The sequence below is a fragment of the Lagopus leucura genome, unplaced genomic scaffold (assembly GCF_019238085.1).
Source record: "Lagopus leucura isolate 7727_CA_CO unplaced genomic scaffold, USGS_WTPT01 Super-Scaffold_100002, whole genome shotgun sequence".
Classification (NCBI taxonomy): Eukaryota; Metazoa; Chordata; class Aves; order Galliformes; family Phasianidae; genus Lagopus; species Lagopus leucura.
In genome coordinates this window covers 63620784-63764962 of record NW_024962263.1, presented here as the reverse complement: position 1 = coordinate 63764962, position 144179 = coordinate 63620784, and the positions used below count along the sequence as shown (strand labels likewise).

General features: G+C 42.1%; 1 protein-coding gene across 7 annotated transcripts; it reads left to right on the top strand.

Moving 5' to 3' along the window:
- Window positions 1-37296: 37296 nt before the first annotated feature.
- PAG1 (phosphoprotein membrane anchor with glycosphingolipid microdomains 1) lies at window positions 37297-143256 on the top strand. 7 transcript variants are annotated; one of them, XM_042869510.1, is made up of 9 exons: window positions 37303-37332; window positions 62657-62717; window positions 104188-104317; window positions 120874-121084; window positions 123760-123811; window positions 124324-124420; window positions 126895-127490; window positions 132734-132793; window positions 133791-143256. In XM_042869510.1, the coding sequence occupies exons 4-9, from the start codon at window positions 120960-120962 to the stop codon at window positions 134139-134141; spliced, it is 1281 nt and encodes a 426-aa protein (XP_042725444.1). In that variant the 5' UTR covers window positions 37303-37332; window positions 62657-62717; window positions 104188-104317; window positions 120874-120959; the 3' UTR covers window positions 134142-143256. The 7 variants fall into 7 exon arrangements, with proteins under 7 accessions (XP_042725446.1, XP_042725444.1, XP_042725445.1 ...); XM_042869511.1 differs by lacking the exon at window positions 104188-104317 and adding an exon at window positions 87161-87209; XM_042869512.1 differs by lacking the exon at window positions 104188-104317 and having other exon boundaries at window positions 37297-37332.
- Window positions 143257-144179: the final 923 nt, after the last annotated feature.

Here is a 144179-nt window from a genome sequence, read left to right as displayed (position 1 = left end):
CATCCACCACTCTGCCTTTGTTTTTAAAGAAAGCATTGTCTCTTTCTGCTTAATTTGAGCAAATTCAAAAGGACCCAATAGAAAAAATAAAAAAAGAAGTGTCAAAGAGAATCATAGAATCACCAAGCTCCACTCCTGTCCAGTATTCAGCTGTCTGTACATGGGAGCTTAGTGTTTTTTTAGACACAGTTCATCCTGCCTGGTCTAGAACCATCTACCTTATAGGAAGGTGTGGATCTTCCCATAGGTACCCTGTTGCGTCTGCCAGCCCATGTAGATGACCTGGATATCCCAAAGTGCCTCCAAAGGATATCTAAAGTGCACTTACATTACTGGATTCTGAAAGAATAGCAAATATTATAATTTAATGGGAGGTGAGAATAAATTTTGACTGATCTCGCAAGAATTGCATCTCTCTTCTGTAAGGTTTGTACAACAGAAGATTCTGGTCTGAGGAAGCCAATCAGAATTCAGTCTCCTTACATTTCTGTCTGCCAAGAGCTACAAAAGAGGAAATGAGATAATATTTATAATTTTTTATGTAATTTTTCCATCTTTTTTTTTGAGCATACAATTGTTTCATGAGTAAAGATCAGCACACACAATGATAAAAAAAGGGGGAGGAGAACATGTATTAGTGTTGTTATGACAAGTCAGGAAAGAACTGATAGTTTGCTTGTGACATATTCTCCTTGATAGGAGAAAGGTCAGTGATAAAAAATTTCAATTGAAGAATGCAGCTAGATTTGGAGGATTTTCGGGCAATGCAATTTTCTTCTTCCTGCCCCAAGCTATCAAGGAGAATGAAAGTAAACAAATGGCAGCAGTCTGTGAGATGTCAGTGAAAATAGTCACTGGCAAGTCAACCTCACTGCTAATTTCCTTCATCTTAGCTGTGAGATGAGGTCAGGATAGCTGAACACAGTGTCAGCCGTGCCAGCAAATGACCTTAGTTTCCCATGTAGCTCACCTGCCATGCCTTCCCTATTGAACAGATAATCTGTTAGTTCTTTCTTGCCTAACTGGATGAATTCTGTGTGTTTTTCTTAGGAACACAACAGATCTGATGTTGCCTATTGCAGTGATAGTAGCAGACAGGCTTGTGGAGCGTAGGGAGAAGAATCCCATCTTTCCAGCTTGGGCTGCTCCCAGAAAAAAATTTGGTATTGCTGGTTGTCCAAAAAGAAAAGCCAAAATTTTGAATCAAAGGTGCTGAAATGCTCTCATGTGTCTGGGAAGTGCAGCCCTGCCCTGGGGTGGCAGCTTTAAACCAGAGTGGAAAAACTCCAGTGCTAAAGCATGTGGCCATATTTGCAGCTTATGCAGTTTACACAGCCTCCTTCATTCAGCAATTATCTAGCGGGTTTTTGTGGTTATAACAAAGGGGCTTTTGTGCTCTTTGGATTGAGCTGAACTATCAGATAATTCTATAAAGCACTCGAAGCAGAAAAGTTATGTTTTTCCCACTGTACAGTGCACTGTAAGAAAAATAATTTTTTTGCCAGGGGATTTTTAACATTAATATGCTCAAATGAATGTTCCTTAGATAATTACAGGCATCACTCTCAGGGTACTTAAATTTGGATCATTTCAATGACTACTCCAGCTGCTTGGAAGTGTTGTGCAATGGCCTCACAAAGACAGGAAAAATAACATCAGGTTTGCTTTCCTCAAAAAAAAATATATTCTACACTTGAAACTATTGTTGATTACCATTTCTTGCACTCACAGACTGGCAGGTAAGGTTCAGCATAAAAGTAAGGGTTAAACACTGAAACAAATTTGGAGGACCTTATATGAAATAAAAAGCCATGTTGCAAGGGACACACAGAAGAGAAAGTTTTCACTGGTTCTTCATCAGTCTCTAGAATTAGAGTGGCCTGTGATGGTGTATCAGTACTGCCAGGGGGGAAGAAAAGAGAATTTCCTCTAGACAGAGGTAAAATACATGATTTTAATCTTTCCAGGTCCCATAATAAAAACATTAACAGATTGATCTGTTCAGGTGGAAGCCGTCTGAAGGAGCCCAAGTGGCTTGAGCTGGATGTAATTGTCTATTTTCTGTTCACAGAATGTACATAATTCCTTAAATTTATGTGACAAGGATTTTAATACTGAACAGTTGAAATTTAAGTGGTAAGATTTTGTTGTAACTGATCAGATTTGTCCTAAGGCGTTCCCTGGCCGAATGACTATGTATAACTGCAAAATTTCTTTTACATCTGCGCTTTTCCCAACAGCTTTGAAATGCACCCTCTGAACCTCACTGTCAGCCTGACAGATGTTGCTGGGGCTTTGTTGAAAGCCTCACAGGAAGAAAACATAAAAGCAGGCTTAAAGGTATAAATGGTTTAAAAACAGGATTAGAAAAAATCACAGTTTTATCATGTGCCATTAAGTGCAGCAGCTCTGCTGCATTTTAGTTCCCTCAGCCTTTGACTACAAGAACATAGTTCAGGAAAGCAGTCCCTCAGTACTGGTTGTTTCTTTCTACTACTCCCTTACATCCAAAAGTAATGCCCCCTATTTTATTCTGTTGGCCCACACCATTAGAGGCAGATGTTGATGGTGTAGCAGTAGGGGTTGAACCTTCCCACCGATATTCCATTCCATGTTGTACCAGATGGCAGCAGAGGGGCACTCTGACAACGAGGTCTGACATGAATGAATGAAGCAAATGTGTGTCACTGAGTTCATCTGTGTGGAAAAAAATTGCACCCATTGGTATTCACTGATGCTTGCTGAATGCTTATGCAGCCCAAACAGTGGATGTGAGAACTGTGAAGTGATGGGTGGTGTTTCAGCAGTGGTGACAGTGACGTGAAAGACAAGGGGTGAGCCTTCTGGATTTCCTGGAACCTGGACAAACCATCAACTCTGACCACTGCATCACGATGCTGGTTGAGCCAAAGGCCCAAACTTCCAGAGTCAGGCCAGAGAAGAAGACAACCTTGCTCGTGCAGCATGGTAACACCAGGCCTCATGCCAGTTTGAAGACTGTGGAGCACATTGCCAATCTTGGCTGTAGTGTCCTACCACACTCATTGTACAGTCCAGATTTGGCACCTTCTGACTTCCATCTGTTTGGGCTGATGAAAGAAGGACTGTATGGGCAACGTTTTCCTAGCAACAATGCTGTCATAGCAGCTGTGAAACAACTCTGATGGTGCAAATTTTTATGAGCGCAGAATGCAGGCTTTTGTTCATCACTGGTGAAAATGCATAGCTAATGATGGTGACTGTGTTGAAAAATAGTGTTTAGTTGCTGAGAATTTGCTCTGTCAAACAGTGTTATTGTGCTCTTTGTATCTGTTGTAGTTTCCGTGGAAATAAATAAGCAGTATTACTTTCAGAGTAACATACGTGTTGTCTTCTGGACAGACAAAAAAAAGATGCAGGGAGATTCAAACAACAGGAGATAAAAACAACTCAAAAGCACAATTAGGAGGGCTTGCACTACTTCTGTGCCAGGCTTTAAGCACATACCCAGTATCTTCTTTTGCAGGAGCTTTTTAGTGGGGCTGAATTAGGGCCCTGCTGGGACCATGGGGGCTGCAAAGGGCAGAATCCACATGTGATCTGGACAATAGCACAACACTAATTGGCAGATGTTAGCATTAGAGCAACAGTAATAAAATAAAGATGATTTTGTTATTCCTCTGTACAGACACAGCCTTTCTACTGTGCAATTATCTGGAGAAAATGCCCAAAACTAAATAAATCCCTGTGTCAGGGCAGTTCAGAACTCCATGGCTCTATTCTTTTGGCCACTCTCCTGTAAATCTACCTTAATCCTGTATGTATTAAAGGAATTCCTCCTGATTTACAGTAGCATGGATTACAGCAAAACCTACTCTATCTTTTCCCTCTGGTTATCTGATGCATTTTGGACTTGATTTGAGGTTTTGAGCAAGTGACTTAGTGCTGAAGAAATCTATCCATTTGTGAGATGTTAACAATATTGTTCGCAGTCTAAATAGTGACAATCAGGCCCCATCATGGCACCTGAAGGTCTTGGCTTTAGATCTTTGCCTGGTATTTTATTGCGATCAGCATGAGAACCAAGCAACACAGATTTGCCTTGGTTTTTGACAGATTAGATAGGTGATTTTTTTGTTAGTAGTCCTTCAAGGAGCAAGGCTAATGGTATTGATTTCCAGGGATTCCCCTACGCTCAAGAAGATATAAAAATATCTACCTGAGTATGTTCTACACTGTGACAGGGACATGATTTAGAGTTAGGGTAGTATGGTTAGGTCATGGTTGGACTCGATGATCTTTAAGGCCTTTTCCAACTTGGGCAATTCTATGGTTCTATGATTCTTTGCATGGGCTCTCTGATGTAGCATTAGTTATACTCTTCATGTTTCTGTCATTCCTGTAGGAAGGTTAAGAGCTGCCCATTTCTTTCCATGAAACTTGCTCAGATTTAAACCACTAGCTTTCCATCAGCTGCACATTGGACATTATCCCTTTAGGGATAAGGGTTAGTAGTGTACTTGGTAGTATTAGGTGATGATTGAACTTAATGATCTCAGTAGTATTCTCAAACCTAAATGATTCCATGATTCTTTAGGAGGAAGTTTTTCACACAGAGGGTGGTGACGCACTGGAACAGGTTGCCCAAGGAGGTTGTGGATGCTCTATCCCTGGAGGCATTCAAGGCCAGGCTGGATGTGGCTCTGGGCAGCCTGGTCTGGTGGTTGGTGACCTTGCATGTAGCTAAAGATCTTTGAGGTCTTTGTCAACCCAGGCCATTCTGTGATTCTATAATTCTAAGTATTCAAAATGAAAAGATGGGGAATTACTGTCTGACAGACCCCACATGAAGACAACAGGAGCAACAGAACCCTGCTTCCAAATGATGGCAAGTTGAAAATGTCACCAAAAAAGAACTTCAGTTGGCTATTGTATGTAAGCACAAGAGCTACCACAAAAATTTCAAGATGTGACCACAGGCCAGACACTTCCTATGTTGATGTTAATGAGAGATGCCATAAAACTTCATGTCTGCAGAATCTTCTCCTTCCTTATCTGCTTTAAAAACAAGGATTTAGTGCACAGTAATTTGTATCTGAATGAAGGAGAAAAGCTTTTACTGGCATTGCTTAAGCTGTGTGGAAGCTGGCATGCATTACAGCTTTGACATGTGCTGGAGGTACAATCAGAAAGAAAAAAAAATCTTTGAATGAAATTTGGATTCTTGAGTATTGGATGTCAACCAGGATTTGAAAATACAGATTGCTGAGCCATTACAGGCCTGCTAATTAGACTTCTGGTTTCTCCAGAGCAGCCTAAAGAACGATTTGACAGCATAATATGAGTAAAATAAAACTATTTCTAGAACAACAGAGCAGTGAAACAAGATTTATTGATACACAAAACACACATTTTTGGTACAATTTTGACATAAACTGTTTATTTATAATATACATTTAGAATGAGAAAATTGGTTTACATAGTCATTTGTTGTACAGAGTACTGTGTGACACGGATCTATCCATTAGTAAAAAGATTGCTATAGAGATTGAGGCGCTCTTCTGCTTTTTCCTAAATTGCCTTTACAGTGTCTGAATAGCCCCTCTTACAGTAATAAAAACATTCAGTATCACAAGTATTTCAAACATCAGCAGTAAGAAGAGCCCCTTCTCCTATAAGCTCTATATTTCATACACAAAAAGGAGAAATCCCATTCAAGTCACTGGGACTTCTGTAACTCAGCACTCTGCTTTACCGCACCAGCTGTCTTAACGCACATCCTCCCCAACTGCCTGAATAAATGATGCCACGGCATAGCAAAAACCCACTCACAAGAAAAAATCACTGGGATAGTACAATGGGCCCTTCATAAGGACTCCTTCTGCACTTTTTGAAGTCAGTCATAACCCAGCTGTTACCGTCTGCTGGAAAGAGCTCTTGGCAGGAGACGCGTTACAAAAGTCTGCCAAGCACCAGCCCCTTGACAAAGCGGCACATTTGACTCCTCACAGCTGAGTCGCCTTCAGAGACGCGGAGTTCACAGACCTGGGGACAGCTGCAGCACTATTTGCTGACCTCATATCTCCAGGTAGCTGTTTGAAGGAAGAAGATTTCTGTGGGTTGAATCCATAAAAGTGAAATAGTAATTTTTCATGGGTAATTAGGAAAAGCTGATTTGAATTTTAAGCACAGATATTGTCGTTATTGTAAGAGCAACACCTTTTGGGGGCATTTAATTTCCTCTAAGCAATCTTCAATAATTGTTATGTCGTTATTAAATTTCTAGCCCTAGGACTAACTATTAGCATTGGTTTAAAGAATAAATTACTGATATGAAAAGTTTTTTCATCACAATTTCACCCTGGTCTCGTTTAGATACTGAAAACTGTCAAGCTACCATCATGAAAAATAGTTAATCTCAGTCTAAAATTAAGCAGTTAAATTTATCTGCAGAAAGATGAATTGACATCTTTAATCCCACGGAGAAAATTCCATGTTTCCAATACCAGATCCTGTCATTTAAGATTTTGTTGGTGTAGAAGTCCAGATATCCTCTTAACATATGATTTATTTTTAATGCTTTCACTGGAATTATAAAGTGATCACATTTCCCTTCAGTGGAGTTCAGCTTTTTCATTTCCAGCTACACTTGAGCACTGCACAAAGGTTTGAAACCACTGATGCATCACCTTTGAAACAGTCTTCAGAAGAATAAATGATTCCTCGACCAGCTTTGTAGGAACTTGCCTTGGAAACACTCATACAGACTAATGTACAGTGTGAGAGGGAAGGACAACTGTAGTAGGAAGCCAGTGACGTAGTCCAGAATGAAAGGTCCATCATATATTAAAATACAGATTGATTGTTCCTGCCTCCATAAATTATGTTGATTTGGACTTGTTTGTGGCAAATAACATAATTTAAGATACCAAGTTCTGAACCTTTAATAGCAGTATGTCTGTTGTGGCCTCTGTAACAAAAGTCTTGATTTAAAGAGCTTGTCATCTATATACATGTAGAAACTCTTTGAATGACAAGTGTACACACTGCTTTAATACCTGCAGCTGTTACAGCTCATTAAGCCCAGCTGTTCTTTATTTTTCCTCTCTTCCCCTTACTGTTCAATGGCAACCATTCCTACCAGGCCACAAGTTAAAATCAGAGAAGGCATTAGCTACAAACAGGCAGAGAAAGACTAGCATCACCACCTTTCTTGGCTTTCCATGCTTAGGTGTAAATCAATCCACAAAGTACACTAATTTCATATCAACAAAGCCAATTTTACTCTGAAATGGTAAGTCACACCGATCCACGCTAATGTTCTTACAGCCTTGTAATGGCACATGCTGGTTGCAATGGAAATGTTGAAGTTCTATTAGGCAAATTGAGAAATCCTGGTTTGAAGAAGCTTGCTCACCTATACACAAGAAACACATCTGTCCTCATGCTTGAAATGCTAATATGGTCTCTGCTTATGTACCAGCTCACAACCATCACACATATACCAATGTACTACCAACCACAACCAGCTCGGCATGAAGTCAAGTGATTCTTCAGCTCTCACACCTACCAGTGCAATCCTGCTTTAGCTAGGGAGAGGAGAACCAGACCCACAAGTTACACACATTAACAGTTAATTTCTCCCCTTGTATTGGATTTGGCAGCAAAGTTTTGGGTAGTATGGGGGCTGTAGGGATGGCCTGTGTGAGAAGAGCTCCCAAGCAGAAGAAGCTGCCCTGTTAGATCAGAGACAGCTTCAGCTTCTCCAAAAGGGACCTGCCACTGACACAGCAGAGCCATGAGTGATGATTTAGGAAAGGGATTGTGAGGAAGGTATTTTTAGTTTTTAGTTTTTAGGTTTTTTTAGTTGCTTTTACTTTTCTCACTGCTCTATTCATTCGTAATAGTTAATAAATTGTATTGATCTTCCTACTCTGAGTCTGTTTTGCCCATAATGGTAATTGGTGAGAAATCTTTCTGTCCTTATCTTGAACCTTGAGCACTTTTTTTTCATATTTTCTTCCTCTCTTCCTTTGAGGATATGCAGTGAGGGAGCATTGTGTTCATTTGGGTAAAACCATCACAACCTTATTTTAATGAAAACCCTTAAGAATGAGTGGCGTTACTATGATGTTACACAGCTGACCTTGCCCTGATAGGCATGTAAGGAAAAAACATGCTGCTTGATGCTCATGTATGCTACCACATGTCATACCAGATTCTTAAAACCAGGATTCACTGCTGTGGAGCACTCCTGATGTTGCATTGAGAAAGAGGCCCCATGATTTCTTGATATTCTTATGGAAGTCTAAGTAAGACCTTTCTCTCCTCTCTTCATGGCAGAAACAGCCTGCTGGGAAGTGAGAATTGTGCACATAGATGATGTAAGGAGCTTTGCAGATGTCTTCTATTCCACATAACACAAGGTTTCCTCATAGACCTGCAACTTACTGCACAGGTGTAGCAGGGCTAGAAGAGCTGCAATGCATAAGGATTCTATATGGGAAAGGAGACCTAAAATCCTTATGAAAGAGTTTTGACTTCTGTATCCACATTGCATTATTGGTTGTATTAACACAGGCTTTTTTTCGGCTTTTAGCTACACTGCACTACAGCAAGTGTCCTTAAACACAACCTTTGTTTGAGGATGGTGTTTTGGACCCTAGTTGTAGGTTAAGACATTAATGATAGTTATTGGAATACAAGTTTGGCAAGGAATTCACCCAGGATGAGCCTACAGATGCATTTGATGGCTATCATGGTTTATCAAATGCATTTTTTAAATCAGGATGAGACTGGCAGCAGTCATGGAGAAAGTTCTGAGAGCAGAAGAGGCAGGACTGAAATCCAACCCTGATGAAGACTCTGGAAGCACGTGTACAAGCAAGCATTTGTAGGATCATTTGGGTAAAGCTCAAGAACAAACTAGAGAAGGAGCATCATCAGCACTAGAGTCAGCTTCACTCAAGCTGATGCTGCCTGGAGAAATATTCCATGTAATATCATGACCAGGTGATTGCAATTATTTTGGTAGATATTATTTGCTATGGGATTACTTTTATATCAGTCTAGAGAAGAAGCAACGTGTCTTTCTGCCATCACTATCATGTGCAATCCCAGATGAAGGAGAGCTATGATCAAAGCCTGCAGCTAGGGACTTTTCTGCTAGCCTTTAGCTGAATACTGCATTGAAAGTGTTTAAAATGGCAGACAATAGAAGTGACTGTATATATGTATATTCCATCTATCTATACATTGTATACTGATTTTAAAAAACATACTGGCATGAAGACAGTGTCCTAGGAGGTCTCTGCTATGAATTCAGCTGGCTGTGTTGACTGGAAAAGCAGCTGGAGACGTAACTGGGTCTTTGTGTGTGCTCACTGAGCAGGGGTGAAATGATAAGATGGTTAGCTGTGAAGAGGCTTCTGTATCAGAACTCAGCATCCTGTTTTTTTGCCTACATCTTATCAGTCTTGGTTGATGAGGCCTTGAGATTTTGAACTCAAAGGAGTCACTGCAATTCTTACTGCCTCCTGTGACTCACAGTTCTTCACCCATTGATTTGCTGCTCCACTACCAAGTGACAAAAAGCTTTTTAGCACAGAAACAGTTTTATGTAAGAGCTAAGAAAATACTGCCTTTTCCAGTTCTGCTTCTGCAATAAATTAACATGGAAGGACTACGATATAAAGAACAGAAGTGGTAAGAAAGGTCATGTTTGAAGTTTGCCTTGATCATCTGCCAAGATAAAAATTATTTTCTTGATTTTTACAAAAGTAACTGAAATCATTGCTTTTGTTTCTGCAAGCTAATAACGTAGGAGGCAAAGACTCCTTGTAGCCATACACTGATAGAAGAAACAAAGGCTTAGAGAACTGTCAGAGGCATCCAGCTGTGACCTTGCTATGGTAAAGAATATGAAAAGGTATTTTCTTCCATTACATTCCTTGGACATAGAAAATACTGTGATTCACTCATTGTTACATGCCAAGACTTGAACTTTTTGTAGAAGGGCTTTGGAGTAGGGAATTTTAGTCACAAGGTGAGAGGAGGAAGAGAAAGGAACTGCAAAGATGCACAGGCTGAATCTCAGCTTGGATGCCACCATAAGCAAGGAACTAAGGGAGTCAGGGACAGGTTGGTGATGGCCAGAGAGGGTAAGGAGATACTAGAGTGCCACAGGTGCAGCTGAACAATGAGAAAAGGGTACGGAGCAAATGGGACTGGGCAGTAGATCTCTGCATATCCCCAGCTCCAGCACTGTTTTGGCTTGTAGCACTCAGGAAATTATGCCATGGGCATGAGTCAGTCAGGACATCAGCACCGCACAGGTTGGGGCTCCTCCCTCCCTCCTCTGCCCCACCACAACGTTGGGGAGAGAAGCAAAGATACCAGATGGACTTGCAACTCCATCACTGGAGAAGTGACATAGTGTGGGGTTGGGATCCTCCCTAAACAGAGAGTGGAAGGGATTTTGCTGCCATTTGGAAACTTCATGTACTCCCCACTTGGCTCTTAGCAAAGCTATTTTTATTATTTTTTAATATCCATTACCTGCTCTAATAAATACTTTAGATTCACAACTCGCTGGTGGAAAAGTACTTAACAAAACTCAAGGAACAGAAAGACTCATCAAAACTTGTAATGGATTTCAAAATTACACGAGGCAGTCACCAGTTGGCACAGACATGACAAAGTAATGACTCTGCATTTCCAAACCCTGTTTCCCTGTGCATTGCCACTTGCCTCACAAAGATGCAGGCACACAAAGCCCTTTCCATGCCTTCCCCTTTTGGACTGCTCCCAGTGATAACAGATGAGCTTTTCAGTTGCCTGTGCCAGACCTGCAAACCGGTGGTGTCCTGAGCCCACGCCGGCAAAGGCACTTTGCATTACCTGTGTAATTGTTGTGCCGTTTACCTCCCACCCCATGACTTTGAAGAACACCAGGCTGCCTGGCATCTCAGCTGGCTTACAGACAGTGCCATTTTGCTTTCAGTTTGCCTGAAACTGGTCTTACTTCCATTAAGCAGCAGCTCAGTGCACAACTGAGACCTGCCAGGTGCTTTCATAGCAGGAGATTGCCTCATCAGCCAGGCATCAGAGGATATACTGAACTCTCCTGAAATAACAGCACGTACTCATGCTTTTTAAAGGAGAAAAGATGCTTTCATATTCAAATTGATTTGGGCCGCATAGCACCATGCACATTGCCAAGGTTTCCCACAGTGGTGTTCACAAAGGCTGTGTCTACAATAATAAATTAGATGTGCCTAGGAACATTCCCTGGTGCTAGGGCCAACTGGCACTGAATAGCTTGCATCTATGATAATAAATTGTCTCATCCTCCAAAACAGGGCTGCTGCATGCAAACCACCTACACATCTCTAATTATGCCCAGGAATTACTCAGGAAGCATGCTAGCTGTGATGGGCCAGACATGGTCTCACAGAATAATCTAACATTTTACTAGAATATATACTTGTAAACATGCTGGGCACACTTGAATCTGCTAGCATGGGAGCAGCCAAGTTTGCCCTCCTTGAAAACTAAAGCATCTTTGATAGTTCTGTATTATTCTTTCACACTGATGTGTCTCCAGAGTCTCTGTAATGATTATGGGAAAGGAACATTTATGGATTCCACCAGCACTTTGGAACTGTGCTCTCCTCAAGCTGGCTTTCACTTCAAAGGCAACAGGAACATCATGTCTTGTAGCCACAAGCCATTGGTAATGACCACATAAACTTCCACCACCCGTGTGTGGGGTATCCAGGGGTAAACGAGCCAATCCAGGAAGTGGTCAAAGCCAGACTGGATGCAGCTTTGGGCAACCTTGTCTAATGGAATGTGTCCTTCCCCATGACAGTGGGGTTAGAACTAGATGGTCTTTAGGGGCTCTTCCAACCCAAACCATTCTATAATTCCATATGTGGTAACTGGTTTTCCTTTCTGATTGTCTATTATTCTGTATAAGTGATGTGCTGGTTGGCTTTGGATTGATTTGACACTGGCTTGTAACAAAAGCCACCACTAGCCAGATCTCAGCTATGGTCTGCTTTCTTTGCAGAACTCTACAAAGATACTATGCTGCATGCACAAGCTCTTCTGTCAGTTCTTGTCATCTCGGGTCTGCAGAGTAAAGGGGTGATGATAATTGCAAAATATGAAACCAGCAATATGACAGTAGTGGAAATTCCTCTGTCTTAAGATTCATCTTTAATAATTCCATCAGTGATTTCAGAACAATAAGTAAGAGCAGTGCTGATGCAATTTGCCAGTGCCATGAAGCTGTTCAGTATCATGAAAAGAGAGCAGGCTTGGGTATCACATTGGAATTACCAGATGAACTTCAGTATTGCAACAGAGATGCGATAAATTCTGCTAAAACGAAAGACTGTATGTTGGAAGATAATAAAAATCAAATGAAAACAAGGGCCTTATTGTTGTTAACCAGAGAGGGAGGCATGTGTTTGCCAACTGACCAAAGAGTGACTAGAGGAGGCAATCACATGAAAAGAAAATGAGATTCTAGAAAGCATTTGAAGAGATGAGGCCTTATGAAGATTCTTGTCTACTGGACCCATCACTCATGTTAACAGAGATCATGAAACAGGCAGGAGAGGGCAGGGAAGGGGTACTCTGTGTTATGAGAGAGCTGGCAGCTCTTGATCATCCAAGTGAGGAAGAGTAAGAGGGAGAATACTCTTGTTTTCTATAACTGTACCAAGGACGGGACATAGGAACATTCCAGAGGAAGGACAGTGTAGGCACAAAACAGTGTTTGTATGCTAGATAAAAGTACAGTTACACTGGGAATTGCATGTCCCTCTTTTTCCAAATAGTGCTCTCTAGAACAACTGTTCAAGGATAGCATAAATGAAGAGATTTTCAGGCAATGCTCATTAAGTCCATAAAAAGAATTGCAAGAGGTGTTTGACTTTACAAAGGCAGAGACCAAGGTCTGACATTTCTACTACAGCCCTTTTGTCCTACAGGGAAGAAACAGATGTCTGTGCTTATGTATGTCCTTGTGCCTGAGAGCAGGGTGGCACTAGGACCAGAGAGGCTGCTGCCTCATCAGCTGTCTCCCACACTCCCTCTGGATGGTCTCACGGCCTGCCCCCTCTGCTGCTGTCCTCTGAAGATCCCAAGTTCCATCCTTCATTTGCATATTGTATTTGCATAATTGAGAATATTCAATTTGAAGCCTTGTGTTACTGAAGATGTGACTAGTACTGTTTGGAAAGAGATAAAAGCAAGGAGAATGCAAGTGGGAAAAACATCTGTCCCAGAGGTTCTCTCTCCCCTATCAGAAAAGACTGATATGTTTGGAGGCATAAAGGAGAAACATCACACAACTGGTGAAGTCCTGAGGCTGGTCAGTATGAAGAGTTGTTGATTGATACAAATTGTTAAGGGGTGATTCATTTGTCATGGCTTGCACAGTGCCTTGGATGAAGAAAATCCTTTAAGAGAGAAAAGCATTTGCTGTAGTTGTGTGAAACCATTTGCTGTAGTTGTGGAGGAGTCTCCAGAACAAACTGCACATATGCTTTCTGGCTCTGCTTGATGTCTGCCAGAGCAAGGCTTTTATCGTTCATTTTCTGGTACTAGTATGGATCTTAAATGAGCAACCATCACAGTTGGTAGCTGATGCCAGTTCTGGCTGGGAAGGATGCGAAGAGCTTTAGCAATAGCATTGGTGTTGCATTTACTGAAACTGACTCAAGTGGATGGCAACACTGGAACTGCCAAGAACGGAGGGAAGGGCTCAGCCAGGGAACCAGAGTGGTGCTGATGGAGGGGATTGCAGGCAGTGCCACACAGATAGCATGCTGTCCTATGCCTAGTGAGCATAGCAGGGCACAGTCCATGACAGCAACAACAGACCAGATCCAGGCCCCAGCAGAAGCAACCCAAAATGATCAAGAATTCAGCTGTCCCACAGGTAAAGCATTGTGTCTTTTGTCAGAGGGAGAAGTTCTAGCTTAGAAGAAGGAAACAGCCTGAGCAGGAGTTACTTTCAGCATTTTTGAGGATGGAGTTCCCACCTCCAGGCCAGTACTTGCCTGCAGCCCTGTTTCGGGACAGGAATTATTAAGGGACTTAGAACCAAGGAGTGAAGTGATATGGGGTGACATGAGACCAACTTCTGCAACAGGGGATGCAATAATCTAAATTAACCCCATTCCTCCAGCCAACAGATGAGTACTCAATAGGAAAGGAGGGATGCAGGACAGAGGATAGCCTGAACATTCATTCATTGCAGCCTGGCTGAAAACACAAAAAGTTTTTGAGGCAGCCGTTTCATTGTAGGTGCGTGCCTTCTTCCAGGGAAGAAAACCTGGCCAAGCACCTCATCCTGCTCCTCAGCACCAGGCTGGCCTGACACAGAGGACAGCAGTTGTTCACGTGCTCCTACTCCAGCTTCCACTCTTGACAATCAGTCATGCACTCTTTGGCACCTTCCAATCTTTCATCATTTCAGTGACACACCTGCTGTTTTTTGCAGGTCTTTTGGGTCTGAAAGCCAATTAGTTGGCCTATCTCCAGCACAATGTGGTCCAATTACTCACTTCTTTCTGCTGGAATCAGACATTTTTACTTCAGAGACCTCTCCCAACACACAAAAATCTTAAACTAGTGTAGAACTGGAGGCTTTGACATTTCAATTTACTTCAATGTAGCAGCATAATTTTATGGGCTAGGGAGCTGCTAATCTAAGTTTTGCTATCAACTTAGGGAAGAGCCAGATCATTTACATAGCATGAACAAATACAGAGGTATTTACATAGCAATCTGTGCTATTATTTCTCATTTGGCCCAGTGATAAATTTGCATGCATTTTTCTTTAATCTGAAGATTGCTGCCGCCCCTCCTTAGCTCCTATGTTTACTTTCTCCATGCTTACTGACATGTCTGTGCTGCCTGTACCAACCAAAAGACAGTCTGGCACACAAAAAATTACTTTTCTGGTGAGTTAGTTGTTACACAGAATAACTGGAACTGTGCAATAAATGAGATTTCCATCATAGATGTCTTCTGGACACATACAATAAAGTGTTTCTCAGATTTGCTGGTTGTAAGAAAGCATGATAACGTGTCAAGGCTTGATATACACACTTGATCTCCTTATATGTGGGTGAGGTCAAACTGCCATCGCTGATCAGGAGCAATTACTGCTGCAAAGATAAAAGTCATTTCCACCTTCAGAAACTTTATGGTTTTTTTTTTAAATTAAGATATTGGTTTGTGCTTAAATTGAACATACCTGTAAGAATTGGCCTTGTAAGCCAAATACGAATTATTACTAATAATATAATGTTATTATTAATATAATATAATAATTAGCAATCATGCAACAGAAAGTAGGAAAATATTACTGCTATGAAACTGTAAGTTGTAATTATTGCTGTTATCTCAGTGCTTTATATTCAGAGTTCTCTTTTCTGGATACTGTTCATGAAAATTGATTTGGAGAACAGAAAAAGAATTTCTCAATATTAAAAGCAGTTTAGCTGTATTTAAACCAAGACAGTTCCTTTTTTCTTTTTTTTTTTTCTTCCTTTTTTCTTTTTTCTTTTTTTTTTTTTTTTTTTCCCTGCGTTGGCTGTATCCTTAGACCCCCATCTAACAGCAGCTGTGATTTATTCTTAGCTTTTTTTCTTTGCATATTTAAAATGGTGTTTCCGTATGGTGTGAAGCATAAGCTAGTGTAGCAATTAACTGGCATAGAGAATGAGCTTTACAATTCCAAATAACTCAGAAATTAATTTCTGCTATGAATCAAAGCCATCTACACAAAGTGAACAGTATGCCTCTACTACAGACATTTGTGGATTTGTCCATTCAAGGGACTCAGTGGCACACGCAAGCAAAATTCAAAAGAAGACATTGAGAAATGGATTTAAATGCCCATAACACCATGATACAAGCTGAACTGTTGCAAGGCTGTCTTTTTAACTCGTATTATAAAAATTGAATATTGCAGAAATCAGCAATGTCCTTTCAGAATATTTACCTTATACATCTAATAGAGCATGGTCCAAAGGCTACATTTGCATCTGTATACAAGAATCTATGCAGGAAAAGCAGGCTTTTATATATAAATTGCAATGCTTCTCAGAAACGTTCTCTTTAAAGGAAAGGAAGCTCCATCTCCCAAGAGATGATAAACAACTTTTTTTTTGGATGTTACAGTGGTCTTACCAGTCTAGGTATGCAAAACATTAGGAGTTATAAAATATAGTGACCATATGGATGGTTTTGCTTTACCATGTTTAACTATTTCAACAGCCTCCAGTAGTGTGGTTAGGTTGCAGTTGGACTTGGTGATCTTGATAGCCTTTTCCAACCTCGGTAATTCTATGATTCTATTACATAAAGCGTGGTTAAGCTCTGGAATGAGCTCCCCAGGGAGGTGGTTGAGTCACCATCCCTGGATGTATTTAAAAACCGTTTGGATGTGGTGTTCAGGGACATGATTTAGCAGAGTTAGAGTTGTTAGAGTTAGGGTAATATGGTTAGGTTGTGGCTGGACTCAATGATTTTTAAAGTCTTTTCCAACCTGAGCAATTCTATTCAAAACAAACGATGAGTTACAGAGCAAACTCTTGTACTGCACTTACTTAGGAATTAATTAACAAATACACATAAAGAAATAATTAATTCCTAGATCATAGAATCACAGAATCACTCAGATCTTCCTTGCTTTTCTGTTTTATTTTTCTAAACAAATTTAACGTGTTTTGATGTAAGAGATACAAAAAGCCTTCAAAACCAGAGAGCACACAACAATACAAATGGTGTGGGGTTTTTCATACACACAAAAACCCTTGGAGTCCTCTGTCCGGTCCATTTCTCTTTCACAGACAAGCAGTTGTTTTCTGACCTCTGTGCCCTCATCAGCAGGGACGGGAAGGAAGGGCTTTGCTTTCCTATTCTGCTTTGTTCACTTACGCTGGTTTACTAGGCAGGCACTTCAAACTCATTGAATGTCTTCACAGGACAGCCTGAGACAACCGTAGGTCTCCTTCAAGCCTTTCCAAAAGCGACACTCCTTTACACAGCCAATTAAAAACAGCAGTGAAACCTGCAGAGCTCTGGCCAGACACACAAATCTGCCTTCTCAACTCGTGGCACTCTGTCCACCCCAGCTGCCTCACCCTCAGTTATCACTTCAGCTTGGCCTCCCTCCAAGCTGTATCAGATGTAGCTGGCTGTACCCAGTCTGAGCACTCTGCTGCTCCCCAGCTCACAAAGGGACAGAAAATCCAACCGCTTGCAGCACTTAAACTGAGGAACGTTTTTGCAAGACACCTCAGAAAACACTGTTTGTTAAGCCTGCCATCACAGCAATTCCCTGGCACATGGGGTAGACCCTAACTCCTCTTCATCATGCACATCCACTCCTTCCTCTGCTGTTCCTGTCTGAATATGACTGCAATGCAGTCACTGTTCTTAGAAGCACTGCCAGACAGGGTTACGTTGCTACTAACTGCTGCTGTAACAGCAAAAAAAGCCCTGTGGCAAAGGCTACTTCAGCATTCAGCAGATTTCTGCATAGCTCTGCTGGTTTTTTTGATTGGTTGGCTGAGGCTTCTTTTATATTATTATTATTTTTAAGTTATCTGGAGTGCAATTAGACAAAACTTTTTAAAGTGAAGGTCTATGCTCTGCCAGTCTGAAGAGCTGTGCACCCAGGCATTCTGAGAACCATTCATTTATTTACATATATGAATTCAGGCGTCCACTTTTAAAAAACTAATTGCCCATTCTACCTGTACTTGTATTTTTTAAAAGATAATACACTGGGTAATTGAATTCTCATGACGAGGACTATCTTTCTGCATATCTTCACTCAACTTTTCTCGAAATAAAACAAAGGTCACCAATCTTTCTCTTCCTTCTCACAGTACTCAACAGTATTCATTGTCCACCTTCAAGGATGGCGTGAATTTGTGCACAACTCCTTTTCAAGGACTTTTTCCCAGTTGTTATGGCTATGCTTATTGGAGCCCTGTAGGGACCTGCTCCCTGTTTTACTCTCTGTAATGCTTTGCGAACAGTGACAGGAATGGGAGAAGCTTGAGTGAGGAAACAGTGATTTGCAACTCCAAATCCAGGACAAGCTTTGGTCAAGGTAAGACAATCCAGAACAAAAGTATTTGTGTTCTGGCTGCAATACCAGCAGCTTCCTTTATTGCAGTGGGAGGGCCCCTATGCTATCATTCAAATTCTGTTAGGGGTCAGGTTTCTGCATGCAGATTTATGGAGCTCTGACGGATTTATTGCGTGCTGAAATTCTTTCACCAACACTACACGATGCTGCAGCTGTGTTACAGGACATGCAATACAGCCTCCATCCACATTGCATTGATGTCCCGACTTGTATCCATTGATCTTTAATGTATTTGGTGTCTCCCTGACATCTGTGTAGATACAGAACACCGCTATGTTGATCCTACAAACATGAATCTCTTCAGGATGTGATCAGCAGAGTTCTGGTCTGCATGTGGCACCCACTTTGATTAGTTTGTCCTCTTCCTTTCCTTCCCATTACATATAATCTCGAGAGATGTCCTTCTGGGAGCGGCCATCACTTATAACAGATGAAAACATGAAGAATATTTTCACATCTTTTTGTGAAAAAATCTATAGCATTCAGGGGAGGAGGTTGGTATCCCATTACAGCATTAGGTGCACAGCATGCAACATAGGACTGGAGCTGGCAGAAGGACAATGAGGAGTAGAATTCTACCTAGTTACCTTGGTGGAGTCACCTTAAGGCTGGTGCCTCATATCAGCTACTCCAAGTGTTCATGGCATTGAATAATTGTGGTAATCAGATCACAATTAAAAACATATCTTGAGAACATGGGTGTCTGGTGGCAACATGTGTTGCATGGTATAACTCACCACTTTTGGTCCTCAGTTCAGATGATTGGAGCAGAGAAGGCTGGAGCTCTCTGGAGAGCAAGGGAAGTAAAATTCCTCTGCTCCTCTGCCAACCAGAGCCTCCTACACCACACTGATGGCACTAATGCTGCTGTTGCTATGTACCAATGTGCTTGCTAAGAAAATGAAATCTGTGGACTGCTGAAAAAGCTTTCATTGTTCATTCATACGTGATTAATTGTTTACATGGCCATCAAATGGCCCTCTGGAGGGTATGATAGGAAAATAAATCTCAGTGATAAAGTACACTGCCAAAATTGTCCTCATGTAGTTTTAATTACTTTGGGTGTTAAACATAAAGTCTACTCCAGCCGACAATTATTCCACATATATTTTATAATGGGTCTAGATGTACACATAAAATTAATTGATTTGAAATGGAATACACTATTTTGACAGCCAGCTTTTGTTAAGGAGTGTGCTCCTATCATTAAAGGAGGGAATATAGCTGAAGTAATTCATGAATGACAGCTGGAACATAGTACTGAATAGCAATTCAGTACTATGTTGAGCATGCATGTACCAGAAATCAAAAAAATATTTTTTATAATCTCTTTGCACATAGGTTGGTGGTACTTTCAGGAGCTATTCTTTCATCTGTGAAGGCTCCAAGTGAATATGTGAGAAATTAATTAATATGTCATTACACAATCTAATCTGTGGGACAGCAATAGCTTAGCTAATATAATTATCAGAGAAGACAGTCTTCCAGTGTTTCTATTTGTGGTGTCATTTGTGAAGATGAAAATGACAGTAGCTGTCTGTGAGCTATCCCAGAAAAAAAAAAAGAATTCGTAGCCCCGAGATGCCAGAATACACGTCTTTGTCAGAATAGCCATGCTCTGCCCATACAAAATCTCACCTCAGTAGAGTATGGCCTCTCCTTGGTGAAGCATACGTTGGACCCAGGCCACTTCTGTCTTTCTTGGGTTTGCCATTTTTCAGCCTGGAAAGGAAAATGTGATTGTAGCATCTTCCAGATATCACTCGGGACATAAGAGTACCACGGTGGGTCAGATCAAAGGTCTATTTGTGTAACCCAGTTACTTCTCTCCAGCTGGCATTGGTAGCAAATGTCAAAGGAAGGGCATGAGAAAAGGACAAGCACACAATGATATTTCCATGATAGTTTCTCCCAGCTTCCAGTGAGTTGTGGCTCAGGGAATTCCTTAGCTGCAGGTGGTGTTTAATAGCCTATTAAATCCACTCAACAGTAGGTACTTAATACATAGCATGTATTTAATAGCACTCAATAGATTATTCTTCCATTAATTTATCCCAATTACTTTTTTAACCCATGGAAATTTTTAGCATCCAACATACCCTGTGGCAAAGCATTTCATAGTTTAAACTGCCCTGTAAGAAAACTGTTTTATTTTGTAGCCTTCAGTTTGCTGTGTATTAGTTGCATTTGTAGACTCTTCTTATATTAAGAGAGACAAGGAATGATCATTCCCTGTTCATTTTCTCCACGTCACTCTTGATTCTGAAAACTCCACTGTTTCCTCACAGTTGTGTTTTTTTTCTTTCTTCTTTTTATCTTATTTTTTTCTCCCTTTGTATACCTATTTCAGTTCTAACTCATACATATTGAGATAGGGAGACCAGAGCTGCATATTACATTCAAAATTCTGCATACAAGTAATTTCGGATTTGTTCTTTATTCATTTCCCTGTGTAATTCCTAACATTAGACTTGCTTTTTTTACCATTGCCATGTATTAAGCTGGTAATTTTAGATAATTATTCTAAAGTTTCATTTTATGTGGTTCAAGTCGGTCAGAAACCATAATTGTAAACATAAAGTTAGATTTTTTCCCCCCACATTCTTTACTTTACAGTCAAATTTATTCTCCCACTTCATTACCCAGCTCACTTAGATTTGTGAAATCTGTCTGTATCTGTTCAGAGTTGTTCTTTTCTACACAAATACCTTAGGATCATCACACAGTGCTACCTTGCACTTCTTCAGTGCCCTCAGATCTGTTATGAATGTGTCAAACAGTGCAATCTCCTACACAGATCTCTTCAGGGCTATTTCCCTGGAGTAACATCTCCCTTCTGTGAAAATAAACTTTTTCTTTCTACCCTTCATTTTTTCTCTTTTAATTGTCATGGAGGTGAGAACCAAACTTTTACATATCATAATAGAATTGTTTTTAGGAGCTTTGGTTGAAAACACTTTCAAACAGCTTTTTGAAGTCCATGTAAAATATGTCAACAGAACGAGCTGTTCACATTTGCCAACTCCTCAAACTTTAGTACATTTTGGAGATACTACATGCTTTCTTCAAAGCAGTGTTCACTCTTAGCGTGTTAAATTCTTGATACATCCACTGATTCTGTTATTTATAACAGCTTCTATGAAATCACGTTTTTTGATCTCCCATGTAACCTCCCCCACAGGTCAAACAGGGCCATTCACTTGAATTCCCTCTAAACGATGAGCATCTGTGACTTTCCTTTGGGATCTCCTGCATGACTGATGGAACAGCTGTCAAAACTGATTGTAAAGAAGTGATCTAGATACCTAGATATCTCACTGAACTATGAATGGCCATTTCTCAGAGTGCCATTTCCAGGTTTATTGTAGATGTGTGCAGGAATGTTTGCAGAGATAGCAGTCAGGTCACTTTCATAGGATTTCTCTACAGCTCTAACAAGCACACAGCCTTCATCAGAATCATCAGTCCCATCATCAGAGTGACACTGGTATGCACACTACTGCATTCAGCCTGGGTCCAATTCACACCACTTCCTTCTGGTGCTCAACCTGTGGGTGAGGTGCTGGAGGGGACATGCATTGAAGGCAGTGGCAGCTGAGGGCTTCAAGCACACCTCCTAGATGTGACAGCATCTTAAAGACCCAGGGCCAGGCTGGGTCACAGTATTTCTCTGCTTTGTGAGAAAGATTTTGGTGCAGCACTTCAGTTACTTTTAGCTCACTGAATTCTATCTTAATTCTAGGTAAAGCAAGAAATACTGTCTGGCTGCTCTCCCTTTACAAGCAAGAAGGAGGCTGGTACCATCTTGTAAGAAAGAGCACCAGGAGCTGTGGATTGAGGTATTACACTTGCTAGATTTACAATTGTGTTTTCATTAATAGATCAAGTACTATACATTTTTCAGCTCCACAACTTTATAGTTTTTAGACTCAGATTAATTAATTTTTTTTTGCAGTCTTTTAGAAATAACCTTCTGCATTTTAGAAATCTGCATTTTAGAAATGATGCTCTCTGTATTTCTACATTAGCATCTCAGGTCAGGTCAGCAGTCTGCTTATGAAGTGAATCTCTGATAGTACTCTACTGGCCATGTTTCATCTTCATCCTAGAATGATCTTTGACAGCATGAGATGAACTCCTTTTAGATAAGTCAGAACCAGAACACACCTAATGCACCTCAAGCACAAACGGGTATACAAACCGTAGGACCAGACCAGAACTAATCCAGAAACACTCCCTGAAAGATGGCAACTTCTGACTCCTACAGAATTGAATCATAAACTTTGTAAAGCTACAGCTTCCTCAAGGGGTGTGGATGGTGGGTCTTCATCACCCACTGCTTTGCTACACAAATCACTTCACCGACTGATGTGACTTGCTAATACAAACAGCTTATAGAGCATGGAGAAATAACCAGCTAATCACAAAGATCTGCTGTATTCAAATGACTGAGAGGAGAAAGAAAAAAGGAACAGGAAGAGTCTTTCTGAGTACTATGCTCTGAAGTGAAAGATTATCAGCTGCCCTCTCCATCTGCCACCAGGCTTGGTGAAAGCACCTGTGTAGACTGCTTGTGCTGCTTCACCAGAGAGGTTTGCTGGTGGTTACACCCACCTGTGCTTCTGCTGTGACAATCATGCTAAAATCAGGAAGAGGAAGGAAGACAGAGGCTGCATGGCTACTTCTGGTCTGGGGATTCTAGTAACGGAGATCAGAACACAGTGCCACAATTAAATTCAACTGAACATTCCTCAGGATGAGGGATCCAGCAAGACCTAGCCCAGGAAACTCAGAACTAAAGCTGAGCTGACAATCAGTTACATTTATGTGATGAAATTACTGGTATATTCCTCCTCAGTAATCCATTTTTGGTCTTACCACTTTGAATTCTTTTGTACTGAAATTCATAAGAGCAAGTCAGAATATTAAGCCCTTCTTGTACAGCTAGGATAGTGATTAGCATTTAGACACAGCCATCCAGTTCTCTTGCTATTTATTCTCAATTTTAAATGTTTGTAAAATTGCAGCCTGTTTAACTGCATTTTGAAGGAGCTGCAGCTGTGCAATTCAAATACACGACGTGTTAGAAAAGAGCAACTTTAAAATAGTTCAGTAAACTGGAGGGGAGCGGGGGGGGGGGGGGGGGGAATGATACATCTTCTTCCAAGCTTTATCCTTTCTTCTTAGAAATCCCACGTACCAGATCCTCAGGTGGAAGGAAAACAACCTCCATTTACACTGGCTGGGAATCCATCATGCTGGTGCCTACCCTAAGCTGCTAGAAGCCAACAACTATTTCACATTCAGGCTCTGGTGCCAGGGCATAACCATGTGATGGTTGGTGTGGCAATAGAGCTTCCTCATGCCGAATGCAAGTTTGCAGCAGTAGCTCAGAATATATTTGGCACAGATGAGGTTTAGGAGAGGTGAATCACCAGTGACACCGTGTAATGGTTTGCATTTACACAGAGATCTGATGAAACTGTTGTAAAACAGGAAATTTGGGCACCATGTCTGTGCTGGTGGGCAGGCAACTGTTACAGCTGAAAAAAAAAAAAATAATAAAAGACAACAAAAGGCTTTTTAAAGCACAAAGACACAGTAAAGATCAGCTGGAGTCACTGGAATGTTTGCTAACCTGGAAGAAATGTGGAGAATAATCACATATTTGGCACACTTTCTGTCTGAACGGCAGTGATATGCAGATGCACGCTGTTTCCTGCCTGATATCTCAAACAGAGGCAAATGAAACAAAACCAGAGATAATGTTTGCACGTATATAGCCACGTATTTATCAGTGAGCAGACTCCCATATTCTAACCTAAAGCCAACCTAACCTAAAGCCAAGAGCTCTGTAACTCTGGCTGCTTCTGCGCTTCTCTGCATCCTACAGCTGATGTGTGACTGCACACATGAAATCCCCCATAACACAAAAAACCCCTTTGTCTGTTCTGTCCATTCTGGTAACCATTCCCAATCAGCCAGACAGGTGTCAACCAAAGTAATGCCTCTCAACACAGAGCCAATCTGTCTGTGGTTGCAGGGTTAGAGCCAATTTAATTTAATTTATTGGAGTTGAAAGGAACCTTTGCCTCTGTGACAATGGGTGAGACAGTTTGTAATGATTCTCATTTAATTGATGAATGTAGACTTGGCACTTGACAATTAACCAGATGCATTAAGACACTAGGGGTGAAATCCCAAAAGAATTTCACAAGCATCTTCATGGTGCCTGGGTTTACCTTTCTACAGCAAGTTCATCTGAGCCTCTCCCAGCTGGGCAGAGCAGGAGCTGCTCAGCTGTGTCCCACGGAAGCAGACATCCACTGCTCAGAAATCATCTTGCTGTGCAGGCTGAGGACCCGCATCCCATCTCCACTCTGTAATCCCACGCAGTCCTACACTACATAGACCTTCAGGAGCTGATGCACCTCAGCATTACTGAGGGACATTTAAATATGCAAAAGCTTGCAATGAATTAATCATTCTACACAGTGCTGTTCTGAAGGAGAAATGTTGCTTTCTGGAAACACTTTTGTTTCCTACCTATTTTCCTGGCACTGAAACTTAGCGTGTTTCTCTATTTTTTGTCCTTTATGGTTGTGTGATTTACCAACCCACTTTGAATAGATTTTCACTATTAATTAATGCACATTTTCAGCCCCTGTACTTGCATATTGCCCAAGGGTGGTTACTTCACAGGCACAGATTTTAATTCCAGGGTGCATCTTTGCAAGCTTCTGCATAAGTCCCTATGATTTTACCCTTTACCCTGGGAATGCCTGCTGGATGCCTATCAGCTGACCGAACTGAGTGTTGTTTAAGGAAATCTAATCCTGATTTAAAGACTTAACGCAAGTAACCGCATCCTGTCTTAAGCTGTTTCACTGGTCAAGATCTGCAATTTATTTTTAGCTTGAACTTTTCCAGCCCCGGCTTCTACATGAGTTGCTCCAAAAGTAATGCCTCCAGTTTATTTCCATGGAAACCATTACAGATAGAAAGAGCACAATAAAACTATTTAATAGAGAAAATTATCAGCTATAAATTACTATTTTTCAACTAGTCACCACCACTGGCTGTGTGTTTTCACCAGTGATGAACAAGAACCTGCATGCTGCACTTGTAAAAATCTGCACCAATGGAGGTGTCTGCTGTCTCTGTCACCATTGCTGAAATGCATCACCTGCCACCTCACTGTGCTCCCAGCCATTGCTTGGTCTCCATAAACATTCAGCAAGCATCAAAGAATGTCAGTGGGTGTCATTTTTTCTGCATGGAGAAATTCAGTGCCACACCTTTGCTTCATCCGCTCTTCCATGTCAGTCACCATTGTGTCAGACTGCCCCTCTGCTGCCATCTGTTACACAGCAACAACATGCAGTACGATACTGGTAGGAAGGTTCAGCCTCTGCTGCCAACCACCAATATCCACCTCTGACACTGTGGGTCAACAGAATAAAATAGGAGACATGGAGGCATTACTTTCAGAACAGCCCTCATGTCTGCTAAATTTATCAGTCTTTGTTTTCTGAACTGTGTTATTTATAAACCATGACTGATCATCTCAGAACCTCCTCATTTACAGATTAATTAGATTGTTCTATAAATGTTCTTATCTCTCTCACCAAAAGGAAAGCCCTCATCCTCATGCTTGTGCCACTGCCTCACAGCAGAGTCTTCAGATTTGCATGGAAACTGTGTGGTTCCCTCCTCATAAGGACAAAATGCCATGACATCTATCAGAGCATCAATGCCCTCTGCCCTGCCTGTTCTGATGATCACCCAACTGACTGACCAACCAGTGCTGACTGCTGCTTCTATTTTTCCATCATCTTTCTAGTGCACAGCCTCCAAAACTGGGATGCAATTCATGTAATGGCCCCAGTACTGCTGTATTTCTTCTTGGTGATTTCCTGCTTCACCAAGAGTCTCACCAGCTCTCTGTCCCCATGTGTCCAACAGGGAGCTCGTGGTCACCCATCACACAAGAGGCCACCCAAATCCTTTGCACAACCCCTAATCTCCCAGAAATCCCCAGTTCGACAAGCTATAGTCACTTGGAATCCTGTTTTTCATTATTGTTAGACAACGTGTCTTCTTTTATCACACTAGTCCAGAGGTTTATAATTCAGTGCAATTATTCTGAGAGCTCTTCCATGCAATATTTGTAAGTCTAGTTAGCACATTTATCTCTATTCTGTTCTCTGCTGCCTGCTCTGTATGAAAGGGTTTCAATATTGTTTTAAAAAGTGATGTTTAAACTTGTTCTGACATACTTCAGATTTGCTTTACCTCCTTTCCTCCTTTTCCCCACACATCCCTCTGTCTGCTGCCTACGTTTTCTGCCTGCCAGCCTAAAAAGAGATTTCAGAATTTTAAAAATAGCTATTTAAAGGCATAAACCAAGGCTGAAATGAAATACAGCAGGGAAGAGCTGTTCTGGGGAAACACAGTTAGTTGGAATTCCTGCAGGGAGACTGTGTAGCTGTATGGACCTAAACCCACGCATGTTATTAGCTGAGCCATCACTGAGAGGTCTGTCTTGTGTGTGAAAATAGCTACGTGCAGACTTACTTTGTGAGGAGGAATTGCAGAACCAAATTAGTAAGTTTTATTATGTAGTCTTGTGTTTCTATGAAGTCTCTCTCTTTCATCCTCAGAGTTTACAGGTTAAATCTGGATTTAGATGCCATCGTTCAAACAAACAAAGTCAACCAATTTTGCCCCACAGTATTTAATGAAAAAGAAAATGCCAGAAGATCTCGGCCTTTCGAAATAAGCAGCTGCAGAAAGATCAGTGAAGATATATGTATGTTCAGACTGTTCCCTGCAGCGAGGCCAGGGGGTTAGGGGTACATTCATCATACACATCAGGATTAACTCGGCTCCTCTCGCAGCACTGCAGTTCTCACTAAAATGTATCATCACTGACCTACTTTTCAGGTGGCTTGGTGAAAGTCACTCCAAATCCTTCTGGCATTTCAGAGCCATAAAATAGTAATGTTTTGCTGGAATAGAGCATCTTCCTGAGACTGCACATAGTACAAAGGTAAGTCACACAACTGAACACAGAAACTCACCGCTGGGAAAACAATTCTAGTTTCTGTAACATGAACAAACAAACAGCAGCTGGCACTGAAGGTCTTTACTAAAATGCCCTTCAGGAATTTGTCTCCAAAGGCAGATCATGTCCCCAGAGATCTTATCATCTCTGATGCCTTTACTCTTCTGCTTTTCTCTTTTTTATAAGAAAGTTACAGGTAGATTCTGTGGAATTTTCTTTTACCTTTTTTTCTTTTCCTTCGTGCAAAAGAGTAGCTTTTAGTAACTAACTAAAAAACAGGTTTATGTTTACACAGAATTATGCTACACAGCACCATCTATCTCATTTGAATACTATGCTTCTTGAGGCTGAGACAGCACCAGCTTTCTTCATAGTCCCCATGCACTGCCAGCACCGTCCCTGCAAGACAAACATGTAGGAGTGGTACTCTGCCTGGGAGCGAGTGCTAAGAGCCTGGGTCTGACATGTCGCTCTCCTTTGCTGCTGCTGACATTCATATTCCTGGAGCTGAGCATGGGGAAAGCAAAAGCTGCTCAGCATGGCAAGCTTTTGACACGTGGCATTTGCATCCTGAAAGACAAAGGGCCACATCTGGTGCCATCAGGCAGAAAACCATGAGCTTATGGGGAGCAAATCCTTAATCACTCTCCTAAACACAAGGAAGACTTCTCATAAATTTAAATCTACCAGATTATTATCTTAAGTTCTTTGGGGATTTGCTTCTGATTTGATTGTGTTGGCCTCAGTGGAAAGTGGAGCAACGTTTTCTTCAGTGATGTTACAAACTCCTAAAGTATGCAGTTGTACAGCAGGAGCTCTGGTAGATACGAATCTGCTGTATTACCAGTGCTGCGATGGTAAAATGAGCTGCTGCACCCTTTAGTCCTTTGGAGGCTCCAGTGGGGTTATTAGAGAGCATGTTTTTGCTTTCCAGCCCTGGCCATACAAGGGCTGCCCTACAAAAGAGGGCATGTACATGACTCCCAGGCAGCTGAAAATCCACATTGATTTGTCTTGCCCAGTAATTACATTGGTATCTCTGTGGTAGGGTTAACATGTATAGCCAGTGGGGAAGGCAAGAAAAAGGAACTGGTGAAGGAAAAAAGGACAAAGTCAGCAAATTTATGTCACTCTTAGCCTGTAGGATATGCATATTATTTCTTCCTCATCTTTCTCAGACCTGGTCACCAGTTCACAGCATTGAAAAAATATTTAAAGTCATCTGTATTTCTATAAACAATGCTGGAAGAAAATTTATATAAATGATATAATAGGTCAAAAAGCGATCACAGCAGCAGCATGCAGAGCGAGGGAGCTGAGTGGCTCTGCAATGCTATGAATTGGGGCTGCCGGACAGGTTTTCCAGCTGCTGCTGGAAGGAAGGTTCCATCTGTGCATCTTCACTGCCATGGTTGGAACCACAAGGTTGGTAAGGACTTCTGCCCCAGAGGACTCCCATGCCCAGGCCCTGTCCAGGCTGGGGAAGTCATCTGCTGGCAGAGGAGTGGTGCCAGGCAGAGAGACACCCCTATCAGGTGCCAACCCAAAGCCCTGATTTTATGAGCAGAGAGAATATGCTCTCTGCTGCCCTACCATGTATGTTAGGGGCAGGGAAACCAGCTCTCATACATCCAGTGTACTACAGAGCTACCACAGGACACAACTCACAGCAAGACTGCAAAGGCAGGAGGCAACTGAGCAGCCTAAGGCTTGTAAAATATGGACACCAAAGAATATGATAATGTCTAAAAAGTGTTTGTATCCCATGATATAAACATTTTGTGACCCAGCGGTACAACTGACCATCTAACAGGTCCCTTGGAAGTGAATTAGTATTTCCAATCCAGACATTCATTCGGCTTACTTCCTTTCGTATTTGTCTTCTTACAACAAAAGAAGTAGCAGACACCTCAGTGAGTGAATGTTGCATAGTGACACAGGGTAGTGGCTGCCAGTAGTTTAAAGAGAGTTCAGAAAACTGTGGATTAAATATCTTTCCTAACATTAACACTGTGCTAAATCAAAAGCATTACACTCCCTGAATTTGAAATAGATTTGCCTATATAACCGAGCAGATATCCTTTGAAACAGAGAGACCTTTTTATCAAAAAGGAAATATTGCCTCCGTTTGCCCGAGGCACGTTTCCTTCCCTAGGATTTGAGAAGGCAGGAAAAGAAAGCAGAAAAATCTTTCATGGAATTTATTTTAAAACATATTACATTTTTGCATTTCAAATAATGACTTTCTTTAATTTCATTCTGCCTGTAATTTTTCTCTGTAATGGATTTTGTTTGCCCCTCATTTTAAACACATCCCTGTCTCAGGGCACCTGGAGTATGCATTTAGCTCAGAATTAATTTCTGTAGTTTTAATTAATTACGATGGCTGTATTAAAACTGAACTTCAAGGTTATTTGTAAAATCCTTTTTTCTTACTTGTGAGATACCAACGGAGAGGATAGATACTCATAGCTATATAAATCATTCTCGAGGTCTAAATCACATTTATTAAATGTCTTTCAGGTGTTCCAGGCTTCTCTTCTGATGGCGTGAGAACTCCAATGCCATCTGCAGAATCCTTAATGACAGAGGTAGAAGTGAGAGGAGCACAGGGGAGCCGGCCCTCAGGTGCCATGGCTGCACATGGGGATGGGGACTCCCAGGCACCGCAGCCCACTCCTCTGCAGCTGCTGTGTCCCTATGGCCCTGCTGTGTCCCTATGGCCCTGCTGTGTCCCTGTGGCCACTCATGCTGCCCACAGCCCCAAGGCAGCGCTGCCCGCTCCACAAGCCCGCCCTTCAGCTGCGGCCTCTCACTGACCGTTTCACTCTGATCCTTTCAGTTGACCTCCAGCTTCCTGGTGAAGGAGGTCAGAAAGGTCAACTGCTTTAGGCTGCAATCCTTCAAACCTCTTCCTCAGTGCAGCCAGCTGTGAAAAGAATTCATGAGGTGGAGTACTTGTCATTCAAACTGAGCGTTTGCTCAGCCTCAGCTCCCCTGCACTGGGGACCCGCACCTGGGCCATGAATGCCTGCAGAGGAAGGCAGGCCCTGGAGCTCTTGGCACTGGCAGTGGTTGCGGTACCTCGTCCGCTATGTGCTGGCCCTAAGGCAGGGGAATCAACTGTTCACCTCGATGTGAGACAAAGTGGCAATAGTATACTGTTTTTGCTTTCGGTAATTTTTCTTCCATTTGTTCCTTTCCTTTTTTTTTTTCGTTTCTTTCTTTTTTTTTTTTTTTTTTTTTTTGGCAAAAAGCTTCTTTTGAGCGTTAATGGCCACCGTGTGTTCAGGTTCATTACACTCGGCAGGCAGGCTATTAATTGAAATGTGCATTAGTGAATTCAGAAAATGTTTTTTACTCAGTTCCTCAGGCAGGTTTTGATTTGCTTCCAAATGCTCCCTCCATGTTCTGGCCAGACGTTCATAATGGGCTCTGCTATGACAATGGCTTGGATTTCTTGATGTGTATTTTCGTGTTTTCAAGGATTACTTCAGCTTCCTACACATGATGCAACACAACTTTGTTGATACTGAACACCAGCAGCATGTCCAGAACTTTGCCGCAGCAAACTGAAATGGAGAAATTATCACATTTTCATTACAAAGAGAGAAAGCTCTTTACACAAAGCAATCTGTAGATTCAGGCATGATGTTTGTCACTGCCATTAGAAGTCAGCCTGCCATCCTGCTAATTCAATTCAGATGGGGGTTCCTCAAATTCACTTGCTCTATTCTTTCTCCTCAAAAACAAACACTATGATGCTACTTATTCTTGAAAAGCAGTTTTAAAAGTCTTGTTGGAATATTGCATCAGTGCATTCTTCAAGATTTTATTTAAGGTAGCCATGAAAAAAAAAAGTAGTTAAGAACCATATATGTATCTTTATTTTTAATAAAGACTTTTCTGACTGAATAGTTCATATATAGATTTCTAATACTTGTGGGGATAAAAACAGCACTGATGTGATTTTTTTTAAAACTAAAACATTTCCTCAATCAGTCACGGCCACTAGCTTTAATTTATTATTTTTGTTCTCTTTCCAAACCACCTCCTACAAGCAATGTTGGAGATGCATCAGTATACAACCTCTTCAGTTTCTATCAACATACTGAAAGATTGATACACAGAAGTTAGTTTAAGGGAAAAAAAATGTTTTCTTTTGTCCTATTCAGGCCATCCCCAATGCTAAAAATAAATAAATCCATAAAAATAACAGTATTTCTCAGTACTGAATCAAGACAAAATGAACAACCAATTGTTCCTGCACAGCACTACTGAAGCGCTGTCAGCTGAAGTGCTGCCACGGACACCTGCTCACACCCTGTAAAAATAAACTGCTGGATTGTGTCAGCAGAATTGATGAGCCCAAAACTCTAATGTCCCATGGCAATAGGATTCCCGTGTAGAAATCTGTTTGTGGAAAACCACTGTGCATATATATGCCTTGCCCTGGTCTCTTGTAGCTGCACTGTAGAGTAGTTATGGTGGGGTCAGGGCACTGAGACACGCAAAGCCCTGCAAAGCCCTGCAAAGCATTCAAATTCACAACCAGGCTTTCAGAGCACACGAGCTCATTTGCTAAGTCTGATCTTTGGATCTGCTTGGCAGACAGCAGCTACCTTTTTCTTCTCCTCGTGTAATCACTGTAAAAAGCAAACTGTGTGGAAGTGGGCTTCCCCAGTGCTGGCATCACAAGGAATTACTTTGTCACTTTAATAAATTCCTCTCATTTGGAGAAAACCTCAGACCAATGCTTTTGTCAGAAAATAGCTCACTTGCCCATAGGACTGAGCATTAACCAGGATGCAGAGCTAACATTGACTGCCTCAGACAAAGCGGCCATGCCAGGGGCCATTCCTTTGACAGAACTATTTTACGCACCTCAGCCATAATGTGATTTGTCATTGATTTCAGAGATGCACCACATAGTCACCCAGGCTTTCACAGGGATTCTTGGCCTGCAAGAAACTTCTATTAGATTATTTAATGTCCTCTTGCCAGTGGGAGTTTCTTACTGTTGTGCTCCTTGAATGGAAACAATGCTGTCCTACCAGCCCCCACACATACCCATAAAGGCCTTTAGAGCCCCTTGTCCACCTATCCATAGTGGCTCGATTTCCAGAGGTGATGGTATACTCAGGTCTATTCTCTCCTTGAACAATTACAGCTGCTCAGACCATTGGAAATTCAAGTGAACAAGGAACATACAGAGGAGTAATTGTTGTCTCTGTGGGCAGGCCGGGCACAATACGCTCTGCTAATTAATGCCAAAGTCCACATCAGATGGAGTGGGTGGGTGAGAGGCTGGACATGAGGTAGGACAGAGGTGAAGAAGGAAACACACATCGACCCATTCAACGTTCTTTTGTCAGTGTAAGAGAGGCTGGAGAATGATCCTCAGAGCACAGCATGCCCACAGTGTCACACTGAGTGGCGTAGCTGAGGGACACCAGAAATCCCACTGTCACCCACAGCGCTTCTCTGCATTAGTCACCCACAGGAAATTTATACTGGTGGAGTTGAATGTTGCATGCTCGTTATAAGAGGTTTGCTTATACTACACACAAATGATAATTAGGAAAATAGCTCAATGTTTCTTCAGAAGATATTTCAGTTTCCCCAAACCGCAGAACCCCGCAGGCTGAGAACTCAGAGTTTTCCCCAATTACTTATTAAAACTTCTTTAACGAGTATTTCTGCATGAATAAAATATGTGGAATTAGGACCACACTTTATGTTACATAAAATAGGAAATAAATGAGCGACTGCAGCCACCTGGAGAGCTGCCTGCACTAGCAGAGCTTGTGCAGAGTTGGGTTAACATATAAATTGGTCCTTAGTGCTGTATCAGGGAGCACCTAAATGCATCCAATGGCTTGCCATTTTTCCATAAGGGGGAAATTTTGTTCCTTCTCTTCCTTTACCTTCTCCTGTAACTCAGACCTCCCCCAGCCATGGGCCCTACCTCCTCGCTTGTGGTGGCTCTGGAACTTGTCTATGGGCAGGTTCAACTCACTGATCCAGCAGAAATCTTGGCACCTCTTTCTTCCTGGGTCACGTTTCTGCTTGGTTAGTAACCAGCATTAAGAGAAGGAATTCTCTGATCCACAGACATCAGAGCTGAAACAGTGGAAATGATATGACTGCTGGCTGGGAACAGTGCTTCCTTGTCCTGGTGGAGGTGAACTGATGGCTTAGAGCACACCATCTCATCTGAAACTTATGGTGTCTGAGCCCCTCAATCCACTGTAAGCATCCAAAAAGCAGTTCAGTAAAAGCACTTGCTTTCCTCCAGTGCAGCTGAGGCCATGCACCTAGATAGACCGTGACACGGCTGCCTCACAAGACCTGCTGCTTCTCTGCCAGCCCCATCAGCACAGTGTTGGCATGCTTTCACCTTGAGCTGGACTGGGAACAAATCCAGACGAAAAATAACCTCTTCCTCCAGCTCACTTAAAAAGAGTCACATAGGAATAATGTGGGACAGTAGAGGGCTAAACAAGGCATCAAATGGGCTTCTCCAGGGTATGAGGTGAAGGTGGCACATGTCCAGCTGCACGTTGCTGCTGCTATCCAAAATGAGACCAGACAAAGGCTAGGACTTTCATCAGTTCTTACACCTTTGCTTTTTGGGTTAGCCCAGCATGACTAATTGCTACCAACAACAGCCTTTGGGCTGAAGGTTAAATTGGGCACTCTATTTTTCCTGATTCTTCAATGGGGAAAAAAAACAAAAACAAAAACCAAGCAGAAGTGGCTGAGATGTATGTACATTATTCATATGGTATTCACACGTGTGAAGTTGTATAATACAGGCTACAATGAAGGCTTTCAGCTGCCCTTCCTCTCCCTTTTGCTATATTTTTTATGCTCCCTTATGCTATATTTTACATTCTTTTGTTGCATTCTGGTTCATGCTAAACTATAAGGCCCTTGTGGCAGGGACCACATCACTTATGCACCAGTGCAATGCCTCACATAATGGAGCTCTAACAGTGACTGGGGCCTTTGGGAGCACCTGTCACAGAAATGACGAGAGGGAATAGTTTCACTCTTGTGGAGTGCAGAATTAATCATGCTTCAGAGTGCTTGATTTTTGCTAGCCTCTTTGAAGGACTCCATCACTTCCTCTTGCCTGTGTGGGTCCTTTCCCTGCATTGCCTTTACACACATATGTGCATACTGCTGTGACTGCTGGTCTTTCCCATGTGCCAAGAGACCACTGGACCACTTCTTCATTCTCTGCATCTCTCCTGTCCTTTTGTCCAGCTGATGTGCTGAATAGGTCTGCAAATAATGGTTAGTTAACGAGCAAATCTCAATTTCTCTGATTTTTCTTTTAAAGAAAAACTTATATTAACTCTTTTATCCCTAAATACAGGGAAAGATGATAAATTAAACCAAATGGCATTTGAGGCTGGAGCACAAAGGGGACAAGGGGGTGGGAGGGAAAAAAGGAAAAAGCAAACGAGAGCTGCCTTTGGCCATGATGATATCTGTAGGTCCCTTTCAACTGAACTATCCTACTGTATCCTATCCTACTGTATCCTATCCTATCCTATCCTATCCTATCCTATGCTATCCCAGACTCTTTAACAGGGTCTGTTGTGATAGAACAAGGGGAGCTGATTTCAAGTTTAAAGACGGTAGATACAGGTTAGATGCAAGGAGAAAGTCTTCTACAGTGAGGGTGGTGAGGCAGTGGAACAGGTTGCCCAGTGATGTGGTGGATTCTCCATCCCTGGATACTTCCAAGGCAAGGCTGGAACAGGCTCTGGGCAACCTGATCTAGCTGTGGGCATCCCTCTTCACTGCAGGAGAGCTGGACTAGATGACCTTTAAATGTCCCCTCCAACTCTAAGGATTCTGTGACTCTATTCAATGATTCTATCCTATCCTATATGTGGTTTAGGGACATGGTTAGTGGACATGGTGGCAGTAGGTTGGCTGTTGATCTTTCTAGCCTTAGTGATTGTACAGTTCTATAATTCTACCCTGTCTATCTCATCCTGTCTCATCCTACCCTGTACCATTCTCCTTTGGAACTGTGTTTGTTTTGTTTACATTTGAACGATATTACAGGTTAAGGTGCAAATATAGATTATTGTGGTAATACCTCTGCTAATAGTCTATGTGGTGACCCTTGTCTAACAGCAAGTATATAGTTTTTATTTAGCAGGGAGGTTTCTGAACTAATTTAATCTAAGTGAAAGAAGCAGCTAGAGGACTGGGAGCTTTCACATCGGGTGGAGGGAGCTGTAAAGTTCCTACTGGCTTCAGCATGCTGGCATGCTTTGTACATCCTTTGTGAAGGCTTGAGAAAAACTGCTGAAGGGGAAAGCAGCTAGAACTTTGGTTTCATTCTTTTTGAAACTACACGCTATTGTTTTCCTACACAATTTTCTACAAACCAAAATTCAGTTTCACACTCTAAACTGAAAACCTTACAAAGGCACCAAATGGCCATGATGACCCTACAGGATTTGAAGGAACATCAGAGATTGTTAGGCAGAGATGGAATGCAGGAGGACAGAGGTAGAACAAAAGTGCTCAGTGAAGTGGTTGATCCCACATGCGCAAATCTTCATTGACTGTAATGACAAGAGACCAACACAGTTGGGTGGTAAAGTCATCCTTACAGTTGGTTTCGTTGCAAAGTCACTGTGAGGGATATGGGTGCAGATGCAGGGGGTTTTGCAAAGTGTGGATTGGATGGGAACTCAAGAATGGCAGGCAAAGGAAAACAGACAACAAAGTCAGAGAAAACCACCATGAGGTCAGCTACAGGGCCTTGGCTACTATTGTGGCATGTGAGGAACAGAGAAAAAAAAATACCAACAGAGTGATAAAATGCTAATAACCAGCCCAGTACTACAAGAGCCAACAATTACAGATAGGATAACGTGTAGTTTGTGACAGGGGCCATGTGGACAAACTGAGATGGGTTGGACTCTGCTAGACACAGACAGCACTGCCTTGTGTGGACAGGAGTTGTTGGGCAAAAAGCTTAAAGCGGGCTTGGGAAAAATAAGTAATCAAATTAGCAAGGGACCCACCAGCTGGTAACACTGTAAAATGACATGGAGAAAGGATGAGCCCAGAGGATTCATTGTATGGATGTACATGGAGACGATACACTGAGACATAACCTTGTCAAAAATCATAATGAAAATGCTGATGGTGCTGCTGTATTGGTATTGTTTTAATTATTTTTTAAAAAGCAAACCAAAAGCGACCACCCAGAAACCACCTTCCTGCATAGGTAAGCATCAAATGTCAGACCTGGAGCAGACCACAGACGTGACATACGTACGTGTTACTGCAAAACAGAGTATGGGGTTTGAGTGTGTTCTCAGGAAGTAAGAACCTCATTGAGTGTCAGCCCAGTCCTCCCATGTGGGTGGTAACATACAGCAATTGTGCAATTTCTCTAAAAATTCTCCAGAGATCTAAGTTAGGCATTTGCCTTTGCAGCTTTTCCTGCCTTTGCTGTTACTGTACCTTTCACTCAAGGCCCTCGTGCTTCCCTGCGTGATGGAGAAGCTGGTTATCCCTTTCACCTAAAGACCTTGTTACATCAAAAAGCCACCCGTAACGATCCGGTTGTCCCTTTTATCATAGTACCTGTCCTTAATAGTCATGCTGGAATTAAAAAAAGAAGAAAAGGAAATGAAAGAGAACAGGCAGCGTGCATTCCTCCTTGCCCTCCTTTTCCAAACCGGCCCCCGGAGCCCCCTCAGCCACACCGCGGAGCAGCGGGGCAGTCCAGAGGCAGCGCTGACAGCCCGGAGCTGCCGTGCCCGCGCCCCCGGCCCCGCAGGGGGCCGTGCCCCGCGCAGCCTCCGCAGAGCAGCGCTGCGGTGCGCGGCGCGCAGGGGCCCGGGGACATGCGCACTCTCCGCGGACATCGCTCGGCGCTTCTCCTCCGCCTCCCCCGGGCGAAGGAGGAGGAGAGAAGGAGGAGGGAGCCGCGCGCCGCAACTTGCTGCTGCTCCTCCCTCGCCGCTGCCCGGCCCCTGCGGGCTGCGCTCGGCGGGCAGCGCTCGGCGGGAGGCGGCAGCCGGGGCGCGCCCCGCCGCGGGGCCGGCGCCTGCCGGTGAGTTGGGGGCGGTGCGCGAAGTTGCTGCGTCTGCCTGTGTGAATGTGTGTGTATGTGCATGTATGTGTGTTTACGTGTGTGTATGTGTGTACGCGGGGCGCTGCGCGGGGCTTCGCGGCCGCGGGGCTCGGCTGGTGGCCGCTGGGCTCGACTGGTGGCTGCGGGGCTCGGGACGTACCGCCGACTGTCCCGGTCCGGCCGCGCTCCCCTACCTGCCCTCACCCGGCGGCCATTTGGTGCCGGGGTCGGTCCGGCGGCGGCCGCAGGTGCAGCGCGGTGCGGGCTGCGGGAGGAGCGCGGTGCGGGCTGCGCTGCGGCTCGGCGGGCTGGGGCTGCTGCCAGCCGGCCCCGAGCTGCGTTTCCATTCACATCCCGTTACGTGGTGACAGTGTAGTTTGTTGCGCGGTGGCATCTGCTTCTCGTCTTGGGAACTCTTGGAGAAGATGAGAACGGCAGGGGCTGCCGTTCAGAGCGTGAGAGAGTGCTGCTAGCGGCAGCGGGTCCGAGCGGATCGCCCTGGCTTCCGCTTGGAGCATCTCTTTCCCTCAGTGCTTCTGACATAGAAGAGCCCGGCGCGCGGTCGTGGCGGAAAGTTGTGCAGCGTTACGCGCGCTGATGGACCCGATTATCTAAATAAACAAACCCAGTGATTTATAGGTGTCTGAGCTGTAATGCTCTGAACGATAGAGCTCTTTAACCTTTCTTTCTAATCTGTCCCTCAGAGATTTGGTTTTAAGCAGAGTGATACATCATCTGTGGTGCTGAGTACTTGAGTTGATTACATTTGTAAAAGGAATGGGCTTTGAAATAATACCTAGCCATTAAGCAACAAATGCAGAAAAAGTGTGTGAGAGAAAGAGCAGAGATAACATTCAGGCAGGGAAGATTTTTTTCCTCCTCCTAGCAGACAGGCTCGATTAACTTTTATCTGGAATTCTTATTTTATTATATTAAGCTAAAAAGAAGAAGAAGAAAAAAAGTGCTGTGTTAAACCGGCAGCAAGTCCTCTTGAAATCTGCCTCTGCTGTAGATAAGTCATGATTGGAGCTGTGTTCATTCAGGGACTGTGCAGAAGCACTGCTGAAGGTATCAGGCATGTATTTGGAAGTACTTCGTTGTTGTGTCTGTTTCCCATAGACAGTGCAGAAGCAGAAATATCAAATTGCTGGGTTTCTTATTCTGCATCTTTAAAATTGTATCCTGATGAGTATCCCTGTATGTTAGATGTGCAGCTAAGTTGTAGCAAAAGTGCCTCCTTTCACTGGGAAAGGGATTCATTCAGCTGTGAGCTTCTTTAACAAGGGCCACATTCCGCAGCCTGTAGAGCATCTTGTGTAAGGGGAGAGTCTTTTGCTCCTGTTGAAAAACAATAGTGAGCACAGTATGTGCAGCTTTTTGCAGGCCAAAAATACAGAAGCGGCTTTATCTTTAACCAGTATTTCAACACAGCATTTTATTAACATAAAATCAATATTCAGGTCAGCAGTGAGGATCTGCAACTTCTGAAAGAGAAACTGGTCTGAAGGCAGCACAGTGAGTAAAGGTTGTGGGATGTGGCCCTCCACAAGCACACCTATCTCTTACTAAGTTCCTTGTGTGAAATTTCACATAGTGAGGAACAGATTTTAAGGTGCTGCTCCTCAAAACCCTCATTGCCAGGCTCTTGAACTTGCCTTTAGGTCATGCATTCTATGCAAATGACTGCTACTCCAGAACTACTCTCTAAATTTATCTTACTATTAAAGTTATATTGATCAGAAAGTGGCAACTGGATTTCAAGTCCGAAATAAGGAACGCTCAATAGCCTCAACCTAATTTGCATTTTAAGAAGCACTATGCCGAGGAATCCACAGGAAACGCATTGAGTTTTCTTTGCTGGCTGTGCAGTGGCATTTCGTTAATGAAGGCTCTTTCCCCAGGCTGACTTCACTGGCACACAATGGAGTTAAATCTGTTTATAAGCTCGTTGATGGTGCTGGTAAAGTGCTGGAGAGCTCAGTGGGTGAAACAGGACACAGCCCTCCTCTTTCCAGTACGGAAGGAGAATGGAAAATGGAAGGGCTTTTTCAAAGTAGTTCCAACACTATCATTTGTAACAGCAAAATGCAATGGAAGAATAAGATTAATAGACCAACTAGGCTCAAAGACATTGTTTAACATTTAATTGAAACCATAAATCACTCAAACAGCATTATCCAGGCTCCTGCAGTGATGCTTCTGCTTCCAGGTGTTGAGAACCCTGCAGATTTCATTACTGGGATGTGCAGTGCTGAGGGGCCGGCAGCTCATCCTCAGTGCCCCTGAGCCCCACTGTGGTCAGGAGCCATCACTGATCTGTGGGTCACCAACCTGTGGCTCCCCTCAAGTGGAAATATTTGTGGGATGAATGGCTGTGGCCCTGCTAAATGAGATTGGTCACAAGGCTATGGCTGCTTGATGCTCGTCCTCATGTCCTGAGCACGCAGGGGCTGTCTTAGTGCCTTCCGCTGCAGTCTTTATGTGTATGGTAGTGCTACAAACAACTGCTGTGGTCAGGGAGGAAGTTCAGGGCAGCTTCTTCTTCTGGCAAGACCACAGGTTTCTAAATGTTTATATCATAGAGTTGTAGACTCTTGAGCTCAAGGGTCACTGAGTCCAATTCCCAACTCCACACAGCACCACTCAAAATCCCAACCCTATGTCTGAGAGCAGTGTCCAAACGCTCCCTGAACTCCAGCACTCAGGCTGTGCCCACTGCCCTGTGCAGCCCGTTCCATGCCCACCGCCCCCCGGTGCAGGTGCAGACCCTGACCCCCACCCTCCCTCTCCTGACGCAGCTCCATGCCGTTCCCTCGGGCCCTGTCGCTGTCACACAGAGCAGAGCTCAGCGCTGCCCCTCTGCTCCCTGTGAGGAGCTGCAGCCGTCATCAGGCCTCCCCTCAGCTCCTCTGCTCTGCACTGAGCACACACAGGTACCTCATCTGCTCCTCATACGCCTTTCCCTTTTGACTCATCACCATCTTTGTAGCCCTCCTTTGGACAGTCTCTTAATAGTTTTATGCCTTATGTTGTGGCACCCAAACCTGCATCCAGTGCTCAAGGTGAGGCTGCGAGGAGTTGAATGGTCTGGTACTTTCAGTGAGCACCACAATCAGCTATTGCTTACGCTGGCCAACATGTGGAATGAGGAGCACTGCATGCTCATTTGTGTAATGCAACCAGCAGTGAGTTCTAGGCTTGGAAACCACTCTGTGCTCATGAGGACTCGTGGAAGCCCTGTAGAGGTGCATGGATACAGCAGCTGCAGCCTGAAGAGTCCGGTGCAGCTACTGCAGATATCTTCAGTTACTGCTGTCCATCTCCATCCTAGTAGTGTCTCTCACTGAGTGGCTGTGCCGTGCCAGGGACTCTGTGCAGGTTTCCCCTGAGCACACGTGACACATCCCTGGACCTCCCAGCTCCCAGAACCCTGTGTGCTGGGCAGGCAGCACTGCATTGTACAAGCTGCTCATGGACTCCAATCAGAAGGAACTTCCAGGTGCTCAGTGCCGTACTTGAGAGCATAAGCTGCAAACCCTGTGCTTTTCTTTAGTGGGAAAACATTTTTTTTACAATACTGTCTCCACAGTTACTTGAGCAAACTGTGGTGCCCGAGCCAAGAGCATCAGTCAAATTTGACAAGGAGCGTACCCCTCTTTGGAAAGGAACACAGTTTCCTATGGCCCAATAAATGGAAAGGAACACAGTTTCCTATGGCCCAATAAAGTGGAACAGCTTAGGGGCAGCTGGGTACATGCAGTCCTCATAGCAGCTCCTGCATCAGGCTACCGAGTAGCCAGGTGAAAATGAGGGGGAGGAGGCATTTCTTCATTTTGTGAGTGTGGTGTAACCAAGGTTTAATTAAAACAGTGATGGTAGATTGCTAGGGCAGATAAATACTGCCTTGTTACAGCCCTCTTGGGTCGTATGTAAGCAGTGTTCGTTTTAGAAAGGATGAATGAACAGTCAGTGTGGAGGATAAAGATCAGCATTGTTAATTGCGATCGAAGTCTTCCGTGGGAAAGTATAAACTCGTGAGGAATGATACTGTCCATAAATGTCATTTAAATATTTACATAACTCAGGGATAAAATTTCTGTATTAAAATACAGAGTCATGTTTGGGGTCCTGTTGGCAATAACCGGGACTTAGACAGCTGGGTTTGGTTGTGGTTAGTGCACCGATTTCTTCTGTGTTTCCGAATGCTTCGCTTGTTTGGATGAGGAGCTGTGAGATATGGTTTAGTAGCTTGTGGTAGCAATGGTAATGAGAAGACAGTTGGACTAGATGATCTTATAGGTTGTTTCCAACCTTGTGATTCTGTGCTTCTATGATTCTAACAGTAACCAAGAGCTCTTCTTCAGTATGGAAAGCCCTTAATTGTTCTTATTTAAGAAAAGGGGTTTTTAATTTTGTTTTTTAGATACTTGGGAAACTATATTTGCATAAACTCTTGTGTTTCAGGTGTGATTAACTTTTAGTTTTTGGTGTTACAGTGTAAGAATGAAAGTTACCATTATCTAAGCTTAGGTGCATAGTGGTTGATCATCCACTGAATCTTCTGGCTGTTGATAAGTCTGCAGAGTGGGGAGGAATTGCTCCATGTGGGAAAGATTTTTCTCACCCACCATAAATAACTGGAAATGGTAGGAACTGTTCTTACACTGCTCATTGATGTTACAGTTCTCACAGAAGTTTCTTTTGTCCCTTTCCAGTTCTCAGAATGTGATACAACCCTTGAAAAATTCTGTCTACTTTCATGTAAACATGATGAAGATGAACCTTTGAGAACATAGCTTATGTTGATAAATAAACTAGCTTGGCCAGTATAAATCTTTTCATCTAACTTCAAGAGCTACACTGTATTGAAGTAAATACAGACGTACTTAATGTGCTCCTTTCATCCAAATACATAACAAACACTCTAATCTACTGCAAACAAACCTAAAACGAATTTCTAAGTGGTTTTCTTCTTGGTACTGGACAAGTTTAGTCTAGCTAGGGTAGGACGAGTGGACATTACTCCTGGAATTGTTGAAGTGCTGATGTAAACAGGAGAGGTGGAGAGCACATGGTAGACCTATCTCTTCTGCAGTTCTGTGAAAGAGGAAGAAAATACTTGCTCTAGAGTGTGTTTTTGATGAGCTTGTTCCCACAGTCATCCCCTTGGAAGGCAGCTTGCAGATGACTCTTGGGTTGAAGAACCTGCAGTGTTCCTGCATGCCTCCCCCTCAGTGGCCACACAGCTCAGAGCCTGAAACCAGGTTGCACCACAAGAGCCCTGTCCCCACTTGGTGTGACTTGCGTGAGGCCTCTCCACTCAGTGTCTGCAGGGCTGCTGCTTGTGAGGCAGCTACACGTGGCATGCAGTGGCGTGATGCTGGGGAGGCTCGTTCTGCAGGGCACGTCTGGCTGTGCCTGAAGCCTTGTTTCATGAAGGACTTGAATTCTGTGCAAAAGGTGGCCCTGAAGCCATCTTGACATCTGCTGTGTGCACTGAATGATGACTGCAGCAGCCTTGGTGACACTGTCAGCATTGTGTTGGTTGGAATGTCCGCGAAGGAGGAGTTGAAAGAACAGTTGAAAGAACAGTTCTGCAAACCTGAAGGTGCGACAGCAAGTTCGTTTTTCATTTCTAGACTTCCAGGATGACTGTTTGCAGTGACAGCACGTTTAAATAGATCATCAACTTGCTGTGGAAAGCATTTTTAGAGCGTGCAATGATTTGGTTCCATTCTACTTGCTTCATGAGGAAGACCACCATGTATCACAGAATCATAAAATGTCTTGGGTTGGAAGGGATCCCAAGGATCATCAAGTTCCAATCCTCCTACCACAGGGAGAGGTATTTTATATATACATTTGTATTTCCCATATCACAAAGAGTCTTTGGATCTTCTGTTTAAAAAGGACAGTTGACAAACAGAAAAGTGAAATGTTTTGTTTTGAAAAGGATTAAACCCTGTTTTGGAGAAAAAGACCATAGCTTGGTATTTTCTTAATGATAACAGTTCAGGTTCATTTCATTCCGTTGTGGAATAAAATTCCATTCAAAGCTGGCTGATATGTTCATAAGATTTTGAAAATTAGGCTATTTAGAGAACTATGTTAGCATAAGTACAGAAAATTTTCAGTATGAGCTTTTTCTCTGTTGCAATCTTGATGAATAAGAGATAATATAAAGGATGATTTATTTGTGAGTTGGAGGAATGTTGTGAAAGATCTTTACATTTAGCAGACTCTTGTACTTTAAATACGTAACAGTATATACTGATGCCCAGATTTGCTCACCATTTGACACCGCAAACAGACATTCAATTTAGCTCATGTCTGATTGCGTTGTGCCATGTGTACAGAAGTGAAATGTATTAAAAACTGTTCATCTTTGGATGTGTTCATCTGGGAATTTACTCATAAATAATTGATAACTCCCTGAAACAAAATCTCTTAATTACTCCTCGGATTTCTCACTTCATCCCTCATGTGCTCATTGTTCTTGTAGACACAGGGGAAGACAGAGGCAGGCTTTAATGAAGGTGTGTGTCAGCTTCCAATGCTTCTTTCAAAAGGTCACCCACCTGAGCAGGGGAATGAAATACATGACAGCAGAGAAACATTTTATTGTCCTATGGAGGAAGGTGGCATTTCAGTGTTTTAGAGGAACCGCTTAGCTGTTCTATTTAAGACTTGTTTTCATCCCATTGTAGGAGCAGTGCTTATGATGAATCGCTGAATCAGTGAAATGTTTGCATCTAGTGCCCTGCAGGGTGTCAAATTAAGGGCTATTTGATGTGCAGTACCAATTACAACTGTTGTATTTGGGCTTGATATGCCAAGATTTTAGTGTTTTTGAGTGTCCTTGCACAGACTGCAGTGGAACAAGTCTTTGTGAGTGGTGGCCTCTCAGTGGAATAGGGGTTTACTTGATTGAGCTCTTGTTTACAAGGCATTGAAGCATAATGATGAGTTCACTTTTCTGTGATAAAAAGGAAAGCCTTTCTGCTACCCATAGACTTGAAAAAGCACATTTGATTACTATCTAAGAAAATCTCATTTTAATGAAAAAGGTATCCTATTGTAAGATGAATTCATCTTTTTGATGACTTTATTGCTTTAGAGATACTAGCCAAGTTCTGTAGCAGTCTTGGTAGGAGCTATTTGCTTGCAGTTCAATAGCCCTAACTATAGCTAATGTACAAGAAATGTTCAAATAATGTAAGAGAACCCTAACAAATCTTACAGCTATTTTAATGTGAGCTTTCAGATATTACTCGTGTTTAATTGAAAGTTGAATGCTGTAAAGGCTTTGTCAGTCCTGCTGTTTCTGAATGAGAACACGTTTTATAGACTAAAGTCCCAGAGAGTTGATACCAGCTTTTGACTTCAGAATTCATAGCTCAGGTTCTTCCATTTTCACCTGGCAGAAATGTGCATCTGTGGTGCTATCCAGACTGGTGACTTCTGAAAAGTACTGGTTTTGGTCAAATAAAATGAGAAAAAAATTCTTCCTGATATTGGAGAAAAGGCGGCCTTTGCTCCTTCTATAAACCGAAAGATTAAGCTTGCTTATAAAGGATTAGCAGAGCTCTCTTCTGTTAATTCATAGTGATGTAGTAAAAGTTGCCTGATTCTACATCAGTGGAAAATCAATTATCGATCAATGGGAATTTTACAGCTGAAGCCAAAGGGATTAGGGGCTCATCGTTTGGAAGTGACTGAAGGAGAGAAAGAGCTGGATATGCTTGTTGTCACATGGCTGTGAGTCACCGCTGTGTTGCAGCCACCAGGAATGGCAAAGCAAAGTCCTAGGTTGCTTCAGGCAAGCTTTTTCAAGAGTTGCACGAAAGGACATGGGGCAGGGCTGTGGAGAAATCTTGTTTGGGATACTGCTGACTGTCCTTCTTACTCACCTTTAAGAAAAATTATTTCAAAATGAAAGAGAAGGTGACCTAAAGTCCTGCAGATTGTGCCGTTGTGGGGGAGAATTAATGTGAAATAAGGGCCATGGTTTGAGGAGGTCTGATGTGCAGGATTTGGTTAAAGCAGTAAGGAGAAACACAGATCTGGAATTGAGGGCTGTGTGGAAGTGGTGCCTGTACCTTGCTGCCACCTGGGCACGTTGGTTTGAGAGGTGAGCCCGAGGGAGTGGCACACTGCGGTGTCCTAGCAAATTACACAGCCTGGAAAAGATTCTTCCTTTAATAAACAATTGCTTCTTTTCCTTCTGGTAGAGTGCACGGACCAATGCTATTACTATTGGAACTCTAAGAAAACACATAGCTCCACACTACTTTAATTAAGAATGTCCGTGAAGCACATTTCTAATTATAATTTTGCTTTCCTTTTGAACACTGTGCGTAGTTTAAAAGTAGCTCTGATCCAAAGCCAAGTATTGGATGAAAGCATGGCTTGCCCTGTCTTCTGCTGCAGCATTTGGCACGTACGTTCCCAAGGATGGTACCTAATACATCACAGAATATTGTTCAGAGTTAAATTAGATTTCTTATGATGATATTTGGTCAGTGTAAATATATTGTTTTTATCTGTTATAATAGGCAAGATTGTGTCATTTAGCATGGCAATTACAGAGATTAAATTAATTTCATTTTCCTTTATTCTTATTAAATGCAAAATAATTGAGCTCACATCATAGGAGGTTGGGACTCTGCTGTTTGTAGCTTCATCATTTATTAATCTAACGCATTAGATGAGAAGCTTTATAGATTTGCTTGCCTGAGGAAAAAGGAGAGGAATGCAGATAAAGGCCAAACTGGATCTGTGTATTCTGTTTCGCACTTTGAGATACTGTCAAACTATTGCCTCATTTTTAGTACATTTTTGTAAGAAAGAGCACTTGCCCCAGAATATCTAATTGTGACTTAGTGCTTAGTCAGTCTGGGTAGGCTGAGATTTGGACAGACAAAGTTGCTTGGGCAGTTCCTTTGCCCTCCTCAACGCGCTGCTGGGATAGAAATGTAGAATCGTAAAAGGGCAGGCAAAATATAAAATACAGATGAGAATGCTGTAAAAAGATACGGTTTGTACCATCTTGGCCATCTTAATTGGCTGTCCTAGTTATGGCAGGAAAATAATGGCTGTGTTGCAGTAATCAGCTCAGAAGTGACAGAAGCTCTCTTCTTTCTTACCTTGATGTGGCTGGAGGGGGGGGATGGAAATTAAACATTTGTCTCTGCGGCTCCACATAGCCCCAACACTGCCAGCCACAGATTAGTAAAATAAATCCCTCATGTTCATATTTAAGTGGAAAACATAAAGAATATTTTCTGCCTTTTTTTTCTTTTTTAATGTGTCATTTATTGGCTGGTACAGTGACCTCCATTTCGTGACTCTAGTGATGTGCTTGTCACAGAGCTTTCCTGTGGTGATTAATTAATTGCACTGGGGAGTAGTGGCATGTAACATCATGCATGGGAGCTTAGGTAAACAGTATAGACCACCTGTAATGAATCTGTACTTAAACGTTATCTATTAATGCAGTGTATTATTTTTTTTTCATGTGATTTTCATTCCTATTTGTTTTTTCTCTCTGCTGTGTCTGCGGTATTCAAATGGCATGCATACCTATCAACATCTTTTAGTGTTGCCCATGTAGCTGGTTTGGAACGAGATAAAACTAGCAATTAAGGATATGGAATTTGCCAGTATACTGGGAAAGGGTTTTGCACTAATTCTGTGGAGGTATGGCACAGCAGTATGGCAAATCAGTCTTCAAGAGTATCTTAGTGGACAGTCTGTCCAATCTTTTAAATTGCTGTTCCAGTCAATTTTATTGACTGAATTGAAAGCACGAATTAATTTTTCTTTCCATTCTCAACATTAAGATTTCACTTCATACACTTGATTTATATTTCAGTATTAGTTGTATATTTTGATTTGCGTGAGTTAACCCTGAAGCCCTTCCTCACTTGAGAGTCCACCTTTAATTTGTTTAACAAGTCTGTCTCATTTCTGAGCAGCCTGTACCTGAGGAGCTGATTTGTATTAACAGATAACTTGTATTGGAAAAAGGGATGTCTGTATCTGGTCATGAGAGTGTGTTAGTGTGAGCTCTAATCAGCTGGTATGAGCTGATGGATGTTGGATGTTGGTTTCCAGATGACTGGTGGCATCTTCCTGAGCAAGTCTGGCAACACAGTCCTAGAGAAGTGCTGGAGAAAGCAAACCAGCCTACAAGCAGAAGATTGATTTTTCCCTTCAAAATGAGAAGTAGTTATTGTGAGTAAATTAGCTAAATTGTTTACAGCAGGCAGATAGCCAACAACTCAGTGTTTCGTCAGCATTCAGACATGGTACATGCTCTATGTGGTGCATTTCATTCGTGGACACACTAGCATCAGCAGTTTCAGTTGACAGTTTCCAGAAACAGCTGGGGTGAGCTGGCAGGAGAGATCCAACCTGTGAAACATATGATGGGCCTTCAAGATCTTGTTTGAACAACCAGCAGACAAGGGTAGCCTTGCCAGAACTGCCTGGCTTCCAGCAACTCCAGAGATGTTGGCAAGGTAGAGCTGCAGCAACTTGATCCTCTCTGCTTTTATTTGTGCAGGGAAGTGACCTGGGAGTTGTGTTGCCAGCCATGGAGTGCAGGGCCTGGAAGTACCAGAGCTGTCACAGTGTGAGGAGCTGGTTAGAATTGCCTGGACTAGTGAGCCTTGGGGTCATGGGCCTCATGCTTGGTTGTCTGGGAGCCTGGAATTGCTGGGTTGGCTTTTGTCACCTCTTTGCTTCTCCCAGTTGTGGGAGTTACTGAAATTGGACAGCGGTAAAATTAGCAGCAGTTATCAGTTTTGATCAACAATCAAGAATATTTTATTCAGGGTAGACAGTTACAAACATTTTCTGAAAACTTGTTTTCAGAACAGGACAGAAATTAAAATTTGGAAGTGCTGTGATTCCAGAGTGAGAACTTCCAAGGCTTTGCAGTTTCTGTGTTCCACACTGCAAGAGGCATGCTCTTGTTCCACTGAGCAGTAGTATTTTCTGTATTGTATATTAGCTTGTGTATTTAATTACACTAATGCTCCAAAAAAAGTATCAGCTTCAAACAGAAAAGGCTTCCTTTCACTGAAATCTAGAGTAATAGAGACAAAAACCAAACACTCATTAGTGTCTGTGCTTCAGCTATCTGTCAGTAGAGTAATCAGTTTTCTGAGGTCTAACTCTGAAATGTTCACTGAATAAAAATAATGCACCCTGCAGTTTGTCAGTAGCTTACAAAGATTGACTTCAGAAAAATAAATGTGAAGATTGGTGTAGATAAATGATGAGAAGTAAGAGATTCATACTTCTTAAACACCTTGCTCCTGCACCCTCGTGTGTGTCTGCATCATCCTGATTCTATATGGGCAGGAACCCATAAGTCAATTGTATACTAAGGGTGGGACTACCATGGAAGAGAGAAGTGCAGTGTTGCTTTCACTCCTTGCAACTGGTGTTTCAGTCTGAATGCAGAGAGATGCTGAAGATGTGCACTGCATATTTAAACTTGCCTTTTCCTCACTCTTTCAAATCACCTCTTACGGATTTTTTTCACTTAACCCTGGCAGCAGAGGGGATTTGATGAAGGAATAGGTTAGCCTCCAAAAGCATGGCCCAGTGATTTTGTGTGTACCGAACTTTGAATTAGGGGATGTTGATGTTGCAAGTTGATCTTGCAGGTGGATGTAGTTAACATGGGATTGAGGACTATGGGTAGTTTATACTGGGAGAGAGAAGCCTGGCTTCTGGTGAGTCTGCGGCTGGCCCCAGCTGGTCATCACTGTGTCCACAGGACATCAGCTTTGGCTGTGTTATGGAGAGTAGCCAGGTGTTGTCACACATCCAACATTTAAACAAGTGGGAATGACTTGGCAACAAGGGAAGGTGCAGAGTTCTGTATCTGGGGAGGAACAGCCCCAGGCACCAGCTGGAAAGCAGTTTTGCAGAAGAGGACCTGGGAGTTCTGGTGAACACTGTACTGAACATGAGCCTGCAGTGTGCCCTAGTGACTAAGAATTGGTGTCCTGGCTGCATTCTGCCAAGTGTTGTGAACAGGTCAAGGCTTCCCTTCTGCTCAGCTCTCATGAGGCCACACCCTGGAGTATTGTGTCCAGTTCTGAGCTCCCCAGTACAAGAGAGATCTGAATATGCTGGGGAGAAAGAGTCTAGTGAAAGGCTGTGAAGATGATTAAGGATCTGGGGAGCACCCCTCCTGTGAGGGGAGGCTGAGAGAACCAGACCTGTTCATCTTGGAGAAGGCTCATCAGGGATCTCATCAGAGTCCTAAAAAGACACTCCTGAAGGGAGGGTGCCAAGAGGATGCAGCCAGGCTCTGTTCAGTGGTACCCAGTGCCAGGACAAGAGGCAGTGGGCACAAACTGGAACACAGGAGGCTCTCTCTGACCACCGGGAAGCACTTCTTTACTGGGAGACTGGTATAGAGAGGCTGTGGAGTCTCCTTGGAGGTCTTCATTAGCTGTGTGGATGTGGCCATGGGCCCCCTATGCTGGGTGTCCCTGCTTGAGCAGGGGTTGAGCCAGAAGGACCCAGAGGCCCCTGCCACCTTCATCCATCCTGTGATCGTGTGACCAGACCAACTGCACTTGAAAGCAGCTGTGCTGGATGAGTGGCAGGACCACCTCCATGCCATCTTCCATGCAGACAGAACGTTTTTAAAGAGAGCCTGTTCTTAAGTAACAGCTCCCTGTTTTGTCCTTTAAAGAACTTGAAGATAGTTCTCCACTTGCTCAGAGAAGGTTACAGTACGTTCTGGGTACCTCATGTCTGCTTCTCAGTTCAGTTCTGCTTTTTCAGCCTCCATTTTTAAAACAGAAACTCTTTCTTATGTACACTGGTTTGTTCAGCAGGAGAGCTGTTTGTCATTTTCTCCTGTTCCTGCAGGATGTATACAAAAGAATTTTTTCATTCTGCTATGACCACAGATGTGAAAAAATAAGCAGAAATCTCATTCTTAGCAGTGACTCGAGTCTCTGAATGTTAGACAAATAATGTTTATTGTGCAATTCACTTGTATGGCTTTTTCTACGGATTTCTTTTTTCTTTAAAGCCCAGTTCATAGTAGCTGTATTTGTGCAGCCAGCATCATGTCACATTTGTTTCCATGGACTGACAAACTAGGTGGTGAGCTTGGCTGTCATGCTGATAGCCCGTAAGCAGTATCATAGCCAAGATGCAAGGCAGGAGGCTTTTATCAATACAGGCCTACGGAGAGTGTTTTTGTTGTAAAACACAAAGGTGTGCCACTGAGTTTGTTTCTTCGTTCTGACAGAGCTAACGGCAGCCTGGAAACAAAACACTCGAAATGCGCAGCTTTTTATGCAAGTGGAAGCAATGGAACCATTATCGGTGACCTTAGCTTTCTCATCTTGTTTTGCAAGATAATTTTATATTAATTTCAGGCATAGCTTTAATCTTTGTCAGTAGGGCAGCAGCAGTGGAGTTTCCCTTTAACTATTGATTTCCAATTTGTTTTAATCCTCTGACTGTCTTCCTGCAGAATGAAGACTGAAGCTTATTTTTTTTCATATTAATTTATTTCCTAAATTGGAATTGTCAAAGTTTGCAAAGAGTCTGATCTTGGATATATCAGTGCTGTCTTCTCAGTGTAAATAGGATTGTTCAAGCATGATCCTTGGTGACTGTGGAAGGCTTTGCAGGTCAGGGATGAAGTTGTTTGAGGTAGAAGAGATGCAGTCTTAACATGAGGTGTTTGATTTTCCTGAAGGAGAAGGAGAGTTGCCATTTTAGAAAAGGATGAAATTTAAGCCTTTACTGAGTTCTCTTCAAATTAAATGCTTGCACAAGAATTATTTCAATTCTGGATGTACTTGTAATATCAGAGACTTTGAAAGAGTAACAACTGCATATGTAACCTGGTGGCTTAGACCTTCATGAGTGACAAAATGGGAGGCATTTCCTTTCTCATCAAGATCTGAACTGCAGAGTGGATGTGGACTTGAGTTGGAACAAGTTTAACCAACAGAGGGACAGACTTTTCTTCCTAAAGAAAATAGGTATAGTTCTTCGGTTTTGGTGCCTACACCAGAGGTGCAGGAAGAAGTAATGTTCAGCAGGATTGGAGCTTATATGGCATTTGAAGTCATTTTAACATGTTTAGAATGGTTAAGAAAGTAATCTTATTGGTTGGGTTTTTTTGTTTGTTTGTTTGTTTTTAAAGCTGCAAAGGTTGACAAGCCAAAGTATACGTGAGCAATAGCTGCTGAGGATATTTATTTCCATGATAACTAAAATGTGGATTTCTTAACGCTTTGGGATTTGCATTTTGATGCTCTGCTGCGGCTTCAAAGGGATTATGCGTATAAACTCAGTGTGCAGTGGTGGCTGATTGTGTGAAATGACATTTGGTGCTACATTTGCTTTTTTATTATACAAGAATGAGGTTTGGTTTTAGTTTCAGTGATTTAAAAAAAGGTACACACCTAAAGTTGAGAAGTTTAATGATGTTTCCCTCTCTTTATTGCTGTAAATTGTTAAGTGATGCTGATATCTGAAGATAGTAAGAAAATAAATCGGATTTTTTTTTATGTTTTATTTGCCTCGTTACTGCACATATGATATGAGAAGCAAACTCAAGAATTACACTTGTGTTACCCTTAGGAAAAATTGCTTTTTGTTCTACAATGGAAATACACACCAACACTTCAAAGAGTCTCAGAAAAGGTCTGAGATATAGTGCTTGCATATCCATCTTTGAGCTTTAAGGGCTTTTTAGAAACTGAAATACCTTTCCACACACAAATAAAAAGAAACTAGTTGAAAATGGAATGATGTCGGGAGGGAGAAAATTAATATCCTCAGGCTTGACATGGGAGGCTGCTTGGGCACATTGTGTAAGTCATGTGAGGCATCTGCATCAGAACATAAGCAGGCTGAAAGACTGATCTGCTAAAAGCACAGAAGAGTTATTCAGACTACAAAGCATAGGGATATCTGCCTCTAATGAACCCAACAGAAAACAACTGAACTGTGTTGGGTCACACACAAACTGAATACCAAGATCTTAAAAGGACTTTGAAGAGCAGAGAGTGCAATGTAAAACTAAATGATAAACTGCAAGCATATCAGAAAGTGGGTAGCACTGACTGACGTGTAGGGCAGCCGAAAGCACGTTTAAAAAAAAAAAGAAAAAGTTATGTATTTTAGGAGAATATGGACAGGTGCTTCACTGAGTGATGAAGATGAGGAAGTGTCATCTGCTGAGACAACTGAGTACAGAGATGCCACTATGCATCTCAGAGTGTAGCTTGTGCTCTGAGGAGGTGACATTGCTGGCAGAGAGCGTGCTGCATGCCATAGTGCTGCTGCTGGGACTTGTGAATCTCCATGCTGCCTTTTGGGGATTTCACTTAAAAGAAGATGGAATCTGGCAGAAAGCAAGCAGTGATTTTGAATAGCAGCGATGGTCCTGAAAGGGTGAGAGCTCCCCAGGGAGCAGTTTCTCTCCTTAGCGCACTCAGCTCACTTCTTTTGCCTTCTTTCCTCTTGCGGGATGAGCACAGCCATCCTGCAGTGCTGTTCACAAGCCCGTAACTAATTTTACTGTGTCAGTCCACCCTTCCCAAAAATTAGCTCTTTCTTGATAAATGTTCATCTTTAGCTTCTCCTGGATTTGCAAAAGTGAAAAAAAAATAATGGAAAAAATCAGTGGTTAGCCTTTGGGGTGTTTCATGAGATAACTGTATTATTTATAAATAATTTATGACTTTGAAGCTACACTCTTTTTCTCTCCAGATTATATGTCTTGTATAACCGAATATTATGATTTACCTTAAATTGCCCATCCGACATGCATCACAAATCTTTGCACACCACTTTCTTTTCTCCTGCATGGCCTTCACTTGTGGATAGGAGATTTGCATAAAATGATTTCTTCATGTAAATGTGATCAGGCCGAGGCTCCAGCGTCTTGTTATAACATATGTACCAATTCCCTTGAATTGGGTTAGCATCTACCTCAGTAATTGAATCTATTTGTTAGTTGCTGTAGTTTTCAGAATTAGCACCAAGCAGGATGTGTGCTCTCTGGTGTTTTTGCAGCAGTCTTTTCATCTTTGTCTCATCCTAAGACTTCATTTAAGTGAAACACAAGACAGGGGTGGGAAGGGATCCTCACTGAAGCTGCCCCCGGCTCCTGCTCAAATGGCTTCGAGGGCTGCCCCTTGCCTTATCTCCACTGGCCCTGACCAGGCAGCTGGCCCCAGTCCAATTAAAGAGGTGTGTGTAAGCCAGAGAGATAAGGGTCCATGTCATCTAAGCAGTTACATTGGGCCCTTCAGCAGAAGAAGAGCACTGGAAGCTGCATTTAATCTCTAGGAGATAAGGAAGCATTGAATAATATGTTGACTCTGAGCTGAATTCTGTGGCCATATGTTTTGGGAGTAACTATCTTTAAATGCAAAGCTGGTGGTAGAAGTCCTGAGCAGGTACAGTGATGACGAAAGTCATGGTGAATGGATTGGCCAGATCTTGCTCAGGCAGCCTTGGGAACTGCCATGAGTGACTATGTGGAAGTGCTGTTCAGTGGGGATTGAGTCCCTTTTCTTTTTCCTGGTTTGAGATAAAAGCTTCTTCCTAACCTCGAGCACAACCTCACTGATTCTCCACTGTTCCAAATTGCAGTATTGTGATTCTCTGCTGTTCAGACAGAGGAGAAGAGGTTGATCAGAAGGGAGCTGACGGTTGTCTGAGGAACTCAGCACAACAAAACCCTGGTAGTTTGGCACAGGGTCAGTTTGAATTCAGCTTTGCCTGTTTTGTCTGTGGAGGTGCTCATGCAGCCTGCTTTCAGCCAGGGAACTGAGCTGGACCTGATACCAAGGTGGATGGATCCTGGTTCATGTGTCATTATTCCCACAGTAATGCAGGTGGCTCTGCCTGAAGCCTCTGGTCTAAAGATGGTCTTGCAAGAGCAGGACCTATATTTGTATTGTGCTGCCGTGCTGTAACCACCTTTGAGTCTGGGCAATCCAGAAACTGGACAGTATTACCCTGGTCCTGCTGGTTTTAGCCCTGCCTTTGTATAGCATGGAGCATTGTTGGTTTTTTATTTTGTATTTATTGTTTGTTTGTTTTTACGTCAATCACTGGTTTTGGCAGAAGCTCTTAATCCATGGTTTCTCCTTCCATGTTCAGCTTGTTTTCTTTCTGTTCTTCTAGTTCCTTGTATAGCTGTCCCTCCCCAGCTTCTGTGATCTTGCTCTTACATCCTTGTCTCTCCTTCACCTGAAGCATGAATAAATGAGATAATGAGACACAGGCCAGTCATCCCAATTACTCTGTATATGAATGCATATGTATGTTCTTGTATCTCTCTCATCTCTCATCTTTCTGTCTTTTTATATGGCAGTCTCTGGAGGATGGGATTATCTTTTGGTCTGTATCTAGCATGTTGACTCTGCTCCAGTATGAATAGAATTGACTAATGGTATACATATTTTGAAAAGCTGGATCTGCATTGCGGTGTTCATGTGGGCTAGTACTGCCCAGCACATTACCATGAAACCTTAGCTAGTCATCACTGTCAAGTGTTTCCCTGCATCCAGTCTCTGATTGTACAGTTCTGATTTTTGTACAGCTTCTAATAATTTATGATGCATTTTATATTGATGTTAATGTGTTCTGAGTAAAAGTTTACGGGAAAGATGTGCTCATTTAAGTAATGGTGATAGCATTTTGGTCAGGTATGTAGAAAGCGCAGAAATTTTCAAGTAATTTTTTTTCAAGGCTTCTCCATCTTTCAGTAATTATCAGATAGATAATATGAGCTTGCCAGATCCAACATGCTGATGATTGCCTTCCAGCTTTTAAGAGGGACGGAAATCATACACTAACTGTATCTGAACAAGATTCTGCTTTGATAGTGTGATAAAACGTGCAATACTTTGCTTTCTTGCACTTCCATAAACATCTATTAGCATATCCCTGGTCTGTCAATACAGAAAATAATGTAGATGAAGCTGAATCTACTTCAAGAGTACTCAAATGGTTATTGATGGCTTAGGAATGCTGTGTTATCAATAGCAGATGAACTGCTTTGCTGTTGTCTGACACTTTATAGGGGTGTCTCATGAATCATTTTCAGATAAAAGGTAAATGTTCTTGCTGTCCAATTTTGCTCCTCTTAAATTGCTACATTTTTCAGCTCTGTCTGCACATTTCCTGAAGGAGAGCTTCCCGGTGGCAGAGGTGCAAGGTGTTTTCTTACTGAGATGCCTTTTTTGAACTGGCTCTGAATTGTGTTGCTTGATTCTCAGGCAAGTCTGCTGAGATCTTAGCACGCGATGATCATCTGCTGTGCTCTGTATTCCACAGACAACTCAGCTCTGGGCTGGGCTGTGCCATTGGGAGGAAGGTAAAGAGAAGGGTGATGGGTATCCTTAAATGTACCACATACTCTTGATGTCTTGCAATTGCATCTGGAATAATGGGCAGGAGAGCACACTGAGTATGATGCCACTGGCTATTTCGTTTGTTACACCTCACTGTATCTCACCTATAGAGAAATAATTTGAAGCCCAAAAACTCCCCTGCGATGGAGGTTCTTTTCAGTATACATTTTCTTTTAAAATGCAGTGGGAGATTTATGTAGAGGGACACAGAGAGCTCTGGTCTCTTATCTTCATTGCTATTGCGCTGGGACACAAGGAAATCGGCTCTTATATTTTTGACTAATTGGAATACTTTTGCTTTTTTTCTTGTCTTTCCTGTCGTTCCCCTAATTTCCCCCACCCTCTAGGATCTCCTCTTGAATTGACTCTAGCCAATTATATGAAATTAGGTTTTATTATGTGAAATTAGACTTTACTGGAATGACTGCATCACAGAGTGGTGAGATCTCCCCCCTCTTCATTTCTCCAGAAGCTGAAGAGGCTGCTGTTGACATCTAACTGTATTGCTGAGTTGCTTTAAAAACTACTTCTGTGCTGGGTCATGAGAAAGGTTTCCAGTGCAGTATTTTACTGTGATGCATCTATAACTCTAGCAGCAGCCATCAGCAGCGCCGCTACCTCCGCTTCTTCAATAAAGAAATAAATCTCAGTCATTTTTCCCGGGCTCTGTGTGCCAGTTCCATGAATTAAAATTCACAAAGAGAATACAGCATGAGGAGGGGTGGTTGTGTACTTACTTGGTTGCCATGGCAATAATTAAGGGCACACTTGTACCAGTAGACCCAGGAGCACTCAGATCTGGGCATGCTGTATGCATGACCCATCAGGATGAGTCTGGGGCACGTTTCCCCCTTTCCTCCTGCCTTTCCTCCCAGTGTAGTGAGGTTTCTGCAGGGACAGCATATAGGGACAAGGCCTGACTGATGTCTCTTGGGGAGAAAGGACTCAGGGGACCCTCAAGCCACTGGCATGCCTAAATAAGAGGGTTTGAACAAGATATGCAGCTAATATAAATTGATATAGAATTGTTAAAAGGAACAGTGCATTAGCTTGTCATCATTTGGAAGAACCATACTACAGCTCCATTAGATTATGTTACTACATTACAAGTCTATTATATTTTCTATTGTTTTGTGCTCTTGGTGGCAGCTATGCTGAGAAATGTATTAAAGTAGAAAATACGTTCCAGACCAATTGTCTCCAGAACAGCTGTTTGTACTTCCCTCTGTAGCCACTCTTCCTCTTTTAGTGATCTGTGCATTTCCTCTTTTACCCCAGATGGACTTATGTTGCCTTCCTGTCACTCACTTGACTCTCTCTTGTTGCCAGACCCTCTCTGGTCTCAGCTGCTGCTGCCTTTGCTCTGTGTCCTTTGGCATCCATGTGGTTCCCAGTCTTCTTTTTTACCCATTTTTTCTTCCTAGCTTTTGCCTAGATTGGCTGACTCCCACCCTTCTTCCTCACTAGTTTTTTGCCCTCCACCACCCTGCTTTTCTCTCTGCCTTGGCAGCCAAATTTCCTTGCCATTCATCACATCATCTTCCCTGCACGTGTCTCAGTCCCAATTTTCCCCTTTTCATTATTCTTTTTTATTTTTTTTTCCTTCCCTGTTTTCACAGTATTCACCTTTCCCATTTTGGGGTTCAGTAAAAGCATCTCTGACAAAAAGCTCTTTCCTGTTTCATGTCAAGGCTGTTTCAAAGATTAGAGGTACTAAAACTTTTCAAAGAAAAAGGATGCCAAGACCTTTTCACTTGGGCAGGGATAGGCATTTTTCTTTGGCTTTATTTTCAGAAATATATGCAGTGCATTAATGGAGGTACTGAAAATGAAATTTAGCACAAGGCTGCATATTTAAACAGTTGAAAATGGCTCTGAGAAAGCAAAGTGCCAGACAGCTTTAGTAAGCAGTGCTGCTGCCAGCCTCACCTGTTACTCATCATCAGGAAATACCATTACTGTCTTCCAAGTGCTTTTTCTCAGCATGTTGGCAAATACATACTCTTGGAAGATCATATTGATATCATATTGATACTGCAAATTTTGCAAGGCTCTCATTAAGACAAAGTTGTACAAGGAGAAGGAGCTGGGTGAGTAGGGAACTGCTGCCTGCCTTGGCATCTTGGAAGAGGATGTTTGGGAGTGAGAGCCTTACTATGGAAGTAGGCATTATTTGGGAGTCCCTCGTTGTTAGGACTGCACGTATGCATGTGCATACACATACAAACAATCCTTGCTCCAAAACTAGTTCTGTATAAATAAAGACATCTCATAAATTACAGGAGCCTTTATCACCCCAGCCTTTCACTTTTACAGAGGTGTCAGATTGGAATGCTGATATCCAGAAGACAGCTGGCAGTGCTGCATAACGTTTGCAACTGTTGAAATAGTTTTTGGGATGCTTAATGAGGAAACTCAGAGAGCAGTTCCACCAACCTTATATTGTCTATGGTCTGTCATGACCCCCAGTGAGTTAATAAAAATAATTCTTTCATGCTGGGAAAAAAATGGAAGAGAAAATGAGCTGCATAAGATTTGTCTGTGACATTTAAAGTCTAAGTCTGAGTTTGTCTGCGTAATTTATCTTTGGGTATTTGCAGGAGGCAGAGCAGGAGAATATGAATGAGAGAAAGAAATGAGATCTCAATTGTGTCTGAGCTTTCTGATGAAGAGAATTTCTGGTGACTCCATCTGGCTAGAAGGTCTATCTATGTGATCTCTTCTCCGGCAGATGGAAGGTAACACTAGGAAGAGTCCTTTGATTATCAAAGCATGGGAATGGCTCCAGTGCAGTATCACCCTGAGACACCTCTTTCTTTCAGAGTGACAAGTGATGTTTCTGAGATGTTAGAGCTGATTTCCCCCTGCTGCACTGAACATGTGTATGCCAGATTTTCTTTGGCAATATTAAACCTATCCACCTTGCTTGTCTCTTGCTGGTGAGAAAAGCAATGAAAATACAAGGTATCTGTGTAGACAGCATAGTGAGTACAAAGAGGATGTATTTATCCCCTTCATTAATATAGAACAATATGTGTTTGGTTTTTTTTACAAAATTGCCTAGTTTCTTGGAGTTTCAGTGAACTACTTTTTGAAATACATAAAGGATGATTAGACTGACATTAACTGAAGTCTTTCTTTGAACATAGAGGTTCTCTCTCCAAGAACGTAGCTGTTTTTTTTCCCCACTGCTTTTGGCTTTCTACTTGCACATGTCTGCAACATCCCACTAAGTATTCTCACACGTCCGTCAAATTTCACCTTGCAACATGCAGTGCTAATGAATGAACCTACTTCAGTCTTGCATTCAGACCTTTCCAGACCTGAGGAAGGGCTACTTTCCCCATCTACTCTGCCCTGGTGAGGCCACATCTGGAGTACTGTGTCCAGTTCTGGGCTCCCCAGTTCAAAAAAGAAGCAAAACTTCTAGAGAGAGTCCAGTGGAGGGCCGCAAAGATGATAAGGACCTTGTAGGGAGAGGAGGAGAGGCCTGGGACTGCTCATTCTGGGGATGAGAAGACTCAGAGGGGATCTTATCAACGCCTGTAAATATGTACTGGGTGGAAGTCAAGTGGAGGGGACCAGGCTTTTTGCAATGGTCCCCAGCAACAGAACAAGGGGCACAAACTGAAACATAAGAACTTCCTTATGAACATGAAGAAAAACTTATTTGAGAGTGACATAACACTGGAATAAGGTACAAAGTTTGAGGAGTTTTGTTCTCTGGAGATAATTAAAACCCTCCTGGATGCTTTCCTCTGTAGCCTGCTGTAGGGAACCTGCTTTAGCAGGGTGATTGAACTACATGATCTCTGAGGTCTCTTCCAGCTAATTTAATTCTCTGATTCTGTAGTTTTTAAGAATAACATTCAGCTTATTCTTATGAGTATCCAAAGATAATTAATGGAGCCTTCTGTTAATTGCATACCACTTCAGTGTCAGAAGGTGTCTGTGAGTGTCTGTGCTTGCTTGGAGATAGAAAAGAGTAAGCAGCCATGGGAGCCGTGCTTCAGCAGAATTTCCTCTGGTGTCTGAGAAGATATATGCTGGGGAAGACAGCCTCTACCCTTTTATGCCTGTATTGGCCTCTGTCATCACTCTCCTTGCTCCAGTGGAGGTTAGGAGAAGTTGTTTGAGGTAGTTCCTTCCTACACACAAATTATGACTTTCCCAGCTTACCCATACCAAACCACTGCAGTTTGGAGTCGAGAGTGAGTGGTCTGAGCTACACCTCCAGCCAAGTTAATAAAGATGTATATAGATCATCTTTGGTGATGAGAATACTTATGAGAAATGTCTGCCCATATGACTCAAATGTGAAGGACGTGGAGCAGAGTCCAGAGGAGGGCCACAAAGATGATCAGAGGGGTGGAGCACCTCTCCTGTGACTAAAGTTTGAGGGTGTTTGGCTTGTCTAGCTTGGAGAAGAGAAGGCTCTGGGGAGACCTTATTGCAATCTTCTGATACTTGAAAGGAGGTTACAAGCAGGAGGGAAACCAACTTTTTACTCAGGTAGATATTGATAAGACAAGGGGTAGTGGATTTAAACTGAAAGAGGGGAGTTTTAGGTTAGATGTTAGGAAGAAATTCTTCACTCAGAGGGTGATGAGGCTCTGTAACAGGCTGCACAGAGAAGCTGTGGATACCCATCCCTGGATGCATTCAAGGCCAGGCTTGATTCCCAGACAATGACCTAGTGGTTGGCAACCCTGCCTGTGGCACAGGGGTTGGAATTAGATGATCTTTAAGGTCCTCTCCAATCTATGCCATTCTATAATTCTATGACTCTTAATAGATGGCTTTGCCTCTTTATCCCTGATTTTTTCGTTGCTGTTCATGTTGTCCCCCTTGATGCTCTCTGATTTTTTTCTTGGCATAACATTCATTTTGATTTTGTATAAGATAGCATTATTATTTTATCAAATAGCGTGATAAATTGTTACAGCTATCCTGCCTAGAAGCCAAAGCAATGATGCCTTCTAATGGCACACTTTACCTCTGCTGCGTTATCGCTGCCCATTTCATTATTTGCACGTTGATTACAGCTATGCTTCTCAAGGGCTATGAAATATTCAGCAGTGTGGAGTACTTCAAGTGCATCACAGTCCTCACAACCAGACACCTGCCCTCAAAGGCAGGGAGGAACCAAAACCTTTGCAGATTTAAAACTGATGTAAAAAATCCTGCTTTGCCTTTGCTTTCCCTGCACCACTGGCTGGAGATGCATGCTAATTAAAAGTTGCCACTTTTCTTGCACTTGTGATTAGATGGGTAGAGAATAAGAATAAATACACAGCGAATGTATTTCTACCATATTTAACAGGCTATGACAAAGAAGGAAGGAAGCGTTGTGGTAAAACTGGTGTCTGTGTGTCGCTGTGAAGCAGCTGGCATTATGGGTGGAGTTGAGAAAAAAGCTGTGTGTTAAGGGCAAAAATGAGCACTGCGGGTCATTTTCTCACGCTTTGTCTCTCTGTGGGAGTAACCAGCAATGATTGACTGAAATGGGCAATATTTTACCAAGTAGGAAGCAGATACAAATTTTATAAAGAGGATACTTCATCATTAAAGAAAAGAAACAATTGCATTGACCTTGACACTGAATGAGTAAGGCCAGCATTGTGATAATTGAGAATGTAACCAAGCAACAGTTCTGTAGTCACTTGCACTGCGCAATTTTTTATAGAGCGTGCCAGTAATGGGGAGGCCTGAATCAGCAAAACAGCTGGTTAATGCTTACAAAAAAGGAAATTATTTCTTTGTGCAGGGGGTTTGAGTTGTAATACGTACTTATGATGATTGTAATTTGGTCTTACGTCAAAAGAAAGTAATTGAATCAGTATATCCTTCTGAGCAGGCAGTTAGCCTGGCAGTATCCCTCATTTCTTAAGCTGCTTTAGAAACGTAAGTCTGTTCTAAAAACTTGTGCTGTAGAAGAGATGGTATATTCCTTCAGAACTAGCCTATTTTGTATCCATTTCAGTTTACTTTGGCAGTAATTAGACTTCCCAATCCTACTGGTTTTAACTAGCCTCTGCTTGGAAAACTGGACTGCAGTTTTAACTAATTTAGTTTTGAAAGCCATTCAAGTAAGTTATTGCAACCAACCACTGAAGGTGTGCTCTAACTTCATTTTAAACTAGTCTTCCAATACTACTGCAAGACAGTTCCCTACAGAGTTAAAGGTGGAAGACTTTTTACATCTGGAATAAGCGTCCAGGAAAAGAAAGGTATTTACTTCTACCTAAGTCAATTTACAATCCAAATTAGTTAAATTTGGATTAGTTAAATTTGGCAGCCACGTGGCCACCACATTATCCCATATCTAGAAGTATGCACTGAAAGGCTGGAAGGCTGGTGCTGATGGAAACCTGCAACCTCCACTCCTTTCTTTATGCTTAGCAGATCTCTCATCGCTGCCTTCAATTCTTTCTTTGTAGATACCAGACCAGTACAGTCACTAAGTAACAGTGAGTTTCTGGGCACAATAAAATGCAGAAAGCACTGCAGGATACTGTCACTGCATGGGTATAAACTACTGATTACTAGTTTAGTCTATGAAATCTATGTTACTGTGGACATTATATAGACAAGATAATAAGGATTTCAAAATTAAGTCTAACATCTTTGGAAGAACTTTGAAAGTCAGAGATTTTAATAAAAATAATGAGAATGAGTTTAAAAACGACATTAGTTAGTCTGGGGTATTTCAAATAAAGAAGGAAAAATGTTTTCTAAAAGTATTTTTCTTTGAAATTGATTTTAAATTCAAAGTAACAGGAGATAATGTATATTCTCTGATATATTCTCATAGCATGGCATAATTGAGCTATGTTCAGAGTTGTGAAAATTTCTTCTTTTTTTTTTTTACCTAGGAGGAAGCATTTGTTGATACTGTCCATCACTGGAACATCAAGCTCTACAGAGACTCTTAAGGTAATTATTTATCTTTTTGTTCCCTGTGGTGGTCAGCTTGGCTTTAGTTCGGCTTTATGACGACGCCCTCGATTTATGAACAATGTGATGTTAAGGATTGACATTGGGTAGCAGCAGTATTACACGTAGATTTTACAGAAGCCTTTGCTTATAGTTTCATGAGCCATGATTTGCTGAGTGTTTGTGTATAAAATAAAGACATGATACATTCTGAAAATACAGTTGTTTCTACGTCTTAAGAAGCAGTATTACCATTTTCAGCCAAAAGACTTGAAATCAACTGGATATGTTTTTGATATGCTTATTTAAAAAGCCTTTCCTTATCTTTCATCTCCTGCCCTGGTGCTGGGTGATTTGGTTGGTAGGTCTCTTTTGCAAGAGCAAACCAATGGCTGCTTATCAGAGTCTGTCATCTTTGCTTATTTTACCAAGTTCTTAAAAGCTGCTTCTGCTGCTGTGAGTACTGTAGATGCTGCAGATCTGTACATTGTGTTTGCTTGTTTCAAAGCCTTTCTGAAAGCATAGCTAATGAGGTCTCCATGATACGGACAGAAAATAAATAACAAAATAGACAGCTGGGAGTCGTATTTTCTGTTGAATTTGCAAAGCTATCCCACTACAGAGGATATGAAGAAGAGTGCTATGGTTATGAAGTTGCCCTGGGAATGCAATCTGCAGATCATATCTTGCACCTTTGCATGCGGAGCAGTGAGTTCAGGTCTTCAGTATGTAGGCTGGTGCTGCTTTACATTCATTTACTGAAGGTCTGATGAGACTTGAGCAACATCACATTTATACTGGATTGCAGTTTAAATAATTAAGGACTCCCAACACTTAGCAGATTTGAATTTTTCAAAAACTACAGTTGCTTTTTATTCTTGGTACCTCAGACCTTGTTTCTGTTTCTAGGAAGTTGTTATGGTACTGGACCAAAGATACATCCAGTGGCAGTAGGGCTAAACTTCTGCTTCTCGTTCTTTATAATGGCAAGGTCACAAATAGATCTTCAGAGTAGTAGCTGTTTTCCTCACCTTGGCAATCATTTGCTCTTTCCCAGTTATTTATTTATTTCTTTACTTATTATTTTTTTGAGCTGAACTGAATTCAGCGCAAACAAAAACATTTTATTTTGGGCAGAGGACAGACAGCTGCTTAGTGCCTTGTGCACTCATCATTTGTCTGTGAATTATCATCTTTGCATAGAATTGTGATAGTAATTGTAGATTGTGATTTTGTGTAGATAGTGATTGTAAATCCTGACATTAGCTATTTTGACTTTATCAGCCAGTCAGCTGACTGATCCCTCGTATTTGCAGTTTGAGGGATTTTTCTCAAGCAGTTGTATTAGAGAAGACCAGTAATGAAGGGGCATTCAGTTCTTTCTGTATATGAATTGTTGACTTGTGCAGTTTATTTAGTTGTATGTAATGCACTCTGTGGCTCAGTTCAGAACTGCTTTGTACACTGCAAGTCCTTTTCTTAGCACAATGGTAACCTTGAAACTTTCAAGGGAATCAGTTCTATTCTAAGGCATACCAAGCAGGTGTTCCTCACTTACAGCATGTTGATGAGACCGCAAGCGAAAAACTTTAGAAGTAATCATATTGTGCTGGCTGACTGTGTGTGTGTTCCTAGCTTTTCCTAAAAGAAAGTTCAGTCTGGAGAAGAGAAGACTGAGAGGTGTTACCACAATGGTTATAAACATCTGAAGTGCAGGAATCAAATCATAGAATCATTAACGTTGGAAAAGACCTCTAAAATCATCTAGTCCAACTGTCCACCTACCATCAGTATTACCAGTGTCCTTAAGTACTACATTTACCCTTCTCTTAAACACCTCTAGGGATGGTGACTCTACCACCTCCTCAGGCAGCGTGTTCCAATGCCGACCACTCCTTCTGAAAAGATATTTCTCCTAATGTCCAACCTGAACTTGCCCTGATGCAGCTTGAGGCCATTTTCTCTTGTCCTGTCTCTGTTGCCTGAAAGAAGAGGCTGAACCCTACCTTGCCACTGCCTCCTTTCAGTTGTAGAGAGTCATAAGGCCTCCCCTGAGCCTCTTCTCCAGACTAAGCAACCCCAGCACCTTCAGCCACTCTTCATTAGACTTGTGCTCCAGACCCCTCACAGCTTCATTGCCCTTCTCTGGAGACGCTCCAGGGCCTCAGTGTCTTTACTATAGCAAGGAGCCCAATACTGAGCACAGTACTCAAGGCGCAGCCTCTCCAGAGCTGGGGAGAAACTCCTCCCTGCTCCTACTGACTACGGTATTTCTGATGCAAGCCAGGATGCTGTTGGCTTTTTTGGCCACCTGGGCATGCTGCTAGGCTCGCGTTCAGCCAGGCGTTGTCGAACCCGTTCCATACAGTTTCCAGCCACTCTGCCTCAAGCCTGTAGGCACAGAGTGGCTGGAAAAAAGCCTCTCTCAATGCACAGTACCTAACACTTGGCCTCATGCAGTCAGCCTCAGCCCATTGATCCAATCTGCCCAGGTCTCTGTGTAGGGCCTTCCTACCCTCACATTGACACCACCCCCCAGCTTGATATAATCTGCAAACTTAGTTAGGGTGCTCTCAATTCCTGCATGCAAATCCTCAATAAAGATATTAAACAGACTGGGCCCCAGTACCAACCCCTGAGGACCAAACACTGGTCTTCAGCTGGATTTAACTCCATTCACCAACACACTCTGGGCCTGGCTCTCCAGCCACTCGTTTACTCAGCAAACAGTGTACTTGTCCAAGCCATGGGCTGCCATCTTCTCCAGGAAAATGGATGAGGCCAGGCTCTTTTCAGAGGTGTGCAGCAACAGGATAAGGGGCAATAAACAAACTGGAATACAGGAAGTTCCATATGAACGTGAGGAAGAACTAATTTACTGTGGGGTGACAGAGCAGTGGAACAGGCTGCCCAGAGAGATTGTGAAGTCTCCTTCTCCGGAGACAATCAAGATCTGCCTGGACACTGCCCTGTGCAACCTACTATAGGCAACTTGCTTTAGGAAGGGATTTAGACTTGGTGATCTCCAGAGGTCCCATCCAACTCCTATGATTCTGTGATTTGTTCAGAAAAATTAATGGCTCTACTGATTTTGGAAAGCAGAAGCTGAGAGCATACTCAGTTACCACAGCTTGTCTGACTAGATACCTCCAAAGCTACAGTGAATGAGTTCGTCTGAATATACTCGCTTTTTTTTTACTATCCACACATAGTGCAGAGATGCTTCAGTCCAGATCTTGTGCACACATGAAGTACATAAATATAATTGGTGTATAATTGATGGAGGCATTGCTTTTTGGTAGTAACTTTCTTTAAAAAGAATATAGAAATCAACAAACTTCACCAGACATCTTTTTTAAAGATAAAATCCATATGAAATGAGTTTAGTATCACACATGCTTCTGGTGCCTTTGGAAGCCAAAGGTTTGTGATAGCTGTCTTTAATCTGCCAAAGGTGAAGCCTTGTAGTTCTGAATTTCTATTCTCAACAATACTCAAACCTGGAAATGAAACACCTCTGCAAGGTTGAGGGGTTTTTCTTTCTGTTTCCTATTGAATCACTCATCATTTTGGAAATTTCTGTTTGCAATAAGAGTGGGTTGATGTTTCTAAAAGACCTGGATATGCTGAGCTTGCACAGGAAATTGGGAATTGTGAGCAACTTATCATGCGCTGTAATACTCTATCAGTATTAGAAAGCCAGACAGCATAATCAGAGCAGAGCTGTAGGTCCAGTGATATTTTTTCCTTTTTCCTCAGTGCAAAAAAGTTGGGGATGTCGGAGCTGAAAGGAAGGACTGATGTTGGTGAGATTAAGGGTCTTTTAAAAATCTGGATTTATTTCTCTCTCACACCACCCAGAAACAGCTGTTTGGCCTTGAGTGAGGCTGAGCGGTGAAGACAGGATCCTTTCAGCAAGCTGCTGCTGGAGGAATAGCAGCAAACTGCGCCCTGGTCACAGGGGATTTTTGACTATGTAAAAACTAACCAACCAACTCCAGTCACATGGCAGCTGTGGTTTGGAGAGTGGCTGAAGGGTGTTCAGGAGGTGAGGAAGTCAAATGATAAAGGAGGTGGGTGAGCGGGGGACTTCTTTCAAATCTTTACTCTGCAGAGGAGCTCTCGCAGTGTGAAAGCACGCCTCAAGGTGCCTCAGTGCCTGGGCGGAACAGTCTGGGTATTTCGCTGGTGTTCTTCCCCTGGGTGGTTGTGTGTCTGGCACACTGGGAGCTGGGGAGATTACAGGCAGTAATCTCCCACTGACATTACGGTGTCAGTTGTAGTAAGCATCACTATTCATTCAATATGTCATAAAAGCATTTTTGGACAATTTATGTCATGCTGTATTTTACATATAATCACGTATCAGAGCTTCCTCTCCATGTCTGTAGCATTTCATTTCTTCTGATTTGTTAAAACAGGTGATCTGTGTCTCTGTTGATGCTGATGGGCTCCCCCCATGCTAGCGTGCAGTGTGAGCCTCGGAACACCTCAGCTGCAGCTTCTGCATGTCTGTACATTTCTTTCCCCAAGATAATCAGGCTTCCTTCTGCTTTCTTTAGATGGCATTTCCAGATGGTCAGCTCTCCTGCATGAGTAACTGTCCCAGGCCAGCTGCAGCTCCTCGGCCTAAAAGGGTCATCAATATGTAAAGTTTGTGCTTTTCATTATGTGTATGTAGCAGGAGGAGCCACTCTGTCAGCATGCTCCCAGGGGGAGGATCTGCATTTAATGGTTCTGCATATCAGCAGGGCAGAAATGCCTTTTGAAGGATATGTCCCTGGGCTGGACATCAGTGGCTTGGAGTCAGTGTCTCAAAAGTCAGTCATGAGTCTTGCCTTTACCTCTTCCTTCTCTTCCTCTGGAGCTGTTTTGAGCTGTGGAGTATGTAAAGGAGTTAAAGACCCTGCCTTGTGACAGTAGGTACGTAAGGTTGTCTTTTTTTGATCTGCATTGAAAAGGCACAGTGGTCCAGATGTCCTGTAAGGGATTTGAATCACTGGGGCTATGGTGGTGGATGCCAGAGCCACAACTTGAGCTGGGTGTGGAAACAGGCTTGCATTGCAGGAATGGCCAGTGCAATTACAGAGCCGCATGAGTTTCACATTTGATCCCAGGTCTGCTGCAAAAATATGAGGTGTTTGTGGAAGAAGATATTTTAAAAATAAAACTAAGGCAGCGATAGTAGCAGACAGCTTTATTACATAGATGTATACCAGAACTGCTCCAAGTGTAACAGAGTAAAAGATTAGTTGCTGCTGTATCTCTGCCACATGAGTATTAGAAATTTGTAGATAAGTAATAACCAAACAGTTGGCAATCAGAGAATCTATCTGCATTTTAAGAGGGCAATATTCTTCTTCTTCACATAGGATGCACGGTGAAATAGCATCAGAAATAGTGTTTCTTAATGACACTTCTCTAAGCTCAGTTTACAGAGGATTTGTTTTGTTATTAAAATTACTCTACATATTTGAGACAGATTTCAGCTCAACAACTGCCTAACACATGCTAGACACATATTGATTTTTTTGTCTTAGACCAACGTTTCCCCTGGGCATGGTATTATTTATTCATAAAGCAGAAATGATGTCTGACAGGCAGTTAGAAGGGTGTATATCTCTAGCCCAGAAACAATGTGCAAAGCTTTGCAAGGACCCCAAGAAATCAATGTGCTGATGCTGAAGAAGCAGCCTTTTAATTCTGAGCACACATTCTCACAATCTTTCAGTGCGGGAAAGGAAATTTGAATAACAAATAGTTACTATTAAAACTGCAGGCCTAAATTTTCATTCATCTTTATTCCAGTTACCCGAGCCAAGGTGCAAGGAGAAGGCAGATAGCCAAGCCCAGACACCTCTAAGCCATAAAGCAGGCTTGCTGCTCTCCCAGTTTGCATGTTTGTATGTAGAATCCTGTTACCAATACAGATTTTAAACTCAAGCATTGTTTGGAGAGTCAGAACTTCCAAAACGTGTGTGATTCATAAGCACTTATTCTAATTGAATATTAAATTGATGTCTATACGGCAGATTAAAATAATTAATAACTGGTCTATTTGTAATGTCAGCTGAAACATTTTGGTTAAGCTGATCATTGGGATCGACCTGTTGGAAAAAAATAGGGAAAAGGAGATTTGTTCTGATTTTGTTCATTCAGAGTTAGATCACAGCACGAGTAGTATTTGGTGGTAGAAAATGTATTTTCAAAAACGTTTTGTCTACCTAATAAATCAAGCTCAGGAGGTTCTTAAGTAGTATATGTAAAATGAGATAGGTGTCTGAATATCTTGTCAAATCAGGACATTTTAGAATCTGCTTGTTTTTACTTAAACCATAAACAATTCAGTAGAAAAAGTAACATGTTATCATATAATTAAATATTTCATCATCACATGTAAGCACAAGAGAGCTTAACTATTTCATTTGTTCTGACGTTCTTTGACTTTCCGGTGCTTGGCCTTGAACCTGAATGTAGCTCGATGTATTTAGGAGTTTTGAAATTTGCTTTGTGTATTTGGAGGCAACAAAACAACAAAAGCCCCTCCTTTCCGTTTAGCGGGCATGAAAGTTCCTGTCTCGGTTAATTAAAAAAAAGTGGTGTTATTTAAACTGAAACCAAGTTAAAATTCTGAAGCTAAGAAATTAACATGTGTTCCTTAAATCGATTTGCAGACCACCTTATAGTGGTAGGGGAGGCTTTGACCTCTTCAATCCCAAAGCATCGCAATAAATGCAATTTTAAATCATTCAACTGGGACGGCGTAATCTCTGTCCGCTCAGGGCATGTGGAAGTACCTGAAGCGTGCACACTTATTTGTTTTTCTCCAGGAAGTGATGTGGCCTTAAGAAAGAATGAGAACAGAATACCATTGAGGTATCTTCTAGGAAGTCAAATGGCTGGACTTTCGTAGCTGTGAAGACAATACCAGGAAAACACTGAAGTGTTTTCATGTGATCCTTTTGTGGATTTGAAAATCTTGTCTCATTTGGTTTGATCCAAAGAAAGTATGATGAAAATGACATTTATGTGGGCTCTTGTGCATGCTGCAGTGGACACAGTTTTTATGGTTGCTATCTGATGAAAACACAGTCGTTTGATTTACTCTTGCCAGTACCTCTGAATGCTGCTGTTAACTTGCAAGACAGACTGTGTATTTACAAGCAGACTTCAAATAACAAATTTACTGCACAGCATTACGAATATCTGAATGTTAAGTAGCAACTTTAAATGTCAGTTTTCCAAACTGTTAAGCTGGAGATGTAATAATAATTCTTTTAATCTATTTAGATATATGGGAGGCGGTCAGTTAATAAGGTTTGTTCATCTGATGCTCAGTGCATCTCTCTGCCTCTCTGAACTCTATTTTCTTAATTTAGTTCTGTCATTACTGCTGTCAGGAACATAATTCTTTGCTTTTGACAGCAGAAGAATGCACAGCCCCAGATAAAGCACTGCAACATGAATGCACACATTTTCTGCTTCACCAGCCTGGAGTGCTCTTCAGGACATTCAGCTGGAGGATGTCTGCACCAGGCCTGGTCACTCCAGCTCTCCCCCTTGTCAGTGAAGGGAAGTAGTGGCATTTAGGACATGGGTCATTTAACCTATTTAGGAAGCTTATTTTACTGTACAATAAGATGCATCCTACAGGAACCTTCCAAGGTGCTGCAGTCCAAGGGGAGCTTGGGTACCCAGTTATGGGATGGAATTCAGTGCCAGGCTGAGGCAGGCACGTTCAGTTATTTATGAGCAGGCAGGTCCTTGTGGAAACACAGCGTCCCCATTTTGAGTTGGTGTAGTTGTAAAGCAATGCCTCTCTCTCCTTGAGCTATTTGCTGTTGCCTGCTGTGCTTCATCACCCAGCATGGGTGACCGACCAGGCACGATTTTCTTGGTATCGTCGTGATGGTTCTCAGTGTGCTCTTGCAGCATTCAGAAATGTAGTATAATGGTATGCTAGCAAACTAGAGTGTTACCTACCAACTTTCCTTCCAGTGTTGATGCTTACTAAATTTTAGAAGAGTGCTAAGCAAAAAAAATTAAAGGTAATCCATATGTTAAACACACTTTGTTGGTAAAGTTTATCTGATTACAGTACAGTGAAAAGAGTTCACTTGGTTTTACGATGTGTTCCTAAGATGGCTTTCATCTGATGCTTTGTTGGAACTTCAGATGAGAAGTGCTTGATTTATGAATTTTTTAACAGTAGTTTCCAAATGGAAATAAGATTTTTTCTTCATTTCTCTATTTATATCTTTTCTTTTTTCCTGAACAGTAATTTATGGAACCTCTACACGTTTTTATTGAAACACATTGCTTCAAGCAAAGCAACAGATGTTTCAGGAGGTTTAGTAAGAGCACATCAGAGGTCATCCATCTCAAAGGTCAATTGCATAAAAGGCAGCACTAAGATTGTCACGTCAAGAAAGACGAAAGTGTTTTAAGACTCAGTTTTATTATTCAGCTCAGACTGATCTCAGATTCCAGTGCTCTATTAACTTGCATGATGGCTGAGCTAAGGAGACAACAGAAAAAATTCCATCTGGAATATTTTCAAACAGAATTAAATAGCAGGTAGTATAAATGTAAATAAATTTATCAAAGGCCAAAATAGTCCTAGAGCACAGCAGTTTCTGGCTGTTACAAACAGGTCTTATAGGAGTTATTAAAAGATGAAAACTCACAAAAATGAACAACATAGCGAAGGGTATCCCAGGCTTAAAAAATCAACTGTGAAAGGTACTGAGGCATGTTTCTTCCTCCAGAGATGCTGGTGGGCTGAGATGTTTGAGTCAGCCATGGGGATGCCCGTGGTCATTAGATGATGCCTCACTCCACTGCCAAGCATGGTCCACATAAAGCCTGTGTAGCTCTTACCTTATTCAAACCTGATTTAAAATACAATTAATTTTTTTTGTGAGCATTTCTGTAATATTTATCACTCTCTCTTACAGTAGTGATAGTAAGAGGCAGCCTGTTTTAATATCCAGAGCTCAGCTGGCTCATCCATCCATGCATCCCTCCAGTTCACCTGTCATACTAGCTTCAGCACTGACCAAGTATTCAAACCAGCATCCATGTTTTACTCTTTGTTGTTAGTAAGTTAAGAATAAGCTCTGGGCAAACATCAGTGCACTTAGCTTCATTTTCTCCTTTTAATTCCCTTCTTAATATCTCCTCTGCCATAATCCCTGGAGGAAAGAAAAAAACAATTGGTTAGTGCTGTGTTATAACCACTGTCTCTTTGTCAACCATCCTTATCCATTTATTATCCTTCACTTTATGTTTGAATGTGACCCTCAGAGACAAGAACCATCTTTTTCTTCTTTGTAAGCACAGCTTCCTGTGTGCCTGTGTACTGGCCCGTGACTCCTAGAGGCTACTATAACCTAAAGAAGAGAAAATAATTGTGATGGCTCAGCGCTTCACAACTTCCATGAGCTTCTTTACAGCACCATGTGAGGAAAATGAATGCTATTATCATACAGCAAATGTGACAAATGAAGACGGAGGTCTTTAATAAAGAATGTTCCTAAAATATTTCTATAAATTTTGTATGTCTGAGCTGAAGTACAGTTTTTGGTTGTTTTTTTTGTTTGTTTGTTTGTTTGTTTCTGGAGGACTTACGGCTTTTTTCTGTATTTAATATCAGATCTCACAAGTTAGATCCTACACTGCTTCCATTTGCAGATGTGTGTTCAGTGCTGCTGCAGATCAGGGGCTTGGGAAGTAGGAGGGCTGATTATAGATAGGAGATTTGCCTAGCAGGTGGGGGCACTGGGGTGCACCAGACATAGAGAGGTGGCAAATAACAATAATTCAAAAATATTAAAGAAAAAAATTATGTAAAATACCTTACTGCTACTCCTTAGTACTTAAATCTAACTTCTATATCTTTTTTTTTTTCATTTCAATAAATGTTATATAAATGTTATAGCACATTTAGTCAGCAAATGTTTATTGAGGGACAATAGCCTTCCTGTAGATTGCATATCCTATAAAAGTCTCTACTATGCTGTTAAAAGCATTTGTTTCCTTTTATTGAAATGTAGAGCCCACACACAGTACATGCCAGTGCAGGGTGGGGGATCACATTTTAGTTACCATTTAGTGTAGGAATATTGTTGTTACCATTTAACCTATTTTCGTTGGTAGATCTGTGTTGACCTCTTGTTGTACAGAATCTTGTGGTGTTCTTTTTTCCTTTTTTGAAATCATGCTAAATCTAAAAGTATGGATTTTTTGGTGTGCTTGAACATCGTCATCTTAAATGTCACTGTGTGACACTTTGAGACAAGCAGGCTATCCCAAAGAGATAGGTTCCTTTTCAGCAGTGTTCACACTTCCTGATGTCTTCAGACAAGTTGTTGCTTTCTCTCTGTAAAGAAAGTACTCTTCTAGCTCTGGGTACTTTGAATTTTTGATATCTAGAATGTCTCATCTTTTCAGGATAGAAAACGGGAATGTGACAGGCTGAGTCACTGGGTGATAGTGGATTCATGTTGCTTGCATATGCTGCCAGGAAACTTAGTAAGCAGGAGAAATACAGAAGCATTACTTTCCATGTGTCCACTGTTTGTCACATTGCATGTCTTCTGAATGTGCAGGATGTCTCCTTTGTCTGCGGGTATGTGTGTAATGAATTTTAATTGGCATTTGAGCAAACAAATATGGGGCTACTCCTGAAAGGTGAGAACGCATTACTGGAGTGAAAGAGGTTGAAGGGTGAAAATTCAAGATATAGAAAGCTCTATCTCTAAAATATATATGATGTAATATATTTCTTGCTTGTTGAGGAAGTCATGCAATGGATCTAGAAATATAAATCATTTAAAACCATGAAATTAGAAGTCATAGTTCAGGCTTTTCCAAACTGAATTCAAATAAACTTCAAAGAAGGTCCCTAAGACATAGTAAAGAGAGTTTATTCTTTTTCCTCTTGAGAATCTGTACTGGACGTTCATGTTCTTGTGGTTTAACACGGCAGATGTCTAAGCACCACACAGTCATTTGCTCACCTCCCTTCTCAGTGGGGTGGGGGAGAGAATTGGGGGAAAAAAACGAAGTAGAACTCATGGATGGGGATAAAAACTGTCTAATAAGACAGAAAAGGAAGAGAAAGTGCATCATCATAGTTACAAAAATAAATGTATACATGTTTGTTTTTGTATTTATGTATATAAAACAAGTGATGCACAAGCAATTGCTCACCACCCACCGAGCAATGCCCAGTCCAGCCAGTCCCCAAGGAGCAGCTGCATGCCTGGCCAGCTCCCCACAGTTTTTAAAGATTTTTTCACATGCAGACATGTGGTATGAAATATCCCTTTGGCCAGCGTAGGTCAGCTGTCCTGGCTCTATCCCCTCCCCCAACTCCTTGTACCCCCTAGACCCTCTGCTGGCAGGACAGTACAAGAATCTGAAAAATTAGTGTGTCCTTGGCTCTTTACAGCACTGCTCAGTAGCAACTAAAACATCAGTGTGTTATCAGAATTGTTTTTCTCCTACAGCCTAAACATAGCATCATACTAGACACTATGAAGTGATTTTTCCTTCATAAGAAACACCCTGGCTGAATCTGGGACATATATATAGAGCTGAAGAGAAGTTCAGTGCCAGCAGTACTCCACCTTGAGGATCCTCACCCACCACCTTGGAGGATTTGCCTCTCTGCAGATGCTGTCAGCACAGCTGCCCATTACAATGGTGTGGGTCCCAGCCAGGCTCAGACCGTTTAAGCAACCATCTGATTGTACCGACCCTTTCTGTAGTGACTTGACCTCCTAGTTATGTTCAGTTCTATGACTAAAATTTCCTATGTCTAATACATTACATAACTATTACTTGGGATTTTAGATTGACTAATGGTTGATGAGTTTGATCAGTTTAATAACCATATGTTTCTTCTCTAGTTTTTCTAAGGAAAACGTTTAGCACTGTCTACCCTTGACACCACCAGAAGTTGGTGCGGGCTTGGGCTTTCAGCCTTAGCTCTGCATTTTCTTTTATCTGTATATAAAGAGATTCTGTCTTTTCTGAAGCCATCAAAACTTTTTAACTTACTTTGTGGCCATCCATTGAACAAAGCAAGCTGCAAACATAGCATTATATCAACTTTCTTCAGACCTACTGATAGATACTTTTTAGAGCTTGTGAAGCTGTAGTCTGGAGCTTGCTTTGAGGTAGCTGGAAAAGATGATGGGAAGAATCAGTCCTTTTCAATATATCATCACTATATTTGCTATTTTGAGGCCCGTTAAGCATACCTTTGCAAATTATTGCCTTAAAGCTTTTAATATTCTTGCACTGCTGAGCTACATTTTCAGCGCTTATTCATGGCATATACTCTTGGCTAATATTCCTGCAATCCGTGTTAGGCAGAAATCCCCCTCAAATTAAATGGTTTTTTTGCCTGACGTTGTCTTTCATTCTAAATAAATTAGCAATAATAGACTTGAACTATAAATTATTTTTTACTCTGGGCAGCTTCCCTAATAATTACCTTCCACTAATAAATACTTCACTACATCAGTGAGATAACGAGTTTTTTTTTTTTTCTAATTCTTAAAACTCAGAAAACTTAAAACTTTTATTTCAGGTATGGTTCTGTTGGAAGGGGAGTTTGGTTTGGTTTTATGATAAGAGGAAAAGCAAACTTGTGGGTATAATTATGACACTGCCTTATGAAACTACTGCCTTCTGATATCTGAAATTTGAAGTTCTCACCCACTAAGCTCTTTCTGCACTACAGGCTGAGGTGGCCAGTTCTGGGAAGGCTGAGTTGCTTTTTTTGTTTTCCAGGTATGCATTAACATTGACAACAGGCTGATTCATGCTAGACTACATTTTTAATATGGATTTAAATCCGCCAGGAATCAGGGTAGTGAAACGTGCTGCATGGCAGCTGGCTCAACAGCATTTTTAATCAAGTAATAGATTCCAGCTGGTGGGGAGTCAACTGAGTTCTGAAGCAGATGTGACTTAATGCAGACCTTCCTCATTTCTTCAATAAAATGCATTAACTTTGCATATTAACCAAATGTGAATGGAGGAGGGGAACTGGAAGAAAGCAAATCTGTAGGTTTGAAAGAAATGAAATGAATCATTATAACCTCATATATATAACCTTTGTGAATTGCATGCATCAGTACAGGGATGACCTGCTGGAGAGGAGCTCTGTGGAATAGGACCTGGGTGTCCTGGTGGACAGCAGGTTGTCCATGAGCCAGCAGTGTGCCCTTGTGGCCAAGAAGGCCAATGGCATCCTGGGGTGCATTAAAAAGAGAGTGGCCAGCAGGTCCAGGGAGGTGATCCTTCCCCTCTACTCTGCCCTGGTGAGGCCTCGCATGTAGACTACTGTGTCCAGTTCTAGGCTCTCTAGTTCAAAAAAGACAGGGATATCCTAGAAGGAGTCCAGAGGAGGACCACAAAGATCATCAAGGATCTGGAGCTTCTCCTGTTTGAGGAAAGGCTGAGTAACCTGGGTCTGTTCAGCCTGGGAAAAAGAAGAGTGAGAGGGGATCTGATAAATGTTTATAAATAGCTATAGGGAGGCAAATGGGTGAGGCAGGGCTCTTCTCAATGGTATGTAGCAATAAGACAAGGAGTAAAGGACTAAAACTTGAACACAGGAAGTTCCGTACAAACATACGGAAGAATTTCTTTACGGTAAAGGTGATGGAGCACTGGAACTGGTTGCCCAGAGAAGTTGCGTGGTCTCCTATGGAGATATTCAAGACCTGTCTAGATGCCTACCTGTGTGACCTACTGTAGGGTACCTGCTTTAGCAGGGGGTTGGAATCAATGATCTCTTGAGGTCCCTTCCAACCCCTGTGATTCTATGATTCCTGTGACTTATACAAAGGAGAATATGGGGTCTTGCACTCTGTGCAACAAATTAACTTAGACTCTTCATGCACATCCACATACCAGAAAATGATTTCTGGTTTGCACGTGTGCTTGCCATTTTAAGACTCATTCTCTGTGCTCTGTCCTTGAATACTGCATTTGTTGCACTTTTACTACATATTGCTATCGCTGCCAACAGGAATCATCTCCAAGTCAGTTGTTGGTCTCTGTGCTGTACTTAACAGGCGAAGCTACTGCACTGTGATTTGAACAGTTAACCCCACCAGCAGTGTGTAAGTCTGTGTGGAACTGAATATTCAGTCCTTTTTCAGTGACATTGTTTTCTCTGCATTCTTTAAAAGTGTGAAGATTTTGATGGAATTCAGATAATGAGGGTCTTGTTGATATGTAGAGCTGAAACAACGTAATTGTACTTCAAAGCCAAATATAATGGCATTGGAAAGGTTAGTGCGTACTGAAACATGTCAATAGGTGCCACATTTTCAATGGTTTTTCTTGTTATGCTCTGTCCCATGATCTAAGCTAAGCACTTAGACAGGACAAGCAAGCCATTCATAACTTGATGCTAGCTGGGTTGCTGTTGAAAGAAACTGCAAATGACACAAAAAGAACATACATTGGCTAAAGCTCTCTGCTTAGAGTTTCAGCTCAGCTGAGATCGTTGTGCTAATTTTCTGTTATTTCATGTCGGTCATCCCTTGTGGAACCAAGATGAAGTTCACTATCACCCCATCTACATCAGTGGGTTTTCGGTGGGAGAAGATATTACAATATCCTGCCATCAGCTGAGCATGAACCCTTTGACAGCTCCTATCCCTTAGCTGGAGCTGCAGAGGTTTGGTGCTTGCAGTCTGGCCTCAAAGTAGAGGATGAAAAAGCATGTCTGACCTGAGAGGCCTTTTTAGAGCTGAGTGATCCCTGTTCTCAGTCCAGCTGAGGTCACTTGCTTTGATAAGGAGCTGCTGCATGACAGCAGAATCAAATCCTTTCCATTTCGTGCCAAAAGTTTGCTCTGAGGTAAGTTCTCTTTAAAAGAAATCATGTAGTTTTACTTTATCTGTGTGTTCAGAATTTATCTTTAGTAAAATCCTATGGTAGAATACTAAGGAGTAATTCTATGTAGATGGTTGCAATTAGGTTAGCTCTATTAGTCTTTGCTAGCAGGAGAATATTGATTCTGGTGTTTTTGCGCTGCCTTCTGACAGGATGAGTGAAAAACAAAGCCAGAGTGGTTTCATAATTCAGGAAGTGTCCTGAAAATAAAAATAGAGGTTTATATAGCTTCATTTTATTGCCTTTATTACTACCATCATGCTTCTGTGGCCTCTAGCCAATTCTGACAATATTACAGTATATATTTGAGATCTTTCATACTCATCTTGGTTTTGCCACGTAAGATTCCTCGTTTCTCGTATAGCTTATTGATGCCACAAGTAAGTTTAAATGGTTCTGAACATAAAAAATGCACAGAAAAAATAGGAAGCAATCCAAGACATAAAGAAGGAGATACTGATAGGGATTTGAAGTAACAATTAGGCAAGCTTTTATATAGATGCTATTAAAAATTTATATTAGGTTTTCTGTTGTGCATTTATAGTTCAGAGGACTCACGGAAACTTGCTTGTTTTTGTCTATGACTGGTGCAAAACAAACAAACAAACAAAAATCAGCAAAAATTGTTTTGCTGCAAAATACTAAATTTGAAACTTGCTTTTCTATCATACAAAAGCAAAACCGGACCTTTTGAAAAAAGTAGAAAAATTAACCCAGAGCAGCCAAGTGTATTTTGTCCAGGCACTTCCCTCTTGGCACCAAGAACCCGATTTCCAGTCATGTTTGCCGCACCCTGAATTGCACCCACAAATCTTAAGCTACAGCAGGAAATATTTTTAATACCAGCTTTTTCTGAAGGTGACATACTACTGAAAAACACACAGATTTTCACTATTTTCAAACAAACATGGTAAATTTAGAGGCAGCTTTGGTAATGTAAACTAATGTAGGTGAGCACTGGATGTGTTCTCATTTTCAGAGGCACGCTATAAGCTAGCAGTCTGTCTTGCTCTTTAAGATATATGTTGATGCCCACTGAGGTTATGATGTCAGTTGAGGTTGCCATGAGGAAATTAAAGATACAGATTGGTCTAAGGCCTTATTGTCTGGAATGGCAATGCACTGCTTTTCATTTGGATGCGCTGCATTCCATTCACCACGTGCGAAGGTCTGACCAACGATCTAATGGTTTTAATGAGGTTGTGTCAGATTCACAGGATTCGTTGCAATGAAAACTGAGAAATGAAGGGCAACACATTACACGTTGGTTTAAGAAAGCAGCAATTTCAGAACTAATTAGCCTATTTATGAAATGGTCTAATATTTTTTTTTTAATGATTTGTTCGTTTCTTATAAACAAATACTCATGCTTGTAAATGCTAATTATATGAGCAGAGCCCTTCACTTTGCATGGGCAGAGCTACATTTGTGTTGAAGTGTTTGTTGTATTCGTGCCAAAAAAACAACTGAAAAACCTCATTAAGATCTGATCTTTCAAATGTGCGTGTACTTCACTTGACTGCTCAAATAATGCTGCTTTGGCAGTGTTGATTTCAATACTTTGATCATGAAATACTTCATTTAAGGGGGAAAAAAATTAATACAGCAGTAGTGTTGATCTGTATAAACAGCTGTTAATGAGCACATGTTGCACCCCTCCCTGGAGGCAGAAAACCATGTTTCCTCTCAGTTGGTGAGTGATGCTCACCAAAGATAATTATTGTTTGATACCCATTTTGCTGCTGCTTTCATAGATGAAGATCAAACTTCAGAGTGATGGTTTCTGTATTTCTCAAGTAAAAGGGCTGTGTGCTGCTCTCCAGTGTTCAGGCTTTCCGTCCTGTTTGCCATATGTTAGCTGCAGCAACTTCAGCGCAATCCCCTGAGCTAGTCGAGGGATAACATAAAGACATTCATGGAAATAAACAATTAGTTGACTGTCTTCACAAACAGCAGAAGATAATTTGTGTGCCCAGTGAAAGAGGAATGTTTACTATCTAGAAAGAAAAGAACAGTACTTTCCCTCTAGACTTTACTAGCTAGGAAGAGTTACTTCATCCGAAAGCAACCTGGATCCCCAGAATATCTTATGCTACATACCAGCAAACCCTCATCTGAAGTTAAAGGGATGCAGAAGATAAGCTGTGGGATCTGGCAGGGAGTAGGACAAGAGCACTGAGAAAGAAGTTTGAAAACAAAAGCGAAGAGTGAAACAAAATTGATGAGGGGTGGGGAGGTCACCGAGGAGATGGCAAGGGTAAATTTCTGTGCCTGGCACTCCTGAGGGGATGGCTAGCAAACACTCCCACCTGACAGCAGTTTGTGTGCCTTTCTGCTTGGCCAAGATCTCATTTATTATTTTAACAAATTATTTGAATTTCTTCTGTACTTCTTCTTTGTGGAGTTCTTCCTGCATTGGTTTTCATGTTTATTTTCTTAAAGAAGAAAAAAATGTGTAGACTGCCTGAATATTCTAAGAAGAAAAGCCAGCAGTTTATGTAAGTTTGTTCTCAGTGCACAGAAAGTTGCTTCCAAAAGAAAATGCTGAAGTTTGGCTTTAGGCTTGCCTGGGAACACAGATGAACTGTTGTGTATTTTTTCTCTTTGTAGATTTTGTAGGTGTTTTTATTTCCTCTCCATTCTTTTAATATATTTTTGGCTACTTATCTAGCATCACGCGTAACTTTGATATTTATCTTTGCACCGAGTAATTTACAATGAAGATATTTACATGAAGATATGCAAGGTTTTCTGAATGTTTTCTTTACCAGTAGACAGAATAGGAAGCTAAAAGTCATCTGTTTTCCATTCCGTATCTGTTTTGCAGTGCATATTGAAAGACATATGCTGTTGCATGTGTGATGAGGCTAATTCTGACTTTGCGTTAATGGAGTTGTGTGGTGAGCATGCATTTTGATTAATTAAATGAGAAATTATGAATTCAGATTTACAGTGGTCTCTTAACTGCTTTCTCAAAGCTGACTTCTTGCTCAAAGATCTGTGAAACCCCCCCTAGCCCCAGGTCCATCCCAGCCTGCTGTTTCTTCTGTCCTCCTTTGGTTTTCTGAGCCTCCTGATGGCACTCCCAGTACCTTCGTAGCAGAGTTGTGTGGGAATTGAGTAGCTATAATGGTGATTTTCTCTTTTCTTGGGTGGGTGGGTTCAGCCTTTACTGCACAGCCATTGTAGCTTGTCCAAGTCTGGGATATTGCTGAGGTGGGCTGTGACCAACCACATGGTCATTTTGGCTATCCACATCTGAGCCTCACTGATTGGCATTTAAGGACTTATTTTTAATGGGCATGTTAAACATGGGCCAAATTTAATTTTAGTGTTGTCATTTAAAGTCATTTCTGTTACAAATGATTTGCTGGCAAATGGGACCTTGGGGCTGCCGTAATTTGGGACTCATCCAGAATTCCATTCCTCTAAACACAACTGATCCAGCTGATTGTTCAGCTGTGCACAGTGCTGCTCAGTGTGTTAATGGAAATGAGTCATTCTGGCCACAATGAGTGCAACAGCTAAAAACCCAATACGTTAATAACATAACGTGTCTGCTATCACCTCCTTTCAAAAAACCTGAAATTTTGGTGTGGATAGCTGTTACTTTCATACATTCCAAGTGGAATCTGCTTTAAACAAATGCATATCTCAGGGATTTCCATGGGTATTTTTAATGCAGAGTACAGTGTCGCTACTCAGTATATGAAAAAATTACAAAAATTGTTTTTAAATCGTAATGAAAGTGAGCAAAGAAATCTAATTTGGCCTAAAAGAAAGCGAACAAAGCTTAGAATAAACCCCATTATGACAAAACATATCGTAGTTAATACATGTGTTGCACATGTGTAGTGGAAGTGTCTACCATGAGCTTATGTCCCATGTAGATTCATGACGTCCTGTCTTTTCTTTTTACTTTTTTCCTTGACTTGTAGTTTCTGAAGTCCCTGAAGATTCCAGGGGCAAAATGCTTAAAGAGCTGTTTAATGCGTGCAGCAATGCTCTGATGGTGTGAGACTTATTTTAAGCACGATAACAATTGAAACATAATGCTGTGCACAGTGGAGAGGGTTTACAGAAGAGGCAAAGTGGAGATTTTGCGGCTTACGGTGGAGAGTCTTTGGTATAATTGCTTCAAAAATTAGATTAGGGTGTACATCATCTGAAATGCTTTTTCGGTAGTGTTGTAAATTTAATGGCAAGGTTTTGTTGAAATGAGCTCTTGTGGTCTGCAAGCAAGAGAATCAATCAGTCTGTGCCTTTTCATTTTTTTTTATATCCTTGGTAAGGATGCAATTAAATTCAGTAGGAAAGGTCACAGTGTGGGGTACACATTAACCTTACACTAACCCTGTATATGATTCTGCTACTGAGAATGAGTTAATAAAGGTACCAGTTGGAGCTGTACGTTTGTTCTCTCTTTTCTTCTTATCTGTGTACACACTCACTCTTCTAATTACATCTGTGGGCATTACAGCAGTAGATACCTAGAACATTTGCAGTGCTGCTAATTAGGCTGTGAGCTAGAGTGTAGTGGGAGAGACTGCTGAATTAAGAAAATGCTTAAACTCATTTGTTGAAGTTAATGTTTATGCAAGGATATGTTAGTGAGACAAGACTCCTTCATTTCCAAACTCTGCTGATGTTTAAAACAGCAGCTGCAAAAAGTGGAAGTGGGTTTAATTCCAAAGTGCAGTAGGATTATACGCATTAGCTCCAGATGAGAGAAATTAGATTTCTTATTGAGGAAAGTGGACAACTTCTTAAACAGTGAAGAGAATCTGGTCTTTCTAATCTTTCTGATTAAGGTATGGGGAGAAAACCCCATTTGCAATTTTAACTGTAAAAAAAAATAGTGCAGTATAACATTAAGAAGAGCGATGCAGTTTCAGGTAAACGTTGGAAAAACATAGTAATCAACAATTCTTATATGCAGCACCTCTTCTCCAAAGATTAGGAGTATTTCAGGAGAAGTTATCAAATTTTACCTTTAAAGGCATTTCTACTCCTTCATGAAAGGACATTTGTTGATATACAAGATTGCAGAGTTTCTAATAAATACATTGAATGATGGGCAGTGAAAATGAGAAATATTAAACTTATTTTTCAAATTATGAGATAGAGCAAGGAAAAGGGGATTTAGAAAATCATGCAGTATGTATTATTTTAAAGCAAATTTTGAACAAGGTGACAAAGTCATGGAACAAAAGGAAAATGAGATTAAGAAGTAGTTAACAAGTGTATTGCACCAAGAGTAGCTGTTTCATCTTCTTCAGTTCTGTTGCTGAGGAAAGGCAACAGGTGTAATCCATTTCAACATTGATACAAAACTTGAATACGGCACCCCAATGGAGAATTATCAGTGTGGTAAGAGATCCATGAAATAAATTTTCAATAGGTAGGAAATTGAATAGAGAAAAGGTGGCAATGTTTCTGTTGAATCTTGGAGTCATTCAGATTGGAAAAAACCTTTAAGATCAAGTCCAACCACTGCGAGCACTGCTCAGCAATCATCAAAGCATTGGTGCAGCATCAACGCTCCAGGTGCAATGCACAGCACTGTATGGGCTGCTGTGGGGAAAGTGAGCTCCATCCCAGTCAGGCCCAGTCCCCTTCAGCTTAAGCCAGCTGTGCTGGTGCCAAATAGACATCTCAGCAGCGGTACCAGAGGCTGCCAAGGGGAGGCTACTAATGCTGTTTCTCAAAGGAGATGAACCACATTGAGTATCTTCCCTTCATTGGCACAGATAAGAAGCAGTGCACTTATGGATTAGCAGATGACTCAAAGATAAGAGTAAGTAGTATTTCAAAAGAGGGTCATAACAGCATAAAAGAGGGAAGTTTTTCTGCCCAGACGGTGTAATAGACTTGGGATGAAATGTAATGCTGTAAAGTGCAAGGTCATTGTGTATACACGCGTTCATTGGGGAATAACCATCTTAATTTAGCCTGAGAACTAAAACCTCATCAGTTGAAAACCATGCAAAAGTAAATGCAGCTATATTAGGTCATCCAAGACCAAGGTCCTGCATCTTAAGCCTAGGATTCTGTCTAAGATCAAGTATGCTGCTGCTGTTAAAAAGATAACTGGAGCAGTACTTTTATCTTATTAAACATAGAGGTATTTCTGGCAGAGATAGGAAAGTATTAACAACATATTTTAAAGTGTTGACAAAGCACTGTGAGAAAAGAATAATTTGTATCATGCACATTAAAGACAGATGGTGAGTTCTAACCGAAGATGGTTTGCAGAAGGGCTCTCAGGACGATTGGGGAAATGATGGATCATGTATTGTACCAAAAGGCACTGTGAAAGCTTGGTTTGTTCAGCTAAAAAAATGAGGGCTGGGATGCTGTTGTCTCCAAGAGACTCAATGTATAGCAGTACAGCAAATGCCAGGAAAAGAAAAGAGCTATTTAGGTTAAATTACATTGACGACATATGAGGAAGCAAATGAACAAGGAGTGAAGTGGGGCCATGAAATAGAAGGCAGTCACTGGCAATCCCCAAGGTTTGTGATCAGCGTTTCCCTGGTGCAGTGGAGATGAAAATAAAGATAATCTCTATGATGGTGTTTCTCCAGTTTATAGAAGGGATTTGGGAATTTTCTGTTCTCCTGTACTTAGTTAAGGTGCTTCTCTTGAGGAATGGGAAGTCCATGTGCACGGAGTGCATGTGTGAATGTTTTAATTAAATTACTGGTTGCTTCTGCATGTTTGGAGCATTCCTCAGTGGTATAATGTGTCTGCATGCTGTAGGCAGTGTAAAAGAAGATGTGTTCTTGGGCACAGGGCAGCCACACAGCAGAAAAGGGAAGCATGCGAGAGACCACAGCTTCTGCATTTCCTAAAGGAGCAGTTACCAGCCACATCTGTTTTTCCAAGCTTTTGTAGCAATGTGCTGAGTCTCTTTCGCATTTTCTAGTCACAGCAGCACAGCCTAAATATTGATCTGCCTGCAGAGAAATAGAAAATCTCCCTTCCCAGAGTGCGCAGTTTTACTTCTTGGGAGACTGTCTGTGCTGCAAGGGAAATTTCAGCAGTTTCATAGCCTCACCAGAAGGCTGAGGTAGGAAGGGACATTTGGAGCCATCCAGACAAACTTCTGCCCAAGCGAGGACACCCAGAGCAGATTGCCTAGGCCATAGCCAGGCTGCTTGTTAGAGTCAACAAGAAGAAAAATTCCACCAACTGTGGAACTTCCTGCGGAAATGGTTTGAAGTCACGCAGGTGAACATTAGATGGGATGGCATCTGGCACCTACAGGAAAGCTTGGAGTTGGAGTGAGGATGAGCAACTCAGAAGATGCAGGAGATGATAGAGAGCCAAGTCTTGGTTTTGCAGTGCAGATACCATGTGCCATGCTGACATGGTTCCTTCCAAAAGGCAGGCTTAATTCAATTCTCTGGACAAGTTAACTTTGGTCATCAGTCATACTGGAGGTGAGTACTGTGCTAACAGAGCTGCATATTTAGTTGTGTTGTCAGTGCTCTGACCAAAGAATGGCTTGGTGCTATTTTCATACTGATGCTGGGGAGGATCTCAGATATATGAAATTGAGAGCATGGGTATGAAAGGAGGATGTGGTGGGTTGCTTATGTGGCCTCAGGGTTGTTCTGCAGTCCTACCAGCAGACCAGGTCCATGCTTGAAGCACTCAGATCAGGGCTGATGCCCATTTTCCCTCCATATCAGCCACTGTTCATCTTGTTGCTGTGTGTAGTCCTTTGAGGTTTGTGCTGATCTGTGGATTTTAGAAGAAAGCGTGTGTCATGATTTCTGTTCTCCTTAACCTTGAGGAAAAAAAAAAAGAAAAAAAAAAAAAACAACAAAAAACCCAGAACTTAAGATTCAAAAGGAAATCCAGCAATTTGTTTTGTCCATTCATATGTTAATGCTCATGTTTCTTTAACTGGCAAGCAAGGGAAGAATAGGGATGACAATTTATTCCACTTCAAGCATGCAAAGCTTTCTTTTTGGATCAGCCATAACAATGGTTATCATTACTTGGGTTGTATCCTATCCATAAGCAGCAAAAGCATCCGGTTCTTTTTTTTCTCTTTAAGATTATTCTCACCCAGTTTCCCTGCTTACATTGTTTACCCCAACATGACTATTTATTCCAAATATATTAAACACATTAATTAAGATTTCATGGCTGAAGCAGGTGTAATATGTATTTTTAGGAAGGCATTGGATGTATTTCACTGTTGCTTTTCAAAGAATTTTACATGCTGATGTACTCTGCTTTGAGAGTGAAATGATGTCTTTTGTGTCAGACATGCAGCATGGCAATCCAACAAATGTGAGAATCAAGAATGACTCAATGCCACAAACAAGAATGTGCAATTTTCTTGCTTCATTCCTTCATCTAGTTCTGTTTTATACCAACAGAAATGGCACATCTTCCACCTGTGCATGAGTACAGCTTCCACATTTCTACAGTACATATGAAAAGCTTAATCAGGGCTTTCCCTTAAGGGACAGAGGAAACCATGGCACTGTCAACCAAATCATCACTTCCCTGAAATAAATCTGCTTTACAGCTCAGCTGAGCAGGAGTTAGGCTCACAGGCAGGTATCTGCAGCTTTATTTTTCATGGTACAAAGACCTATGAATGTGTGCTGTAACTATGCACTTCACTGTATAATTTTCTGGTTAATGATGCCTTAAAATTGTAGAGCAATTGTATTAATTTTTATATGGCAGCATGGTGAGAGTTCAAGAACACTACTTAACCAGTATTGAACTTCAACTTGTACACTGAGGTTCATGGATTTATTCACTTAATATCTCTTGATATTAGTACAAATGATAATCACAGGGATAAAATGAAAGTGTTCTTCTCAGGGAATAAAATAACTACCTGTTCTTAAGAAAAGCAGGAAGAGATTCAGTTTAGTGTGCTCAAATGTGAGAGATGGAAGTGATGATGGCCCTCCAAAACCTATTACATGAGATGAAGAAGATCTGTCCCCAAATTCTCATGTTACTGTAATTATAATGTAGCATGGAAACTATTCTTTTTGTTTCAGGAGCAAGGAAATACATATTTTTACAATCATATCAGTCTATTTTATTATTTTGATGTGATTACAGTCAGCATTATGATTCTGTTCAATATCTAGATACTACTACTTGGTCCTCTGCTTTTAACACTTCTCTCTGTCTGATTGATGAAAGTTGCTTTGCCATAATGTGGAACTTCTTAATGGTATCAACAAAGAAATGTTCATTCCCACATAGTTAAAATATAAATCTGCAGCCATTCTTATCCATGTGGTGGGGGAAGGATCTAAGAAGATTACGTTACATAAAATTGACTTCTGATCTTCATGTAAAGTGAAATCTGTTTCTAATCTCATTTGAGATAAGAATTCATAATGACCATCTGCATGAAAATTTTACCCATAGTAATTTATTTAAGAAGAAATCTGGCTTAAAGTCTCAGCTTTTTTTTTTTTTCTTTTTTTTCTTTCTTTCTTTTTTTTTTTTCCTTGAATAAAATTTCCTAGTCTGGCATCTCAAGGAAGAGCATCTGCTGCAAAGATGTATTTGGAAGCTGTAAGTTATGACACTTTACCTTTTTAAACAAGCTTTTCCATTGTGCTGCCTCTTAGAGCCACTGAAGTTTCCAGCTGCTGTGAACAAGCTCTGCACTGAAGGCATCATTCTGGTTTGGGCTGACTTCATTAAGATTAGATAAAATCCCACTTCACTCCCTAATATGAATATCTTTGTTCATCTTTTTCCCTAAAAATAATTGTCTGACATTGTGATTTCCTTTCATTAGAAAGAAATTTTGAATATTCCTTCTATTAAAAACTGGCACGTCTCATATTTCAGCCTATTAAAAAGAAATTTATTTACAACAGTCAGGGGGCTAATAATATTTAGGAAGGTCCAGTCTGCTCTACATTTTTTCATCACCTTTGACAACTTGTTTAGAAATCCTGTGTTTGCAAGTTCAAACCTGGATTTTCAGTATGTCTCAGTGAATATGTTCATTGGGATTTACAAAAGCTTCATACTTCAGCTGTATTCTATCCCCACAGGAATTTTTTCTCCAACACACATTCAAATAATTATCCTTTATTTACATTAATAGTTACGCAGATATTCAGAATTCACATTACATTAAATAATGTGCTTAGATTAATGTAATATATTGACACTAATATAAATTCAAATGTAAAATGTTAATTTAATGTACTTGAATATTCTCACTACAGTCTTACAGCAGGCTAAGGATGCTATAGGGGCATCAGAGGAACACGTGTTCCCGAAACTCCTTGACCTGCTTCATTGCAAAAAAAGCAGTTACAAGCCAAACAAGGATGTGAAAATACCTTTCACAGCTGTGACAACACAACATATGCTACTACTTTGTGTGAATACGAGTGGAGATGATTTAAACTCTGCTTTTGGCTGATTATTCTTATGGGGTCTTTTCTTTGATAATGAAGATGCCGTTGGCGAAACCTATTCAGAAAGGACAGAGTGGGTATTCCTGCAGAGACTGGTGGGTAGATTGGGATGCTTCTGGCATACAGATATTTGTAACAGATGTTTCCAATTAACTGCGATAATGCTGGAAAAAGAATAAATGAACTTTCTCCAGGATCTTCTAGATGAATACTGATGCAGTGCAGTTCTGCTCAGGCTGGAAGGTTTTAATGTACTGATGCTTGGGGCAGGGGTTGAAAAATCAAAGAGAAAAGATTTGGGTCAAAAGCTGACGCCCTTCCTGTGGAAGTGAGTTCAGAAGAGACCTTCTGCCTTCAGTTCACTGCCTGTCCTGGCTTGCTCTGTCCCCATCCTGGGGACAGTGCCAGTGCCACCACTTGTCCACAGAACCCTGGGTTTGCACCACTGAATAGAATTTGAAGTGCGAAACACAATAAGGTTTGTGATTTCAAGTTATCTGCAGTGCTTTCCCCATTCATTTTAACCACTTTCTAGCTAGCAGGGCAGAGAGAGCAAGGCTGGGGTCACCTGAAACAGTTTTCTGCTCGTTCCAAGTAATGCTTGTGCAGTGTGGATGAAGCATGAATGTATGTTCATGTTGTACAGATCCAGAGATGAATGGAAGATCAGTGCTGGTGGTGCTTTGGGTTTGGGCAGAAGGGAGCTAGAGCTGCTGGAGAGGGGAAGAACAAGGATGCAACTGCAGCAAGGTGGGAGCTAAAGAAAGGAATGGGAACACGGAGAAGGAGTCTGAGGTGGTGAGACACAACTAACAGAAAGACTTATCCCTACTGGTCTGTTAACTGAAAGCACAAAACAACTGTTACACTGGATGATAGATGGCTACTTCATCTGGAAATGTAACTTTAGCTACTTGCCTGCGTCTTAGGTATCAGGGCTCTACACTTGTGAGATAACTGCCCTTCACTGAGTTTATTTTCTTGCTGTCCTCTGAAGTTTGGAAAGAAAATAGGAGAGAAAGATTAATTTTCTGGACTTGATTAGCCATTTATCATGGAACAGAATTCTATACGAATGGGACTGTGAGCAGTGATGTTTCCCATTGAAGAAACAGGGATTGGTGGGCCAAGGGAAGCCTGCCAAGCTGCTGTTCCTAAGCAGACTTATGTGAGCAGAGATTTTGGCTTTGGCTCACTGTGACTTCTGGTGTCTCATATAGAGGGGATGCTGACAGAGACACTAAGCATCTGCCTTTAAAAGTGATAGTAAAGGAGAATTCTTATTTTGTCTTTTCGCTCCCCAGGCAATGAAAAAGGAGAAAAACTGTGATGAAATCCATTAGAAACCATGAGGAGGGCAGTGAACTCAGCAAGATGAATTTGAGTATCATTGAACTATTTACACAAAACCACCTTTGGTGCCACGATAGCTGACAGCTCCAGAGCTGTCAGAGGGTCACCTCTATCCCTGTGCCCATCTGTGGTGGAAGGCAGGAGCTGTGCAGCCAGGCTGAGCAGAGGTGTAGGCATGTAGGGCTTCGTAACATCTGCATCCCCACCCAGGCTTCGTGACTCCTATCCATCTGTCCTATCAACCTACTTTGGTGTGGGAGAGATGGCCTAGTGACACCCGTATAGTTCCCATGAGTTTAATGCAAATACTGAACAGGATTTTCAGGATTTGGTTAGGTGTGGGGGTTTTATAGGCAGGCTAATGTGATCCTCTGTGATGTGCAGTTACATGTTCTGGGAAAGCTTGCTTCTTTAAACAAATTTCATCATTGTTTGCTGTTTTGTCCAGTGTATTTTGTGCAGTGCAGGGTCTGGAAGTGGGGAGTAGACTTCAGCTAACCCTGTGGTGCATTAGCAACTTAGTGGCCTCACCTTGAGTACTGTGTGCTGTTTTGGGTACCACAGTACAAAAAGGACATAAAACTGTTAGAAACTGTCCAAAGGAAGGCTACAAAGGTGGTGAAGGTTCTAGAGGGCAAGGCATACGTGGGGTGGCTGAGGTCTCATGCTTTGCTCAGTGCAGAGCAGAAGAGGTGAGGGGAAGCCTTATGGCGGCTGCAGCTCTTCACAGGGAGCAGAGGGGCAGCAACAGGGCCTGAGGCAACAGCACAGGGCTGTGTCAGAGGAGGGGAAAGGTGGGGGGTTAGGAGAAGGTGGTGGGCATGGATCAGACACCCCAGGGTAGTGGTCATGGCACTGAGCTGGAGTTCAAGGAGCATTTGTACAGTTCTGTTAGATATAGGGTCTGATTTATAGGTGGTTCTGTGTGGAGCTAGGAGCTGGACCCAGTGATCCTTACATGTCCCTTCCAGCTCAGGATATTCTATGATTCTCTGTAAAACTGACAGAAACCGCATTTAAGAAGCGAAAAATTCATGCAGTCCACATGGCCTTGCAGAGTTTCTTAAGTGTCTTGCTCAGTTTGCTGATGGAATGGTTTAAAGGGTTATTTTCTAAAAACAGAGATGTACAGACATCTTAGGTTGTTCTTCTTGTGCAGGTGCTGGTCAGAGCAGTGATGCTATGTGCTGTCTGTCTGTCTGTCCATCTGCACTGTCTGCCAGCTCCCATGCACAGGAGTCCTGGGAGGAAAGCAGGACAGAACATTTATGAACAGATATAAGAAGGGAGAAATTGGCGCTGTTGTTTGTTTTATTTTAGTTTTTGCACTTTTTTGGGCTATTTTTTTAATGACCATAACTCAGGTCAAACTCTCGCAGTATTGCTACTATTTCATGTCACTGCCACATGAGGCAGTGCACAGGAAGGCAGCTTGCTCTGCTTTGTCCTCTGGATGCTTTGGAGTATGCTGTAGACAGCCTTGGTTGCATAAAGAAGTGTTAAGAATAATTAGCCAACCTTTTACGTGTCTTTGGTGTGGATTAAGGCTGTTCATCTTGTTTTTTCCTGCTTTTTAAAACAGTTTTCTCTTTTGAACAATAATCAAAGAGACTAAAAGCTATGAGCTGGTGATATTCTATTCCATTTTTCCTGAAATGAGTCTTCCAAAATTAAACGTTATCTCAATTCACTGTGGTTAAATCAAAGTTTATACAGATGGATTCTCTGCTTTGCCTTGCCTTCCCTTCCTCACTCTCCATTTCCCTCTGTCTTTGTATCTGGTTGAACAAACAAATTCCACAAAGACCTTCAGTCCTGATTCAGTACTTAAATAAGCTTCCAGTAGTTCTTGCAGAGCAGTAGATCTGGTGAGGGACTTGTATACTTTCTGTTAATACTTTCTATACAGAGATTTTAATTTTCATATTTTTTAATAAATAATAAATTTGTTGAATGGAAACATTTTTATCAGTTATGCTTTTGCTGAGTATGATGCCATTACCTCTGGCAACAACACTGGGATAATTCTGACAGGATCAGGACTCAGGAATACAAGTTACCGCTGGGAGACAGGTTCCTGCTGGTGATGAGGTTATGACACAGGTATTCTTTCTCTATCACAACTTGTCAACATATGACAGAAAGATATCATCCTTTATCTCTCTTTAGCATTTAGAATCTCAAATCCTTGATTGATACCTAGATTTATATTTTCTGGTGGCTGTTTTTTTTGCCAGTTACCATGGTATCACTTCCATTTCCAAAACCTCTGTCTGCTATAGTCCTCTGTAGTCTAGCCAGTTATTTGGTGCACTTTAATCAGATTTGACATTTAAAAATAAATATATGATTCCCTTGTGCATTTATGGCTTAACAATTTCATTTAGATATTCAGATCTTGTCCATATATTCAAATAAATTATGAGTATTTCTCCTGGTTAGCTATGACAATATTAGATAATGGATTTGCGCTTGTTTTTAACCCAATCTATAAAGATCTGAATGTCAAGAGCCTGAAAGAGCTTTGTCAGGAAATGAAATTAAAGAGTGGAAAATAGGAAAAGTGAGAGGATGCAGAAGAGGATTAACAATAACAACAAAAAAAGAAGAATAAGAAAGGAAAAAAAAAAAAAAAAGAAAATTGCTGGTCATTGCTACTGCTAAATAAAGTGGTTTAGAGTGCCCCTGTAGAGTTAGGCCTTATAAATGGGGTACATTTGAAGATTAAGAGGAGTGGAAAATGAAGTATCAGTGATGCAAAATTTTTCTTCATTTTTAATAAAAATGAACAAGCTGCAAGGAAAAATAAAAGGCAAGCTGAAGGAGGCTCATTTGTAGCCATCCGTGTCCTAATGAGTAGTACTGGGAAACCATCTATACCATAGCAGGCTGAATTACTTAAATCTTTGTAGTGCCTTGACTTGACTTCTGGAAGAAGGGGCTTGTGACATAGTCCCAAATTAAAATCCACACAGCCATAAGTCTTTATGCAGTTTGTGTAAGTGATATCTTCACCTGACTTAGTTGTGAGCCTTCGGTGGAGTATCTGACCATAGACCCAAATGGTGTGTGTCAAATAACACAACTCAATGAGATTAGTTCAGTGTGAAGTCCATCCCTCTTCAGCAAGAGCACAGTCCAGGGCATGTCTGTCTTCATCCTCATGGTTTTCATCAACAGCAAACTCCAAATTTAGCTAAGATTCCTAATCTAGTGGGAAGCAACCTTGCCCATTGTAGGGGAGTTGGAACTAGATCATCTTCAAGGTCCCTTTCAACCCAAACCATTCTGTGATTCTATTATTTCTAGGGCTCAGGTTCTGTTAGCACCTGTTGCAAGCTAGGCACATCTTTGTAGGAAAATATGGTGTAACACCAGTTTAGAGAAGTAACTTACAATTGTAACTTTTACCTCTTTGGGCAAAGATGTTCATAATTTTCTTAAGGATGTTTGCACTATATTTGTAAAGAATGAATTTGATACCATAGTATTAGAATGTTTATACCTGGATTTTGGCATACGTTATTGGAGAGGGGAACTCCTGCTTTGTGCTTTCTGAAAACTGTATGTTGTAGCCCTCTGTCTCTTAGTTGCAGATTTCAAGTGTGTGTGTGTGCGTGTGCTGTAAAAGACTGTGATCAAATCAGATTTTAATGCCCCTTATTGTCCCAGCAAAAGCATGCATGTTTTCACAGAGAAGTTCTTCTATGAAACTTTCTAGAGTTCCTTAATAAATTCCTCCACTGAATGACTAAACTCTCGTTGCCTAGAGTGCCTTCAGCAATATCTTTGTGGTGTTATCTTTGTGTTTTTATTGGATAGCTTCATGTTTTGAAAGCTAAATGTGTGTGAGATAAAGATGAGAAGGATTCTGATCTCCAGTGGATGGTGTACATCCAAAAATACAAGAAAATGAGGGATTTATATCAATGAAAATGAGGTTTCCTGCAGTTGAAAATAACTGAGATTAGTCGGAAAGTATTAATTTTATATAATGGCTGGGTCTTCACATGCCATAGATATGGTGAAAGAAGACCATAAAGCCTTTAAAAAATTATAGCCAAAAAGGATCACAAAAATCCAGAGAGAAGAATCTAAAAAGTAAAAATTGATAAATTGTCACGTATGTAAATTTACATGTATGTAAATGATAAATATTGGTATGTTATCTTACCAACATAAATGCTAGGCATTTCTATTTAAATAACTAGATTTATCTACACTAAAAACAACGTGAGCCCTTCGCAAACTAGATCTGCACACAGCTGAATTGGTAGAGGTGGAATGAGGTGGCACAGGCAGTCTGTAGCACTCTCTTCTGCTCCAGACTCAGCTTTCCAAGAGAAGTAACTGTCACGAATGTTCTCAGCTGCCTCTATGCCAAAGCACACCGCATCGTACAGACTTGGTGACAGGCAGCCTGTTGACGTTCTGTTGTGGTTCCCAAATGTTGCACAGTAAAGGAGGAAAGTGCTGTGAAAGTAATGCCAAGGACTGCTGATTTGTGTAGACTAGAAACTTAGGAGAAACAGAAAATGGAGGGGAGATAAAGCTGACTTACAAGATATTGCTCTTGATTATTTTAGTTGAAGTAATTTAGCTTGCCATTAGCAACAAGCATTTCCTAATGTGCTTTAGCATTAGGCATCTCATCCTTTAATATTTATTGAATTGTGTCTGTAAGCTGGCAGTTCTTTGCTTTGGGGCATCTTTTTGACTCTAAACAACTGCCTCAGCACTTTGTTGTAAAAGATAAAACTGTATGGGTTTTTTGAAATTACATACATAGTTCTGCAGTGCGGAGAGAGATCTCATCTGAGATCCATCAGCTGTGATACTCATCTGGAATCTAAGTGTGCTACTGTGAAATACATGCTAGATATTTATGATGTTCTGTCAAAGAGCATCTCACTTTGTTCATTGCCATAGTCATCTGGCTCTGCTGGTACAAAGCAATCTTGATCTTCCTTGAGTCCATTTGGCAAGATGCTAAGGCAAATACTTAATCTTATTAACAGATCAAAGGAAAAGGCTTTTCTTAAGAAGTATTATTAAATAATAAAATTAGAAGAGGTGGTTGCTCATTTACAACTTTCTTTTCTCAGCTGAATTTTGATTACAAGGTGCACTGGGGCTGTTAGTATCTACTGGCACCACCGCTCAGCTTTCCTGAACGAAGATGCTGGAGTTTTGTCCTCGGCAAAATGCTTTCAAACAATCAAGTTGCTTTTAGGAAATGTTCCAAAACGTCCCACCACAATGTCTCATGGTGCAAATTCACATGCAGTAACTTGGAAGTAGCTGGCATACCTGTGACCAGCCCTGGCCAGTTCCCCCTAAATGTAACAGCAGGGAGCCCATGGAAGCTGGTCCTGCAGTGCTGCAAGCTGATGGCTCTCAGGATGACCTGATGGGGCCTGCTAAAAGGGTGAGGGGAGCCGTGAGGGATTGCCAGCAAGGCATCAATTAGCACTAATTGCATGGGAAATCACTGTAATGCTGCAATGGTTCATCCAGGAGCTGGAATGAGTTGGTGGTTGTGCTGAACCCAGAGGACTGTGTGTCTTGCTGTTTGTTACTAGAAGAAAACTCGTTGTGTACTGCTGTGATCGGTGGCACTATTTTGGGACCTGAATTATAATTAACGTAAAGAAATGTGCAACAGCCATCATGTACCCTCTAGCTCAGCATGGGAAACTTTGAGTTAAACTGCAAAATTCCAGTTGGTTACAGCAGGGATCATCACCAGCAGGGCAAAATAACTTTTCATTTTCTGATAGGAGGAACAACAAACTTAGTTATGTGAAATGTATGAAATGTATGAAATGCACACACAGCAGTCTGTCTTTTAAGAGGAAATAGATATGGGCATATCAGTTTAAAAGGTTTGCTTTTTCAAAGTGCTGCCACCTTTCTTTCACACCGACAGCTGCAAACATCTGTGGGACCCCTTTTCTCAGTGCAGTCGCTTGGTGAGGTGAGGATTTGCCTTTTCCATAGTGAGCACAGCAGCCTTGCATGCAGAGGGTAACTGGCCAGCCTGGCCTGGAGCTGCAGGGTAACGGAGCCCTGCAGGGACGCAGCACCACATGGCTACAAATGGATGTTGGACAGGGCTGGACTTTCGGCTGCCAGCCACTGGGTTGCAGCCCTGTTGGAGCACTGCTGGATCACTGTGCTGCCGGGTTGCCATCCTGCCACCTCACTTCTGGGCTCACTTCTGGGCTCCAAGTGGCAGCCAAGGCTTGGAGTCCCGGGGTAACTCCTCCTCTCGGAAAGCAAAGCTTGGGATGCTTTGCTCACGCAGCCACCCACGGTCCAAACAAAAATGTGCGAGGCGAGGCAGGAAGCCTCCACCTCCCCTCCCACCGCCGGCATGCGCTGACGGCGTTGCACTCCTCTTCACACTGCTGGTCCGGAGCACATCGCGTTTTTCCCCCTTCGCTTCTCATCGGACCAAGCAAGAAGAAAAATAAAGGAAAGAAGAAGGGGGGAAGGTGCACGGCTGTGCATTAGAACGTCTTTGTGGCCGCGTCAGCAGCCAAGCACAGACTGTTTTTTGCAGGGCTGCAGTGCACTGGCAGTGCCAAGGTGAGGTCCGTGCCTTGTGTGCAGAGTTGCAAGGGCACGAGGAGGGGGCTGCTGACATCTCATCTGGCGGGAGGAGGAAGGTAAGGCTTTGTCCCTACAGGAGCACAGCGTGCCTGCTGCTGTTTGGGTGTGAGTTGCAGCATGTGCAGTGTGGTGGGGGGAGAAGTTTGCAGTCTGCTTGGCTCTGCAGGAGAGCAGCATTAGCACAAGCAGTGTGCTGCAGCTGGGGGTGTTTTGTTTCTCACCACCATCGGTGAGAAAATCAGACTGCATTCCAATCACAGTCTCACACTTTCTTTCTTACTTTCTACGCCAAAAGCAACTATGCATATGCAATATTAAATGGGTTTTGCTAATAGAAATACATTACCATACAGCCACTGGGCAAGGTAGATATTTCATCCTGTTACCACAGACAGCTCCTCACCGCTGCAGGTACTGTGGGTGCACGGGCTGTGCTGTGCCATGGGAAAACATGAATGTTTGTTCTGCGCACCTCAGCAGAAAGAGACACGTGGGGGGTTTTGCAGTCGCTTTGGAATTACTGAGAACATGAAGACTGTGCTAAACAGATTTTATGCTGCTGTGCTGCTATTTCCCCTGTGTCCTTACCGCTTCAATGATGTTTTTAGTGATCTGGGAATTTTTAATTAGTGTTATTTTTCTGTTTTTAAAGTGAAGATGCTTTTTGTATGAGCAACTCCCCAGGTCTTTTTGTTGCTATTTGTCTCTTGCAGTTGTTAACTGTGTTTCTGGGAATTTGTATAGCTGTGTATCATAGAATCATTAAGGTTGGAAAAGACCATATGATCATCCAGTCTAGCTGTCCACCCATCCCTGCCATACTCACAAACCATGTCCTTCATATATATATGTCCTTCCTACATATACACATTTCACAAATACCCCCAGGGACAGTGACTCTGGGCAGCCCATTCCAAAAGTGAGCATGGCCATGGCTGTGACCACCAGCAGCTGCTGCCCAGGTGGATGTGCCTGCAGGAAGGGACATGAGCACTGCGTGTCCCTAACACAGCTCTGCACTTGCAGCACTTTCAGACAGCATTTGAGAGATTGTGTGTTTTTTTGGTGTATTTTTTTAGGGGGAACAGAGAGGGAGAGTGCTGTTGGTGTGCCATAGGGCTTTGCTCTTTGCAAAAAGTAGAACCAGAATAATTGAATCATAGAATCATTTCAGTTGGAAGGGACCTTTAAAGGTCATCTAGTCCACCTCCCCTTCAATGAACATGGATGCCTACAGTTAGATGAGCTGCTCAGAGCCCAGTCCAGCCTGGCCTTGAGTGTGTCCAGGGATGGAGTATCCACCACCTCTCTGGGCAACCTGTTTCAGTGCTTCACTACTTTTATTGTAAAATACTTCCCTTATATCCAATCTAAGTCACCCTCCTTTTAGTTTGAAACCATTTTCCTTTGTCCTATCGCAGCAGACCCTTCTGAAAAGTCCGTCCCCTTCTTTCTTATAGCTCCCCTTTAGACACTTGAAAGACCATTATTACATCTCCTAGAGGTGTTTGGTTGCAGTTCAGACCCATACTCCAAAGGGTGCTTTACTACAGGCTCTTGTATATGGAAATGAATATGTACTTGGAGAATTACAGTTCTAATTGTAATCTGCATTGGTTGTTTATTAGCATGAGTACACTGGCTTAGGCAGGTATAGAGCTTTACTTTCACTGCTGTGCCTTAATTAGCAAACAGCTACATCATCGCTTTTGCTGATAGTTGGGAAAAGTGGAGCAACTATGTCTCCCACACAGAGCACTGTCCTGTCTAAAGTTTATTTGCTGAGGCTGCATGCCTCAGTTAAACAGCAACTGTTCCAGCCCATTTCCTCCCAAGTACGCAGCACTAAGGCAGAGTCCATTTAAAATAGGCAGCTCTTCCTTGCATAGTCAACTTTCATCTACTGTATATGTTCCTGTAAACAAGAAGATGCAGCAGTTTGTGGTGAGTGTGAGCAGAGGCACAGCTATGCAGTAACTCCTCATCCTGAGTTTCTCCACTTTTTGGCAGCCCAGGAGCCGTTGCTCCTTGCCAGGCAGCCGACACACAGACCTGCTGGGAGGTAAGCAGTGTGCCTGCTGTGGCTTGGGAATTTGAAGCTTTTCTTTCTCATTTTGCATTGCTACTGAGTTCCCATGTGAGGAATTACTTCATGCTGCATCTGTTCTGCTTTCAGAAGGAAAATTAACTGTTTGTTGTGTAGATGATAATGCACTCTATATGACACTGAAGTTCGCTGCTGTGCACACCTTTTTCACCCTGTTGGCTTCAGGCAGCCCCTTCAGGGTTGTTGGTACACCTTTTGTACATCAATCTCTGAACAGCAGCAACTGCAGTACTTTGTTCAGCTTGACAGAAGGAAGTCAGCTTTGTCTTCTGACAACGTTGTGCCCTTCCCTGACCAGCTGCAGCATCACCTTTTCTTCTCAACTCTGTATTCACTTCTGCTCCAGGTCTCCTTCTCTCTCCAGAAGTGCTGTCCCCTGACTTTTTTCTGCTCTGTTCAGAGAGAATTCATCTGCCTTTCATGCCACCACACACAAAAGCAGCAGGATATTGCACCCTTGCTTGGTGGCAGCCCATACTCTAGGTGCTCTCTGCCCACAAACTGGTGGCCAGGCAGCTTTCTTGCCTCCTGTCCCAGCATCTATACACACATCATGATTCAGCCCACGACATGCACTGCGTGAGTAATAGAGGATCTCTTTGAAGTAAGGTGACTAGAGAATGTGTAGCTGTGCTGATTTGGGGTCTTATAAGGCATGCTTTCATGCAGTGCTAGTCAGATGACACAGCCTGCATGGATATTACAGAGTCCGGTGATGATGGCATGGAATAGCTGTGCAGCTTCTTGCCCTAATCTGCTTGTGTAGAATCATCTGTTTCTGCTTCAGAGTAGGTACAGGAGGAAATACCACAGACAGCCCTGTCACTGGGAAAGCGCATCATTTGAATGTGCAATGTAAATATTTTAACTAACCAAATGTAAACACTGATTCTCTTTCAGTATGGGAAAGGACCGATGCAGTAAAAAATGAGCTGGCATAAAAGTGACCCTGTATGGAGAAGATAGAAAATTGCATTTGCACATTATGGTAATCAAAATAGTTCTTAATGAATTGCTTAGTGTGAAATGAATTACAAATACAAATGTGCCTGACACGAGATGATTGGAAGTTGCTGCTGCTTTCACTTGAGAGGGAAGGACTTTGTGATTCATGGGGATCTGAGGTCACGGGAGGGCTGATGTGTGTTACAGGGAGGCTGAAGACTGAAGGAGAGCCTAAACAAGTATGGGCTGCCGATCTCCTTGTCTCTGGATCTGCTGTTTTTACTGTGCCAGTACTGTAAATTCAGAAGTTTCCACAGGTTTGAAAGATGGTAGGAGCAGCAAAGATAGTAGACACAGTAAGAAGTGCCTTATTTCATTCACACGTCTGTTGTGTGGGTGGATTCAAAGGAAAGCAGAGGAATTGCTCATTTGTTCTGCCTACACTGGGTTCTTAGCTCTTGAGGATAGGGCTTTAAGGATAGCTGTTCTGTTCATATCACAGAGGTGGTTGTAAGCATTTGTGAGATGCCAGCATCATTGAAGATCATGCCATGGAGAAGTTGAAGGACAGCAGGAAAAGGACCTACAAATGCTTAGTACTATTGCCTGAATGTGAAGGCTGTAGTGCATAAAATAAGCAGTCCTGTGGCCTTCTATCTTTCTCATTGACAAGGTGGTTAACTGATATTTGATAGAAACCAGATGTGGGGTTTACTTCCAGTGCTGAGTAAGGTCCAGAAAAATACTGCTATTGCAGAGATTACAGAATCCTCCAGATACCACTCAGCTTTATAATGCAGTAAATGTTGACAAGTAGAGACCCTACAAAGTAAAAATGTTCCTCAAACTCCTAAGCAGAAGAACTGTCTGAGGTGATTAATTTGGCTCTGTGTTCTAGCGAGTGGATTGTGAATACCAGAAAAGGATGAAATGACAGAAAGGATTTGACTAGACTTCATCACTCATGCAAAATTAATTAGATACTAGTCCTATAGGCACAGGTCCATGTATCCATGTGTCCAAGCAAGCAAGTAAACTTTTGTTAGCTTTGTTTTTGTTTTTGTAGCTGAGGGATATTTTTATTTTTGCTTATGTTGAAAAAAAAAAAAAGATCTATTCACCTGCCTTGTGTTTGCTGCTACTTTCCTCTAACAGCTGGAAACTTACGTTTGCACATAGGCCTAAAAATGTCATTCCCTAGGTAAAAAAACAGTATTGATTTTTGTTGATCCCCTTGTTAGGGAAGGAGAGATGGAAATAGTAGGAATAAACAAAAGGGAAGAGTTGTCCCCCATGGTAAATGCTTGCAGTTGCAGCACAGATTAATCATGCACTGCGTAGCCAAACAGTCATCGCCTGCCATTGCTACTGCAGGCCAGCTGTAGCCAAAGCAGCAAATCTGTTAAAAGTTATCTATCTAAACAAAGTAGAAGCCAAACACCTTGAGCCATCAGTGAAGAGAATACAATAGTATTATTTTCAGCATAGACCATTTTTTTGTGTGGATGCAAATTGTTTTGTGTAGATGAGAATAATTTTGACATTACCTTTGAATGAAATTTCTGTTGCTGGTAAATCAGTCATTTTATGCAATAACCTCTTACGACTGTTCTCTCGAATGCAGATCATCCAAATGTTCTTTACCTCCCAGACAAATGTATTAATTTTCATGGGAAAGTGTGAATACATTCAGAAGAAAGCGCTCCTTTTTTCCCTGTTGGGAATGGAAAGCTCATAAAATCATACATTTTTGTTAGAAAAATAAAAAAGAAATAAGAAAAACGTGCTCATTTTAGCACATGAGAAAAGGTAGGAGCGCATTAGTTTGTTGCAGAGAATTCATGGCATTGCACTTCTGGAAGAAAGTAGCACTATTTGAAGGACTTTAGATCATTGAAGAGAGAACTCAAGAGGAGGGAGCAAAAGTGCAGCTGAAAAATCTTTGGAATGACACTGTAAACTTCAGGGAGAAAGGGAATTAGATAAAAGAATCTGTGAGAATGGAAATAGTAATGCGAAGGGGAACAGATTGTGCTGGTGAGATCTTTTGGCCTGAGTTTAAGAAGAATTCAGAATATGATCTGCATTCTGTGTCTTTGTTTGGGAAGGGGGAATGGACCTTTCTCCATTTATGGTAAACTGGACTGTTATTGGCTGTTCAAACATTTTAAAATCTGCTTCAAACAAATTATTTATTGCAATGTTAAAGTATAGAAGACCGTCAGGTCAAAAGAAAAAGAGGAGCTGGAATCAGTCCCAAAAAGTGCATGGAAGTGTAATTTATGTCCCCCTTCCAAACCAGAAACTCTGTGAGTGAGAAGAGCACTGCACTCATCCAGTTCAGCTCACTCACTCAGACATGAGATTTTTTCAGGAAGCCTTTCTGGACACAGATGTAAATTGCAAGGTTCGGGCCTGCAAGGGCAGCTTGGATGCCCCCATGAAAACCAGGGTTGAGTAAGGAGCATATTTTGAGTCTAGAGGTGCCACTTGAGGCTAGCTCCCAGGCACATAATGACCGTGGCATCCCAGGCATCCCTGGCACACACCTGGAGCTGCCTTAAGCATGACAGCATTTCTGCAGCAGGTGGCTGGGCTGTGCGGCAGCTCCTGTGCCTGCAGCTGCTTCAGAAGCTGCTTTTTGACTGTGGTGCTGAGCAGTCTCCAGCCTTTGCCTGCTTTGCCATTTCTGTGGATCACAGGATCTTCAAATCTGCATGTGACCTATTCCACGTGAACAGCAGTAACTTTCAGTGCTAGGTAACTGTGAGACAGATTTATACATATGTTGCCATAGGCTGTCAGTAGCCATAGACAAGCCACTGTCCTCAGGCTAAATTAGTTTCTTAGCTCTGTTCTTGTGGTGCAGCCAATTCTATTTCAGAGTATGTCAATTAAGTAGAATATGCTCTAATAATATTTTACATTTACACAGCACATCTCATCTCACAGTACTTTATAAATCATGTATTTTCAACATCACTGACCTTTTGCAGTCCCTTGAGTGCAGAAGAGCAACCATTTTACAACAGCAATGCAAACCATCTGAATTTTTTTCTCTGTAATTCTGAAGTGACACATTAATTATAGAATAAATTATATGTTCTGTAAGCTACAGCTCCAGTTTTTGAAGATCCTCATTCTTTATCAGGAAGGTGGTGAGACCCTGGAACAGGTTGCCCAGTGATCTTGTGGATGCCCCCTCTGTGGAAGCATTCAAATCCAGTTTGGATGAGGCTTTGAGCAACCTGGTCTGGAGGGAGGTGTCCCTGCCTATAGCAGGGGGTTGGAACTAGGTGATCTTAAAGGTCCCTTCCAACTGAAACCATTCTGCAATTCTCTGATTCTCATCAAGATAAGGAACATGACCCTACATTTTGTGTACAGCATGAACAAACAGCTAATCCATCTTCCCAAGACTACGCCCTTGGAAACAATTCAGTCTTGCCTCTAAATGAGGGTAGAAGTATCAGTACCAGTACCTTGACTTTAATTTTATCTGTAAATTGTCACCTTTTGCTGTAAGAATACATCTGCCAAAAATGCTATAGTCTGTACTCCTTCTCAACTATTGAGGATCCTCTCATCTCACTGTGAAAGGTATAGAAAGTTGATATGCTAGAAAGCCCATTCAGTCCCAGCTGAGTGGTTCACGTGTAACTCATCTTTCAGGGTACTGAGGTCAAGAAAGCGAGCATAGCTATGTGTTGGGCCAGCATGTGCAGAGGACGGATGAGTGAGGCCAGAGAACAAGAAGGAGGATAAAGATGATGATAACAGCAATGTTCCTTGCATTCAGTGTCCCTTGCCATAAATGTTCAGAGGGTAATCCAAAGCTTGCTGAGATTGGTGTGTGTCTGTTTTTGTGGCACTAGAGCTGTGGGGACTGGCGGAGGCCTCTGAGGGAGTGCGGAGGTCCTTATTCTGCTGGAGCATCCTTCCTGGGATGTGCCAATGCTCAGCTTGTGTGCAGGACTCCCTCGGTGAGAGCACTTTTCCTCCATTGACTTTCAGAAAAAGCTCCCGGGGAGCTGCTTTCCTTGTTGTTAAAGAAGTCAAAAGGCAGATGCACAACCTGTCCTGTCACAGTATTTGCCAAACCAGCAGTTCTGGAGGTTAATTTGGGCCTTATTTAATTCATTGTTTTAAACAGGAAAACAGCAACATTTCTGTTCTAGTTGTTCAGTTCAACAAATGGATTTCAAAACCACATTTAACGTGAATGCCGTGGATGGTAACTCAGTTAATAGTACATTAAAAGAATCTTTAGGTTTTCAGTGTATTGTTTTGTCATTTATCTCTTTTCATGGCTTGTCTGGGTTTAATGCAGTTTATCCCATTTAGGAGCATTACTGAGACGAACTCCATTAAAGCAGGCATTATTATAGTCCTTGTTTTGATTAGCACTCAAGGCCACTAGAAAATGATGCTTAAAAAGAAATCCATGTTTCTTGTGATCATTAGCACTGTGATCACCACCAACTCCTATGCAGTTTAAGTCTGGGTTGTTTTTTTTTCTACTTTAAATCCCAGAACTGACTGTGAATGCCTTTGTTGTGGTCTGTGACATTTGAACTGGAACATTTATCTCAGAAATAAGTTTGTGCGCTTTCAATGCTAATACTTGTAAGAAATCAGATCTTCATATGTAAGTCTTGTGGTTAAACACATCATTACTAGCTAGTGTTTTGCAAAGCTACCTTACTCGGTCTGTTTTACTTCATTTTACTTCATGGTAAGGCTTTCCAGGCATTCAAGTACATACATATTCTCTGACAACTCCCTGACTTAAAAAAGAAGTTTGGACCATTTGTACCAAGCTAGCAAGTAAGACCATTTCAGTCCCAGGCTGGTACAGGCAATTAAAATAATTTTCTCACATCATGTTTAAAGCGCTGACATGTCATCCTAGACAGAGCCTCTCAGCACCTCTTTCCAACACTTTTCTGCACTCAAAGGATGAGCAGCTGCTATTAAATGCTAATGCTTTTCGAGGGTGAATGCCTGTTTTAGGATGTGTTATTAACTCTGTGCAGATGGGTGCATTTTCCAACCTATTGCACAGGGCTGATGTCACTTGCTGTTTTCTTTACAGGTTTTAGTACTGTTAAGCAAAAAGAAAAACATCAGTGGGAAAGCCAGTGAGTCTGAAGTGTCTTCTTGGCCTTGGTGGGAATCCATAATTAAATGCTTCAGCCATAGGAAACAGACCTCAAACCTTACAGGTGCGTGGAGTTGTCTGTCAGGACATAATGCTGCTCAGGACAGTTTATCAGCTCCTTTTACCACTATTACTGATTTTATGTATTGCAGATGAACACTGGTGTACCTGAAAAGAGGCACTTAGCCTAGTCTTCATCTTTTATTTTTAAAGACCAAAGTAGCCCTGTCTTTTCATTGACTTGCCAGCTGCAGTGTGAATATTCAACTGTAACCCGAGGTCCTTTGAGCCTCAGAGCAGGCTGAATGCCTACTTTCACATGCTTATTTCTACATAGAGATAAAAATTGCTTTTTTTTTTAATTCTAAGTCCTCCGGAGGTGAAAGATGGCACAAAAGAGCATGCCATGTGGAGCTTCCAGAAATGTGTCCTGACTTACCTCCCTACCCACATTACCACTGATGGGCTGTAGCCATGCTCCTCCTGCCCCTTTTCCAGCCTTGCAATGGCCCTGACTGTAGAGTAACCATAGAGCAACTTAGCTCAGGAACCTTTTCTGTTTCAAAGACATGGCCTTCAGGGGCTAGCCTTGGCACACAGTGAGTCATCTCACATGCCCCTGAGGTGGCACGAACCAAGGGATGGTGGACAGCAGGGACAAGTGGCTTGGAGTGCCTTCATTCAGTGACACAATCATTTAGTTATTCAGGTTTTAAAAGGAAAGGAGTTAAATTTCATAGAAAATGTTGATTTTTATTTCACTGCTTCTCCATTCTTTCTACCAACATAAACCCACTGAGTACAGAAACCCTTTTTGCCCTTTTAGTATAATGCAGCCTGAGTCTTTATCTTTTCTTCTATGGTTTGGGAGTTTCTTGATGAATTCTGCTCAGTAGGGCTCCCAGTCCTGCTCTGTTCATATCATTTGTTTTGTCTGGCCTTGCACAGATAGATAACTAACACCATAGTTAAAATACCATCAAGTTCGTGCTCTTTACCAGTAGTTCTACGTTAAGAATGAACTTCAGGGTGGATAGCACTAGATTTAGTACTCAACTGGACTCCACATTAATTTGCTGTTCTTATTTTTATTCAGATAGTTGCCACAGATAAGCTAAAAGGCATCTCACAATACCTAAACAACAAAAGATAACCAGATCACTGGAAGATGGTATCATAATAAAATCCATTTTAAAATGTTTTCATCCTCATTTGTGAATTCCTGATAAACCAGAATAAATTCCTGCAGTTTATGATTTCTCCTAATTTAGTGAATCTGTATGCCATTTTAACTATGAATGAGGCTTTACAAAACCACAGGGACACAATCTTTGCCCTAAAGAGATTGTAGCTGAAATTAGACACAACATATAACCACAATAACGGCTTCAATAGGCAAAGTAGGATTACACCAAACAAAAGTGATTTATATTGTGTATAATTGTATACATTATATGCTTGTAATAATGCTATTATTTGGAAAAGACCTGTTTATCACCCCTCAACATGGTGCTTATTAACCAAGCTCTGGAATAAAGTCATCATTAGTCTTCATTGCTTTAAACCGGAAAACCTTAGATGCTACTAATTAATTATTCCTTTCATAAGGGCAGCTATAATGGAGAGCTGGATTTGAGTCTTTAGTGACATATTTGACTTTGTAGGCCCCCATGGACCTTTGCTCCACTTCTGGCCTTTTTCTCTAGGCTACTGATGTCGACTTTACCTTCAGTGTTTTCCTACACGATGAAAGTAGGGCCTCTTGGAGGCTCCAGCAGGACTTCCGTGCTTTCTTTACCCTTCATTGTGGGTACGCAGTAGAAAAAATCATAGAATCAGAGGATAGTTTGGGTTGGAAATATCTTGAATATTGTGTAATCCAAGGGCAGGGTTGGCACCCACTGGATTAGGCTGCCCATCCAGCGTGGCCTTGAATGCCTCCAGGGATGGGGCAGCCATAGCTTCTCTGGGCAACCTGTTCCAGTGCTTCGGCATCCTCAAGTTAAATAATTTCTTCCTAATATCTAACTCAAACCTAGCCTCTTTTAGTTTAAAATTGTTACTCCTTGTCCTGTCACTATGCATAAAGAGTCCTTCTCCATCTTTCCTGTGGGCCTCTTTCTCTTCTCCAGGCTGAACAAACCCAACTCCCTCAGCCTTTCTTCATAGGAGAGGTGCTCCAGCCCTCTGATTATTCTTGAGGCCTCCTGTGGACTCGCTTTGACAGCTCCATGTCCTTCTTGTGCTGGGAATCTGAGAGTTGAATGCAGGACTCCAGATGGGGTTTCACAAGGGGGACAATCACCTCCCTTGGCCACCTTCTGTTGAGGCAGCCCAGGATACAGTTGGCCTTCTGGGCTGCAGATGTGCACTGCTGGCTCATGGCCAGCTTTTTGTCCACCAGGACCCCAAAGTCTTTCTCCTCTGAGCTTCTCTCAATCCGTTCTCCTCCCAGCCTATATCTGTGTGTAGGATTGCCTCGCGTTAGGTGCAAGACCTTGCACTTGGGCTTTTTGAACTTCAGTAAGAATTCACTGAATTTTAAATAAAGGAGTGCCTTATTCCACCCTTGGAGAGCTCTTTTTCTAGTATTTAGTTTAACCTATCCACATCATGCTTTTTTTCTGAGAATAAGCCCTCATTGTGCACTACATCATTGTTTGAGCATTCCTCAAGCAGAACAGGTGACCATCCCCATTAAGTACTGAATATACTTAGATCAAATCCTCAGGTTCTATTTGGACATTTGAGTAACTGGTAACTTTGGACATTTAGGTGAGGTTTGGTCAGTTTCCAGATTTGATCCAGTTCTCAGAGCAGAGGAGCAGCTGACACATCAGAGGTCAGAGCAGCGTGGACTGGCAGGGGGCATCGTGCTGGAAACCTACCCCTCCTGCTCAGCTCCTTCTGCAGGAATGGCTCTTTTTTTCCCCCAGTAAATTGCTGAGATACAAAAAAAAGTTAGTGTATCCCACAGGCTTTTTCTATGGCTAATTAGTCAATATTTACACAGCTCTATGAAAATGCTTTAGAAGTGCCAATTATGAATTATAATTATCTTGCAAAGATGATTGAGAGTCCACATTGGCATGTTGAGTCAGGCCATGGGAGTAAACCTTTCAAATAATGTTTCTTATTTAAATGCCTTACCTATTCCTTATCTCTTGCTTGCTTTTTTTTAAAGGATGATGAGAAGCATTAGTTTACCCTCAGGAAAGATCAGGTCTGACTGTTTTTAATAATGAGTTATGTACTTAGTCACAGTAGGTAAATTTACAAACCGAGCAGGACGCACTCAGAGATCGATTCTGTCTGTTCAGCAGATGGTTTTACACCATAGGCATCAGGACGAGCCTGCTGAGACTTTAAAACAAACACTTGTAAGTAACATTGCCATAAGCCTGTTAATATAGTAGCAATTCCTATTTTAAACTCTGCAGAGCTACTACTTTATTTATATCCTATCTATTTACTAAAGTATAATAGATTTACTCTGAAAAGATAGTAAATCTCAGCAGACTTATGCTGAAGGCTGACATTTAAGTGTCAGTTGACTTTCACAAGATACTAACTAATGCTTAGCACTAACCACAGGGTACCTGGATATATTTTCATAGTGGCACACCAGTAATAAAGGCAAAAGGAGATCAGCCTAAACAAAGAAATACATGGCGTGACTTTAAATTTTTGTAATTCTGTTGCAGCAAGAATATTTTTGTATTTTACTCTAAGGTCTCAGTATTTTCATGTACCTACATTATTATTTTTTTCTGGTCTCACTAACTGGACAATAAGAGGCTTTATTATTTACTTTACTTAGATGTAACTTAATAGGGCAAATAATTTCTTCTGTTGCAGTTTTCATATTGTAGCATGTAGAAATATGTGTATGTTAATAGTGCATTAACTAAAAAGAAACCTAGAGTTGCAGGTAATTCCACAGAGGGGACCACATTCTGCTTTCAGTATGACAGCAATTGAGAACAGAATGGGGCCAGAAGTTCCCTACATACCTATCTCTTTACAGTAAGATAAAATTTTAATGGGGGAAATGTACAGGGAAGTGAATATTTTGTTTTAAAAGGCTCGTAAAGGGAGAAGAACATGTTTTTGAATCGAAGTCTTTAGACAGTTTGTTAATTTTATGCTTATGCATGCCTTCTGTAGCTGCATGGGGATGTTGAACACGATGTTGGTATGAGCACACACACTGATGCTCTGCAGAAGGGTGTTAAATATTCATACGATGGCCGGATTTGTCTGCTTCTTCTCTTTTCTACCCATATTCCTAAGCACCATCAGATAATTAAGCATTATAGGCTCTGTGGTACTGAGTCTTTCAGAAAATCTGGTCATCCACTTTCTGTGATGCCAACTGGAAAGGAGTGCGATGTTCTGGCATTGTTCTGCTTGCAGAAAATAGGTTTTTTGATACAGGACCAAAATGTTTCATCCCTAAATAAATCCTTAAGGCTTTCTAATAAGGGTTTGGTGGTAACAGCATTCAGTCCTTGAATAGGAAATGATTTTAGAGAAGGATCTGTGTAGCACTTATGCATGCCATTACTAATATGGGATTCAACTGCACATTAAGAGTCTTGGTTGCAGGCATCCTCCAGCCCCATTGCGGTCATTGGAGATGAAGGCCTCCATCAACTGGTGTCAAATTGCTTTTTGGGAAGCGTGAGCCTGTAGGTCCAGTACCCTGTCTGCCAGCCAGCTCCGGGTGCTGTGGATGTCCTGAGAAAGTCACAGTCACACTTAATACTCTGTGCATGCCACAGGTCAGTGCAGGCAGCAGAGTCTGTGGGGCATTTGAGGTCACCCCAGGGTGAATCTCTGGAGGAAGGTTTCATCTGCCTAAGACCTAAAGACAGGGTGCTGGGAGCCCTTTTCGGTGTCATTGGTTGTGTCCACCAGCCTCCAGTTGCTGTGCCAGCAGGGCACAGATCTCCTGCCATTCCTGCATTCAGTTGTGCATCCCTACTGTGTCCCTGTGGCTCCATTGCTGGGTAGCACCAGTGAACTGAGATAAATCGGCGTCCTGAAGTGGGTCACAAGGCTCTTTCCCAGACAGCAGTGGACACTCCATGGTAACTGGCTTGCTTCCTCCTCCCATTGGGCAGACCTTTGAATTTTCAGTTATCGTTTTGCCTTTTCCTCCTTGCCTTCGCTTCACCGGCTTTTGCCAGCAGTGCTGTCTTTGCCTGTTAGCATTTGTGTACCAGCTGCTGTGCTTTTTCTTTCTTTTTTTTTTTTTTTTTATTTTTTTGGCAGTTTCCATGCAGATTTTTCTGTGTGGCCTCTTGCTTTTTTCATGCTTACTTTTTTCCCAAAACATTTTTGGTACTCATCAGCATTTTATCTGTTTGAATGCACTGGGGAAGGATAGGAGCCATGATTTATTTGGGTCAGTGCATGCCTTTGTGAAACAATTCCAAAACGGGGGATTTTGCTAAGAATAATGACTCGCTCACTGGTCTGGGTTCTCATTCTTGCCCACACAAAGTCTATTACCTCCCTTCTGCTATTTTTAGGCTTGTGAAACTGGGATAAAGCGTGTGATGAGTCTTTCTCTTGTTTTTGCTTTCTTTCGACCAAACGTAGGCTTGTGTTTCTCTTGTTGAAACAGAAAGGCATGGAGTTCATCAGCTGCTCCAAACTCAGGTCTCTGGTCTTTCTGAAACTCAGAAAGAATTGTCTGAAAGGATAACATGACTGCTTTTCTGAAGGTAGCACATCAAGTAGATGCTGCATCTAAGGAAATTCAGAGCAGGATGACCTCTGCTCTGCAGGCAGTTACCCAGCTGGCATAGTCAAGAAAGTCTTTCAGCAGAAGCAAAAATCAACTTGCTGCTGCTGCCATCAAATTAACCTGTAAGCATTTCAGTTTTCAGAAACTAGCAGTCACCCTCTTGATTTGTGAATGCTTTCTTTAGAAAACTGTCCCATTAAACTGTTTTCCATCTGCAGAATCTGATTACTTTACAAGAAAACTGTCTCCCTGAGCAGTGGAAGAGAATGAGAAGAGGTTTGTTCATCGTTAGTGTTGGGTTCTCTCTTAAAATGAGCCATTTTCAGGAGGGCGTTACATTAGGCCTGAGCCTGGCAAATGATTCAGAGCATAAAGATAAAGCAGGTGAAACACTGCTTGGTGAAGGAAATTCAGACCTGACCAGAGTATTGTGAAAGTGATGTAATGGTGAACTGTAAAACATAACTAGCTGCTGAAACTGGGGAGTTTTTTCTAGCAATGTATGGTCTGGAGCTGATTTCTCGTTATCACATGTATGTTTGTGTCTTGTGAGTTACTTGATGCTATTTGTCACATTTTAGGCAAGCTGGCCTATTATTTCATCTCAGTCATCTCTTTCTGAGAGTGTCTTCATGTATTTCTTGTTGTCTGCCCTTTTTGTTTCTGACATGCCCTGCCTTTTCCCACCACTCGAGTATCCAAATGTGAATGAGCCACAAGCAAAGTGATCAGTGATTGGTATCAGTACTGGTAATTCTCTAAGGTCTTCATGCCAGTATGTTTGATTGATACATTAATAGAGAAAAATATTTGGGGTGTGAAAACAAACATGGTGAGAAATACTCAGCTAGCTTTGGGGTAACTATGCCCTGCTGGATGTAAGCACTGAGCCCTGTGGGCAGGTGGAGGGTGGGTGGGGGCTCATGGAGCAGTGCTGAATATGGATGGAGCTGCAGCAGCAGAGCCAGGCCTGCAGGTGTGAAGAGAAGTGAGGCACTGTGAGGACAGGAGGGCTGGGCAGGTGAATTTACCTGAGGGAGGCAAAATGACAGAGGTGGGGCCTTCCTCATCATTTCAGAGAGGAATCAGTGGCTGTTACGTGGTCTGTGTCCGTGGGGTGGTCACATCTGCACAACCAACAGGCTCTGTAAGTAGGAGGTGTTTACAGCTGACTGGCTGTGCACAGCTTTCAAGCTTGCTGTTTGCTTTTCCCCTCGTATATCACTCGTATATCACCAGTGTAAAACTACTCTTCTTACCAGCTCTGTTTTCACTTGCTTTCCTCTCTCTGGAGAACGGTTATCCTGCATCTGATCTCATTTTTCATCAAATTCCCATCTTATTCTTTGCCTTCAAAGACTTAACAAGATGGATTTCTGTGGGGAAAACAGAGTAATGACTGGGTCAGCACAAAACCAAAAAATGAAGGAAGAAAAGGCAGACCGGTTATCGATTGTGGGAAGCGACGTGATGCTCCGCATGTCTCACCTTACAGCAATTGCTGTCTGTCAGAATGCTTTGGCAGTTCTTCTCTCAGAGCAGTAGTAAAACTTTCTGCAGCAGGGGTGTTGTATTTATCTCTGCAGTGGAGTACATATCGTGGGTCTCCCTGCTAAAGTTGTGCTAACGATAGCAGCAGGGCAAAGCAGGGAGGCAGGGGAGGTCTCACAGCATCAATACTTACACTGCAGAAAAATTGATGCCGACAGGCAGCAAAATGAGCAAACTAGAGCAAAGGGAAAAAAAAGAGAATTTTTTTTTTCATCAGTTGATTGTGGATGAGTAAGTTCAAGTTTACAGCTAAAGGCCCAATTCTGTCTTCCCATTTTTGCTTAGAAGCAAAGAGGTGGTTTTTTTTATTAGGCATTATGTTTATTCTTGTCGAGGAAACGCTCTGTTTATTCCAAGCTCAGGTTACAAAGTGGTGGTACAGGATATTAAGACTAGGGATCTTCATTGCAATGATACAAGAAGATACTTCGTTCATGAAGCCCATTTCCCTTCACAGGTGTTTTCCTGCCAGCGCTCTTCAGCTTAGATATCTCCATCTAATATGCAGAAGTCAGGAGAAAGTGCCCAGGAATGTGTCAGGCAACTGGCTTTGCTGGATATATACATGCAATATTCATACACAGCTCTGTGGAGAGTTTCTTTTCTACAGTGCACGAAGCAAACATCTCAATTAAACCTCAAAGGAGAAGACCTGTTTTTCATTAGCTGTGAAGACGTTCAGAATTGCATTAGTTGCAGCTCATTAGATGTTATAATCATATTTGTTGTGGAGGAGGGAGTGAGGGGGTTTGGGTGTGCATGCAGGGAGCCCTGCTCATAGATCATTCCCACAGGACCACAGATTAGCTTTTACTGCCTCAGTCCATTGGGATCAAGCTGGAGCTTTATGTTTCCCTCTTCACAGCAGGAAAGCAGCAGGTAAAATGCCAGGAAGCCATTGTGGGGACAGGAAGGGGTTTGATTGGCAATGTCTTGTTACCTCTTCCATGTGGAGGTGATGCTGTAGGATGTGCGGGAATTTGTCTTTTGCATTGCCCCGTCTCTTTCCCAGGTCACCACTTCCAGTTGGAGCAGCAGAGTGATATCATGGTGCTCCTCTTGGAGAGAAATTGCAATTAAATGGAAGAGCAGCAAAAGGCCATGGAAAATCAGATCTATGAGTGCAGCTCGCAGCATGCAAATACTCAGTCACTGTGTCCATTTGGACATGTCAGCCAAGAAAGTAAACTCAAATGAATGTGTCTGAAGACAGGAATTCAAACTGGTATCTGTGGTACGTCACAAAACATCAGTCTCTCCTGCTCCTCCTTATAGATACCTCCTAATTCTAACTGTCAAAGAGCTTGTGGTCTGGTCTGTAACAGGACACTGAGTCTGATCAGGACTAAAGGTATCGTCTCTGCAAGCAGAAGTTAGTCTCTACCAACTGCACAGACTATACAGGCAACCAGTTTAGACTAGTTTCTAATGAATGAAGCTAAGTAAGGCAACAACTCCCTTCAAGGACCACCAAGTTGTGTTTCCAACTTGAAGGAGCTCCTCTCAGTTCTCTTCTCTCCCAAACGTCTCTTCAGTAGTTACTGAAGCCTTCTCTGTCTTGGACTTCTTTCATGAGAAATTGTTTATATGGACATTCTCTAACGTGCTGCATTGTCCTTATCTATATAGAACATAAGTGCTTGAGGATCTGTAGTGATGCAGAAGACCTTGCATATGTGCATATGTGAATTTTTTTTTTAAGATGGCATTTTTAATGAAACACAAATGCGAAGTAGAAAAATGGCTTTAGTGAATGGAGTGAATAACAAGAAATTTGAGCCTAGAGGAAATCTCGGCTTTATAAAATGCATGACAGTGTGAATGCTTTTTTTAATTAGCCAGATCACTGACTGTTGCTCCTCTTGTTGCAGGATATTGCAGGGCTCCATTCTCACTAAATCCTCCTTTGAGATTATTTAATCTCAGATATAACAGATACGATGTAATTTGTCCTTTACCTCCAAGGACCCTCCCTTGTCTTCCTTCGTTTCAGCTTCTATATTTATAAACTACATGCCAGTGTTGTCACTCGGTAATCTGGGTTTATTATTTTTAAAATTCTTTCAGAATTTGCTTTGCTTTTTCAGAACTGGAACAATTTTGATGTGCTGCATTTTAGAGGTACCTCAGTTAAGATGCATTGAAGGCTCTAATATAGACACACTGATAGATGGCATTTTTAAATTCTCAGCTAAGGTAATGTCAGCATATGTACTTCAGCACTGCCATTGTGGAAGTTAAGTATCTAGTCAGTGGAAGTCACCTCGTGTTCTCCTGTGATGAGCACAGAGGTGAGACCTCTCAGCTGGGATCCTTTGGATAGTGTCTGTGTGAGCAGCAGCCTATTTTTAGAGATCTAAACATACAGAAGTTCTTCTATAGTCTTCTCTTGCACCATTTCATCGCAGACAATCAGAACATTATGTTTTGCTGCTGCATATTTTGCAAGCTTCTGAATCCTTGAAAGTTCAGGGTCTTTTGGAAGTCAGAGGTAGCCTATGGAAAAGTACTGTCTATCCACTGTGTTCTGTGGGCCTGATTCAGTCATCAGTTTGAAAATGAGTGGGATTGCCTTGGATTGTGGAGGTTTTTTAGGTCAGATGGCAGAGGCAGTCTCTGTGTGTATGGCTGCTTTCTGGGTTAGGGGGAATTTCTCTATTTTCATGATTATTACCTGAGTTTGACCAAACCACTTCATATAGAACGTTATTGCACTGCAAAAGCTAAAAGGGGACTTGGCGTGGTAGAATTATAACCAGCAAGGAGTAGTTATAAACAGGCTGTGTTTAGTATAAAATGGCATCTAGTTCCAGGAAAAGCACAGCTATCAGGAATATTAGTGTCAGAGCTGAAAAACACTTCACAAAGACAGCTTTCATTTCTGTATGCTGTAAAGTATGCAGTAATCGTGGTCTAATTACCTCACTGCAGCCAGAAAGCAATATGGCATATTGTGGGGGTGTGGGAAAGAGAATAATAGGCCACAATTAAGCTGTAATCTTTGGCATGGTCACTCATCAGATAAAGCTTTTCAGCTGTAGCATTTCAGACAGTCATTACTTGGCTGCCAAAGCCTGAGGAAAATATGTGGTGGAGTTCCTGCGAGCTGTTTCACAGAGGCTTCATTATCAGTTTATCCTCTGGCAGCTGCCCAGGCCCCACTGATGCTCTGTGCTGGAAAGCTCTGTCCTCAGCGCTGCCCCAGCCATGCCTGTGCTGGGGTTCTTGCATCAGCGACGTGGGGTGACGTGGTCTCCCACCCTGGCATCGATCTGTGAGCTCTGAGCTGCTGGGTTTTAAAATGGGTTTGCTTAGGTCATGATTTCTAGTGCGAGGTGCCTTCAGTAGAGATGTGTGAGTGCCTGGCTTGTACACAGGAGGACCTTGGGGATGTGGCAAGATAAACGTGCTGGCTGTGGGACAGGTTGGGTGTGTAATTATGCACATTTATTAAGCCCTGAATGTGGGCTGTGCTTTGCTGGGACATAGTCGTGTTCACATGCAATTCTGCTTTGGAAATCCAGTTTTACAGTCTGCTGGAAAACCTTCCTGGGGCATCACTTATTTTCTAAAATCCCCCACTGTTTAAGTAGAAAAGCTTCTGCATCCCTGAAGGAAACTCTTGAATTCACAGACTTCATTGTTCATATGACCTTCTTGATCTTTCCCACTTTCCAAAACGTCTTTCTGAGTATGCCTACATGTGGGGTTATGTGCAATTAGGAACTCTGGAGCATGGGGAGGGTCAAGAAATGGGAGCTGCAGAGGAGAGGAGTGCTATGACAGAGTGAGTACAAGGAAAGCCAGCAGAGGGAATCAAGGAGGCAAAGCATGATGTTGTTTGGGATGCTCTGTAGTACAGCAGAAGTGCAAGTGGCAGAAGTGTGATCTTATGTTGGTCTGTGCTTGGATGCTGTGGAATTGGAAGGAAGGTATACAGAAAGATTATGTACCCAAAGATGGCTCTAAGTTTGCAAATTGCTTAAATTCTATTAGGAGTAGAGAATAAACCATAGAAGCAGAAGTCAGTTCAACTTGGAAAATGTGGACCTTGTGGTGGCAGGATCTGACATGGCAAGGTTGAGTTGCATGGAGCAGGAGTACAAGTTGAGTATGCATCAGCATTTACAAAGGCAAAGGCCTTCTCTATTTTTTCTTAAGCATAGAATCCTTTGAGTTGGAAGGGACTCTTAGAGGTCATCTAGTCCAGCTCCTCTGCAATGAAAAGGGACACCTACAGCTCGGTAAGTTTGCTCAGAGCCCCATTCAGCCTGGCCTTGGATGTTTCCAAGGATGGGACATCCACCACCTCTCTGGGCAATCTGTTCCAGTGCCTAAATACCTTTATAGCACAGGTAGATGGTTTTAGAGAGACTTGGCTTCTTTACAGAGAGTCTTAAGATTTAAAAGGAGTTAAAAGTGACCAGTAGTTTGGGACTGCTCAGTTTTGTGTTAGATCTGTTTTTTCAGTATAGAACACGCACAGATCCTTTGATAAGCCAGCATGATTTCTGTAAAAGTAGATATGGGCAGGGGGGATTAGATCAGGACTTCATCAATCTGCTGTTTTGCAGAGCAGAAATGTGAGCTGTTTGAAGGTTTATGGCGCACACACCCTCAGCAAGGCTTGTCTGACAGCCTACAGCAGCAAACTCCATGTCAGTAATTCCTTCCAGCATTGGGCTTTCAGGACCAGCCAGTAATTATGTGCACAGCTGGTCTGCTGTAGCAGTTCTTGACTGCCTGCAATAAGACGTGTCTTTTTGTCTTCAACTATTCCCATTACATGGGTGCTGCTGAGCCAACTAGGCTCAAAATGCAGCTGTACTAGAACAACATTAATCAGTCAAGAGAAAGAATTTGTCCTGATTTTGTGCACACCAGCTCCAAAGTGAAATGCAGTAGACAAACATGGGTAAAGGTGATCTTGGTCTTTGTGTTTGCGTAGTTCAGTGCTGGCTCTACATATAATCAGCTAGAAGCTGGAACACACCAAGACATAGGCAAAAAAATTAACACCATCCAGTCTTACAGGTTTCCTACAGTGTGTTTGGAGAAGGCTCACAGCCTTCATCCTGGTGTCACAGCACTGTAAAGAGAGTTTCTGCCAGCAGGACCTCAGTGCAGACAGCAGTCCTGTTACATATTGACTCCTGCAGCATTTAATGATGTGCAATTACTCTTAGGTACCCAGCACCAACTTAAGAATAATGATTTTGTGTGTTTATTGCTGTATTACCCTTGCTTTTGTTACATATAATGGAGGGGATTGCCTCTGGCAGCATACAGAAGTGAGAACTTGAGAGGAATGGGAGCTGGAAGCTGATGAACGGGCTGCATGGAAAGCTGAGCACATCCTGTGGTGAGGGGGTACCAAAAGGAGAGAAGGAGTTCTAGCATGAGGGATTGAGGTCAAAAGGACCCACTTTCACCAGATTCTTGGTCTGAAATAAAAGCAATCTGCTTTTAATGCATGAGGGCAGCCAGAGCCATACTTTTGGCTGCAGTCAAATGGCTCTTTCCCAAGCACAGCTCATGAGCTATATCTCAGACCAGAGGCCACTCCTGGTGGACAATTGGGATGCAAACGCCATTTTATGGAGAAGTTTAACCTGGACTGTGCCATGCCAATTGGCTCCAATACAAGACAGTTATCCCAGTTGTGTTAAAATTACTGCTGTGGTCCTAACCTTGAGCACATCTCCCACTGGAGGTATTGGAAATGGAAGTAGTGGGCTGGTAGGAGACCTTATGGTCTGAGAAGAAACAGCTCTTGTTCTGAAAGTTTACAAGAGAGAGCTGTGATCCCAGTGTTCATCTTGTTCTTTTGCATTTGGGTTCTCAGATCTGAAGTTGTTCGGTTGTTGGAACAATTTCTTCCTTTGCCTAATCTGTATCTACAATTCATTATTAAAACCAAAAGAGTGGAACCTCCTGGGTCACTGGGTCCTGTGTGCACTGAACCTTTCCAGGCCATTCATTCCCAGTCTTGTAAGAAATTCAGGCGTTGGTCTGAGCTTTTGCAGCATGCCCTCACTATCCAAAATCCTCACTCCCTGCACCCCCCCAAAATTGCAGCTTCCTCACACTCTTTTGTATGTCTCATTTAAAAACTCTTCACCCTGGGTGCTTTTTCTATTCTCAGTTTATCAACAAATAAATGCTTTTGCATTATACCCTTCTGTCTCCACCAAATCACATTGAAATGCCTGAGCTGTGCCTTATCCTTGCAGCACCTGTAAGGAAAAATAACACCTTATTCAGCGACAGTGCAGGTCATGTGGTGACATGCCTGTCTTTCTGAACCCACATAAAGAACTGTGCAGTTAAGTGCAATTTTGAGGAAGTGGGTATGGGTGTTATTTGTCATCCAGGTTCCACTAATTGCAAATATTGATATCTAAAAGGCAACAGAAAGTTCCAACAAGAAGGAGAAATTCTGTTCAGTGTAGTGTAAGAATTAGTTTTCTGAACTGGCAGTAGTTTTGAAAGGTGAATGTATCCCACCAGTGCTGCCATTTTGCTGTGGATGAAACAAGTCTCCTCATCCAGGTATCCCAGGTCTGACTTTGTTACTCTCTTTTAGAGTTTTGTGTCACTGGTAACTTGTGGAGATTTATGAACCAAGGTCCCCTTGCCTTCCTCTGGAAAGAGTGCAACTAAAGAATTCATCTTCAAAGGTCTTCACATACTGAAAAAAACAAATAAGCACAGCTGCTCCTTACTCTGTTCCAATGATTATTCCACGAGGTTAAGCCATTCCAGTCTGGCAGTCTCTCAGAGGTGGCAGCAGGACATCTTGTCGAGCCAGGTGATTACACACTGTGTAGGCTCCATCCTTGGCAGCAGGGTTTTGCGTTCACCTCTGCAGCACCAACACGAGAGCACTGCCGTGAGGACAGAACACTCACATACCTTTCCCTTAAAAGAAAGCTTCACCAGAGGGCAGCACGGGATAGCTTTTTATTGTAGAAGCAGTAGTTAACCATTTCAGGTGTCTGAGGTCTTTGATGTTAGCTGTTTGTTGTTCCGTGGCCATGATTGCACGTACATTTCTCTTTAAAGCTAGCCTTTGAGGCTGCTCAAAATCAATTACATTAGCCATGCATCAACCTTGCTGCTCTGCATTTAAAGCACAACTGTTGCACAGCTTGTAGGTGCTCTTGCACTGATGCCAGGCTCCTGCAGGAGCCAGAAGTCACTGGGGCGCGCCTTGCCTGCCGCGCTTCTGTTGCTTAGGGCTTCCTTCTTTGTCAAGCTCTTCCAGCTTACTGAGCTGTTCTGCTTGCACAAGTGGCTGCTGTCTCCAGCAGTTACCTTTCCCGGTTCAAATGCCACAGCACTTGACTATTTCTGACTACTTTCTCTCAATTTACAGTTGAAGCTTTGGTATCTGCATTCTTGGGCTTTCACTGCAGAACAAAGTACAGTTTCTGTCCTTGGTCATTTACTTTCTCCATTTGGTTTCTGCCTGGTGGAGTTTCTCATTTCTGGCTTGTGTCTTACATTTCTTAGCCAGCCTCAAACTTGTGCAGGATTTGCTGTTCCACCTGGATGCATAGAAGTCTATGGGGCCCAATGGAATTCATTCCAGGGTACTCAAAAGAACTGGCTGACTTCACTGGGAGACCTCTCTCAATTGTTTTTCAACAGTCTTGGGAATCTGGAGGGACTCAGACAACTGGAAGCTGGAAAACGCTGTCCCAGTTTTCAAGAAGGGCGAGAAAGAAGACACCAGTAATTACAGCCTGTCAGTCTCACTTTGATGCCTGGCAAAACTGTGGAGAAAATTATTCTGGGAGTTACTGAAACACACCTGAAAGACAGTGCAGTCATTGGTCACAGCCAGTGCGGGTTCATGAGGAGAAAGTCCTGTTTGATGAACTTAATCTCCTTTTACGACAAAGTCACCCTTCTGGTTGACCAAGAGAAGCCAGTTGATGTAATCTCGTTGTGTTTCAGAAAATTCTGAATTCTGTTTCTTACAGCTTCCTTCTGAACAAAATGCCCAGCATACAGCTAGACAAAAACATAAAGCAGTGGATGAACAGCTGGCTGATGGGTTGGGCTCAAAGCATTACAGTAAATGGGATTACATCAGGTTGTCGACCAGTCTCTGACTAAATCTGATTCCTTATCTCTGAAGCTCTTATACCTTTGTAGCCAGTGATGTGACAATGACTCATTGTACGTGTAACCTTGGTTTTGCTTTAGAAGAGAGATAAGGCAGGGCTGTATCAGAACTACATCTGCAATATGCGTCATTTCTAGAGTGGTCTTCCTTGCTTTCAAAGGTTCATTTTTTCATTCTCTAACAAAATAACTGCAGAAAGAGATTGCTCAGCATGGCAGCAAAATCCACCATAGGAGCTGGTCCAAAGCAGTCCATCTTCACTGAGGTCTGCTGCAGTGGCTGATGGGTTCTCCGAGTTCTCCGAGTAAAATGTGTTCTGCACTTTCACAATATGTGAAATGCCTGCTGCTCCCTGTCCTTTTTATTTTCAACATGGCCATAAACCAACAATGTGTTACATTAAGAATATGTACAAATGTTTATAACACAGTGAATAATAAAAATTACGTATCATAATGCTGTTAACCCAGGGGCTTCTATGCTGTAGCAAAAGTTCTGTTCATCCAAGTTCTTAAAAACCAGTGTCTGTTTTTCTTTTTACTTGTTATCTTAGATTTGCACTTAGGTGGGGAAAAAGCGAAAAAAGAATTCAGTATTATTACTTTTCAGACCAGTGGTTAAGAAAACAAGTATTTCATGTAGAAATAGGTTAGCAGATTAGAGCTGATCTGCTGTGAGAAAGATTTCTGTGGTATTCTTTTTAAAGCCTTATGTAACTTACTTTTCACTGTACTTTAAACACTGAAATCTTTGCAGACAGGAACAGGAGGTAAAGTCCTGCTGCAATTCTATCGTGTTAACTTTGCAGTAGTTTTTTGAAAGCTCACTTTTCCATGAAATTAACAAATACCATTGCAAAATAGACTACTGTGTGCCTTGAAGTGGATTTGTAAGCTTTCTTCCTCAAGAACAAGAACAGAGACAGTACAGAGATATTGTGCTACATTTTATTCATGCTGAGATTGTAGATACGTAAAAGGCTGCATTAATATTTACAAGGTTTGTTCTATGTCACCATCAGAACTGTAGCTGAAGATAATCTTTGTCTGGCTGTCTTGCACTCTGAACTTTTTTTTTTCTAAGATCTCCATCTGAAAATCTCTCCTGCCAGATTTGGAGTTGTCAGATTCATTATCCTCAAAATCTGTGTTAACTTTCAGAATTGTTTCTATTTCTGCAGACACAGAAGCTGTGTTCGGCACAGATGCCGGCCTTCTCCAAGAGGTGGCCTCTTCATCCCCAGTGACACCAGCTCCTGCTGCTACCATGGGACCAGACAGCAGCTTCCTCAGCAGCGGACGGGTCCACGTCATCCTGTGGGGAAGCTTGGCAGCTGTAACAACACTCTTATTCCTCACCTTCCTCATCTTCCTCTGCTCTAGCTGCAACAGGTATGACTCAGGAGCTTAGGAAGCAATAACATTTCTCAAGTAATTGCATGGACTGAAATAGCTGCACTGGTAACTAATTAGTGAGAAACAGTGAGAACAGAAGTGCAGAAGTACCTAATTATCACATAGTAGTAAGTTAATGCAAAGTAGTCACTTGCATTTTTGGAGAGCTAAGTTAATTCACACTACGCTGCCTTTTCCATGATGTGCCCACAGGTATGTCTGTGGGTTGGCTTCCTGTAGTGTTTTACCCTCGGGGTAATTTATCTGGGAGCTCGTGCTTGACAGTATATTTGTTTTCAGAGCAAATCTGAATTTGAGCAGTTCTTACTGTTTTCTGCTGCAGAGGAGCAATCTAAAAATGTATTTTCATTGTGAAGGAGTAATGCTGTAGTGCTTGCTAGGTGCTTTCGCATACCCTGGGGAGACTGACTGTAATGATGTGCTGGGAAGGGGAGCAGTGGTAGTACTAGCCCTTCTCTAAGTACCATCTATCCTGTGCCTCACTTATAGATTCCCTTGACATATCTTGGCTTTCTGCATTCTTCTGAATATCAGCTCACACAACGCACAGAAAGATCTATCTAAAAATATTTTTTAAGTTAATGCTTAAGTCAAAACCTTGATAGGGTGAGAGATAATGGCCTCACATTTTACCAAAGGAGGTTCGGGTGGGATGTTAGGAAAAATTTTTTCTCAGAGGAAGTGGTAAAACACGGGAACCAGGGAGGTGATGGAATCACCATCCCTGGAGGCATACAAAAGATGCGTGAATGTGGCACTGAGATACATGGTTAGCTGGCATGGGAGGGATAGGTTGACTGTTAGACTTGATCGTAGAGGTTTTTTCCAACCTTTATGATTCTGTGATACTTCCATCTATCCTACACTGTTTCTTTACACCAACAGTAGCATTAAACGTTTCTTTACACCTAGCTGGAGAAGTGCAAGATATCTCCTGGCGAAATAGAAGCAGAAAGCTTTTGCTTTTTATGCCGAAATAGTGCAAATGCGTCAAGACGTTTTATAAACCAGGAGGCAGAGCTGATGTGGGAAGGTGAAAGGGAAACAGGCTGCATTTCTCGGTGTGACCTGGAATGATAAGCCAGACAGCAGAAGTTGTTTTCTGCTCAGATCCAGCAGTCCTCTGGGTTTTGCAGGACAGGAGCAGTATGTTGGCACTAGTCCCTGCTGAGGAAAAGTCAGCAGCCACCATCAGTCCCTCTGTCCTGCTGGGCAATGCCCTCTTCTCAGAGATCTCTCCTCTCTCCAACACACAAGCATACAGCTCCCTCTTCCTGACTCATCGTTTGGGCTTTTGGACTTGCCAGGTTTTTTGAGAGAACAGGCGGTTTCGCAGAGAGATCTGGAAGTAAAAGTTTCATGTTGAAAACATGAGGTGAACTGAACAGAACAGAAAAAGTGTAAGTGAAGAGGAAAGGAAGGTCATTTCTATGTATTTCTGCTTTGCTTTGGCTGTTCCTGGAGACTGGTGGGTTCAGTGCTGAGTCCAGCCTCTCTGAAGGGTTGGATCCTACAGGGTCTGTCCTATCTTAGAAGGCACCTGCCTGTAGGCTGAATGTAGCTTCAGGAAGCTGTACAACCATAGAAAAATCCTATTCTGGCGTAACGTATGTTCACAATGTAAAGCTGCTTTACAGGAGAAGTTCTCTAATGCTCACACTGCAAAATCAGTTGTGGTCATCACCAACAGCTGCTTGACACCCTAAAAAGCCAGAGTTGGAAGGTGTGATTTCACTCCAAACCTTGAAACATTGCTAGAAAGATGTTTTTAGAACCAAGTCGAGTGACTGAGTGTGTCCTTGCAGTTACCCAGATTCATTGTCAGAAACTGTCTGGAGAAGCTCTTTAATAAATGATTGTGTTGCAGGTCTACAGGCAGTATCTTTTATTGCAGGTCATTGTGTAGGGCGGGTTGTTTATGCATAAATGCAATTATGTAAAATTTCTTCCTAGCTTACTTTTTAAAAATGGTTGAGGACATGGAAAACTAAACAAAATCTTCTCATTCGAAAATGTCAGAGTCAGAAAACTTCCAAAGACCTTTAAAGAAACTGGAAACTCAATCCAGACCTTGAGTACTGCAGAGTTCCTGTTGAAGCAGAATTCATCTAAAAGTGAAGTTCAAGGCCTCTGCTACTATGCAATTTGTAGGCTGCTTGAACTGCTCGTGCTCTCGTGCTTATTAATTGTAGCTGACATCCTGAGTAGAAGTAGGATGAATTTTGTGGGTTTCTTTTACTTCTTTAGAAGACAGGCATGTTTTACTCATGCAGTTTAGGGAACCTCACAGGTCATCTGTTATCAAAAGACATGTATCATGTATCTCTGAATGTTTCAGATATAATTCAGTTGATGATAATAATATTGTGATTACCATCAGCAACTCTTCAGTGTGATCTTACATTAAACAAGAAAAAAGTTTGTGTGTGTTCACTGTATCTCCTCAGAATATGTTTGCCACCACCCTGTCCTGCTGATGACCTAATGTTGAAGCCATACCTGTCCCTGTAATCATCTTTAGTTATTTAATTTGTAACAATGTTGTGAATCAGCAGCTGTGTTCAGCTCCCTGCAGCTGTGTAAAAGCTATTAATGATTGACTTTTGAAGATCAGTGTAATCTGTAGTAACGTGTTGTATTTCTTCACTAAGGGAAAAGAAGTCCAAACATCAGAATGGAGATCATGAAAATCTGATGAATGTGGTAAGTGTTTGTTTCTGGCAGCGTATGTCTTCCTTGGGGTTGGTTTGCATCAGGCTTCTTGCAAAATACTGCAGGTTGGAAAACAGATCAGGAGTTTGGAGGCTGTTGAGTAAGGGAAATTTAGAAGTTTTGGAACAATAAAAGGAGGACAACTTCAGTCAATCTCAATTTTTTGTTGTTATTCCAGATCTCCTGCTTTCCTTTTGCTCAGGTTGCAGTGCAAGTGTGGTTTACCCATTTGTCAGCCACTGTCTTCTAACTGTTTAAGTGGTGGTGATTTCTGTTCACGCAGAGTTTGGAGGGGAGATCACCTTGGGCGTACTTGCATCGGTTTGTTTTAACATCTGTAAACATATAAATAACTCTTGGAGAACAGTGTGCATGATTCGACCTTCCTGGCAATAAAACATGCAAGTCAGCACTCCTGAGATGAGAACGAAATTCATTATGTATCTGTTCTTGGAAACGAGTGTTCCTGCACATCAGTGCAACCTACCTGCTTTGTGTTGCAGCCTTCCGAGAAGGAGGTGTTCAGCCACTCCATCACCAGCTCCGCCACGGAGCCGCCGCCCAGCAGTGAGCAGAATGGCGCGCTCAGCAACGGCGACGGTGAGCAGCACTGCTGTGTTGGGCGGGATGGCCACAAAGTGCGCTGCCACACTGTGAGCTCCCGCCTCAGCCGCGCTCCAGAACTTTTGCAATTTGTAATCATGTCTTAGGTTTCCAGCCACCTGCTTTCCTTGGGTGTAGTCCTGTTGTTTGCCTGAATACCCTTTGTTTCCCCTTGGCTCCCTGGGGGATCTGGCACGAACGTGGCTGCCGCGAAGCTACAGCTGCAGATAGACCCGGTCACCAGACACAGCCTGCTGGGTTCCCATCTCAGCCAGCTGTGGAGCTGGGATGTGACCAGAGGTGTGGCTGGACCTTGGTGCTTTAGAAGTGCTCCTAATGTCTGTGGAAATATTTCAGGTCCTCCTTCAGAGACTACAGGCTTGGGTCATAGACCCGTGCTGTAGGAGGCTGTCACTTGTGTTTTGTATTTTAGGAAACAACTACAGTTTCTTTTTTGTCTTATTCTTTGTTTTGCTGAACACTCAAAAAAATTCACACTCATTGGAAGTCACATATCACTGGAAAATACTTTGCTCAGCTGTGCCTAAAAATAAATGTGCTCTTGGTTCAGCACTAGTGAGAGCCAATGGCTTGCTGTGGCACCTGGGCTGTGTCCCTTACTTGCAGCTCACTGTGAATCTGGAGGGTAAGCTATTAAATCTTTAACGCCACGAGACAAATAACCAAAGGAGTTTCTAAACATTGCCATTGCATTTCACTGCAGTTCCCTTACACTGGCTTGTTGCTTTGTTTACATCTCCCAGTGACTCTTTGTGCAGAGCAGAGCCCTGTGTAGGGAAGCATTCCTGCCTACCAGCAATCACCACACATTCAGCTGTGGGAATCTACCGCTAAGAGTTGTGCTGTCAGCTGTCAGGCACATTCTAGACTGTTAGGTAACATTCAGCTTACGATGTGTATAGCAACCCTTTCACATAACAGGAACCGATTTACTTTATTTTAATATTTATGCTTTATGTATCATTTCTGTTAATATTTCTTTCTTTTGCTGTTTGTGCCTTTTGAGAAGGAGAAGGAGCACCATCAAACACGTTATTTCTTTTGCTCAACCTGCCAGCACTGTGTTGGTGATGCTTATCTTCCTTATCTACCAACCCTTCTACAGAGCACAGGTATCCCCAAGGGCCAGATGGGAAAAATAGCTGCACTTTCTCCAGGCTGGTTTCTGCTGTTCCTCAGGAAGCTTGCAGGGAGCATGGGGAGTGAACTGGACACCTTGCATGTGTCTTACTCCTCCCCAGGTCTGCACAGGAGGCAGGTGAATGGAGAAGGATGTTTTCCTTTTCGTCTCACATTTCCCATTCATGTAGCAATTACTCACACCTTAAGTTTTTTCCCGGGTTCTGTTGTCAGATTATGGCTCCCAGGGGAGTTGGCTGTGTGAGTCTGCATGCCCAGAGCACAAAATGAAGAAGCATACTCATCAACCACCAAATCAATGGCACTGATTGCTTCAGTAACACTTGGTGTCATAATGTCAAACACTCTAAAGGAAATAGAAGACTGGGTTGATTTTTCCAAGAGGATGACATAGGAACTGTACTGTAAAGCTATTCAGAAGTGATCTTTGAAAGAAACAGTGTAAAGTAGCATTCCCTGTACTATCTGGAATGTGCTCGTATGTGCGTGTGTATGTATACATCTGTGAACACAGGGAAATGTCTTTTTTGAGCACTGTAAGATGAGAGGTCCCTAAATTTCAGTCCTCAGTGCCCTATTTGTGACAGAGACATGTGGCCCATTCTGTGACTTAAACACATTCTACCAACACTACTCTGTGAAGTCTGATCTTCTCTTGTGCATATGGCTGGCTCATTAGTAGGTTGTCAGCCTACATTCTGTGCTGCAAGACTACAAGAAGTTTGGCACAGCCTTCCAATAACTTGCTCTCAATGTTGTGAGCCATGAGGCTGACTTCAGCAAGGTTGAATGAGGTGTGGATCAGATGAGAATTTGGCCAGCATGTCAACAAGGTGAGGCTGGGTAGGGAGAGGGCAGCAAAAAAGTATTTGTTGACTGCAAAATAAGGAAGTGGAAAGAGGAAAATCTCTTCAAGATATTTTAAATGCAATTGGTTTGAGGCCTCCTGCCAGTGTTCCCCTTTGGAGATGACTCAGCAGTCTAAGCATTCAATAGAACCAAGTACGAGCCAGCTGAACATACCTGTGCCAACCCACCCATTCTTACTGTGAACGCTGCTATGTAAAGTGATGAAAGGGTGCACAGAGCATTTAAGATGTTGTCAGAATAATGCTTTAACAGTGGAGTGCAGAAATCTCCATAAACTAAAACTTGTGGTGAACTAAAAACATGATGACTTTTTCAGGCATTACTATCATTTATCCTTTTTAATGAGAGATAAAACTGAAGAAATGTGGAGAGTACCAAACCACATTTGCCTTTCTTAGTCATGCAGTTGTTTTAAATACTTCTTTAATCATTTTCTGTAGTGCTCTCAGAGGACAGTACAACTGCCTGTATCCAGCCTTATGAAGAAGTACAAACATCTATTTCTGATCTGCTAGAACAGGATAGTCTTGGGAAATCCTTAAAATGTCACCAGAGCCGGGAACTACCCAGTATTCCCCCTAACAATACCATGGAGACCATCATCTCAGCTAGAAACGCCGAAAATGATCAAGGTCTTGGAATGGAAGGGCCTTATGAAGTCTTGAAAGACAGCTCCTCTCAAGAGAACATAGTTGAAGACTGTTTGTATGAAACTGTGAAGGAAATCAAAGATGTTGGAGCAGCAGCCAACATGGAAAGAAGCTGCAACAGAAAGTCAGCGGCTTCAGTGATGGTTACTGAAGGTCAGGATCAGATTCCTGAGTGCAGAATTGAATCAGCAGAATATGCATCTGTTGACCGAAATAAAAAAAGTCGCCAGAGTGCTAATTCAGAAGGCCCTCTGGACAGCACACCAGATGTAGAGGATGAGCTTCCTCCTCCAGTGCCCATGAAACTTCTTGATGAAAATGAGAATGTGCAAGAGAACGAAGTGGATGAAGGAGAAGGGACAGAAGGAGCAAGTAAACCAGAGAAGGTAAGTACTACTTGACCATGTCCAACTGCTAGACAATAGCTAGAGAGCTTACAGGGCTGAGGAATTTTTTTTAAATAGCAAAAAATGCCAAGAAATAAAAAAACACTTAACATGAGGCAAGACTAAAATAAGAAGATGGGGAAATGCACAGCACAGCTTCTGTATTAAAGGCATGTGTTTATTTTATAGGAACCTATAAGCAGGACTCTTGCAGTATGCTTTTCATAAAGCTTTTCCCAAATATTATCTAGAAATTACGTAGAAAACCTCTGCTTCATTATTTAATGGTATTATATTTGTGGGTACTATTACAGTAGGTATCTGGTGCCTTTGTTAACAGCTGTATGTTCAGACTCTCAGCCTTGTTTCGTGTTGATTTTTTGTTGTTTTTTTTCTAGTAGAAGCTAAATCTGCAAAAAGGGGATTGAGGGATTGAGACATTTTTGGTAGATGCTGTAGCTTTAGATGTGCCTCTTGTGTCAGGCCACATCAGTCTCGCTGTGTGACTGCTGTGCCACTCAGTGCCACTCATCTGCTCTCCCTCCGTATGAAACGATAGGGACAGCAAAAGAGACGAAGAGAGAGTGCAGTAGTAGACTTGTAAAACGTAAAATCTGCTTTTGGTCTTGTAGCTGCTATTCAGCAATTCCTATGTACAAAGGATCACAGGAGAGAAGTGCTAAATTAAATATCCCATTAAGCCAACCATAAAGGCTGCAGAAACTCTCTAAACCCATAGATTTTGTACTTGTCAAGTTCTGTTTGTCACACATAATAACTCTTACCTCAGCCAAACATTATGTTCTCTTAGAGCTCATTCTTGCTCCCAGCCTTAATGGCAGACCCCTTGAAAAACAGCGATGATGTTTTCAGTGATCTTACCCATTTTCCTTTTTCACCAGAATCAGTGCTAAGAATCCTTTCAAATAATCATAGAGTTGTCACAAATTGTTGCGTTTGCATTTTTCAGGACTGGTTTAGAAAATTTGTAACTGTTAAAAAAAAAAGTTATTTTAGCAGGTTAATATAGTTCTGGATTCGGATATTGATGAACCTTTCCAAAAATCCTTGAGATTTGATGTGATATTTAAACGTAAACATTTGCCTGAAAAATGATAGGAGAGCTGAGGTGTTATTACTTGCTTCTTGTTGTCCTTGTGGTCGACATACTTCAGTAATGCAGGCAGAGGGCAGAAAAATACGTGTTTAATACAGGTTAGAATGCCCCCTCCCTGGAAGCATTCAAGGCGAGGCTCAATGAGGCTTTGAGCAGCCTGGTGCAGAGGGAGGTGTCCCTGCCTATAGCAGGGGGTTGGAACTACGTGGTCTTAAAGGTCCTTTCCAACCCAAACCATTCTATGATTCTATGATTCTGTGTTTAACCGTACAGTGTATAGAACCCCAGAGAGCCAGTGTGAATACAGAGAAGACTTAAGATCTGAACATTGTTCATTCAGGCTCTTCAGTGAATGTTCTTACAAATAACAAGCTCGTTAAGTAGTAAATTAATACAGTGTGTTGCTCATAATCCACCAACACTCCCCTCTGCCCAATTCAGGTCGTATGCAATTTCTAATTAATTTTTTAGAGAAACAGCTCTCAGAACCAGTGACATTTTCCTTTCTAGGTGTGAAAAGTTTCCAGAAAATCATTGTATTTCCCCATCAGTGATACAAAGGAGGCATGTTTGCTGCTCGGGAGCTCCCAGCACACTGTGTATACAATGTCGGTGTCTGCGATGACTGGGAATTGATTAAAATGGTTCAGGTTTTGAAGGATTAATCAAGAGATGGCACATACAGTTCCCTAAGTGCCAGAAAAAAGGTGTTTGTCTAATTAAAATTTATTCAGAGCTAATGTCATCCTGAGTTAAGCCTTGGCAGCATCAGCTCATTGGTGAGCCCTCTGCTAGGTGCATGCATTATGCATTGAGGCGTGTGCCTGTCCTGTCCTTGAGAGCTACAGCTGCAGCAGAGTTGGAAATGGTAATTGATTGAATATATAAATGTCATTATTGTTGGCATTGTATGTGGAGGTGGGTGCAGGAGTGTTTTACTGTCGTGGTGATAATTTTTCCCTCTCTTCTGCTTCTTCAAGCGATGCACTGCGATGCCTGTGTTTTCTGATGTGGCAACCAGGAACAAGATGTTCATGGAAATAAGCTTTATGTTTGTAATTACTTTAGTTAGGTGGACTTCACAGCTGTGTCTTCTTTATGACTGGACTACAGCATAGGCATCCAACCTTTTGGTTTGCCTGGTCTGCATCAAGTGAAGAGGAATTGCACTGGGCCACGTAATACAAACATTGCTCCAAAAGTAATGCCTCCTGTTTATTTCCATGAAAACTACAACAGCTACAAAGAGCACAATAACAGTGTTTGATAGAACAGATTCTTATCTACAAAACTATTTTTTCCACATAGTCACCACCATTAGCTATCCATTTTCACCAGTGATGAACAAGAGCCTGCATGCTGTGCTTGTGAAAATCAGCGGAGGTGACCCACTGTCACCACTACTGAAACCACTCACTTCCTCACTGTGCTCACATCCGCAGTTTGGTCTGTACAAACATTCAGCAAGCATCAGTGAATGTCAGTGAGTGCGATTTTTTCCACGTGGAGGTATTCATTGCCACACTTCTGTTTAATTCATACTTCCATGCAGATGCCATTGTGTCAGACTGCCCCTCTGCTGCCATCAGTTGCGTGGCAACAGCATGTAATGGAATATTGGTGGGAAGGTTCATCATCTACTGCCACACCACCAGCATCCGCCTCTGACATTGTAGGCCATTATTTTTGCATAGGAGGCTTTATTTTTGCACCATCCTGGGGCATGCCAGGCCTAGATGATCTTAGTGGTTTTTTCCAACCTTAATGATTTCATGATTTGATGATTCTTGCTTCTTGCTTTGGGAGAGAACTCAGCGTGCCAAACCAGAGACCACTCCAGCATAATGTTCATGATCTGCATGAAGAGGAGCCCCATGCAAATGGCAGTCCATGGTGCTTTTTCCTTTTCCAGGAGGTATGCTCCTGATAGTGCTAAATGATCCAGCCCTGCCGGGGCCCAAAGGAACTCAGTGCTTGCTCAGGGCTCTCCTGTGTGGGACTGGCAGGCAGTGGTTGGTTGCAGGATGACAGATCAGTGCCAGGGCTGGGTGAGGAACAAATGACAATTCATTCTGTGAGTTGGTTGTTGGCTGTGGCACAGACAATACCATTGGAAAGTTTTGGAGAAGAAAGGCAAATGTAGTAGCGCAGTGCCTCTCACAGGACTTTGCAAACTAGAAAAACTTGGGTGTGGTTCTTCTATTAAAACTGGAGGGACAGAATACTTTTTCTAAAGTTCTTTTTAATCAGAAAAAGCAGCACAGATGTCTCTTTTCTCCCAAGTCTCTCCAGAGTGAGCAAATACAGGAAAAGTGGTAGAAATGCTCTGTGTGTGCGTTTGGCTGCTGCCCGTCTGATTTCAGACCAGCACAGCATGAGGATGGGCAAAGCATCTCGTGCTAATGCACCACGGGAGAATGGTGTCCTTGTTCTGGTGCCTCAGTCAGGAACATAGCCAAGCCAACAAACACAAAATCCAGTGCTGTCGAGGAACTAAAGGAAAAGGGATGGAGAACAAGGATGTCTTGTGTTTGCATTGAAGTTTCAAATGTGATTTATAATATTGCTAGGTACAAACTGTTCAGGAGAGGGTATTTTTTTCAGTTTTCAACATGGTGATATCCTTCAAGACCAGTGTCATGGGTTCTGTGCTTAGAGGAAAGAATGCTACTGAGTATGAAAACAAGGACTGTCAGCACGTGGGGGTATTTCTCAGGACTGGATGGGAAATTGCAGAAGTGCCCACAGATGCTCTAATAAAAAAATGACTTCACTGCAGAATTTTGCTCGCACACATTTGTTTTAGTGGATAACAGTGGTAATATTCAGCTACTCCTCTGGACAGAAAACATCCTACAAGTAAGAAAGAATAAGCCAAGTTGCTGTAGTGTAGCAGATCCAGTAAGGGGCTATGCCAAAATGAATTCGAACTTCTCCTTTTATTTTTTGTTTTATCAGTGAGTAAACAAAGCCCAGGTTGAGGAGCAGGTCCACCAGCCAGCAGGTCAGCAGCCAGGAGCCCCAGGGTTGACTTCAAAGTCTTCATCAGACCCATCTCTGGGGCTTGAAGCTTGGAATTGATTAAAAGTAAAAGCACCAAGAAAGGTGGAAGTAGGAAGGAATTTGCTGTAAGGAACGTGTAGGGAAAAAGTTTTGTGTAACTTGTATATGTTTCTGGAAGCAATGTTTCTGTGACCATGCTAAAATGGTGGAACTCTATTTCTCAATCTTGGTCTGCACTGGAAGGCATCTCATATTCAAGGTGGAGAATGTGCATAAAACTCCAAAACATGGCCTGTTGCAAATAGTGCTGAAGGCTCCCTCCCAGCCACCATGAGCAGGAGGTCCACCAGGTGTGCTGTGGTGGGGAGGAATCCCAGATCTGCTGGAAGGTGGCCAGGGTAGAGGACCTCAGACATGTTTTGTAATAGTCAGATGGTTTTTCCAGTGTTTCATGTTTCTTTGTTTCTTTCTTCCTTTTTTTTCCCTGTGTATTCCACTTTGGATTCTTGAAGTTACACGGAGCCTCTGTTCTTAGGTTACTTTGGCACATGAGCTGGACCAGGCAGACCTCAGAGAATGTAGCTTCCCCTTTCAAACTGAGTTGAAGCAGGTTGTGTCCACATGTGTGGCTCTGAGGCCGAGGGCACCTCTGAGCAGCAGCTGCATGGTGGAGGGATTTGACTGCCTTACGGTGCTTCCAGAGCTACTGAAGGAAGAGCACTTACCACAAGGAAGGCACCAGTTCATGTAGTCCTTTTGTATTCTGGGAACGTACCTGAAGATGTACCGTAGCTCACTTTTAATTGCTCAGAAACCTTTGCAGACTCTTTCTTGCTTCATTGGAAGTCTGAAGGCAGGGATACAGCGCAGCAGAGTTTGTTTTAAGCATTACATTATATTTGCTCTTTTCAGGTCAGCGTAAGAGCAGATACATTAAAAAGCTCTACTAACCTCAGGGCTGTTATCTCCAGAGATGTACGCTGGAAATTAGCTCCGTGAAATGGAACTAGTGAGCAAATGACCATAAAATACAATGTATTGATTGTAGTGTGAGGGTTTTATTGTAGGTATCACACTGTTGACTGGTAATGAGCCTTTTTTTCTTTCTCCTTTTTTTTTACAGAGGCTTAGTTCGATGTCTTATAAGTCTCGAGAGGAAGATCCATCTCTTACAGAAGACGAAGTAGGTTTCTTGGATAAAATTCAATAATGAGCTACAGACCTTTTTTCAGGCAAAAATTAGCATAAGCTCTGCATGATTAAGCAGAATCTGTGGTGAAAATTGTCTAAACGGAAAATGGAAGCCTAAGTTTTTCTGTATAGAATTCACACTGCCACATTCCTGAAATCAGAAGCATTATAGCATGTGGTTTTATCAGGCCAATAGATTGATAAAAAGAATCAGAAAATAATAGGAGTCCCAACTCGCTGATGGTTAGGGCAGCAATTTGGTTTGGATTCCGAGTTTGACATGTGCCCCACCTTTCTCCTGCAGAGTGTTCAGGGCTCTGAAGCACATATGTTATTTTAAGTGTTTATTGGTCAAATTAATTGAAGAGATTGAAACAAAGATGAAAAAATGAAACAAAAATTGCATAATATGTAATCATGTCCAGTGCTCCCTTACAGTTTACAAGTGTGTTCTCTGGACATAAAGCAAACACGGCCCCGGCAGTGAGCTGGCGATCTGGTGCTTGTTGCTGGGGAGGCACTCCCACACAGGGATGAGCACACTGCTCCTTCTGGCTTCATGCCATTCAGTGCTGAAAAGGGGATGAAATACAAATGGGCAGAAAAGTACTGTTTTGAGTTTGGTTAGCTAGCTGCTACTATTAAAATACAAGAGGCAAGATCTGAGAGCATCCTTCTGCGTTCCAGCAGCTAACGCTGATCACCCATCTGATGCTGTCTCCTCATTTAGCCAAAGTTGGTTCCAGGACCATAAGAGGGCTTTCAGGAGCTGACAAAGCCAGTCCTTTTCGTCTTGGATGTGATTTGCCTTCATTTCTGGAAGGAAAGAATCGCTGCATAAACGCATGCAAGATGAGCAGTTTTGTAAGAAAGGATATGTTTCTATTGGCAGGTCTAGTAAATAGTCAACATGCTGGTGGTGGGAGGGGTCAGACTGACACACAGGTTTTACAACGTGTAAGTACTCAGCGGGCATCTCCTTTTCCCAGATCTCAGCCATGTACTCTTCAGTGAGCAAGCCAGGACAGGCCATCAGGGCAATGGATTCTCCTTACACCTGTATTCAAGAAATCACATCTCAGAGGTCCCCATCTGTTTGCAGCGGCCTCTATGCGAGCGTGAAGGACTTTGAGAACACCCTCAGTACTACCAGTGTGCCTCAGTCGGCGGGCAGGCCCAACGGGGAGCTGGAGCCCGACTACGAAGCTATCCAGGCAGTGAGCCAAGACGAAGACAGGACCTTGTCTGTGCCTCACACAAACCACATTGCTGTGTCGGGAGAGAATGACTATGAGAGCATAGGGGACTTGCAGCACCACAGGGATGTCACCAGACTTTAACTACTCCGGCATCTGGGTTTCAGCCTTTGTGTTGTCTGCTGGTGTTTCAAAGGAGCATGCGAAACAAGGAGAGGGAAGGGCTTCTCATTCTGAGGAGCAAAGCTAAGTGCAGAACAGAAGGTGTGAAGAAGCCGTGTACGTTTCAAGCCAGCGAGTGATATCTGTGGGTGATTCTGGGCGGTGGACAGAAGCTTACAGGAAGGTTAATTTTTATTGTTGGCTTCTTATTGTTAGTTCCTAGACAGCCAGAATTCAGGAAGGGGCGCTGTGTTTGTCATCCTGATAGGGTTACGTACCAAAAAGACTGCCTTTACGCAAAGCTAGCTTTTCATTTTATTTTGTGTCAGTTGCTTCAATGTGTTCTTCAAGAATCGTTTTTCATCCACGTTCGGGAATCCACTGAGCAACTTGCAGACCGCCATGCCTCAGTCAGGTGGACTCTGAGGGCTGGGAAAGGTGTGTCAGCATCTCTTGGGGAGCTCTAATTCAGCCTGGTAGGACCGTGAGGGTTGAGGTGGGGTCAGAATTCCCATTCCATTGTCATTGCAACTAAAGTGTAACAGTAGCAACAGTTACTCCAAGTCACAAGGGTCATAATGCAAATGGACTTGAATTAATTTCATAGACTTCTTCCCCCTCCCTTCCTTCCTCTCTTCCTCACTTCCTTCCTCCCTTCATCACTTCCTTCCTTCCTCCCTTCTTTCCTTCCTTCCTTTTTTCACATCAGGGGCTGTAGAATGTGTACTTGCAGTATTTGAGATGTGTACTGGTATTTTTAGGATTTCCTGTTTAATTATTTGTGAAATACTGTTTTAAAATGGCAAGCAGCACCCTTAGCATTCTTGCTCTATCCCCCCAACATGCAAACATGTACCTGCACATACACATGCAAGGCATTGGTCATGTTGCAGAAGGTTGTACAAATGAATATTACCATAATGTTTAGTCTCACCTTAATAGTGTTGACTCATCTTTTGAAGAATTTTGCCCTTTTTTTAAAGACTTAAAGTATTTTAGTATGTTTGACTAGTGCATTATATAGGAAAATTTCTGTACAGTGTTGAGTGGATGATGTTCTTCATTTTTACAGCACATTTTCATCTTCAAAGCTTTTGTAGGTTAACTTACTGCTTTATATAATGAGAGGAATCCTGTTCTTTCTTTGGGTTTTATTTGTTTTTGCTTGATATCTTTTTCCTATTTTAGAAGTACGTAAAAGAACAAATCCTATTATTTTTTTTTTTTACATCTTCTTAAGCAGGGTTGTGGAGCACGCCTTGCTATTTTTAAGCTCAAAATAATGGACTCTGTATAAAAGAACACTGACAGAAGGCCAAAAAGAAGGCAGGAGAGTGTATTTTGTGTGGGTTAGCCACTGGTCATCCTTGTTCCTCACTAGGAGGAGCAGGAGAGTCAGAACTGGTGGGACCAAGAACTTCTTGGGGTTCTGACAAGCAGTTGGAAAGCCACAGTCTTTCCAGAGATATGAAGTTTCTCTGTAACTGCTGAAAACAAAGTACGGTGCTGAGATGAAATAAGCAGGTACTGGACTGATACTCTTGTTTTCTTCAAGAATAGTACAATGAACGGTACAGTAGTACAAGAATAGCCCAACAGTAGAGAATGTACATTATATTATATGCATCTGTACACAGTTATGTGTACGTTTTTGTGTGTCCCTGTGTATGCTCACATACACAGGTGCTTTGTAAACAGGCATAAACTGTGGTCCAGACTGGGTAGCCTTCACATAACTTTCACATAGGTACTATTGGCATGTGCTTGAAGGGTAGTTTATTTTAATGCAAGATAAACAGTATTTAAACAGGGATTGTCTCATTCTGTATCAGCCTAGCATGTGTTTAGCATGGGTTCAGTTGGTACTGAGGTTTGATGCATGAGATTGAGTCCTTCTCAGACCACTGGCCAGTGCACAGTGCTTGGTACTATAAAGGGCAAACACAGCTCTAGGTACACACGCTTCCTAGAAGTAAGCTTACAGCTGGATGAGGTGCAGTGGTTTATGAACACTGACTGTACTGAGCATGGCTTTGAGGAGCAGTGCAGTTGGATGCCCACAGAAAAACATGGACATCATGGAGCCCATCCTCATGCACAGTGAGGTGACACACCTGGGCCAGGCTTTTCTTTAGAGTGAGGCCATGCAGTCCAGTCTGCATCTGACTTGTTCTTGGTTGTGCTGCTGTGCTTCCACAGCTGCAGCCTTTGCTTTCACCTCACTGCAGTGCTTTTTAAAGCTGACTTTGGTCTTCCCTTCCAGTCAATGTTCCCTTGAATGTGAATTTGTGAAGTTCACCTTTGACTGTTCTGTCCTTCTGCTTCACATTGTTTCAGGCTAAAGAGAAAATGCCTCGCATTTCAGAAGATCTGTGCCGAGTTTGGAGACTCTTTGGAGACTTGGCTCCGTGTTTGCTCTTTGCTCCATGCTCTCTGTATGTTGTCCTCAGTCTGACACCTACAGCATAGTGGGAACCATACCCCACTCTGTGGTTTCCACACACATCTCAGGATGCAGTTTTCCTTTAAGGACTATTGTACTTGTTATATGGATTACTGCTTTTGAAGAAACAGTAGCAACGTGAGGTTTGTCAGGTTCACAGATGCAATTTCATCAGCAGTTTAAAGATAAAAAAAATAATAGCAATTAACGGTAGCAAAGAAAAACTTGGAGGTCTTGCTTGCAGAATTTTAAGCTGCAAAAGAGAGAATAAAGCATCACCCTTAAAGTAAGCCTCACCAATATCAGTGAGTCCAAGGAAAAAGGGCCTGCCTGCTCATATTCATTCTCTTTCCAAGCAGAACCAGGACTGCTGGATGGGAAGAAGGGCAGTGAGGCTCAGCCCGTTCTTTCCTTTCATTCCCCTGTTGGGAAATGCTTTGTCTGCTTCCCCACTCAGCCTCCAACTTCAAGCAGGTGACGTGATAATACAACCACTGTTCCTTACAGCATTCAGTCCCAGCTGCCATCCCTGATCTGTTCGTGATCAGGATTCAGGCTCTGGCCAGGCCAGTTTCCTCTGAACTCCCCACAGGAGGACTTGCTTACAGCCCCGCAGACCCTCAGCCCGCTCAGTCTCGCGCTCTGGGCTGCTGCATGCATGGCTGCCCTCACCCCCAGACCCAATGAGCCATGAAGGGAATTACCTCCTGAACAAGGGCAAGTAAGGACTTACATCCCTGCAATCTCCATTATGTAGTCTAATGCTAAAGAAAAATTATTTTAGAATTTAGTTCAAGGTTCTGAAATGAATAGTTACATCACTTGACAAAAAAAGCCCTTGTTTTCGTTTCCTCTCGCCAGAAGTAAGATCTGCTCTTTGGCTGCTGTTGCCATATTTCTTTTTCACTAGTGTACTGCATGGAAAGATTTTCCTAGCAGCAATCTTGAAATACGTGAATTTTACTGGAAAGAAAGGGGAGTTTCTTCTACTTATCTCTTCATTGCCATTTGTTTCACTTTCGTCATATTCCCAAATAAAGTCAACATGCCGAATGAAGTATTTGTTACGTGATGATCTTTTCTGGGACAGCTTCACAGGTGATTTCTTTACCTCCATTTGTTAGCATAACTGTACAAGAAACTCAACTTTTCTGTAGTAAAGCCAAATAAAGCCGCAATGTCAGTGTACTTACACTACTGAAAAGATCACTTCTGATTCCCTTCTGGGGACAGGTAGAAATAAGACGTGCAGTTTTGATGAACTTCCCTGAACCTGTCTCCTGTGGGACTTCCAGCCATACGCTGAAGCCAGCAGTCCCTTTCTACAACGACAAGTTCAGAATCGCTTTCTCAGTCACAGTGAAACATTTGTTTAAGGATACCTGTGCACGGGCACGAACATAATTGCAGCAGTTAGATCAGCTATAGTGCCTTTTTTACCAAGTACTTCCATACTCTTTTTCCACACTGTGTCTGACACAAAACCAAAAAGAGTGTTTCCTCCATTTTTTTGTGGGGGAAACAACTTTGGAAACAGTTGGAAACAGCTTTACAGTCACATCAAATGCACTGGACCTCAATTAGCCTCAGTTTAGCAATAGCCTCTCACAAACTTCCTCTAGAAAGCCCAGCAATGTAGCTACGATAATTAACTTTGCAATAAGAATGATCAGTCTTCTTTTGAAGAAGCGATGTTGTTCAACAGTAAGTATTCAGGGAGATGTGGTCTGTGTCCATATCAACTGTGAACAATTGGCAGCTTCAGTCTTCGTACTGGCATCAATTACAGGCTTGCTGGTATGCAGCAGGCCTTGCAGGGTGGGGGAACTGCAGAGAGGAACGGGTGCTGGGGCTCGGGTCCATCAGTCACACAAAGCTGGGCCATCCCACAAAGCAGCTGGCTGAGGGTCAGCCGCCTTGTTCCATAGGCCCTCGTGTACTGTGCCTCCAGGGAACCCATCTTGCCAGGATTCCTCTGGGCTCTGTCCTTCTCCATGGCTCCCTGAACAGCTCCTCTTGCTTGTCTTGATCAAAATTCTGTATACACGGTGCTCTCTGTTCAACCTTTCAATGGTGCTTTTATACAATGCTGGATAAATAGGTTCAATGTGCTTTCTGAAAGCTGACATGTAAAGCTGTGACACAGAGTGTTCTCTCTAGCATTTTCTACTTCACAGAACTTAGTGTTAACTGTGTTGCTTTGCAAATGGCTGTCAGTGCTTCCCTGTTTCTCGCTCACCTTGCGCAGAACTGTCACGCATAGCAAGCCCAGGTTGGGTGGTAGAGTTCAAAAGCAGCCGCTCAGGTGGAGCACCTTGGCCTAAGAGCAGTTAGATATGTGGCAGTGTGCAGTGTGAGGCTGGAAACAGCACGGATCCCAGCTGAAGGGCTTTATTCTCTCAGCATGTATATAAATTTGTTTGCACAATAACTATAAGAATTCTATTTCAGCAACAATCAATTTAATTTGGACCAAATGCCAAACAGGGATTTCTGCTCTTTGGTACTTAATAGCAGGTATTTCAGAACAGTGTTATTTATTTAGGTTGGGACATGCCTTAATAAGGCTGCTGTATGCTTCACAAGTAACTTGGTGAGTGTGTAGCCTATGGAGAATTAGAATGCTGAAAGGTATTCAATCTGATGGCTGCTTCTGGGGTGACATGCTGAAGACTTCCAAAAGCAAATCTCTTCCCGGGAGCAGGGTGCATAATTGCTATTAATATGTCTTTATGCGCTTGTGCTGAAGTTGATTTGCAGCGTATCTTCTGAGATGATCCAGGCTGAAGACAATGCCAGAAATTACCTCAGCCTCAAAAATTAAAACAAATAAACAAACAACAGAAAAGTATTTTTCTATCCCTTGCTACTCAGCCAGATACCAACTTGTTGAGGATTATGCTGAGAACAAGCGCTGTGGATGGAGCATCACAGAGATGAAAGCAGTGAGTTCCCTTTCTTCAAGGAGAGAGAACCCCATTTTGTTGAGTGAATATGAAAGATCCCATGCTCAGCATTCTTATACACTCAACAAAAAGCATTAAACAAATCAGTTGCCTACTTCCCATCAGTTGCATTAGGATATCATGTACCCTACACTGCTCTTCCATAGGGACGACAGAAGGATGAAAGCTTTTTTCTGATGCAAAGTTCTTGTAGTTGACTTGATTAAACTTACTTTATCTGTAAGCCATAGATCAGCAAGAGAGAGTCTTCACAACGTAGATACATTTCACCTAACTCTATATGATTAGTTGTAGGCAGAATCACTACAACATCTTCAGGGTCTACACTTGCTTTGACCTGCTCATATATCTAGCTTGAGCGCTGCAATTTGCTTAGCAAAGGTATGAGTTATCACTATATTATGTATCCATTAGCTTGCCTGATGTTTGGACGACATAAATCTTACCATTCTGATTTGCCAAGCTTACCAAGGTTTGGTTTCTGGAAGTCTTCAGTTTCAAACTGGCCAGAAGGACAGTGACACAATGGGGCTTTGGGCAACCTATTCTCATGGATGGTGTCTCTGCCCACGGCAGGGGCTTGGAATGAGGTGGTCTTTAAGGGCCCTTCCAAACCAAACATTCTGTCATTCTGTGATAGCAAAGTGCTGAAAAATAAAGATGTTTGTGTAAAGGTAAACATGCTCACTGTTAACTGCATAGCAGCTTGTCAACTATATGTGCTACTCCTTTGCTGCACGCATTTCTAAATATCAGCTTTCATTTGTGATGTTTGTTCATTGTTATAAAAAGTCTGATAGATTTTCATCATCTAATTTTAACTAGAATATTTGTTATACAGAATATAAAATGAGATCTTTGTTCGGTCTAAAAGGCAGCTGTGTAATTTCTTATAGTTTATGACAATGAATCAACATGCTTAATGTATTTACAAAGTACATAAGTAAGATGTGACTTTAAAATGCTTTGTTTTGGATTTCAGAATGCCTCCCTTTCACTTCATGATAATGTTACCAACTTTGTAATTTTAACCTCGTAACACTGGAGAAGTGTTTTAAAAGCTTACAAATCTTGTTACTTTAAAAAGGAAAAAAAGCACTGGTGTTCAGCCTTCTGAATGTTATGAAGAGACGCTCTGAATTTAACTTTGAGCGTAGTTTGCATTTTATTTACATAACTGCTCCTCCCTGCCTTGCTTAGCTGTCTGTCAGTTTTCTCTTTTGTCCTTGACGAAATATGGTACCTGGCCACTGTCCAGTGGGCACAGAGGCTGCGTTGCTTCGCAGTGCTGCGTGGGATCTTCCTGATGTGCTGCTGGGATGTAGAAGCCTGGACTCGCGCTCTGAAGTCATGCATTTAGGGGCAACCACATCCTGTTTTGCAGACTTCTGTGGAGGTCTTCACTTTCTTTCAAGTTCAGCCGAAGTTGTGCAGCTTGTAAGCACTCATCTGACGGGTAAAGATGTACAGTAAGAGGTGAATTACTGCAGCATTTAAATGCACTAGTAAAAAACATCTAAGAGCACAATAACCTCCTTTCTCACCTGTGTGAGGACAACATAACTTGGTCTTTACCTCTGACTCTACTGGAGAATGGCCACAGAACAAAGCTCCTCTGGATATCCTACCAGCAGGCAGTTCCAAGCAGCTATTGCTGACTGTGAATGAGCATTTGGATCACCCGTGGCTCCCCATGTACCACCTTCATGCTTTCCAGTAGGCCTGTGGTGATGACACCTGAGGAGTGATGACAACTCTGTGGTGATGACAAGGAGGAGTGGTCCTTGGCTTGACAGGCCTGAGCCTTGGAGCTGAACGTGTGCTCAGAGTGAGCCTGCAAACCCAGGGAAGAGCATTTAGTGGCAGGGCAGGGCAGGTATTTCCTAGTGCAGCAGCTTGGAAGAGGTCAAAGGAAAAATAGCTGAGCGTCATTTGTGTTGCATCCATCTTGCAGACAACCTATTCATAAAAGTAGAAGAGATTGCAGTGAAGTTGCCAAGAGTCACATAAGGGATGGGTGGAATTGCTCTCTTGGTATTCCCCCAACTCAGAGGCAGTGTCAGGTCCTCTGTGCCCCTGATCTTTCAGCAAGCCTCCAGGCAGCATAAACGAAACGAAAATAAACTGTATATGCATGTGCTTTTGTCCCATGATAATCCCCAGTGGGCAAATGTAGGTGGCACTCATCTAAGTACCATCAACCATGTGCAGATTTGGACTTCCACAGATGCTTTCTCAGCCAAAAAAAAAAAAAAAAAAAAGAAAATGAAAACTGAATGACTTCACTGAAAAATAATTTGTATGAGGGTGCAGGATTAGACCCTAAAAGTTTAGGAGATGTTTGGTTTGGTGCTAGGTACTTTTCTTTGTATTTTCAGTGAAATGAATTTTCTTTGTGGACTGTTACGACCTCCATAGGAACAACAGAAAACACAGAGTTTGGTCTGCAGGTATTTATCTCCAATAGCTGTTACTAGAAGCCCGCCTCAGTAGAATTCACTTCAAATTGGGTGCTATAGGAGCTTCAGCACACAATGTATGGAACATTGCCTACTTAGAAGATAGTGGATAAGTATTTGCAATTACAGGCACTTGTTTATTTTAACCATTGTTTTATAATGGAAAAAGTATTTATTAGCAGAGTGGTTTTCTAGCAATATTCTCTCAAGGAAAGTTCTAGCAGCAGATTGTGCTTTCAGGACAGCTATTTGATTTTCTGGTCACTGAAAAAGAACTTCAGACATCCTCTAACCAGCATGACCTTCTGAACAGAGAGGATTAGATCTGGCTCTGGCTCTCACAGAGCGGATACGGTTAAATAAGCTGTGCAGTTCAGCTCTGAAGGTAGCAAGAGCAGTTCAATGAAATGACTGTAATATATAAACCTGGAGTCAGTGCATGCAGACTTCCAAGCTGGCACTGCTGAGCCTTGTTTGCTACACGATTGGTTATTTGGCTTGCTACCTTTTTGAAATCAATATGGTTTTATTAACTGCACTGCAGACACCAAAATGCTGTAGTATTGCAGAATGTGTGCTCCATAAATTGCAGCTTGACCGTAATTGCAGGGCTTATGCTACTGTCAGAGCAGCTCAGAGGCAGCACTAAGTTGCATTTTGTAAAGTGATAAATGCCGTGACGTTCCCTTCGATGTTTTGTAGGAGTACACACAAGTTGATGTAATTTAGTCATACCCTTATTCAAAGAATCTTCATCTGATACTTCTAGCCAACCCAGCTTTTGGCTGCCGAAAGCACAGTAGGTTATTATGGTTATTTACAGTAAACATAGATGAGTTTTATGTAAATATGTCAGGAGAAAAAAATATGTTACTGAAACGTATGAGGCCGTTATCTAAAAGTCAGAACATAGGTCAATGATATAAAATGCAGCTTTCATTTATGTACAGCAGTATCCTAATATTTGCTTCTTTACATGGGGGGAAAAAGAAATTTAAGATTCTGGCCTGCGTACTCTGAAAGCATTTCAAATTGGCTCTGCTATTTTCTCCAGTTAATGTATTTACAAATGCCTTTTGAATGGATTGGAAATCCGTGTCGATTATGTTGAATGAGAAATGCTACATTGCAGTGAAATCAGTTGAATTAAAAAATCCTGGGAAAACAGATTGGACTGAAATCTATATAAAAATCCAGTCACCAGATGGAATAAAACACAATAAATAAGATTTGTCTTTTTTTTTTTATTATTATTCTGTGCCTCTTTTTTTGCTGTTGTTCATTTGTCTGTTTTCTTAACAAATGCTTTATTTAGTCCTTGCAGACACTTGCTTTTCTGCCTCCCAAAGTCTGCATTATTTGATAGACTGTCGCTTGTTCTGATTTCATTATCTCAGGAGAACTTTTAAGTGTTCTTTGTGTTATGCAGCACCGTCCTGCCCCCAAAGCCACAATCCTGTCAAGATTCAAGCAGGCACTGTGCAAATTTTAAATTGCCTTTAGAATAAAGCAGAAGCTCCTTCAAATAAGGTGGTACTGTGCTCTTTAATGAAGGTTAAAACATTGGTCTTGAGCCTGTGAAAGTTACATAGCTCTCAGCATTTTCAAAGAGCAGCAATTACCAGCTTAATGGGTTATTTTCTGAACTAGCTATGGCCTTCAGTTCCTTTTTCTTGGCTGAAGATGCTCTCCAGGTAACATTCCAGCCACTAGCAGTGCTGCTCCGTCAATAGCAATACTCTCCTTTGTGCAGAAATACTTGCAGAGCATCCTGAACCATTTCAGAGACAGCTGAACCAAGTCTGCAGCTGAATACGTAACACAAGTCTGTGTTCTGCACCTAAACAACACAAGGAAGTATCTTCGTTGAAGTATTTCACTGGAGCGAGGCTTCTTCATACACTCAAGAATGAGGTTCAAGTAATGCACAGCCTGCTGGGACTCAATGTCCCCTACAGGTTGGGCCCTTACCCTCAGCATCTTCAATTACAGATGAGAGAAGAGCAGCTTTACCCAATTAATGCCACCCAATACCGATGAGTGAGCTCCAGGAAGATTCACCGTGCAGCCAGTGGTTAGTTATACTGAGATGGGAGGCTGAAAAATTGCACTCACACAGGAAAAGTGTCTGATCACTGTCAAGATAATGGTT

Coding starts and splice junctions, on each gene's coding strand:
- PAG1 (XM_042869512.1), top strand. CDS start 120,960: ATGGGACCAGACAGCAGCTTCCTCAGCAGCGGACGGGTCCACGTCATC. Junction 123,812..124,323: donor ATGAAAATCTGATGAATGTG/GTAAGTGTTTGT, acceptor TTTGTGTTGCAG/CCTTCCGAGAAGGAGGTGTT. Junction 124,421..126,894: donor CGCGCTCAGCAACGGCGACG/GTGAGCAGCACT, acceptor CATTTTCTGTAG/TGCTCTCAGAGGACAGTACA.